This window comes from Jaculus jaculus, chromosome 6, assembly GCF_020740685.1.
Source record: "Jaculus jaculus isolate mJacJac1 chromosome 6, mJacJac1.mat.Y.cur, whole genome shotgun sequence".
Lineage (NCBI taxonomy): Eukaryota > Metazoa > Chordata > Mammalia > Rodentia > Dipodidae > Jaculus > Jaculus jaculus.
Genome location: NC_059107.1, coordinates 149,432,019 through 149,576,197, shown reverse-complemented (window position 1 = coordinate 149,576,197; position 144,179 = coordinate 149,432,019). Strand labels below are relative to the sequence as shown.

Here is a 144,179-nt window from a genome sequence, read left to right as displayed (position 1 = left end):
TTGTAAGGAGAAAAAAACAAACAAACAAACAAAGTGTATCACAGGGAAAATGCACAGTTCCCTCCTGCAGACAGAGCGGGCATATGCAGCCTTCTATGAATTTCCCATTCATTCCTCTAGAATTGAGTGGCTCAACTTGGTGTTAAAGGAAATGGCACACACGGCCAATTTGGCCCAAGTGAAGGATCAGCAACAGGAAGACCCTAGCTTCCCCGGATGCCCATCAGGAGCGATCCCTGAAGAGCTAAGACAAGTACATTAAGCCTTTCCGAGAAGCCCATTTGAGGCACTGGTCTGATTGCTGGATAAATCGCAGCAGGAAATTGAAACGAGTGGCAAGGAGAGGACAGGCAGCGTACATTACCGGGCAGCAAACAGCCCTGGATACCTTAGAGAAATCACTGCATCCGAAGCGGGGAGAAATCATGCAGAATGTCCAGGGAAATGAGGAGGGACACAGAAAAAGGAAGGAGTGGATATGAGATGCGTAAATCCAAAGGATAAACTGATGTTAGAGGTGGTACAGAATTCAAAGAAAGGAAGAAAACGGTGCCTGAAGACAGGGCCGAAAGGAGGCCCAGGACTGCAAGGAAAATGCAAATCCAAAACTATATTTACCTCTCAAAGGTTGCTTGGCTTGGTGATTTATTCACAGTATATTTTCGATGTCAGGTTAGACTGACATGACCAGGAAGCACGCTCCCCTCGCTCTCTGATAGCCAGTGCACAGAGAATGCAAATTGCTCTGACAATAAAATACACAGGGGGACGGTGTTGATGGCAGTCTTTGCTATCAGTCACTGATTGACTTAATCCTTGAATACTTATAGATCATTCAATGTATTTCAGGCGCTTTGCTAAAATACAATATTAGACAAAATTACTGCATTCTCCTCCTTGTTAACCCACTGCTTTAACAAGAGGAAAAAAGAAATAACAAGTGAAAAAGGGGGAGGCTGGAGAGATGGCTCAATAGTTAAGGTGCTTGCCTGCAAAGCCCAAGGACCAGGTTTGATTCCCCAGTACCCATGTAAGCCCAGATGCACAGTGGCACCTGCATTTGAAATTCATTTGCAGAGGCTGGAGGCCCTGACGTGTCCATTCTCTCTTGCTCTTTCTCTGTCTCTCTATGCTTGCAAATAAATAAATAAAAATCTATTTTTGAAAAATGTGATATGCTACAAAGCCATATAAAAGGAATTGAGGGTTCTAGTTTGGGTATCAAGCTTTACTCAGCTACATTGGGCAGAAAACTCGAAGAAAAGAGACTTCAACAGGAGTCTGGAGAACTGGCTCAGCTGGCAAAGCATTTACTGCGCAAGCACGAGGCCCTGAGTTTGGATCCTCAGCACTTGCATGAAATGCTAGGTGTGGGGCTGGAGAGATGGCCTAGTGGTTAAGCGTTTGCCTGTGAAGACTAAAAACCCCAGTTCGAGACTCGATTCCCCAGGACCCACGTTAGTCACATGCACAAGGGGGCACATGTGTCTGGAGTTCGTTTGCAGTGGCTGGAAGCCCTGGCGCACCCATTCTCTCTCCCTTTCTTTCTCTGTCTCGTTTTCTCTGTCGCTTTCAAAGAAATAAATAAAAATAAACAACAACAACAAAAAAATGTAGGTATGTGGTGTGAGCCTGTAACGCAAGTGCTGGGAGGGAAGACAGGAGGATCCCCAAGGCCTCTGCTTAACTTATCTAGCTGAGGTCAGCTCCGGGTTTAGTAAGAGACCCTGTCTCCAAAATAAAGTAGTGTGCAATTGAGGAAGACACCCACAGTTTACTTCTGCCCTCCAAAGTGTATGCATACGTGTACCCACATGCGTATGAGCATAAATACACACTCCACACACACACACATATTCATACAAAATTAAGAGAAAAACAAATAGAAGTTTTTTACTCGTGCAATAAATCCAAGAAAATAGAGATACATTTGCACATGGAGATATAAGTAGTCCAAAGAAGGTATAATTCTTCAAAAACAACACCAGTACCCAGAATGGGTCTATTTGTGAGGACAGAAAGTACTGTTCAGTGGTTAGTGCAGGGCCGCCCACCCCATGTTGCTTGGACCAGGGTCCCTTACTAGCTTGTATCAAATGTTAGTATTAAAATTTACCTTGCTACTTATTAGTTACTTGGCCTTGGGAAAGGTGCTCCATCTCTCTCTAGTTCCTAACTTTTCTTTTCTAGAAAGTGGAGATGAAAATAATTTCCCTTCTCTCTTAGGTCTCTTGATAAGCTTAATGGTTTAATACCTGCAAACTAGTGGGACGGTACAGTAAGCATGTGGGTGTCATGAAGATTGTTAATACTACTGTCCTGCCAGCTTGAACACATTCAATTTGTCCTCATGCTTGAGCCCCTCATGGTCTGTCTCAAGGAGGGTATGCAATGTCAAGACATGATAAAGCGATCTGGACGTGAAGAAGGGAAGGGCAGGGAATGGCATCCCAGCTTATCCAGGCCTTTAAAAATTAGGGACAGAATAGTTCTCCTGAAAGACTCGGCTTTTATCTCACTGGGCAAAACTTTGTCACATGACCACACCTGGCTGGAAGAGAAGAATGAGGGTGGTAAATGAATATGGATTCATGGATGGGAATCAGGGACTGGGATATGGTCATAGGACAGCCAAATAACTCAGACAACCTGTGTCAGAGTTAGTATAGTTTGTGTGTGTGTGTGTGTGTGTGTGTGTGTGTGTGTGTGTGTGTGTGTGTAACTGTAGGTGGAGGCCTGGGTATCTTTCTCAATTGCTCTCCACTGTATTTTATTTTTTATTTTAGAGAAAGAAGGAGAGAGAAAGAATTGGCACGCCAGGGCCTCAGTGACTGCCACCAAACGCCAGACACTTGCGCCATCTAGTGGGCATGTGCGACTTTGCACTTGTCTCACCTTTGTGCAACTGGCTTATGTGGGATCTGGAGAGTCGAACATGGTCCAAGGCTTAGCAGGGAAGCACCTTAACAGCTAAGCCGTCTCTCCAGCCCTCCACTTTATTTTTTTATATTTTATTTTTATCTATTTGAGAGAGAGAGAGAGACAGAGTCAGAGAGAGAGGGAGAAACAGTGGGCATGTCAGGGCCTCTAGCAGCTGCAAACAAACTCCAGAAACATGCATCACCTTATGCATCTGGCTTATGTGGGGAATCAAACCTGGGTCCTTTGGTTTTATAGCCAAGTACTTTAACTGCCAAGCCAACTCTCCATCCCTCCACTTTACTTTTTTTTAATTTTTAAATATTTATTTATTTACTTGCAAGCAGAGAGAAAGGAAGAAAGAGGAAAAGAGAGGGAATGGGCATGCCAGGAAATGTTGCTACTGCTAATGAACTCTAGATGCACACACCATTTTGTGCATCGTGCTTTACATGGGTGCTAGAAATTTGAACCTGGGTCATCAGGCCTTTGCAAGCAAGTACCTTTAACCACTAAGCCATCTCTCCAGCACCTCCACTTTAATTTTTGACACAGGGCTTCTCACTAAACCTGGAACTTACTGATTCAGTTAGACTAGCCAGCCAGCAAGCACCAAGGGTTCCCTAGTTTCTGTCTCCCTGGCTCCAGGATGACAGGCACGCATTGCTGTGCTTTACTTTCAGGTGAGTACCCAGAATCCAAGCTCAGGGCCTTAGGCTTGTGCAGCAAGTACTTTGTCCACTGAGCCATCTCCCCAGCCCACATTCTCCTTTTATGTCTGCTTTTCCCATTGACAACTGAGCTGGAGAGATGCCTTAGCAGTTAAGGTGCTTACCTATGAAGCCTAGGGACCCAGGTTCAGTTCCCCAGTACACACGCAAGCCAAATGCACATGGCAGCACATGTGTCTGGAGTTTGTTGACAGTGGCTAGAGGTCCTGGTGCACCCATTCTCTCTCTCTCTCTCTCTCTCTCTCTCTCTCTCTCTCTCTCTCTCACTCACTCACTCAAATAAAGCAGGAAACAAACAAGCAAAATGGAGTATTTTGTTATGCTTTTATGTTTGTGTTTTTACTATTATGTGACCCAGTAAAAAAAGAATGTTCATTGCTTATTATTAAGTTGAAGTGAGTTTACAAATGTGCTTCTCCGTGGTAGGGTCTCATGGTTAGTGTATGGACTTTAGACTTAAGACTAAAGCCAAGTTCTGTAAAGACTTACTTGAGGTTGGCTTGCCTTTTATCATGGAAACATAGGAGAGGGAAGGGAGAACATATGAGAAGCAAGATGTGCCTCATAAAGACATCCTAGTGGGAGTGAAAGAAAGCAGAGAAGACCAAAGAACTGTCCCGGGGCTGGAGGGATGGCTTAGTGGTTAAAGCGTTTGCCTGCAAAACCAAAGGACCCAGGCTCGATTCCCCAGGACCCACATTAGCCAGATTCACAAGGGGGCGCACACAGCTGGAGTTTATGTGCAGTGGCTGGAGGCCCTGGCGTGCCCATTCTCTCTCTCTCTCTCTCTCTCAATCTCTCTCTCTTCCCCATTCTCTGATAAATAAATAAATAAGTAAGTAAGTAAATAAATAAATAAAATGAAAGATTTTAAAAGAGAGAGGGAGACTGTCCTGGTAGGAATACCTCTCTGTCAGTGAGCACTGAGCTCCAGCCCTACGTTCCTCAGAAGCGGAGACAGCAGAGTTGCTATCAGCTCACCTCAGTAAGGCTTCTATACCCCCCACTGCAGAAAGCAGAGCAGAAAGTGCCTTTGTGGTCGCCCACGACGACGTCTGTGCTATTGCTGTAATTAGAATTTGAAATGTGCACCAAAGGCCTGTGTGTTAAAGCCTTAGTCCCCCGCTTGGAACTCCTGGGAAGATATGGAAAGTTCAAGTCAGCCTAGTGGAGGTTCTGTGAATCACTAAAGGGGACTGTGGGCCCCAGTCCCTTTCTCTTTCTCTTTTGCTTCCTGGCCATGAGGTAAGTGGCTTTGGATCCACCATGGGGTCCTGCCACCCTGTGTTGCCTCATCATGGGCCCCAAAGCAACAAGGCTCATGGATCATGAACTGAACCATTCAAAACGGGGAGCCAAGATAAACCTTTTCTCTCTAATTATCTCAGGCATTTGTTACGATGATGGAGAGCTAACACCATTGTCAAATCTGATATCACTGTGTAGCTAACTGTGGTGGTTTGATTCAGGTGTCCCCCATAACCTTAGGTGTTCCGAATGCTACGTTCCCAGCTGATGGAGATTTGGGAATTAACGCCTACTGGAAAGAGTATATTGTTGGGGACGGGCCTATGGGTGTTATAGCCAGTGTCCCCTTGCCAGTGTTTGACACACTCTCCTGTTTCTGTTGTCCACCTTATGTTGGCCAGGGGGTGATGTCCACCCTCTGCTCATGTCGTCATTTTCCCCTGCCATCCTGGAGCTTCCCCTAGAGTCTATAAGCCAAAATAAACCCTTCCCCCACCCCCCAAAAAAGCTGCTCTTGGTCAGCTGACTTCTGCCAGCAATGCAAACCTGACTGCAACACTAACCCAGGATGCAACTCAGCCTCTTGTGGGTACCAGAATCATCGCCAGCCATTCTTTCTTGAGACTCTTTTTATTCTTGTTTTCTTATTCTTTCCTGAGTTTTCTTCTTGATCTCACTGGCCACTTCTCAGTCTCCTCCGCTAGTTCCATCTCTACATCATGGAATGTTCCAGATAAGGCTCATGGGCCTTCCACTCCTAACTATATGCTGTATTTTAGGACGACTCTTACACTTTCATCCCCAGCCCTGACACTTCTGTCAAAACCCAGTCTTACCGACCCAGCTCTCTGCTTAGCATTTAGACCTAGCAAATACAAAAGAGAACTCTTGATGTTCTGCTCTTGGTAAATAACATGTTCACCCCCCCACACCCCAGTAGCTTTTGAATTCTCCAATTCTTTCAAGTCACTCTGTCTGTGCCATATTTAATACATCAGTAAGTCTTGCCAGCTGTAACTGCAAGATACATCTCTTATGACTCTCTGCACTGTTCTGGCCTGGGCCACATGGCAATCACTGGTCTTGGTCAGTAAGTAAACTGGTTCCATAATCGACTCTGGTGTCCTTTCCTCCTTTATTACTCTTCGAGAGTTACTATGACAAACCACCTCAAACTTGGTGACTTAAAATAACAAATGTCAAAAAAAAAAAAAATGGGCTAGAGAGATGGCTTAGCAGTTAAGACGCTTGCCTGCAAAGCCAAAGGAACCAGGTTTGATTCCACAGGACCCATATAAAGCCACATGCACAAGGTGGCACATGAGCCTGGAGTTTGTTTGCAGTGGCTGGAGGCCCTGGCCTGCCCATTCTCTGTATATGTATCAGCTCTTTTTCTCTCTCGTTCAAATAAATAAATAAAAATGAAATTTTTTTTTTAGAATATCTTCTCATAATTTTGGAGACCAGCAATCAAACATCAAGATGTCAGCAGAAACACATGGGCTCTGGAGGCCCCAGGCAAGACTCTGTGAAGGCTAATTTTGTATGTTGTCTTGACTGGGCCACAGGGGGCCCAGATATTTGGTCAAACATTATTCTGGGGGTTTCTGTGGAGGGTGGTTTTGGATGAGATTGATTGACATATTGGTGCACCTTAAGTAGAGCAGGCGGGTCTCCTCGTGGGGCATCTTTCTTCTGTCTACTTACTGAGCTGCCCCAAACTCAGACTTCTGAGTGATGTAGGGCAGGAAAAGGCTCTGCCACAGGTCTAGGCTGCTGGCCAGCTGCTCTGCCGCTTGGACTACAAGACCCAACTCATGCCACACGTTTGACGTCAGCGAGGGCAGAGGGGGTGTCATGTGGAGCCTTTGGAAGGTCCCTATGGGTGAACTAATATGTAGACCATTAGCTTGCATGCACACACACATACGTACATGCACACACACACACACACACACACACACACACACACACACGACACTGAACCCTCACTGCTTCAGAAGCCTTCCTTGCTCCTTTCCTCTTCTGGTGACTCCAAGCATCCTCAGCTTGTCACTGCAACATCCACCTCCACCTTTACTTCCAGGCCTCCTCCTCTTCCTCCTCCTCCTTCTCCTCCTCCCTTCCTCCTCTTCTAAAATACAGAAAAAGCAACGTCACACTCAGAGCCCAGCAGAGAATCCACTAGGATCTTGTCTTGAAATCCTTTTTAACATCTGCGCAAAAAAAAAGAAAGAAAAAAGAAAAAAAGCTTTTTGCAAAATAAGTCCACATCCACAGCCTCCAGGAATTAAGATGTAGGCCTATCTTTTTCAGGCCCCATTCTTCTTGCCTTGGGAGAGAGAGTTCTTACATGTCAGTCGATGGCACTCCAATTCACTTTAAATTTTCCAGCGGCCATCTTTCCTAGTTGCCCCATTCATGGCGATTGCCTACAACCTTCCTTGACCCTGGCAGGCCTCCTCGGCCTCACCTCCCGCCTCCCTGAGCTTCGATGCTCCTCCCAGAGCACTCAGCCAAAACTAGGGGCCTTTCTCAGGATCCCCACCTCTGTTCCTGGTGTATATACTTGCTAACTAGTTTATTTCCACAGTCCAGGACTGTAGACACTTTTTTTCCCCCTGCCAGGTTTCTCATTTCCTAGCCACAGCAGAAGCGTGAAAAAACGTTCCTGAGATAACCAGTGTATTGGTCATAACAATACCAGCAGGGCTAAGACTGTGGCACCTTGTGTTGTTCACAAAGAACTTGCAAATATGGAGCTCCCTGCTGAGAGGGATGCTGCTGCTGCTGCCTGCTGCTAAAGGCTGGGGTTCAAAGCATAGGTCAAAAGGTGCTACACAGCCCAATATTTTAAGCTCATGAAGCTTTCCAGAATCTATGAGACCCTCAGCTCATTGGCAAGAATGGGTACAAATATTCCACCTAGCCAGGTGTGATGGCACGCACCTTTAATGCCAGCACTTGGGGGGCAGAGGTAAAAGGATCACTGTGAATTCGAGGCCACTCCGAGACTACGTAGTGAATTCCAGGTCAGCCAGGGCTAGAATGAGACCCTACCTCAAAACCCCCAAACAGGGCTGAAGAGATGGCTTAGCAGTTAAGGTGCTTGCCTACAAAGCCAAAGGACCCAGGTTCAATTCCCCAGCATTCACCTAAGCCAGATGCACCAGGTGGCACATGCATCTGGAGTTTGTTTGCAGTGGCTATATGCCCTGGCATGCTCATTCTGCCCCCCCCCACTTCTCTCTCAGATAAATAAAAATCTTTAAAAGGCAAATATTCCACCTAGTTACTGATCATCCTTCACATAGAAATCAGTGGTCATGAGAAGTAGGGAGAAAAAATCATTGGCTTTAAAGAGAACACAGAATTTGTGGTAAGAGGACATTTCCCACTCTAAGCCAAACAAATCTGTTATAATGTTAAGTGCTGTGGACTGAGTTGTGAGCCGCACTCCACAGATGTCTATGTTGAAGCTCTAACTTCTAAGGCAGTGAATGGTATTTGAAGATGGGGCCTTTGGATGATACTTGGGTTTAGATGAGGTAGTGATGGTGTGGCTTTAATGATGGAATGTGTACTATTATAATAAGTGGAATAGATACCAGAGAGAGAACTTGTCCAAACTATGTGAGGACACAGCAAGAAGTTAGCATTCTGCCAGCAAGAAAGAGAGGCCCCTCACCAGACCATGACCATGTTGGCACACCAACCTCCAGCGTCCAGAACTCTGAGATTTCAATTTCTGTTATTTAAACTATTCAGTCAATAGTATTTTGTTATGGTATCCCAAACTAACCAAGACAAGTTAAAAAGAAGAAAGAAAGAAGGAAAGAAGGAAGGAAGGAAAGCTTCCCTTTTTCTAATGACATGTCAGTCTGATACCTGTTAACTTGTCAATCTGATACCTGTTGGGCTTGCTATCAAGCAAAACATAATTGGGGGCTGGAGAGATGGCTTAGCGGTTAAGCGCTTGCCTGTGAAGCCTAAGGACCCTGGTTCGAGGCTTGATTCTCCAGGTCCCACGTTAGCCAGATGCACAAGGGGCACAGGCATCTGGATTTCGTTTGCAGTGGCTGGAGGCCCTGGCGTCCCCATTCTCTCTCTCTCTCACTGCCGCTTTCTCTCTCTATCACTCTCAAATAAATAAATAAAAATGAACAAAAACATTTTAAAAAAAAACATAATTGGATGAAAGCTCTTGGAGAATGGTCTAGAAACCTTGGAATGGCTAATCAACCTTTTGATTCCTTTCTCAACTAGGAGGGAAAATAAATGAATGGATGTTTAGTAGATGTGGCCTTAGACTTCAGGGCCTTTGGCAACAGAACAATGTTCACTTGACTATTACTAAAGTCAGGTGTCGTGGAAGAAGGACGTGAAGGCGGGGAAGCGCCCGTTGTGCGGTGTGCGATGGGAAGACGGTACTGCCAAGTCCCCATCCATCACGCCCTCTGATGATGCAAATGGCAAGAAAACTAAAAGAGCGCGACTCTTTGCACAGGCCTGGTGATGCCAGTTAGGGGCAGTGGTCCTCAAAGACAAAGAATGACAGTGACCTTCCCAAGAAAAAATATGCCCTTCACTTGCAAAGAGACCACTGTCCAGCAGAGGGCACGAGCATTAGAGAGAATCAGGCTGAGCCAAAGGGAAGACAGAGCCCAGTGCCTTATGCTGCCCACATGTGAGTATTTGCGGAACCCCTGTGCCCGCCTGACTTCCTGTGCTTGACATCCCAGGAAGAAGAGGCAGGCTGTCTCAGTGTCACTTCTGGCCATCCACTCCAAGTTCCCCAGGGCTACAAAGTGTGTCTTCTGCCTTGGCCAAGAAGAGAAGTTTTAATCAAGTTGAATATTAAGGTCATGGAAATGAGCCGAACTGTGTCTTAAACTCAGAAACAGAATGGCTCTCGTCACCTAGGCAACTGGGAAGTTATTAAATCTGTCCAAGATATCATGGAGGGAACCCTTCGGGTGTGTGGGTGGGGGGGAGGAATATGGCGTATCAGAGTCAGAAGTAGCAAACGGAAAAAAATAAAGTTATAGAATGACTATTAAACTGCAAAGGACTGACATCTTTCAAAGAACTGACTCCACACACACAATCATCAACTTGAGTCTCAAAATAGGTCTTCAGGGTGAGCCATTTTTTTTTTTTTTTCAGATGAGAAAGACCCAAGAATCCTGTTGAATGATTTGTCTAAGACAATGGAGCCAATAGATAGCAGAAGCAAGAACTCAGCTAGAGCCCCGGTGACCTTTCCAATGACAACTAATTAACCTTGCTTTTCATTAAGCAGTTACAATAGGGCCAGATCCCAAGCTATGGATTTTGATTGCTGCTATAGATTGTATATGGAATGCTCTCACAGCTCCATATGTTAAAAAAAAAAAAAAAAAGAACCTTGTCCCTAACCCATGATGTTTCTGGGAGATGGTGGACCCTTTAAGAAGTAGGACCTAGTAGAGGTCTTGGATCACTGAAGGGTGCTGTCAAAGAGACTGTGAGATCCCGATCACTTCCTCTGTTGACTTTCTTTTCTCAATGTCCTGATCATGAGGTGAATACCTTTGCTCCTCCACAATACTAGGAGGAGCTGCCTCGCCTCAGGTTCAAAAGCAATGAGGGCAGCTGATGAGGGACTGAAACCTCCAAGACTTTGAAGCAAAATCAACCTTTCCTCTCTGGAAGTTGATTCCTGGGCATTTTGCTATAACATGAAGCTGATTAACAAAGTTACAGAATTACCTGGGATCCTTGACATTCTGCTCTGAGGCAGGCTTTTCTCTTTTGGAGCGTTTTGCACATGACGAAGCTGCTTTGCTTGCTGTCAGTGCACAGCACGCCACCTGCAAAGCACCTTGAGCACAGCCAGAGCTCACAACAGTGTCGTGACAACACACAGCCAGGCTAAAGACACAATGTACAACCAAGTAAAGGGTTCTCAGGCTGGAGAGATGGCTTAGTGGTTAAGCACTTGCCTGTGAAGCCTAAGGACCCTGGTTTAAGGCTCGATTTCCCCAGGACCCATGTTAGCCAGATGCACAAGGGGGCACACACATCTGGAGGCCCTGGTGCACCCATTCTCTCTATCTTCCTCTTTCTCTCTCTGTCTGTCTGCCACTCTCAAATAAATAAATTTTAAAAATTGAGAATGTTTAAAATAAAAGTAGAGGGTTCTTAAACAGCAGGGGAAGACCTAGTCCATAATGTGATGGGACTCAAGGGAGCCAATGAGTCCTGTGAAATGGGGTATGCCCAAGACATCAAGCAAGTGAGAAGTGAGGAAAGGAGGAAGGGAGGGAGGGAGAGAGAGAGAGAAAGAGAAGGAAGGAAGGAAGGAAGGAAGGAAGGGAGGGAGGGAGGGAGGGAGGGAGGGAGGGAGGGAGGAAGGGACAGTAAGCAAGAAAAGACAAAGACATAAAAAAAGCACAGTACTTTTCTGGGTCTTAAAAGATGACCCAGGTGTGGACAGCTAAGAATGGAGCAGTGAACAACATGGTCTTCTTTCTTGCTTGATTACTTACTCTGGGAAAGATGGTCAGTACCTGGCAGTGACCAGGACACTGTACATGATCCAAAAATAAAATACCCATTGAATGGCTGTCTCATAGTCTATGAGTCTCTATGCTCAGCTAAAGAGTTTTTATTCAAAACTACTAGACACCATTCAAAATTCCAGAGATGATAAATGACATATCAGAAAATTTTTTCAGGTTTTTTTTTTTTTTTTAGACAGAGATAAAAGAAAGTGAGTAGAGGCATGCCAGGACCTCTTGCCACTGCAAATAAACTCTGGATGCATGAGTATCTGGTTTTCCATGGGTACTGGGGAATTAATCCTGGGCCAGCAAGCTTTGCAAGCAAAGATCTTTAACTGCTCAGTCATCTCCCCAGCCCAGAATGTTTTTTTTTTTAAGTTTTTTGGTTCATTTTTTATTTATTTATTTGAGAGCGACAGACATAGAGAGAAAGACACATAGAAGGAAAGAGAGAGAATGGGCGCGCCAGGGCTTCCAGCCACTGCAAACGAACTCCAGACGCGTGCGCCCCCTTGTGCATCTGGCTAACGTGGGACCTGGGGAACCGAGCCTCGAACCGGGGTCCTTAGGCTTCACAGGCAAGCGCTTAACCACTAAGCCATCTCTCCAGCCCCCAGAATGTTTTTTAAATACACTTACTTCACAGTGATGATGCAGGTGTAGAAAACTTGCAAAGACAGTACAGAGAATGCCCTCAGGCCCTGCACATGATGTTCTTACAGTTAACACCTGATATCTATCATAGGGAAGAAATCAGCATTGCTACTACTGTTATCTAAACCCCACATGTTATTTAGATTTCATCAGTCTTTTCATTAGTATCCTCAAACTCTTCCAAATCCAATCTAGAATGCCATACCACATTTAGATGTCGTATCTCAAAGGCAACACCTCTTTTCTTTAGAGAGTGGATAGGGTGTGGACATCCTAGCAAAGAGATTGGTGGGCGGGGAGAGACTCAGTAGATGAGAATTTCTTAAAAATCCAGGCCTTGAACCTAGCCTAAGGAGACGACAACAGGAATGAATGGGGGAGTGGGAGGACATACTGATAAATAGACAGAAATCTGCACCTTTGAGAATTTAGAAATAATCTCCTGGTCTCCTTGCTGGTTTAAAATTCAAAGCCTATTTCTGACACAGGGAATTTCTCAGTGAGGCTCTCCCTGACCCAGTTCCTGCCTGTCCCTGACACTTTATCTCCCTCCTTCCTGCTTTGTTCTTGCTGCTTTCTCGTTATTACTGGTTTTCCTCCTTAGCATTCATCACCAGTCTGCTAAATAATTGACTTATTTTCTGTCTCGCTTACAGGTGCCGGGTTCGGCCGGCTTTGTTCATTTCTGCACCCTGCAGCCTGGAATGTTCCCAAGCACAGGAGGAGCAGGAGGAATGCATGATGCAGGGACTCTGGGCCTCCTCGTCCAGGTGATCATGACAATGATGGCAGAAATGAGACATGAGTCTGCCTGAAGAGACTCTGCTTGGTATTTGTCATGGACCCTCATGAATATAAGAACAGAGAAAGACAGTCCTAGATGCTTAAAGTCTCTCACACACAGTCAAGCTCTGCTGGAATGGAGGCCTTTGAAGCAGGCCACTTCTACACACACACACACACACACACACACACACACACCCTTCTGTCATTTCACTCCCCACAAGGCATAATTGTACCCCAAATGCTGGGAGGCACTGGGCCTGAAGCAAACTCACTAAGAAGGAGTGAGGCGGCTCTGGGTCCTCCATTTCACTCTCAACATCCTCACGAACACAGTGGAGGTGGCCTACAGATTCTAAGATTCCAGGACCAAAAGCTGCAAGCTAAGCCTCCCCTTCCTGCCCCATGATCAGAAGAGGGTACTCTTGTGGGTAGACTCAAATAGCAGTCAAAAGTCGCATAGTAAGGGCAGCGAAAGTAGGGACCCTTTAAATATACAAAGCAAAGCTGGTGCCTTCAAAAGCATACAGGAGAAAGGATAAAATTTTGCTTTCAAGCCTCAATTTGTTGGGCCTTACAGTAAAGCAATCTCGTTCTTATAGCACCACCTACTGGCACAGGACTGAATTGCACGTGTAACAAAATTTGGTACCCACCAATCTTCAGCTTCCTTAAGTGTGTTGTAGGATACCATATCAAGTAATGTATAACAGGACTTCTCCTAGAGAGGGGATTCAATAAGAGCTTTGTGACTTAAAGATAAGCAGGAAGTAGATCTTTCCAGACCTCAGCATTTATAAGAAAGAACTAAGCGTTTTCATTTGCTGTCCTTTACAACAGATTTCTTGCTTAAGAAGGCAGGCATATTCCTGAAAGGTCATGTATGTTAACCAAACATGAATGGTGAGATTTACATTTTAATTGCAGTAAGGGACATCGCTGCTTTAAGGAGTCCCAGGGGTAATCAAATCCTTTTTTGAAGCAAAATAATCACTCCAGAATGTTTGCTTTTAAACTCAGCCTCGCATTTAATTTGTTCCAAATCTCAGCCCACCTGTTCCCATGATATGGATTCTGAGCAATTTCAATGACAGCTACTCGCTCACACTCTCTTCTAAAACAAGTCAAATACACTCACAGCCCACTTTGAGCTGGCAGGGAGGCCTTGCAAGAGGTTATTTATGAGGTGTTACACCTTCCTGGATCTGGGGAGCAGCCCAGTTGGGCTCTACACTTGTCTTTCCTGGCCATCCCTAGCTTGTCACATGGTGTCCTTAACAGCCACCCCTATTAGATGCTGGAAGTCATTGTTTAGATTCTAGGATGGTTTTGCTGCTAGCCTATCCCCCCAAAAGAAAAATTTAGTGTGTGAGACTTTGAGAGGAGTTACCATAAGAAAAAGGAGGACTATCTTAAAAGAATCACACACTGGGCTAGAGAGATGGCTTAGCGGTTAAGCGCTTGCCTGTGAAGCCTAAGGACCCCGGTTCGAGGCTCAGTTCCCCAGGTCCCACGTTAGCCAGATGCACAAGGGGGCGCACGCGTCTGGAGTTCGTTTGCAGAGGCTGGAAGCCCTGGCGCGCCCATTCTCTCTCTCCCTCTATCTGTCTTTCTCTCTGTGTCTGTCACTCTCAAATTTTAAAAAAAAAATTTTTTTAAAAAGAATCACACACTGACTTGGTTGCGAACCGGGCAGGAGAGAGTCTGATTAAAAAAAAAAATCAGGGCTGGAGAGATGACTTAGCGATTAAGGAGTTTGCCTGCAAAGCCAAAGGATCCCAGTTCGATTCTCCAGGACCCATGTAAGCCAGATGCACAAGGGGGCACACGTGTCTGGAGTTCATTTGCAGTGTCTGGAGGCCCTGGAGTACCCGTTCTCTCTCTTTCTCTCTCTCTCTCTCTCTCTCTCTCTCTCTCTCTCTCTCTCTCTCTCTCTCTGTGTGTGTGCCTCTTCCTCTCCCTCAAATAAATAAATAAACACAATATATTTAAAAACTCAGAGACCCTAACCACAATGTTATTTATATCAAGTAAGATAACTTAAAGTTGAGAGTTTTAAAAAGATGATGTTATACTTGTTGCCAAGAAAAAACAGTCTGGGAAATTCAAAGATGGCTTAACATTGTTAACAGCTTCAGAGAAAAAAAAAAAATATATCGGATTTAAATCTCAGCCCTGCTTTGGTATCCTTTAAGATGCTGGGTAACTTGCTTTTCCTCTGTGACTTGATTTTCTCGGCTGTGCAATGGGGATGGTGGCTGTGGTGGGGGCAGGGGAGTGTGATGCTTGAACACCTACAAGGCCTCAATACATGGTAGTGACCATTAATGACGGTCAAAGGAATCAAATGTCATATTCTCTTTAGTCACTACTGTAAGGACATGCAAAAGGCCAGACTGAGGCAGTGGAAAGGGCATTGGATTAGGAACCAGAAGACCAAAGGCTTGTGTTCCAGCTACACGTGAAACTACCTATGACTGGGGCTAGTCCATTAGTTCCTTTTGTGTATCAGTTCTTCCTTCCTTCCTTCCTCCCTCCCTCCCTCCCTCCCTCCCTTTCTTTTTTTCTTTCTTTCCTTCTTTCTTTCTTTCTTTCTTTCTTTCCTTCTTTCTTTCTTTCTTTCCTTCCTTCCTTCTTTCTTCCTTTCCTTCCTTCCTTCCCTCTTTCTTTCTTTCTTTCTTTCTTTCTTTCTTTCTTTCTTTCTTTCTTTCTTTCTTTCTTTCTTTCTTTCCTGTGTGTTGCAGTTTTGTTGCTGAGACAAACACCTGACCAGATGCAGCTGCTGGAAAGAAAGGGTTTATATGGGGTTATGGAGTCCAGGGGAAATTTCACCATGGCAGAAGAAACTGGCTCACTTCAGTATCCAGCATAGAGAGAGAGAGAGAGAGAGAGAGAGAGAGAGAGAGAGAGAGAGAGAGAGAGAAAGCCAATACCAGCAAGCATGAACAGCAGAGCTCAAACTGACTTGACATACCCAGGAGAGCTGGGACTAAGATCTGCCCTGAGTGATAACCTCTATCAGGGCTCTGCCTACCAGACTTAAGTAGGAAGCTTAATCTTAATTAAAACTACCTGAGTCTATGAGGCTAGTTACATCCAAACTACCACACTGTGTATGTGCTGTGCGTGTGTGCCTGTTTGTGTATGTGAGTGTGGGTATTCGTGTGCATGTGGAGGTCAGAGGTCAGTCCATGTCTTCTACCTGGTTTGAAGCAAGGTCTCCTGTTCACTGCTGCAGTCACCAGACTGGCTGACCAGGGAGATCCTCCCGTCTCCACCTCCCTTGTTACTGTATGTGGGCTGGGATGACAGAGGATGATGCAGAGACCAGGGTTCTAAAGACCCAGACTCAGGAACTTAGGCAGAAAGGGCCTTAGCCATTGTGCCCTTAGCCTTATTGCCTCAGCCCTCAGTTTCTTCACTCACTAGAAAAATTCATAATTGGGGGCTGGAAAGGTTATTCAGTGGGTAAGGTACTTATCTGCAAAGGCTATCGAACCGGGGTTCAATTCCCCAGTACCCACATAGAACCAGATGCACAGTGGTGTATGCATCTGAAGTTTGTTTGCAGCTACTGAAGGTTCTGAATCGCCCATTCTCTCTCTGTCTGTATCTCTCTGCTTGCAAATAATTAAATCAATTTTAAAAAGAAAAGAAAACTTCACAAATATACCTGGTCCTTTTCAGCCCTGAAATGAAATCAGTGAGATCTGTTGCTTTGAAAGTTCTGAGTGTTGGAATACACTTACAAAGGTGATTATTCAGAGCCTATGAAAAACATCTCAATCAAAACTTTAAGTTAAGCATTTCTCCTCCCATTAGAGCGATCATAAATACCAGAACATTTTGAAGAACAAAGGCTCCCTTGTAGATTGTTGCTAAAGGTTTGACTTGAAATGAGGTCAGAGAACGCAGAGGGTGACGCTGACGGCAGGGCAAGGGAGCCGCATGGGCTTGGCCAGCGCCTCTCGTCACCGGGCCGGGGAGGCTCCAGGCCTTAACACGCACCAGCTTCCCTGCAGAGCATCCACTCATTGGAATGAATTATGGCAAAAGAAGGAGCTGCTGGTAAAATGAGCCAGGATCCGTATTCTCCAAGGATCAGGTTTTAACTAACACCTTGTACCTGTCCAACTGCCAAGTACAACATGTGGGGAAGTGACCTTGAAATCAAATCACACTGGCAACATGAGGTCAGCCCAGAATGGGAGAGATTTGGGATCTAGAAATCAAATTTATGACTTGCCTTATTCCAACGGCTTTTATTGATTCTTCAGATAGATTAGAGTTAGGCACAGTTAGAATAGTCAATAATTGCACAGTAGAATTCCCTTTTCCAGAAAAGTTGACTCTGTGGCAGTCATGAATCAATCCAAGGGTAAAACCCTTAAGAACCGTAAAAGCCATAGAGTAGAGAGAATTGTAAAACTGTAAACATTTGGATATTAACCCTTGGTGAGCAAAGCATACTGAACTGAGGAATTTTCCAGTAAAATCTAATATTTTCTTCAATAGCTAATATGCTGGATTGGCTGTGTTTTGGTTTAAAAATAAGTGTATTGCATTAAAATGGAATAGCTTAGGCCTGAGAACTATTTTTTAAGTCCTCCTAGAAAACCAACAGTGCATATTTTAAATACAAAGCTAAATTGCATGTAGGAAAATTATACAAAACCAAAGGCTTTAAGATGCACAATGTGGCACATGCGTCTGGAGTTCATTTGCAGTCCCCAGAGGGCCTGATACGCTCCTATTCATTCTCTTTCTCTCTCTCAAATAAATAAATAAAGTAATTTTTTACAAAAACAAAGGCTTTAGAAATCCCAGAACTCAAAAAGAAATATGAAAAATGGCTTATATTCTTTTGTGTATAGCTGAACATAAATATCGATAAAATTGGAATGGAATCTATGGCTTTATTTTCAATGGCTAAAAGAAAGTTCTGGCATACTATGAAAATCAAAATGAGTTCTAAGATGTAAATAATGAGCAAGTTAGAAAAACTGAAATGGACAATACTCAAAACGAATGAACATCTGATTGTGTTGGGGCTCAGGAAAGGACATCCCTTCCTCCCCCAAAAAGAACTTTGAACTGAAGGAGAGGAAGGGGGGCCTCAGAAGCCAAAAGGTCACTCTTATCCTACCCTCTCCTTTCTGAGGGAGCTGGGCAGAAACTCTTGTCTGAGGGCCGGGGAGATAGCTTAGCGGTTAAGCGCTTGCCTGTGAAGCCTAAGGACCCCAGTTTGAGGCTCAGTTTCCCAGGATGCACGCCAGATGCACAAGGGGGCGCACACATCTGGAGTTCGTTTGCAGTGGCTGGAGGCCCTGGTGTGCTCATTCTCCATCTCTATCTGCCTCTTCTGTCTGTCGCTCTCAAATAAATAAATAAAATTTTTTAAAAAAGAAACTCTTATCTGAAAGTAGGTTGGAAAATGCTCATTCTAGATGGGCCCTGACCTCTATCTCTGAAGAGTGGAAGCTGCAAAAACGCAGAATCTATCTAGGCCCTGCTGGGTCCCCTGCTCAATCTATTACCATTGGGTCACATATTTTTTCTTCAATCACATTTCTACACAACTGTCTAGTCTTCACTAAGCCAAAGCTTATTTTCCCCTGGGTCTCTGGGTATACATTTCTGAAGTCTCCTGTGTCACGTAAAACTTTAATTAACTAAATTTGTTATGCTTTTTTCTTATTAACCTGTCTTTTGTTACAGGAGGGTTGGCCATGACCTTTATAATGTGGGGAGGAAGAAAGAGCATCTTTCTGCCCATATAACTGATATACTGCTGTATAATTTACGGAAATCAAAATCATTTGTAATGTAAAAGGTGCTATCTGGTTTTCAGAGGCTTTTTCCCACTGGGTCTATTTCATATATTAAAAATATATTTTGCAGGATTTTTTTTTACTTTTATTTCTGTCTTTTTTGTTTGCCTCTAACCTCTTAATGGCCTGAGACCATTTGATTATGTCCTATACATCTTCTTTGGTGTTCCCATTATTGGAAAGAGACTTCAAAGCACCCCCAAAATGGAGCCATTAAGATTCTCATTAAACAGTCATGGAAAGTTAGTGATTGAAGACACTGTGTTAGCCTTGAGACTGAAGGGATTATATTGTCCAGTGAGAATAAGAGATGGCAATTAAGACTAATTGAATATAAAAAGGCACTACAAAGATCTTCTTACCAATAACATTAAAATGACTGCAATTTGCACTCAACATTCAAAGACTTGGTTTCTATAAAAGTGGTCTTGTGTTATCTATGAGAACTCTTAGGAGATTAGAAGAATATTTCATTATATGAAATATAATATATTACCCATTATGTGGCCCAGAGACATGCTCATCATATAGTCATGCGAAACTGGCTTTTGAGAACTTTCTGCACAAGATACACAGCCATCATACCCAAAGGGAATGAGTGTTTCAGAAATGAAAGCTACCAGTTTTAAGAAGGTCCTGATTGATAGGCAGTGAATCTTTTAAAGAGAATTGTGGTACAAAGAGTACTGTTGTAGCCAGGCATGGTGGTGCACACCTTTAATCCCAGCACTCGGGAGGCAGAGGTAGAAGGATCACCGTGAGTTCGAGGCCACCATGAGATTACATAGTGAATTCCAGGTCAGCCTGGGCTGAAGAGAGATCTGACCTTGAAGAATAAAAATAAACATATAAGGAGGACTACTGAGCACCCTGGTAAATAACAATAGAGGACACCAGATACTGAGAGCTTGTCCTGGGCCAGATGATGGTATCATGGTCTCATTTCCTCTTGACAAGAGGCCTTTGAGCTCACTACAGTTACCCCAGCCGCGGTGAGCATGAGAAAACTGGAGAAGAACAGGCAGATAGCACAGTAAAAATTTCCGCCCAGAAAGCCAAGCCCAGACTCTCCACGTGTAACAGCCTTCCCTTTGTGCTCTGTTGTGGAAAGAACTAACACTTCACCTGGTTCTGAACTCAGACATCTTTCAGAATTTACTAGGAACTGTGCCTCTATGGAGGCCTCTCCTGGTTTCTTAGGCTATTTATGGTCCTTTTTTTTTTTCCCTTACTCATCGTCCTAGTGTCATGCACTTGAATTAGTATCACCCAACTTATAGGTGCTGGAAATTACTCATTAGAAAACTCCACTGTCCTCCCCAAAGGGATTCTCCAAGAGAGCTGGGACTGCGGCCCTATTGCCCACCACTGTAATCTTAGCACCAAGCATGGGGTAGACCCATAATATGTGCTTTCTAGGTGGATAAATAAATAAGCACATCACATCTGTCCTTGTTCATGGCAGATGACAGAGGACATGTGCCCTGTGTAATATGAAATGTGCCACGATGTGAGAAAACACTGTGCTGGGAAAATAGTTAACAAAAGAACAGCAGGTTTACAACAGATCAGATGTGACATCTGCTGGTGGTTTTGTGTACAAGGCGAAGCTGGTTTATAAGCAGAAGATGCTGTGGCCCACCAGCTCACTGCTAGTAATCACTCACACAGGCTGTCAACCTCCATTAGGTTCTTACATGGTACTGCCCTTTAGAGAGGTATAACAGAGAACCATACCAGCATGACAAGTTCTGGCAGAAAGCCCTTCAATGACAGAGGGCAAAAACACTCCTATTCATTTACAGCAACAGAGAAGCTAGCATCTGTCTTTCAAGGATTTTTCTTACATTTGAGGATTTACAAAAATCAAGCAATATTCAAAGACTATTGATTTAGTACAGTCTGCAATTCTACTTTATTGTGGGCTTCTAATGAGAATAATTTAACATTCTCTCTCTCTCTCTCTCTCTCTCTCTCTCTCTCTCTCTCTCTGTGTGTGTGTGTGTGTGTGTGTGTGTGTGTGTGTGTGCATGAATGTATATTGGGAGCCAGAAGACAACCTCAGGTGTCCTCCTCAGGAACAACATCCACCTTCTTTGAGACAAGGTTTCTCTTGGCCTGGTGCTAATCAGTTAGGTTACACCAGAAAGCTTCAGTAATTCACTTATCTTCATCTCCCCAGCATTAGGGTTACAGACACATGTCACCTCACAGGACCTTATAGTGGACATTAGGGATCTGAACCCAGGTTCTCATGCTTGCAAGGCAAGTGCTTTATCCATTGAGAATAGCTTATTCTTTACTAATTTGACCATCTTCATTCCATTTGGAACCCTGATTTGTATTCAGATTCCAGTTTACTTTATTCATTTTAACTCTATTCCCCCCACCCAAGTGCTTGAGTTGGTCAATGAGACACAAAAGTAAAACAAACAGATGTGACTCTCTTCATGGTGTGCTATAACAATACAGACATATTAAAGGATTACTGCAAAAATAACCCGCAGCTTCTGCATGAACTTCAGGGGTCTCTTTAAAAAAAAAAATACTCTCCAATAGAAAGTAAAATGATGAATGTTTGTGTGCATTTTCATTGTGTGCAGCAGATTACTTTTTGAGGTCGGGGTCTCACTCTAGCTTAGACTGACCTAGAACTCACTCTGTGGTCCAGACTAGTCTTGAATTGACAGTGATCCTACTACCTCAACTTCCCAAGTGCTGGGATTATAGGTATGAGACACCATGCCTGGCTTACAGCAGATTTTTAAACACCCCTAATCTAATGGTTGTGGTGATACAAAAGTCACAATTAAAGCACATACAAATCAGCTCTTTTGAACAAGATGCACTACATAATTGAGGCTAGATGAGGGAGGCTATGAACTAATGCCAAAATATCTCTTCCAGAAATTCTGTTTGAAGACTATTCAAAGAGAACAGAGAGAGTCTGGAGAAATGGCTCAACAGTTAAGGTATTTGCCTGTAAAGCCTAACAACCCAGATTCCACTCCCCAGCATCCTTGCAGAGCAAAATGCACAAAGTGGCACATGCATCTGGAATCTGTTTGCAGTGGCTAGAGGCCCTGACATCATGCTCATTTTCATTCTCTCTCTCTCTCTCTCTTTCCCTCACTCTCTCCCTCCCTTCTCCTTGAAAATGTTAAATAAAAATATTTCTTAAAGAGAGAACAAAGAACAGTTGTTAGAGATTGTGGTTGTGTTCTTTACCATTCTGTTCTCCCTCTCTGTGGTATAACGATGCCTCCCACCACCCCTGGCCTCAGGTGTGCCATCTGGCTTGATTTGCTGAATGACATGCACATAAATATGGTGTATGTCTTGTCTAAACTGAAGTTTTAAGGTCTTCCCAGTCATTTCTTCATTGTTCTTTTTATTTTCACAAAAAGATCTGCCCAAAGTGTGAAGTGCTCTCTAGTCTATGTCCTACAGTAGAAAAAAGATACAGGTAAGTGTTACTATTAGGTTCACATTGTTGGCCAAAGACACCGACCAAGAGCAGCTTGTGGGGAAAAAGGGTTATTTTGGTTCACAGACGCAAGGGGAAGCTCCATGATTGCAGGGGGAAATGTGGACTGAGCAGGTGGACATCACCTCCTAGGCAACATCAGATGGGCAACAGCAACACGAGAGTTGCCAAACACTGGCAAGAGGAAGCTGGCTCTAACACCTGTGAGCCTGCCCCAACAATACACTGCCTCCAGGAAGCTTAATTCCCAGTTGCCAACAGCTGGGGATATGGCATTCAGAATACCTAAGTTTATGAAGGACACCTGAATCAAACCACCACACTGAGCTAACCAGAGAGTAACAGAGTGTGAATAAGAGGCACACCCTGTCACAACTATGTGTCATTGAGATTTGGGTGGTTCTTTGTTATTTCACATACCCTAGCAAAGATACAGTGAATAAAACATTGTAGGTCTAGGGAGATGGCTCCACAGTTAAGGTGCCCACCTGCAAAGCTTGACAGCCCAGGTCTGATTCCCCTGCACTGATGTACGAAGGGGTGCATGCATCTGGAGTACATTTGCAGTGGCCAGAGTCCCTGGTACAACCATTCTTTCCCTCGCTTGCTTTCTCACTCTCTATGTGCAAGTAGTAAATAAATAAAATAGCAAAAGAAACATTTTAGCAGCACCAAAAAGGATCTAAATAGGAGCTCCAATGGGAATATGCACATAAATATGGTGTATGTCTTCTCTAAACTGAAGTTTTAAGGTCTTCCCAGTCATTCTTCATTGTTCTTTTCATTTTCACAAAAAGATCTGGCCAAAGTGTGAGGTGCCCTCTAGTCTATGTCCTAGAATAATAATAGTAACAATAACATTACAGATTTGGAATAAACACAATGTCAAAAAAACCTGAATGTAAGAAAAGTTCATGGTCAGGTAGACAAAAGAAGTCAGTGAGATTTGAAAGTTTTCTTTTTAGATAACCAAGAATGAGCTATTGTGGTGGTTTAAGTAAGATGTCCCCCATAGTATCATGTCTTTTGAATACTTGGTCACCAGCTGGTGAAAATCCAGGAGGTGGAACCTTGCTGGAGGAGGTGTGTAGCTGTGGACAGGGTGAGGACATTATAGCCAATTCCCTGTTTCATGACCTAGTGCACTCTGGCTGTTCCGCCCCGGCCATTGCTAAGTGACAAGATGTGATGTCCAGCCTCTGTTCTGCCATGCTTTCCTTTCATGGTGACACACTCCCTTGAGACTGCAAGCTGAAGTAAGCCCTTTCCTTCCACATGCTGCTTTTGCTCTGGTTTTTTGATCTTAGCAAATGCTGACAAGTAACTGCAGCATCTATCTGTAGTACATTGTAATCCATTGAACCTAAGGTCAGAAAATGTGCATTATTTTCCAGGACCCCAGGATAATTTATGGAATATGATTTGTGTACTAACTATAAAAATAGTCTCAACAAATCTCTGTACGTAATTAATTTAGAAAGCAATTTTCAAGATAGAAATAATTATATAGCCTGATCTCTCTTGGCTTCTTCTCTCTTTCTCTCAAATGAATAAATAAAATATTTGTTAAAAAGAATAAGGGAGGGCTGGAGAGATGGCTTAGCGGTTAAGCACTTGCCTGTGAAGCCTAAGGACCCCGGTTCGAGGCTCAGTTCCCCAGGTCCCACGTTAGCCAGATGCACAAGGGGGTGCACGCGTCTGGAGATCGTTTGCAGAGGCTGGAAGCCCTGGCGTGCCCATTCTCTCTCTCCCTTTGTCTGTCTTTCTCTCTGTGTCTGTCGCTCTCAAATAAATAAATTTTAAAAAAAAGAATAAAGGCTAAAAACTAATGATTTACTTCTATTTTTATTTGTGTGTGTTTATACATGTGCATGTGTGATGATGATGTCTGTGTGTATACAGGGTTGGAGGTCAGAGAACAACCTCTGGATGTTGCTCCTTTCCTTCCACCATGACATTAAGGTCCCTCTATCTTCTTAAAAATTTTTTCTTGATAACCTCCATGCATATACACCCTGTACTCTGATCATGTCTCCTCCCAACACCCTCTTTTGTCCTCTTCCCCTATTGTTTTTTTTTGCCACTGTTGTTGCTGGGACAACACACCCAGCCGAAAGCAGGTGATGGGAAGGAAGGACTTATTTGGCTTACAATCTCAAGAGAAAGCTGATAGTGGGGGAAAGCATGGCATGAGCAGAGGCTAGACATCACCTCTGCCAAAACAGGTTAAAAATAGCAGCAAGAAAGTGGACCAAACCCTGGCAAAGGGAAGCTTCTTATAACACCCCTAAGCCTGCCCCCAACAACACACCTCTTCCTGCAAGGACCCACCTCCCCATCAGTGGGCATTAATCATTCAGAACACGAGAATTTATGGGGAACATCTGATCCCAACCACCACAGAAGGCCACACTAGAAGGCTTGGCAAGCTTCAGGATTCTCCTGGTTCTGCCTCCCATTGCTAAAGGTGGTGTCTAGCTTTAACTGGGCACTGAGGGTCCAAACTCTGATTGGAAGATGTGTGGAGCAAGTACCTTGACCCACTGAGCCATCTCCCTAGCCCAAGCATCCAGCTTTGTGAGTTAGAAAAATAACAAAATAAACTCAAAGGAAATAACATGTTAGAACAGAAACTCACAGGTAATAAACACAAAACCAAGATTCAGTGAAACTAAAGTTGACTTCTTTTAAAGAACTAATAAAAAAATTAACAAATGTCTTAGACAATCTACTAAGACAAAAACGAAAGAATAAATAGATACTATTATATTATAAAAGATTGAATTTACAGAGAAAGTAACAGCATGCTAAGAACAGCTTGAACATGACAAATACTATCCTGATTTCCATCTTTTTGACAAGGGATTTATTTTCTGTGACACACAGTGTTTTAACATAATAGCCAAAATTGTGACTGATAATGTGCCAAGACACATCTAGGAATTTTATACAGAAAATAAAATGTGTATTATTTTCTAGCTACATGTTCATTTCCCTTAACCAAGCCTAAGGGCAGTAGATTCTATGCTTTCTGATAGCCCTCGCTCCTAAGACTCAACACACAGCAGGCAGAAAAATAAATGCCTGAGAAATGAATAAAAGAATACAGAAGAGCAGAGATAGGGATCGGTGGCTAAGAGTTCTTCTCAGGCAAGCACGAGGGTCAGACAGGTCTTACAGCACCCAAATTTGATTCCCCAGCACCCATGTAAACAGCTTGGCATGGCCACACGAATTTGCACTCCAGTACTATGGAGAGTGGGGATTAAAGAATTGCTGAAGCTCACTAAAATGGCAAGTTCCAGAATCTGTCTCGAGAAACACAGACATGAGTGATGGAGCAGGGAGCGCCTGGTAGTCTCCTCTGGCCTACGCACATGCGCATACACACAGGACGCCGCCCCTGCACAAACATGTACACACTGTACATATGTATATACGTACATATACCACACACACCATATGCACACACCACATATGCAAAAAGGAAACGAGAGGCCACCAAAGAACAGTTCAGTAGTACATGCTTTTCAGAAATCCTTAAAACAGGGCTGGAGAGATGGTTTAGCGGTTAAGCGCTTGCCTGTGAAGCCTAAGGACCCCGGTTCGAGGCTCGGTTCCCCAGGTCCCACGTTAGCCAGATGCACAAGGGGGCGCACGCGTCTGGAGTTCGTTTGCAGAGGCTGGAAGCCCTGGCGCGCCCATTCTCTCTCTCTCCCTCTCTCTGTCTTTCTCTCTGAGTCTGTTGCTCTCAAATAAATAAATAAATATTAAAAAAAGAAGAAGAAGAAATCCTTAAAACAGTCATCTGTTGTGGCTTAGAAATAAAGGTATAAAACAAGCAATGCTTATGATTAACCTGTTTTGGCAGAGGTGATGTGCAGCCTCTGCTCATGCCATGCTTTCCCCCACTATCAGCTTTCTCTTGAGATTGTAAGCCAAATAAATCCTTCCTTCCCACCACCTGCTTTTGGCTGGGTGTTTTGTCCCAGCAACAACAGTGGCATATAACCTAATATGATCTTGCTTTGAAGAAACCTGAATTATTAACACTGTCCCCTGAAAGTCACAGTGTAATGAATGGGGCTATAAAGGAGGAAGTGAGGGGCTGTAGGAATGATCAATGCTTCCTTAGAAGGAACCACAGAGGCATGCGGTAACTTACCTGTCCAAATCCTCAGGCACCCCAATAGTTGAAATCTCAGAGGGTACCTTCAGGTGAGTCCCCCTCAGTGTTCTCGGCCTCCATGCTGGAAGATTAGCAGGGAAAATATTCAGCAAGCAGCTACACAGACATGACACCTGGGGACAGGAGAAAAATCTGAGTTATACCTTTGGACATCTTTGGAAATAACCAGGGTGAGAGACAAGTCAAGCTCTCACTGGGTAGAGCTAGCAGCCTCTGCGCTCACTCAGACAGCACTTCCCATCGATACGATATTTAGCAGGCTCCTCCTCAAAGACAGATCTAATCAAAGCTTCCTTAACTAACAGCCTGGATCTCCAAATCCTATTCCTGGCCCAACTCTGCAGCCACTGTTAATTGGAAAGTCACGTCTGCCTGTTATAGTTGGCCTTTCTCTTGTTGTAGCTGCCCTTGGCTTCCTGCCTAAATGCTGCCATTAGCTTTGGATAGCCATCCCCTAGGAATGATGGCCATACCAAAGTTTGGCATCAGTCATTGTATTTGGCCAAACTCTGCTCGGGCGTTGCCTTTGCCCTTTGAAAGGTCAAGTAGCAGAATGCCAAGTTTAATGTCATTTGTGTCCTCTCTAAATGTACATGTGATTGACGAGCAAGCGACTGCATATTATTATTGAATCGAATCAGCACAGCAATGCCACTTGTAGAACCAAACATGCCATTCTGAGTCATTATTAATATCTGAACATGTACTTTCAATTATAGTTCAACCTCTTAGATGCGACTCAGAGCAAAAAAAAATATATTTGTATACATTGGATTTTGGGTTCCATCATTCAGTGGAAGTATATTTTTAATTTTTAAGAACAAAATACAGGGGCTGGGGAGATGGCTCAGCAGTTCAAGGTGCTCACAAAGCCTACTGGCCTAGGTTCATTTCCCCAGCCTCCTGCATAAAACCAACAGGCACTTGTTTGCAGCAGCAAGAGATCCCGGCATGTGTATGCACCACATATGCATACAAATAAAATTTTAAAAAGTTACAAAATATTAAAAGATTGTTGGACTGAAGAGATTGCTCAAGGGTTCAAGGCCCTTGTGTGCAAAGCCTGATGGCCCAGGCTCAATTTCCCAGTACCCATGTAAAACCAGACACAAAAAGTGGTGTGCATGTCTACAATTTGATTGTAGAGGTAGAAGACCCTGGTATGCCCATACATACCTACTCTGTCTTCTGTCTGTCTGTCTCTCTCTCTCAAATAAATAAATTAAATTAAAAACAAGAAATGTAAAGAATGAGAACTGTAAAGTTTATTAAAAACGGTTAAAATGAATAAAATTACTAGAGGGCTAGGGAGATGGCTCAGAGGTTTAAGGCGCTTGCTTGCAAAGCCTGCTGATGTGGGTTTGATTCCCAAGTACCCACATAAAACCAGATGCACAACATAGTATGTGTCTGGAGTTCATTTACAGAAGCTAGAGCCCCTGGCATACCCATATTCTCCCTCTCTCTCTCTCCCCCTTTCTCAAATAAATAAAAATATTTTTAAAAAGAATAAAATGTTAGAATTATTAGTAATGACTGTGAAAGTGCTTTGTGTTATAAAAAGCATAGCACAGTAATGGCTGGAGAGATGGCTCAGCAGTTAAGGAGCTTGCCTGCAAAGCCTAATGACCTGGTTTTGGTTCCCCCATACCCACCTAAACCAAAGGCACAAAGTGGCACATGCATCTAGAGTTCATTTGCAATGCATAGAGGCCCTGGCGCACCCATTCTCTCTCTCTCATGAATAAATAAAATACAAAATAAAAATATATATGACAGAAGAAGAGATGAGAATAGATTCTAATTCAAGTCTTCATAGAAGTGTTTGGTGTTTTGGCACTCACGATGTTATATAAAATAACTCCTAAGCTATTTAGCTTTTGATTATTTAATTGCATTTCCACCATGCATCTTCAGCTCTGTTGTTAGAAGGTAATTAGTATGTGCCATAATGAAGGTGGATTACTGACCATAAACAGAAAGATAAGAGGTCACTTTTATCATTTTTCTTCAACCAAAGAGAAACCACAAGGCAGACAAGGAATTTCGGAACTGACTTGTCATGTACTCGTACAAGATGTTCAAGTAAGACAAAATAGCAGTTATTATGCTTTCAAAAGGCTGCTTGAACAAGAGAGGGCCTTTAATACAGCTCTTTGCAGATTAAAATACCAACATAGCAGAGCTTGCCACCACCAACATTGTCTGCAGAGAAAGTGGTCCATTGGCCAGAACCTGCTAAGTTACCAAGTAACCACACAGTGCTCCTTAAGAAAGCAAGCGTGCCTTATCAGTAATGTGCGCATCAGGCTTTCACAAGGAAGATGCTAAAATTGGTGCGCATGTTGTGGAAAGCCAAATTGTGGGAATTCAGAGAACTGTTACTTGGGAAGCTAAATAACTTGGTCCATGGCCGCACTCAGACCCGAGATTTCAAACCAAATTTCTCTTAAGTGGTGGATTGAGGCAATAAGTAAGTACAAAAATATTTCCTGTGACTTATAAGTAAAATGTCTCCCATAGGCTCGTGTGTTTGAACACTTGGTTCCCAGCTGGTGGCTCTGTTTGGGAAGATTATAGAACCTTCACTACATGGAGCCTTGCCAGAGGAAGTAGGTTCATTTGGGGATAGGCCTTAAGGTTTCATAGCCTAGCCCTGTTTCCTACCTATGGGTACGATGTGGGGGGCCAGCCTCCCCCCACTGCTGCCCTAGCTTCCCACCGTGATGGAAGGTATGCAAGACTGTAAGCCACAAGTGTCATCACAAGTGAAAATGTCTCAAGGAAACCATTCTTTTGTACAGCGAATTTACATTAAAATGAGGAGGAGCCTCAACTGAAAGTTGGGCACAGGAAATTGTCCGTGTTGGCCCGCATTGAGGCACTTGTGTCCCAGACAGCACGAGCTTTGGGCAGCAGTACTAAGCAATCTTTACTAGAACTGCTGTCTCTGGAGTCATTTAAATAGATAAATATATATGTGTGTGTGTGTGTGTGTGTGTGTGTGTGTGTGTGTGTGTGTGTGTATTAGCCGGGCGTGGTGGTGCACGCCTTTAATACCAGCACTCCAGGGTGTGGGGGGGAGGGGCAGAGGTAGGAGGATCACAGTGAGTTCGAAGCCACCCTGAGACTACATAGTGAATTCCAGGTCAGCCTGGGCTACAGTGAGACCTGACCTTGAAAAAAAAATTATTTTGGGGGCTGGAGAGATGGCTTAGGGGTTAAGGCCTTTGCCTACAAAGCCAAAGGACCCAGGTTCAATGCCCCAGGACCCACCTGAGCCAGATACACAAGGTGGCACATGCATCTGGAGTTTGTTTACAGTGACTGAAGGCCCTGGTATGCCCATTCTTTCCCTCTCCCCTCTCCCTCTCTCTGTCTCTTTCTCTCTCTCAAGTAAATAAAATAAAATAAAAATTTTAGAATATGTATTTTTTTATGTATTTGAGAGAGGGACAGAGAGATCGGCAGACAGGAAGAAAGCAAAGATGTGTGTCAGGACCTCCTGCCACTGCAAATGAACTCCAGACACATGTGCCATCTCGTCACAGCATCTGTCTTTACGTGGTTAGTGGGGAATCGAACTGGGGGCCATCAAGCTTTGCAAGCAACTGCCTTTAACCACTGAGCCATCTCCCCAGGCCCCTCAAGTCACTTCTCAGGCTTTTGTGAGGCCTTTGGAAGTTGTGCTTGTTCTTTCTTGCACACCGATATAAGTTTATTTCTCTGCCCTCAGTTGTCATATTCTTTCGATAAGAAACAGGGACATCCGTGATTAGACAGAATGTTGTGTCTTCTCTGCAGAGCATCACTTGTGAAATTGTATAATGAAAGTAGCACATATGTCATCACCGCTTGCCTCATTGCCTGGACGAAATACCTGCTCATGGGCTGGAGAGATGGCTTAGGGGTTAAGGCGTTTGCCTGCAAAGCCAAAGGACCCTGGTTTGATTCCCCAGGACCCCTGTTAGCCAGATGCACAAGAGGGCGCACGTGTCTGGAGTTCGTTTGCAGTGGCTGGAGGCCCTGGTGCGCCCATTCACTCTTTCTCTCTCTCTGCCTCTTTCTCTCTCTCAAATAAATAAACAAATAAATTAAATATGTTCTTAAAAAGAATACCTGACCAGAAGCAATGTATAGAAGGCAATAGTTTATTTTCAGCTTACAGTTTTGAGGGGGACGTTTCATGGTAGGGAAGGAAGAGTGACAGGGGTCAGAAGCTGCTGTCACATTGCAGTCTGGAAGCAGAGACTGAACAAAAGGCAGGACTGAGCCACAAACCCTTAAGGGCCACCCCCAGTGACCCACTGCCTCCAGCAAGGTTCCGGGTCCTAAAGGTTCCACCACCTTCCCAAACAGCACCACCAGGTGTTGAAAGACATGAACCTGTAGAACACATTCTATGTCCACGCCACAAGGAGTGAACGCTTATTAGTAAACTGGCATGAAGATTCACATGCCTTCGCAGTCACCGTCGACAGTAAGGCCCTAACTCTCTGTCCTTTTAGAGCGTGACAAGCAACTAACCTAAGGAATCCTTTCAAGGGCAAAATGCGACTGTATTCTGACACTGGAAGCTTCTAAGGCAAAGCTATCCCATAAAAATATAATGTAAGCCATACACAGAATTTAAAGTTTTCTAGTAGGAATACATTTTTAAGAAAGTTGAAAGGAACAGGAGACATTAATCCTTACGTGTCTTTGTATTTAATTGTTTAGCATAAGAACAATAACATCATAGATATTAATAATAGCATAACACAAATATAAGGGTTAAAGAATTTCTAAGAAAAATTTTTTTGTTATTTTTTATTTTTATTTTTTGGTTTTTCGAGGTAGTGTCTCACTCTAGCCCAGGCTGACCTGGAATTCACTATGTAGTCTCAGGGTGGCCTCGAACTCACGGCGATCCTCCTACCTCTGCCTCCCAAGTGCTGGGATTAAAGGCGTGCACAACCACACCCAGTTAGTTTGGTTTTTCTGAGGTAGGGTTTTACTCTGGTCCAGGCTGACCTGGAATTCACTATGTAGTCTCAGGGTGGCCTCGAACTCATGGCGATCCTCCTACCTCTGCCTCCCGAGTGCTGGGATTAAAAGTGTGTGCCACCACGCCCAGCTCTGAGAAATATTTTTTATTTGTGAGCAGAATGAGAGAAGGAGAGAGTTAGGAGTGGATGGGTGCTCCTTAGCTTCTTGACACTGCCAACAAGCTCCAGATGCATGTGCCGCTTTGTGCATCTGGCTTTAGGTGGGTGCTGGGGAATTGAACTGAGGCTTTGAAAGCAAGTGCCTTTAAGGGCTGTGCCATATCCTCCACTTTAATGAATTATTTTAGGAGGAGCACTTAGGTGATTGGTCCTCAAGTTTAGAAAAAAGATTGCGCTGACTTCTTCAGAAGTCTCTTCATGTGCAACCTTCTGATTCTGCAAGTTATTAACCTTTTGCATTGTTGTTTCTATATTTAATTAATAGAATCCAATTTTTACAACAGTTTTGGATTTAACAGTAAAACAAATGAGCAGATGGAACAGGATTCCCATTTACTTCCATAGGCACACCCAGCTCCCTTATTATGACATCCTGACTATGAATATGATACAGTTGGTATAGTTGGTATGGCTCGTGAGTCAATGCTAATAGCAGTGCATCACCAACTGAAGTCTGTAGCTTGTTCACGTTTTCTCAGATCTCACCTAACATCTTTTTTGGGAGGTTTTCGAGGTAGAGTCTCACTCTAGCCCCGGCTGACCTGGAATTCACTGTGTAGTCTCAGGGTGGCCTTGAACTCTCGGCGATCCTCCTACCTCTGCCTCCCGAGTGCTGGCATTAAAGGCGTGCACCACCATGCCCGGCATAATATCTTTTTTCTGCTCCATGATCACAACTGAGGGGCATAGCATTTAGTTGTCTGATGTCTTTGCACTCCTCTTGGCTAGAGCTGTCTCTCAGATATTCTGTACTTTCAATGAACTTGACATTCACCAGGTGTGTTGTAAAACGCTCATCACCGGGAACTGGATGTCTTCCTGATGACTAGATTGGGATTGTGAGCATTTGATGATCACAGAGATGAAATACTATTTCCCTGGGCTGGAGGGATGGCTTAGCAGTTAAGGCATTTACCTACAAAGGTGAAGGACCCTGGTTCGATTCCCCAGGACCCACCTTAAACAGATGCACAAGGGGTGCACACGTCTGGAGTTCATTTGCAGTGGCTGGAGGTCCTAGCACAACCATTCTCTCTCTCTCTTATCCTCTTTCTTTCTGTCAAATAAATAAAAATAAAATATTTTTAAATGCCATTTTCCTCACATCATATCAAAGGCAGTGACCTCAACCTTCTTGGCTGTAGCTGAAAACTAATTTTAGTGATATATTTTACTTTCTATAACAGGATCTAAAATATAATCACCTGGCGTGCAGCCAGCGTGAAGTTTGTATTACTTTTTATGCTCATGTATAACATGTGTGCGTGCAGGTGTGTGTGCACACAGGTTTATGGGGCCCAGGGAACAACCACACATGGTCTTCCTCTCAGGCACAGTGTACTTTTCTGTGAGACAGGGGGTCTCCTTAGCTTGGAGCTTGCCAATTAGTTTAGATCGTCTGAGCAGCTAGCCTCGGGGATCCACCCATCTCCACCACCACCTCTGCTGGCATTACAAGCACGCACTGCCATGCCCAGCACCATTAAATGCAGCGTCAAACTTGGGTTTTTGTGCTTTGCGCAGCAAGCTCTGTGCCGACCAAAATATGTCCCCAGCCCTTTAAAATTACTGCGAGATTTATTCTTTTTTATATCAAGACTTCAAAATCAAATGTGTCTGTCAGTCCCAGCACACGTCTGGATTTGGGGTAGACGCACCAGGGCCCAAGTGGTAGTGGGCTCTAGGGCAAGCCATGCCGTTCTAATGGGCTCCGGCCTCCCGCGGTCCCGGGCAGAATGTGCAGCGGCAGCTCCATCCATTTCAGCTCCTCAAATATATCTGAGCACTCAGCCGTGGTTTCCCCACACACGCACCATGGTTTTTTAGCTAATTTCAGATATCCTAGCAGAAAGTGACATTTTCTTTCTTGTCTGTCTTCCTCTTCTCTCTGAGCTCTCCCCACCCCAGACTCCTATCTGCTATCCAAAAGATCTTTGCATGTGGCCACGAATGGCCAAGTGTCACAGTGACTCAACAGCTCTCTCTCTCTCTCTGTGTGTGTGTGTGTAAGAGAGAGAGAGAGAGAGAGAGAGAGACAGGGTATGTTTGCTTAGTGTTACCTAAGAAAACAGAAGTCAGGGACTGTCCCCCATTGATCCTAATGTGCCTATTTCCTTCCAGGCCAATCAAAGTGGCCCAGTCTGCTTGAGGGGATTAGTCCATGGTAAATATAGAAGAATTCAAAGGAATTTTTGGAGGGAGTAAGAAAATAAAATAACCTAGTTAGTGTTTTACAATATTACCTTTATCACCCTCAATAACCCTTAAGTTTACAGTTCTTTTAAAGCTGCAATGAAAGTGGGAACATACATATATTTTCATTATTAGATTAGCTTTGCAGTACTGTAGCACAATACTTGAGATAATCAGTTTAAAAAGATCGGGCTGGGCTGGAGAGATGGCTTAGCAGTTAAGCGCTTGCCTGTGAAGCCTAAGGACCCCGGTTCAAGGCTCGGTTCCCCAGGTCCCACATTAGCCAGATGCAAAAGGGGGCGCACGCGTCTGGAGTTCATTTGCAGAGGCTGGAAGCCCTGGCGCGCCCATTCTCTCTCTCTTCCTCTATCTGTCTTTCTCTCTGTGTCTGTCGCTCTCAAATAAATAAATAAAATTTAAAAAAAAAGATCAGGGCTGGCTATGTGGCTCAGTGGCAGAATGCTTGCCTAGGAGCCCTGAGTTCAATCCCTAGCACTGGCAAAATTAAAAAACAATAACAAAAACAAACAAACAAACAAACAAACAAACCTCTCTTAAGGAAGGCTTGGTGGTGCAAGACTTTAATCCCAGCACTAGAAAGGATTAGGTAGGAGGTTCACCATGAGTTCGAGGCCATCCTGGGACTACAGAGTGAGTTCCAAGTCAGTCTGAGCTTGAGTGAGAGACCCTACCTGGGTTCCTCCCCCCTCCACCCCCCCACGCACAGAGGAAAAAACTTTGTATTTGGCTCTTGGTTCCGGACCAGATGGGCCTGTTGCTTTGGGGCCTGTGGTGAGGCAGCACATTAAAGTGATGGCGGGGTGAGTCATGCGAGAGGTCCAGCTGGCTGCTGACAGCTAGGAGACAGACACACGGAGAGAGGGTCTGTGTTCTCAATATTCCTTCAAGAGCATGCTGCCAGTAACCCAAATTTCTCCCACTCAGCCCCTCTTAACAGTTCCACCGCCTTCCAATAGTGCCAGACCTTTTAACACGTGGGCCTTTGGGGGACCCAACCATAGCAATTATCATATGATCTAAAAGGAATTATACAAAACGTGTATCATTGTCTCTCAGGGAAAGTCATTTGCAGCTAACTTATGATACTCTCCCTGGATGTGCTTGCAAATGTTTTTGCATGTGTGTGATGTGATGTTTGTGTGTATGTGGTGTGTGCCCACGTGGCACCCTATGCACTTGCCTGTGGTGAGGTGTACTTTTTGGCATTAGCGGGAGTGGATGGTCCAGTGACTTCCTCCATCACTGCTCCACCACCCTTACTAGTGTCTCTTGCTGATCCGTTTCTTTTTGTATACCTGGGAGATTTCTTCCGTCCCTGTTCCCACGGGCCAGGGTCACCAACTTGTGTGGCCATGCCCAGCCATGTGTGTGGGCCCTGGGAAATGAACGCCAGCCGTCTCCCAAGCCTTCTAGGGTCATGTTTGCACAGGAAGTGCTCTTAACTCTGAGCCATCTCTTCAGCCTGGCGTTATTGCATTTTTCACTATTTGTAAAGGTCAATACTTGTCTTTAAACTCACAGACATTTCCTTTTAGAAGTTCTCAAGTACTATGGAATCTTATGGAATCTTTATGATGTTGTCAGTGGTTAGCCTCCAATCTAACTCAGTAAACAATTGTAATTCATAATGTAATAAGTTGCATTTAAATTGAAAATTGTAAGAAGCAATACATTTACATTCTTTTCTTTTCTTTTGAGGCAAGCCCAAGAAACTGGCCTTTTTTTATGCAAGGGGGATTGGAGAGAGAGAATTGGCATGCCAGGGCCTACAGCCATTGTAAGCGAACCCCAGACCCATGCGCCACCTTGTGCTTGCCTCACCTTTGTGCGTCTGGCTTTATGTGGGAACTGGAGAGCCAAGCATGGATCCTTAGGCTTTGCAGACAAGCGCCTTAACCTCTAAGCCATCTCTCCAGCCTACATTTACATTCTTTAAGTGAGCCTTCAGCACAGAGAGCAACAAATGTGTGTTTGCTGCTGAGTGAGCCTCAGGAAAAGCTGGCCCTGCTGAACTGCCTTTCTGAACACGGGAACCCCCCCCCCCCCCACTCCCGATCCTCCTCTCTCCCAGATCTCTTCTCTTGAACTCTTGAATTTCATTACAGCCGAAGACACTTTTGGCAATTTTGCCAATAGTAAAAGCTCTTAGAAAGAGAAAAAAGATAAAACTGCTCTTAAATTTTTTTTTATTTATTTCACACACACACACACACAGAGAGAGAGAGAGAGAGAGAGAGAAACAGACAGAGAAAGAAAGTTTTGGCACACCAGGACTTCTTGCTGTTGCAAATGAATGCCAGATGCATTTGGCACTTTCACTCTAGTCCAGGCTGACCTGGAATTCACTGTAGTCTCAGGGTGGCTTTGAACTCATGATGATCCTCCTACCTCTGCCTCCCTGCTGGGATTAAAGGCGTGTGTGCCACCACGCCCACCTCTGCATGTGGCACTTTTTACACCTGGCTTTATGTGGGTACGGGGGTGCTGGGGCTCAAACCTGGGCCATTAGGCTTGGCAAGCAATCACTGAGGCATCTCTCCAGGCCAAAGCTGCTTTTTTTTTTCCTGTGTGTATAAAAGCTGTGGGCAAATGTCAGGAGCTCAGAGGAACATCTTGGGTGTCAGTCCTCATTTCCAACCTTGACTGAGGCAGGCTCTCTCTTTCACCATTGAGTTTTCCAGGTTAACCAGCCTGAAAGATTCTCCTGCCTTCACCTCCCTTCTCGCTTAGGCACACTGGGATTACAGACACTTGCATGCAGAGTCCAGTTTTACAAGGGTTCTTGGCACCCAAGCTCACTGCGGCTTGTATGGCACTTTATCCACTGCCCCCCCCCCCAGCTCAGTGACTGTTCTTTGAGCCTGTTGTCCATGGAGGATGGAGGGTAGATGGGAGGTTAGTGATGTGTAACTTAAGGTTCACTTTTAAACTTATATTCAGGATATTAAAGTAGTGAAATTGGGGCTGGAGAGATGGCTTAGCGGCTAAGCACTTGCCTGTGAAGCCTAAGGACACCAGTTCGAGGCTCAATTCCCCAGGACCCATGTAAGCCAGATGCACAAGGTGGCGCATGCATCTGGAGTTTGTTTGCAGTGGCTGGAAGCCCTGGCATGCCCATCCTCTCTCTCTCTCTATCTGCCTCTTTCTCTCTGTCACTCTCAAATAAATAAATAAAAATAAAGTAGTGAAATTTAAAATGCTGTTTCCATTAAGCCTTGTAAATTCAATATACAAATCTCTTTATTCTATTGGTTAATCTAGTACACTCTAATAAAGAGGACATTGGTTAATATTCTCAAGTTGAGCAAACTAAACTCCTTTCTACCAATTCTGCTTATAATGTCAGTTTAATTAAATTCCCCTTAAAACACTGTAAATTACACTCATAAATTTAGCATTTTCAATTTTCTTCTTTCAAGCACATTAATCACCAACCCTGACAAGCATAGCATTCCCAAGTACTTACAAACTAAATTAAATTTATAAATATAATGAATCTCTTAAGCATACCAATGCTCTTATGTTAGTTAGAAAACCCTAAAATCCTCTTATACCTTCCATTGATGAACTACAAATCTAAGCTCAGTTATACTGTTTTTCACAGCACATTTCAAGTTGAAATCAGAAGATTAATCTCTGATACTCTAGTATATCCAATTATTTTAAACACTATAAATACAGCAAATACAATACATACACTGAATATCCCTAAATTTAAATATAGGAGTGTTTATACTATGTATTTGGTCTCTTGATCTTCCTATATTTAATCTTTAAGTCTTCCCCATGCTAGAATACTATGACTAAGGAAATAGCTGCGCATCTCACAGTGAGCTGTTGCTCCCATCTCAAGCAATCGCATGTTATCTCTTGCCAGAGACTTTTGGCTCATGGCAAGACATGAATTCTAAGTTGATACTTTTTTTAGCAACAAAAAACATTGGTTGCTTTTGTCCTTTAAAAAACTGAGGGGTTCTGGAGAGATGGCTTAGCAATTAAGGCATCTGCCTGCAAAGCCAAAGGATCCAGGTTCGAGTCTCCTATACCCACATGAGCCAGATGCATAAGGGGACACATGCATCTGGAGTTCATTTGTAGTGGCTGGAGGCCCTGGGGTGCCCCTTCTCTCCTTCTCTGTCTCTCTGCCTCTTTCTCTTTCTCAAATAAATAAATAAATGAAATATTTTTTAAATGAGGGGCTAGAGATATGGCTCAGAGGTTAAAGTCACTTGCTTGCAAAGACTAACAATCCAGGTTTGATTCCCCAGTTGCCCCATAAAGCCAGATGCACAAAGTAGCACATGCATCTGGTATTCGTTTGCAGTGGCTGGAGGCCCTGGCATATCACTCTCTTTCTGTTTCTTTCCTCTGTCCCTCTCTCTCTAATAAATAAGTAAATAAATCTATATTTAAAACTAAATTTAAATTGGAACTCTAAAGGCTACAGATATGGCTCAGTTGGGCATCTGCCTAGCATGCACAAAGCCCTGAGTTCGATTTCCCCAGCACCATAAAACCATGTGCGATGGCACTGCCCATAATCCCAACACGCAGGAGGTGGAGTCAGGGGGATCAGGATTTCAAGGACATCCTCAGCTACAAAGAGAGTTGGAGGCCGTCCTGCGCTACATGAAACCCTATGCCTCGAAACAACTAATTAATTTAATGACTGAGTCAATGAATCAATAAACTAGAACACTAACATTCAAAGTTAAAGAAGGAATGTACCTTGAAAGTTATTTTTGGGGAAAAAAAAAAGTCAGGTTTAATGAGGGATTAAGTGAAGAATTCTGAAAGCAACCAAAATGACATCTAGAAGGTGCTGGGGGATGCCCAGTGGATGAAGCTCTCGCCCCTCAAGCTTGAGGACTTCAGTGAAACGCTCACGTCCCACGTCAAGAGCTGGGAGCTATAGCATGCTTCTGTGATCCCTGCATGCTGACCACAAAATGAGAGGTGGAGACGGGAGAAACTTCCAGAAGCCCTGTGAGAGCAGCACAGAGTAGCAACAGCAGAGCGAGTTCCCAAGAAACTCGAATGAGATGGAGCAGTGAGGGTGAACTCAAAAATTCTCCTCTTGGGCTGGAGAGATGGCTTAGCGGTTCAGCACTTGCCTGTGAAGCCTAAGGACCCCAGTACAAGATTCCCCAGGACCCATGTCAGGCAGATGCACAAGGGGCGCACACGTCTGGAGTTCGTTTGCAGTGGCTGGAGGCCCTGGTGTGCCCATTCTCTCTCTCTTTCTGCCCCTTTCTTCCTCTGTCTGTTGCTCTCAAATAAATAAATAAACAAAAATTGTCCTCTGATTCCCACATACATATGCACCTGCACACACATGGACACATATGTACACATAGACACACAGATAAATATGACATAAGATAGTCAACTTTATTAAAGTCTTACATAGGGGTGATGAAAATTTCTCCTCTCTTCCTGAATGTTCAAGTCTACTAAAATAAACCAATAAAAGGTTAAAAGGAGAAAAAGCATATGAATTAATTGATATATGCATATGCACAGAAGTCACACAAAATATGAAACTCCAAGAGAGGCCAGATGGTTGAAGCTGAAATATCCTCTTCATAAGAAAGAAGGGAGGAAGGAGGCAGCTGTAGGCTATGTGTTTGTTTTTGTTTTTTAGAGGTGAGTGTATAATCCTCTAAAAATGAATGAGCCCAAAAAGTACAGATCTTAGTTTGTAAATAATTCTCTTCTCGAAACTCACAATATCATGTGTCAGAGTCTGTCAAGGTCCTTCGTCTTACTTCCTATGATATGAGTTTAATCCTCCCTGGTTAATAAAGTCTCAGGGAGGGAATAGAAGGTGATTATTTTGGGGAACCCAATCTTGACAATCTTCTCCTTGTGCTTGGGTGGGTGGATGGAACATGGAAGGGCGGAGTGACCTTGGCTTTGAGGCAGCATCTAAGACCTTCCAGTTTCCTCTCTTGCAGGGGCTCAGCATGCTAAGTCCCCTCTCCCAGGGGTCATCTCCTGAGCCTCAACATGTTCCAGATAAGGGCCTAAATCCTTAGCACAAAATGGACACTTTCAGACCCCAGGTGGACTTTTGGGCTTTCAGTACTTCCTCAAATTTAGCAATAAACATTCAGGGCTGGAGAGATGGCTTAGCAATTAAGGTGTTTGCCTACAAAGCCTAAGGACTCAGGTTCGATTCCCCAGGACCTACGTAAGCCAGATGTACAAGATGGAACATGCATCTAGACTTCGTTTGCAGTGGCTGGAGGCCTTGGTACATCCATTCTCTCACTCCTTTCCCCCACCCCCTTTCTCTCTCAACCCCTCTTTCTTTCTCAAATACATAAATTAAATTAAAATAAACATTCCAATGGTCCTTTATTGCTTCTGACATCAGTCACAGTAAGTGGCATCATGGACTGCTAGGCAGCTTCATCTCTGTTTTTAGCTCCTTCACTGGAAAGTAGATTTGATAACACTATTCACAGTAAGGTTATTCCTAGAACACACAATAAATGTGAGCAAGCACATCAATCAGAACTTCTTTTCCGTTGGGGCATGGCGTACTGGGGACTAGATGCACACTAGGCAAGTGTTCTGTTAGCATATGAAGAAATGAGATTCAGCTGGGTGTGGGGGTGCACGCCTTCAATCCCAGCACTCAGAAGGCAGAGGTAGGAGGATTGCTGTGAGTTTGAGGCCAGCCTGAGAGTACATTAGTGAATTCCAGATCAGCCAGGGCCAGAGCGAGACCCAACCTAAAAGAAAGAGAGAAGAAAGGAAAGGGAAGAAAAAGAAATGGGATTCAATGTGACATTTTCATAGATACTCATCTTTATATTTTGTTCTTACTTGCCTCTCCCATTTGCCCTTTTCAACTCAGACCTTTTCCCTTTTATTTTTAATTTGAGACAGGGTCTTACTCATTTATCCAAGTTGGCCTTGAATTCATTTTGTAGCCCAGGCAGATCCTGAATCTGTAATCCTCCTGCCTCAGCCTCCTGATGAGCTTAGGTTTGAGGCCTGTGCCACTAGACGCAGCCAAGCCACCCTTGGGTCTCTTAAACTAAGGAAGAATGCTGAGGAGATGCTCCAGTCTGATGAGACAACGCAGCGATCACTGGCGACAGCAGCAGCAAAAACTACCATCCCTGGACCTGGGGAGCAAGAGGAAGAAATTGTCCTAGGGCTGGGTGGGGATGGGGAGGGGCGTTGCAGAGGAACTGGCAGAACCCAATACAAATGACGACCTCACTTCTCTGTGGAGGTGGTGGCAGATGTGGAGGAGACTCAAGACTCATCAAAGCACAAAATATGAAGCTGCGCATGCTCTCCACTGAATGAGCCTGTCTCGTTCACACGGTCCAAGGCTCAGAAAACACTGCTGAAGAGAGAGAGTGCGGGAAGAATGAAGAAGCCACAGGGTGGGAAGGAGTACCTGGAGCGCTGACCTCCCAACAATGGGAACTGACTGGTGCATTCTCAGCCTCCCCCAGTGGTTACTGATGCTCCGAGACCAGCCCAGCTCTGAGCCCAACACTTTGTTTGACACAGAGTTTGAAGGAGGACAGAACACAGGAAGGACTACCTAGAAAGAGCAGGGTCCTCAGTGAATTGTGGGGGAGGAGAGGAGGCAAAAGACAGGCGCACTGTCAAACTACAGTGTGGATATATATTCAAGTTTTTAAAAATTGGGAAAAAATAGTGTCTAATTTCAAATTGTATCCCTGTTCTTATCCTTGATTTTAAAATATTCTGAGGGGACTGGAGAGATGGCTTTGTGCTTAAGGCGCATGCCTGCCAAGCCTAAGGGCCCAGGTTCTATTCCCCAGTAACCAGATAAGCCAGAGGTACAAGGTGGCACATGTATCTGGAGTTCATTTGCAGTGGTTGCTCTGGGGTGCCCGTTCTCTCTCTTTCCCTCTCTCTCTCAAATACATATATAAAATAAAATATTTTTAAAATATTCTGGGGCCTGGAGAGATGGATTAGCATTTCAGACGCTTCCCAGGGAAGCCTAAGGACCCAGGTTCAAGTTTGATTCCTCAGGAACCATGTAAGCCAGATGCACAAGGTGGCACACACATCTGGAGTTCAATTGCAGTGGCTGGAGGCGCTGCCATTCTCTCTCTCTCTCTCATCTGCCTCTTTCTTCCTTTCTCTCTCTCTCTCTCTCAAATAAATAAATTATTTTTCCCCCCTGGGCTGGAGAGACAACTCAGTGGCTAAAGGTGCTTGTTTGCAAAGCCTAACTGCATGGGGTTGGATTCCCCAGTACCCATGCCTGCTCCACCAGACCAGATATTGTAAAACAATTTCCTCCAAAATGAAATATGCCAGCTTCTCTTTTCAGATGGCAGTGACCACTGGGGAGTCTCAAAACTCATCAAGGAAATTAAAAGTGTTCAGCACTGAGTGAGACATTTCTATCACACCCTCCAAGGCTCAGGGGCCATTGTGGAAGAGGGGACATAAAGAATGTAAAAGCCAAAGGAAGGGGGAGAATGCTTATAATACTGTCTTCCAGACACCAAGGGACCTTGATATGACCTCACAGTGGCTGATTCTACTTATGCAAACCTGCATAATAGGAGGGAGAAAAATGATACCATTAAAATAGAAGGGAGAGTAGCTGGAAAGAAAAAGGGACTCGGTGAAAGGGGGGTGTGGAAGGTGGAAAAAGGAGGTAAGTGGAAGGGGATTGGAATCACAGTGTATTGTCTATGGTGTGGTATATTGTATGGAAGTTGTCAGTAAAAAGCTTAAAAAGGACTGGGGAGATTGCTCAGTGGTTCAAGGTGCTTGCTTGTAAAGCCCAGTGGCTTGGGTTCAATACCCCAGTTCCCATATGAAGCCAGATGCACAAAGTTGCACCTGCACCTGGTGTTTGTTTGCAGCGGCGGGAGGTCCTGGCATGCTGGTACTCACTCTCTCTGCTCACAAATAAATAGAAATGTTTTTTGTTTTTTTTTTTTTGTTTCTTTTATTTATTTGAGAGAGAGACAGAGGAAGAGGCAGACAGAGACAAAGAGTATGGGCGCGCGAGGGCCTCCAGCCACTGTGAATGAACTCCAGATTCATGCACCCCCTTGTGCATCTGGCCTACATGGGTCTTGGGGAATTGAACTGGGGTCCTTAGGCTTCACAGGCAAACACCTTAACTGCTAAGACATTTCCCCAGACCCTGTTTTTGTTTTTATTTTTCATTTTTAAAAAAAAAGTGGGGGGGAGCATTCTCCTGAAGAGAGGCGGGTTGGGAGGTCAACAAGTCAGGGAATGCTGAAGCTTTAATGGTCACAAGACCTCACCCCAAGGTTATAGAAACAGTAAATAACTGCTGGGGGAGGAATTCTCCAACTAGCAGAGCTGTTTGCAAGCGTGTAGTGAGCTTCAGAGATGCAGCATCAGGGAATCGCCGAGATCGGGGTGGGCCTTTGGGTGATGGAGCTGCCATTGAGTCACCCATGCTGTGTAAGTGACCCTCACCGCGCTGTCAAACTCACTCTACTGAACTCACTGGTTCACCAAAATTGGCGGTGGTGCAATCATGTTTGGGTCTGTGGTTTGTGCCATGTCTGAGATAAATAGACATTTTCTCCCCAGGGAAAATTTCACCCAACAACCAGCTTGTAATAAATAAAATGTGTTTATTGGCCAAATCCACCCCAGCCTAGAACGAGATTTACTTCTAGATTTTTCAGTCATTTGAGCCAGTTTTCTTCCTTCCTCCCTCCCTCCCTCCCTCCCTCCCTCCCTCCCTCCCTCCCTCTCTCTCTCTTTCTTCAGACCAGGGTCTCACTATAGTCCAGCTGCTCTGGAATTCACTCTGTATCCCAGGCTGGCTACCTCTGCCTCACAAATTCTGGGATTAAGGGTGTGTGCCACCGTGCCTGGCTGTATTTTCTTTTTGGTCAGTCTGAGCTGTATTTGGGAGTTAACTGCAAATGCTACAGATGTTTGGCCGCATGCTCCCCTGCTGGGGGGGTGGGGGTTAGGAGGTGAAGGCAGAAATCAAGTGCCACCCAGAAGCAAGATGTGGGGAATCACCATTTAGGAAAAGCTGCCATCAGCAGTGGAGGAGCAGCAGGGTCCCACACCACACAGTGGCAATTCCCTAAGGAGTTGGCAGGTCCTTAGAAAGATGAAATAGTGGCCTTGAGAGGTGGTGATGTGACCTGGATTGAAGGAAATCTGACTAGCAAGAGCTAAATAAATCAAAGCAACCTGCCACTATTATCTTTTACGTAGCATATGGAGTGACTCGGCAGCATGGAAACTGGAAAGAACCACATGGGGGAAACCATAATCATCTCTCTAGAGTCCAGTAAGAACTTACCAAGGGCCTCCAAATGGTGGGCATCACCTGTGGCCATTTACCTGAATATGACTCCTAGGAAGTTAAAGGGAGGCTCTAAGAATGATTGAGATAGTAAAACTTCTTGCTAACTTGGTAGAGCTGAGGCATGGTGTGAGAAATTAAATTGATTTTGTAGAAAATGATTTTCCTCAGCATCTGGCTTTGTGAACTGAGATTCATATTGGCCATATATAAGAGTGATAAGTAGCTTGATTGGGGGTGGGGAGAAGTCCAAGACTAAAGGAAGGAGCTGGGAAGATGGCTAAGTTGGGAAAGTGCTTGCCATGGGAGGTGGTTTGATATGGATGTTTTATTTTTTATTAATTAGTTTTGTATTCAGCAAATACAGTCAGTTTGGTGCCATTATGAAGCCCATCCACGACTTACCCCCTCCCCTTGGCCTCTCCTTGTTGAGGTACATGAGTCATGCATTGTGGAGTTAGCCCTCAGTTATGGGTAGGATAAATGTCTCTGCATATCATGACCCAACATGTGGCTCTGACATTCTTTCCACCCCGTCTTCAGCAAAATTTCCCTGAGCCATGTTGGGTTCATTTTTGGTCTGCTTCAGTGATGGGGGACTCTGGGTCTCTGGCTCTCTGATTTGGTAGGAGTTGATTTTTCTCTGTATTGATCTCCTTCACCCTTGTGCTGGTATCCAGTTCACCAGAAAAACAACACCCTTGCTTGTTTCGCCAATTTTTCTGTTTCAGCTGGGGCCCTTTTGAGGTATGATGGGGTGGCTCTCCCCTTAGGATCTACATCTATCTGAAAAAGAGAAGCAGATTCTCCAATGGAGAGTAAGTTAGCACCAGGACAAATGAGATAACCCTTACTTTTTTTATAGAGAATTTAATAGGTGTAGACCTTCTTGTAGCCCACGATTGATGGTAGCTTGATAATGGAGAGCAGGCTTATGTTTGGATATGGTTCTGACTTGTTTCCCAGCTCCAGCTATGGGTCTCATACCACTGAGGGGATCAGTTAGCCAAATTAAGAGCAGTTGGTTCCCCACCATGGCTATGTGCCACTATTGCACTTGTGTGGTCATCACAACAGTTATTTGCTGCTAAGTAGGTTAGATGCTTGAACAGATATTGGTCATTTTTCCCCAGTCGCCCATGTAGCACCTTCTGGCGCTAGACGTGATGACTGTCTGGGGACTGACTCTCTTCCAGCTTCCAGCCATGCCATTCCATTTTACATGTCGACCACATAAGGTGTCTTCAGCAGTAGGGTCTTACCACTAACCTTTGGTGGGTCATCAAGTACTCGGATTTCTACCAGCAATATGAACCTGACTGCGACACTGTGGAAGCAAAAAGACCTGAGTGTTCAGATCCCGGCACCCATATAAAAGCCAAATGTGGCAGCACATGCCTGTAATCCCAACAGGCTCTGTTATGCAAATTGGCTTATAGATGATTGGTTCTGGAATGAGGTCAGGCAAAGGCAATGACCCTGATGAATCATACACCTAACCCCATCCATTAATGTCTTCTCCCACAAAGATTTTTCTTCTTTCTTCCAGTAAGTAACAACAGATGAATGGCATAATAGACGCACAAAATTAGACACAGCGAGACACACAAGGGAGGGGGGAGGGTGTGGACACAGTACCATACAGAATACTTCCCTCTGTCTTTATTTAACCATTGTCCTCTGTCTTAGGGGTGGAGCTCCACCTGACTTTTCTTTACTGATTTCTTGTCTCCATAAATCATTAAGCTCAACTTGTTCTTAAACCCTTTATAGGAAGCTAGTTTTGGCTTTTAAAAATAAAGCCCAGGGCTGAAGAGATTGCTTAGTGGTTAAGGCGCTTGCTTGCCTGAGAAGCCTAAGGACCTAGGTCTGATTCTCCAGGTCCCAAGTAAGCAATATGCACATTGTGGTGCATGTGTCTGGCATTCATTTGCAATGGCTGGAGGCCCTGGCACGCCCATTCTCTCTCTCTCTCTCTCTCTCTCCCCCTCCCTCCCTCCCTCAAATAAATAAAAAATTTTTTTTAATACTTTTTAAAACTATTAAAAACTAAAGTCCAATGTTTAATGCTTGCATGGGAATTAAACTTCGGTTTTAAATGTTATTGTCTTATTAGGATTATCTCTGTTCATGCTGTATTTGTTAACATGCACACATCTTAAGTAGCCTCACTATATTAACTGCACATCTTTGTTGATTGGTAATTTTGAGTGTAAGCAGATTCTTGTGGATTTCTTGTACTTCTCGCATCGGCCTCCAGGTGGCGACACAAGCACCAGCTAGTTTGCTCTCCTGAGAGTCTAAGAGGTTATGGGCCCTGGTTGAGCAGTGTCTCCCTGCACAATCAGCTTGTCTTCCCTCACTTGCCTTTTAAGTTTTTTTCCTGTATGTATGTGTGTGTGTGCACATTCATACATGTAAAGGCAAGAGAGAGAATATATGGAGGCCAGTGGTTGATGTCTAGTCTTTCTAGCCCCATCCACCTTATTTGTTTGCTTGCTTTCTTATTTATTTAGGTGTGTGGTGAGTATGATATATGCACGTGTGTGTGTAGATGCATGTGCCCTGTGTGCACAGGCCAGAAGAACACTGGAAGTCCTCCTCTAATGCTCCACTTTATTTTCTTGAGACAAAGTCTCTCGCTAAACCCAGAACTGCTGTTTCTCAGTCAGACTGGCTGACCAGCAAGCCTGGCTTCTTATTTGAGTGCTGGGGATCAAACTGAGGTCCTCATGCTTGCGCAAGGAGCATTCTTAACCCACTGAGCCAAAGCCCCAGGCCCCTAGATCTTAAGAGTCTGAGACACAGTCTCTCACTGATCCTCCTGCCTCTGACTCCCCCTGGCCCTGGTGCTGGGATTATAAGGGTGCTCCACCAGACCCAGGTTTTGTCACTGAGTTTTGTTCACTCATGATTCTTACTTAAAAATCCAGCCAGACATGGTGATGGAGGGAGGAAGTCCTTCTTCCAGAGTGGGCGGCCCCTACGACATACAAGGAGGTTCCAAAAGAATACAGAGCCTTACTCTCACTTTGGGTAGAGAATCTTCTCTTTTCACATGGAAGAGATCTTAGGATGACTCAGAAGGTATCATAGTGCTAGAAAGAAGTGACTGGAGTACTAACATCTCGATCACATCTTCCAAGGCTCAGGGTCTATTGAGGAAGAGGTGGCGGAACAAATATAAGAGCCAAAGGAAGGAGAGGACTCCTTACAACGTGCTCCCCCAGACATGGGGGATATGACCTGGATCTCCATGACCTCACAGTGCCTGACACTACCTACACATTAAGAGGAGGGAAAGATCATGACATCAAAATAAAAGAGAGACTGATTGAGATGGAGAGGGGATATGATGGAGAATGGAGTTTCAAAGGGGAAAATGGGGGAAGAGAGGGTATAACCATGGTTTATTTTTTTATTATCATGGAAAATGTTAATAAAAATTGAGAAAAAAAATAAAGCCATATACCAAAAAAACAACAACAGTAACAACAACAAAAAAAAACCAGAGCCTTTTTCCTGGATGCCCACACTCCTTGCTGTGGCACGCATCTACCCAGTCTTGGCTAGCCCTTGGACGTGGGAAGCCTGTTTCATCAGCCTCCATGCACCATGTAGACCAGCTACTCGTCCAGGCTTTCAGCTCACGATTGGGAGGGCTGAGGCAGCCAGCATCTGGGACTGAACAAGCTACCAGGTTCTGGGCCCCTTCAACCTACAGTGGTGTAGCAGATACCTCAGAAATGGATGATTATCTCTTGGAGAGAGGAAGGAAGAACAGAAGCATTTCTTCCTGCAGGGGAGGGAGTGGAGGAAGAAAGTTCCAGAGACTCAGGAAGTCAATAAGTCTGCGAAAAGGTTGCAAGACCCCACCCTAAGACTCTGTGAAGGGGAAACAACTGCTTGGGGAAGGGAGCCTCTCCCAGGGAAACTGCCTGCAAGTGCTGCCCTGTGCTGTAGGGACACAGCTTCAGTGAGTCGCCCCCTTTTGCTGAGGGGTCTCTGGTGGGGCAGCTGGTGGTCATCAGGACAGGATGAGACTTCCCGGTGCAGGTGCAGCTGCGACCCCTCTCCCCCTCTGTAAGTAACCCCAATTAGCTCACTGGCTCACCCAAACTGGTTTTGGTGTAATCGCCCTTCAGTCTGTTATCTGCGCCCTATCTGGGGAGAAGATGTGGGTTCGCTGCACCCCAGGGGAAGGATTTCCCGTGACACCTACATTACAACCTTGCATTGCAGACTGAGCAGCACCTGAGTTCAGATTCTCCTCCAGCCTGCAGCTATTGTTGGACTGTCCAGCCTGTAGCCCATAAACTAAGCCAATCTGTCTCCTTTAAGAAATACGTTCATTGCATCTATTCTGCTCCTCTACAGAACCCTGACTAGTACAGGTACTGCTGCGTGATAGGATGAAAAATCAAGGAGTCAAAGGGATTAGAGAATGGCTTGGGCAGGAGATACACTGAACAGAGAAGACATTCCTAAGGGCAAGGCATTATGGGACAAGCCATGAGAAAGAATATTTTTGGAAAGAACATTCCAGACAGAGGAAATGGTAAGTGCAAAGTGTTTGAGGTTGGGAGCATTCCTGGCCTATCTGGGGAACAGCAAGAGTGAGTTAGGGGAGTCAGAGCCAGAGAGATGGCTGGGGAGGTGGAAGGACAGGGGGTGAGGACAGATCATGGGTATGTTGGTTTAGTCTTTGAAGTTTCTGTGACACTTGGCTGGATTTTACAGCAAGGGCAATGCTTTTTCAGTGCACAGCTCCAAGTCCGAAAACAACTATTGCCACTTTTCTAGAGCTAAACTTAGTGTCTGTCTTAAAGTCTCAGGTGACTGCTGACAACTGGTCAATTCCAGGTCTTCTCAGTCATTTGGGGATTTTTTTTTTTTAAACAGGGTCTCACACTAATGGAGGATGGCATAAAACTCACTGTGTTGCCCATGCTGGTCTTGAACTCATGTCAATACTTCTGTCTGAGCATTTTTAAAAAAAAATATTTTACATGTTGGGTCATGATTTTCAGAGACATTTATCATACTAATAACTGGGGGCTAACTCCACAATTCACGACCCATTTTCAATAATAAGGAGGGTCTAATGGGAGGGGGTAGATCACAGATGAGCCTAAATAATGGTACCAAACTGCCTGTATTTATTAAAAAGAAAACTAATAAATTAAATTTAAAAAAAATAAAAAAAATAATTCAAAAAAAAATAAATAAATAAATATTTAGTTTATTTTTATTTATTTATTTGAGAGTGACAGAGAAAGAGGTACATGTAGAGAGATTGAGAATGGGTGGGCCAGGGCCTCCAGCCACTGCTAACCCCCTTTTGCATCTGGCTAACGTGGGTCCTGGGGAATCGAGCCTCAAACCGGGGTCCTTAGGCTTCACAGGCAAGCCCTTAACTGCTAAGCCATCTCTCCAGCCCCTGTCTGAGCATTTTAAGTGCTGGGATCATAGCCATGAGCCACCATGTCCTGCTATTTAAAGATTTCTTTATTTTTATATTCTTTCTCATCATTTTTGTAATTTTAAAATCAAACTTAATTGTGAGAAATATCTCCATTCTTTCTCTTTGGGGAAGCACCTGAGGTCCCATATGCTTACACATCTTGAGGAAGTCTGCAGTCTGCTTCAGGTATGACCCCATCTGGTCCTCATGACATCAGTGAAATGCACTTGTCTCCAGGTCACTACCTGACTCTATCATGTTATGCCCTTGGTCTAACCTTTTTGGTTAAATTATTTTTCTATTTAATCCAACTTCCATAACCCTCTAAGGAACAGGGGACATGTAGAAAAATCCAGCTGTTCTCTGAACCAGCAGATGGCCAGAGCTCCTCTCTGATTAATGGCATTCTAGATGTTGGGCCACACAGGTAGCAACAGGGCAGGACTTCCATGAGACGTGGCCTCCTGATTTCAGCTGGAATTGGCACAAGTCTCTCCTATCCTCAGGTCACCCTAAGTTTACCTAGGCACCTGGAACTGATCCTAGGTGCAAGCATGCAAGGTACTACTGTCTTCTTTAGGTAAGACTTTATCTCATTTTCATTTGAGATTGTTCATCTATCTCATTTTCCTTGCATTCACATATCCCTGACCAGCTTTGAGGATGTTTATACAGTGTTGGGGTAATGATGGGAAACAGCATAGCTTTCCTAATTTCTGTCTGGATCAAGGCTTGAGTTTAGAACCAAACTGTTGGGCTACCTTTGTCCTCTAGTACTGCAGATCTGAGGTAATGGGACTCCTAGCCAGTGACCTTCATGAGATGATCATAGTACAAAAAAAGAGGTCTATGGGGAAGAAAAAAACATTAGCTAATATTTCACAATATCATATTGCTCCATTTGTAACTGTTTACATTTCCTAAATGCACTTAGTCAAGAAGGATGATAGGTACAAGTGAGAAGACAGTTGTTGAGTAGGCTAATCAGACAACCCAAACCACTCAGCCAATCAAATGGGGAGAAGGGACTATTTAATAAGAATTATGAGTTAGCTGGGTGTGGTGGCACACGTCTTTAATCCCATCACTTGGGAGGCAGAGGTAGGAGGACCGCCATGAGTTGGAGGCCACCCTGAGATGACATAGTGAATTCCAGGTCAGCCTGAGCTAGAGCAAGGCCCTACCTCAAAAAAACAACAACAAAAAATTATGAGTTTTAACAGGTGAGCAATCAAGAACGGACAGATGGACATCTTGGGAATACCCCAAGACTGAACAAGAGTACCTAAGGAATGGTGGACTTGGAAGGGTGCCAGTCTCTTCCCACAGAGTGGTATTCTGACCTCACTGGGGAAGGTGTGGCTGTAGGCACTGAATGGTTAGATTAGCCAGAGCTGGTCTTCAGTCACCAGGTAGAGGAGTGGCTGCAGGAAACAGTTTTCTGGAATTCAGTTGGGCTGACTCTGGGATGCCTGCTAGACTCCCTGGGAGTCCACCAGTGAAGATACCACTGAAACTTCTCCAAGTGCCTCTGTCACCATGGAGTAGGAGCTGGGAAACAGCAACAACAACAAGAAAGAGAACTAAGGAGAAATGCCCCCTGTCCCCAGTTTCCACCCAGTACTCTCTACTGGTGGTGTTAAATATTGTGCCAGACACAAGGGAAAAAAATCCCTACAAAGCTTAGTAGGTCCATTAACACAGAGGAGGCAAAGGAAGGTGACTTTGGAGCTGACAGGCAACAAATTAGTAACTAATGTGTGATGTAAGTTAGTGTTAAGTGTGTTATTGTAGTCTCTAGAAAAATAATATTGAGAGTTGAGAACCAGGCAGTAACAATAATTACAATGATTGTAATGGGGAGGTAATATGATGGAGAATGGAATTTCAAATGGGAAAGTGTGGGGGTGGGGATGGAGGGAATTACCATGGGATATATTTTATAATCATGGAAAATGTTAATAAAAATTAAAAAAAAATTACTGGAGATTTAAAGAACAGAAACACGAATTAAAGTAAAAAAAAAAAAAAAGATCAAAGACGTTGCTGGGGACATGGCTCAACTGGCAAAGGGTTTGCTGTGCTAGCATTAAGACTGAGTCTGGATTTCCAGTACCCTCAACAAAGCTGGGTGTGGGGCGCACATCTGTTTTTCAGCTGTGGAGAGGCAGAGACAAGAGGCTATCTGGGATTTGCTGGCTAGTTTGTCTAGTTAAATCAGTGAACTGCAGGTCTAGTGAAAAATCCAGTCTCAAAAATAGCTGGGGGTGGGGGGCGCTGGAAGGATGGTTTAGCAGATAAGGCACTTGCCTGCAAAGCTAAAGGACCCAGGATCAATTCCCCAGGACCCACATAAGCCAGATGCACAAGGTGGCTTATGCTTCTGGAGTTCATTAGCAGTGGCTGAACGCCCTGGTATGCCCATTCTCTCTCTCTCTCATAAATAAAATAAAAATTTAAAAAACGGGGTGGAAAACAACGGAGGAAGACACCTAGTTTCAATCTCATAGACAAGTACATCACACACATACACACACACACACACACACACTGGAAGAGACAAAAATCCTAGACTGACTGACTGTAAATCAGTAATCAAAAAGAGACACAGATAATAAGTACTGTCATAAGTGAGAGCAAATTGGAACCATGTTAGTGAATGAGAGATGCTTGTTAGAATAGGCAGATGTAGAAAACCTATCTGACTCAATGACAAATACTATAAATGGTTTTTAAATAGACAAGAAAAGATAGGTCTCTTGTATAGTGCACCACGCCAGTTATTCTCTGTCTGTCCTTGTCCTTCAGCTACTTTGCCACTCAATAAATTGCAAATTATTGGCAACGATGTAAAACGAATCTGGTCCGTAGAAATGCAAATGATTTTTAGCCTATGAAAGTGAAATTTATTTTTTGCCCCTCAATCCTCTATGGAAGAAGCCAGTTTTGTATATATAAAGTAAATTAATTGTTTCTTTTTATTTATTTATTTGAGAGAGAGTGAGACAAAGAAGCCACTAGAGAGTGGATGCGCGAGAGCCTCTCGCGCAAACAAACTCCAGACACATGCGCCACCTTATGCGTCTGGTCCTTAGGCCTCGCAGGCAAGCGCCTTCACCACTTAGCAGTCTCTCCAGCCCTAGTAAATTATTTTAACCCTGTAGTTTATCTTCTTCTGTTTTCAGTTACTATAACAGAATTCTAGAAACCAGGTAATTTGTTAAAAAAAAAAAAAAAAGAGGGCTTACTTAGCTCACGGTTCTGGGGTAGGGAAGGTCAAGATTGGGCAGCCACATCTGACAAAGGCCTTGTTAAGCAACATAACAAGGCAGATGGTACAAAAGTGAGGGAGGGCACACAAGACTGGCAAGGGGATATGTGTGGCAGAGACTGAATATGCAAAGTAACTTGGGTTTTATAACTATCTGCTCTTGATATAACTTAGCAGTTCAAGGGAATTACATTAATTTTGCATGAAGGTGATCACTTCTACTTAAAATTTATTTATGACAGAGAGAGGAGAGAGAGTGAGAGAGAGGGGGGAGGAATTGGCATGCCAGGGCCTCTAGCCACAGCAGTGAAACTCCAGACATGTGCATCTGGGGGCTTGAACCTGGGTCCTTAAGGCTTCCCTGGCAAGCACCTTAACCGCTAAACCATCTCTCCACCTCGTAAGTGATTTCTTCTTAAAAACTCTACTATCTTAATACTGTCACATTAGGGATCATTTATATATATATATATATATATATATATATATATATATATATATATATATAATTTTTTTTCAATTTCCCTACAAGAATATATTGCATGTTGATCATATCCCCCATGCCTACATATTTTTCCTTTTCTAACCTCTTCTCTTCCCCTCCCATTAGCCACTGTCACTTCAGACAGCTTTGTTTATATATCATCTATACATACATGACTTTATGTGTCTATAAAACCTAGGAACCAGCTGGGCATGGTGGTGCACACCTTTAATCCCAGCCCTCGGGAGGCAGAGGTAGGAGAATCACTGTGAGTTCCAGGCCACCCTGAGACTACATAGTGAATTCCAGGTCAGCCTGGGCTAGAGTGAGACCCTACCTCAAAAAACCAAAAACCAAAAACCAAAAACCAAAAAAAAAAAAAAAAAAATTCCCCTAGGAACCATATATAAGATGAAACATCTTTTTATCTTTTTGAGGCTGATTTAATTTACATAGTATAATTATATAATTATTTTCAATTATATTCATTTACCTGCAAATTATAAAACTTTATTCATATTTATAGATGAAAAATGTCTTGTATATAGATGCAACCTTTTTTGTCCATTTCTCTGCTATTGCACACCCAGATTGTTTCCATATTGTGAAATGTGCTGCAGTACCTATAGATGTGCAGGTGTCTCTGTGTTTTGGAGTCCTTTGGATATGTACACAGGAGTGGTATAGCTGGGTCATATGGAAGATCTTTTTTTTTTTTTTTTGAGGAAGTCCAAGTCCATACTTATTCCAATAGTGGTTAGACTAGCTAACACTACCACCAGCAGTGTATAAAGGTTCCCTTTTGTCTAAATCCTTCCTAGCATTTGTTGTTACTTGTTTTCTTAATGACTCACTCTGTGGTGAGATGGAATGTCAATGCAATTTTTCTTTTGTTCTGTTTTTCAAGGTAGGGTCTCACTCTATCCCAGGCTGACCTGGAACTCACACATTAGTCCAGGCTGACCTCAAACTCAGTGACCCTCCTACCTCAGCCTCCTCAGTGCTGGGATTAAAGACCTGCACCACTATAGCCAACCTCAGTGCCCTTTTACTTTGCAGTACTCTGTTGGCTAGTGAGGTTGACATTTTTACATGTTTGTTGGCCATTTGGATTTCAGTTTGGGAAACTATTTATTTTATTAAGTTGTTTGATTTCTTGTTTAGTGATTTTGAATTCTTTGTATAGTCTAGATATTAAACCTCTGTCAGATGTGTACCTGGTAACTTCTCCCATTCTGTAGGCTGTCTCTTCACTTGAGTACCTATTTCCCTTGCTGTGCATAAGATTTTAAAATTTATGATAGGATCCAATTTTCAACAAGAGTTTGGGTGAGAACAAACACGTGCAAACCACAGCATGCCCTGTATATGGAATTAATTAGTCTTTGAATTCTCCTTTTAATTCATTTTAACATCCTAAGGTAAATTTATTAATAATTAAAATCTTTGGCATGTGTTCATTTTAGTCCAATGAGTCATAACCGACCTTTCTAAAAATAATTCTCCTTTGATACACTTAAATTGAGTTCCCAGAGACTCCTGTTTGAGGAACACTCATAGTACAGAAAGGCTGAGTGAAATGGTTGGACTGTGTACTCTTTGATTATTTGTATGTTTTGACACATGCCCCAAATCACCTGTGCAAGATGGGATGAAGAGAAAATACAATGCAATTGAGAGACTGACATACTTTTATCAAGGGAGCTCATGAAATCAAAAGGATATTGAGTTTTCTAACATTCATAGCAGTTAAAGGAATGTTTAACAGGACTCTTAGATATTTCTGAGCTCCTGACACAGCTGTGTTCATAGAAATTTAAAATAACATAGGAAACTTAGAAATCTTATTCAGCCCTTTCATAGATGAATAAGCCTATGAAGGCCAAGAAAGCTTGCTGAAGATAACTGGTATCCGTCTTCTGTTATGGTAACAAATTGCTTGAAGATGGGTACTGCCTTTGTCATGAAAAGAGGTTTATTTAGCTCATAGTTTTGGACGATGAAAGCCCAAGATCAGGCAACCCCATTGGCTCTAGTGAGGATCTAAGAGCAGACAGTGACACAATACGAGTAGATGTGACAGCAAGAGGTCACACTGCCAAACAAGAAGCCAGAGAGAGAGAGAGGCTGGAATCCCACAACCCCTTTCCAAGGGTAGTACTTCAGCCACCTGAGAACCTTCCATTGAGATTCACCTCTTAAAGGTGCAGTCACTTCTTACATCACCACACTGATGATCAAGCCTCCAACACATGAACCCTTTGGGGCACAAACCACATCCAAACCCTAGCAATTAAGTAATTAATGACTTGATGACAAGATGAAACATAGGCTGTGTCATATTTTTGCTGTACTTCCATGAGGTTGGAGCCAACCACAATTTCACAAATGATTTTTTATTTTTACTTTTTGGCTTTTCATGGTTAAGGGTCTCACTCTAGCAACTGCAAATGAATTCCAGATGTATGCACCACCTTGAGCATCTGGTTTTACATGGGTACTGGGGAACTGAACCAGGGTCTTTAGGCTTTGCTGGCAAGTGCCTTAACTGCTTAGCCATCTCTCCAGCCCAACAAATGAGTTTTGTGTGTCTGTTCATTTTGTTTGGCTTGGTTTGATTTGAGATAGGGGTTTACTCTGAGGCTTAGATTGGCCTCAAATCCAAGTGATCTTCCTGCCTCAGCCTCCTGAGCACTGGGTTTACAGGTGGATTTACAGGTGTGAGCCACCACATTCAGCTCCCAGTGATTCTTGGCAATGCTAACACATGAAGCATTGAGGTATCATTGATGTATCATATATGTTAAGAAAAGAGCTTTGGGCTTAGAAACAGTTTTGGCTTTTCATCCAATCTTACTACGTGTATTTCTGAGTTCATCAACAAAGTGAGCATTGATTATTAAAAGTAATAGCAACTACATCATGAGTATTACAGAGATTCAATGTGAGGTGAACTGTGGCCATCCATAGATCCAGTGTTCCCTTCCAGCCACTATGGCTCCTTCTGGTATTCCCAGTCCTGGTTTTGGAAGGTCCAGCCCCTATTCAGGCAGTCCCAGACATCTCCAGCTCCACAGAACACCTACCAGGTAAGTCTGAACACACTGGGGAAGACATGGCCCGGGTAGCCACTGACCACATCTAGTAGAACAGATTTTTCACTTTTGTGTGTGTGTGTGTTTGGTTCATAGTACTTTAACTTCTAAACACAGAATAAAATGAAAATATTTATAAGAAAAAAAATGTTTCAGAACTGGTTTTCAGAGAGATTCAGCAAAGACATTCAAAGCTACCTTCCCCTAAGCAAGGAAACTTCTATGATCCTCCACCAGCCCCACCCATGACCAATAAAAAAAATATTAGAAAAGAGTATTACAAGTATTAGTAATATTCTGTATAAAGAACAAATAGGAATTGCTCCAAAAGTCATAGAGGTTAAGTGGTCTTAACCCACAGTGGACTCTGCAAGCTACACAACTGGCCACCCAGGCAAGATGGTTCCACTGGTACAATAGTGGTATGACTGTTATGGGGGTAAGTAACTGCTCTGCAATTGGATTTGAAGCCTGCTCCATGGGAGGGAATTCACACCTGGTACTGAAAGCCTAGTCAAAAGCCTATGACTGGGAAGGCCTTAGGAGAGAAGTTACTACTGTTGTCTGTGTAAATTGGTATGTTGTGTCCTTCAAATTGTCCACTAAATATTTATGTGTATACCCATAGAAAAGTGCTGGTCTCCCTTTTGGTCAGAGAAGCTTCTTTTTGTAGTTGGTGGTCACCATTAGGGAAACTCAAAACTTGTCAAGAGTTTGGCAAATAAGTGATTGTGGAATGTTAAGCACTAAATGAAACATCTTTATCACTCTGCCAAGGTTTGGTGAAGTGGACAGAAGTGTGAGCCAAAAGAATGTAAGAACGACAGTACATTGGAATGCTGTCTTCCTGACATGAAGCGGTTGTTGCATTCATGATCTCAAAGCTACTGTCGTCACTGACACAAGACCTGGACAATATTGGGTGGGCCCATCATAGATGGAGGAAGAAAGAAAAATAAAAAGACATCAAAGTAGAAAAGAGACTAGTTGGAAGGAAAAAGGAGTTCAGTGGAAGTGGGGGGAAGAGACAGGAACGGGAGAAGTTTATGATAAAAAACACACTACATACATGTATGAAAATTACTAATAAAAAGATCTTGGGCTGGAAAAATGGCTTAGCGGTTAAGTGCTTGCCTGTGAAGCCTAAGGACCCCGGTTCGAGGCTCAATTCCCCAGGTCCCATGTTAGCCAGATGCACCAGGGGGCACACACGTCTGGAGTTCGTTTGCAGAGGCTGGAAGCCCTGGTGCGCCCATTCTCTCTCTCTCCCTTTATCTGTCTTTCTCTCTGTGTCTGTCGCTCTCAAATAAATAAATTAATTAATTAATTTAAAAAAAAAGAAAAAAAAAGATCTAGCTGGGTGTGGCGGTACATGTCTCTATTCCCAGCACTCAGGAGGCTGAGGTAGAAGGATTGCTATGAGTTTGAGGCCAACCTGGGCTACAGTATGACCTTGTTTCAAAAAAAAAAGCAAATTAAGCCGGGCATGGTGGCTCACACCTTTAAGCCCAGCACTCGGGAGATCAGAGGTAGGAGGATCGCCAAGAGTTCGAGGCCACCCTGAGACTACTTAGTGAATTCCAGGTCAGCCTGGGCTAGAGTGGGACCCTACCTCGGGGTGGGGAGGACCTAAAATTAAATAAAAGATTAAAAAAAAACAATGACCCCAGTGCATAGTCAATTATCAGGGTCACAGCTGTTATTAAATGCCGAGCCTGTCCCCTGCATCCGCTAGACACCAAAATCCAAATATACTAAAGTGACAATTTATGGGCCATTAAAAATCCTTTAGTATTTTAGGAATGCAGTTGATACTGACACTTTTATAAGATCAGTATTTTATGTTGAAATCACACAAACACCCCCATACAACTGTCTGTTAAAACATTCCTCTTTAGTGAATAAAATCTATAAACATAGTCAGCTCTACATGGATCAATTTTCTCTTCACCTCCCACCATTTCATTTTATGCCTGAAAACAGCCCTTCTGTCTTTAGACACAATCTGCTTACTTTCAAACTGCTCAAAATAAAACATAAAACAGTGAATTTTTAAGGTACTCTATCAGGCGCTGAAATCCAAGCCAATTCTCATAAGAACACAGTTCTGTGTGCCACATTATCTACATAAGTGACAAGAGGTTCACAGTGATTACCCGAAATTCATCCCTATCCATAAGAACGAGCGTTATTTACTTAATAGCTTATGGTGAACAAAGAGTTTTCACGTACAGAATTTTAAGGTTTATTTATTTATTTATTGGTTTTTTCAAGGTAGAGTCTCACTCTAGCCCAGGCTGACCTGGAATGCACTATGTAGTCTCAGGGTGGCCTTGAATTCACGGTAAATGGTAATCCTTCTTTCTACCTCTGCCTCCCGAGTGCTGTGATTAAAGGCGTACACATTTTACACTTTTTTGGGGGCGGGGTAGTAATTGTAAGTATTTTTACAGGATTTTTAAACTAACTGTGGCAACAGAAGCAGTGTTAAGAAGACTGACATATTCATACTGAATTTAGTTTATTGCTGGTACTTGCTAGTGCTTCCATAACAGAGTGCTACACATTGCTTAGCTTAAAACAACAGGAATTTATTGTCTCAGTTCTGGAGGCCAGAAGTCCAAAACCAGAGTGTCAGCTGAAAGTGCTGAGGAAGGATCTGTTCAGGCCTCTCCTAGCTTCTGCTTGTCCCCTGGCTTGTGGCCAAGCATAATTCCCACCTTCACGTGGCCTTTTCTCTGTATTTCTGCCTGTGTTCAAATTTTCCCTTTATTTAAGGACACTGGTCACACTGAACTCAGGGTCACTTAATGTCCTCATCTTAAATTGGTTATCTGCAAAGATTTTATTTGTAAATATATATAATTTCACAGGTACTGTGGGTTGTAAGAATTTAGAGGAGCAACAATTCAACCTGCAATTGTTGCCATTTTCTTCCTCCTTGTGACTTTGCCAAACACTTGTGCCCAGCAGCACACCATTCCTTCATTCCTCAGTTCAATTAACATTTAAATGCACACTTTAAGCTTTTGTACAGGATACTGGTGATGCATAAAAATGAACTGGCCAGAGACCCTGTCCTTGAAAAGTCACACTTTGGAGAGAATCAGGGACACCTTATTTTAAGTATTATTACTGAGGCAGCACTGTTCAGTGTTATAATGGGATTTTTTTTTTTTTCAGGTATCAGACATACTCAGAGAGTGGGCCTGGTGGTGTAAATTTATAATCCCAGCTATTTGTGAGGTGGAAGCAGGAGGATCGAAAGTTCAAGGCCTACTGAGTGAGTTCAGACCCAGCCTGAGTAATAGTGAGAGCTTGTCTCAAAAGAAAAATAAAATAAGGTAAAGTAAAATAAAATAAAATACAATGGTCTGGGGTTGTTGCTTGGTGGCAGAGCATTTTCCTAGCCCCTGAAAGGCCCTAGGTCCAATGCCCAGTACCTCAAAAGAAAGAGAGAGAGAGAGAAGTAAATAGTGATCACAGAATGTATACAAGGGCACCATATACACACCAGTAATTCCAGCACTTAGGAGGTGGAGGCAAGAGGATCAGGAAGCATCCTCGGCTACTTAAGGCTAGCCAGGATCACCTGAGACCCTTTCTCAAAAACAAGACGAAGGGCATGACACGGCATGGCTCGTTCTTTGTTGCCTCTGGAAAGGCAATCAAAAGCACAATCACACAGAACCCCGTAAGCTATACTGAGTGTCAGAGATTAGGACCGATAGATACATTGATGGCTGATAAACTGATAACATATCGATAACACTAAGTGTGGAAAGTACTGTAATGCCTGGCACCCGACTTATCTTCTTTAGAGCGTGTGCAAGAGTGACGGGCCAAACGGCAAAATGGCTCAGTGGGGCTGGAGAGATGGCTTGGCGGTGAAAGGCATTCTATCTAGTTCGATTCCCCAATACCCATGTAAACCCAGCCTCGCAAAGTGGCACACACGGTCTGGAGTTCGTTTGCAGAGGCGGGAGGCCCTGGCGCCCCCATACACACACGCACACACACACACACACGCGCGCGCGCGCACACAACTCTGCAAAGTACGGCCATCTGGTTAGCGCAGCATGGAAGCACATGGGGAGCCCTCTCCTTTTCCAGTTCCACCTCGAGCTCTGGAGGGTCAGCACCACCTGCCAGCCTCCCTCCCCATCCCGCCGGAAGAATCCGGAGCGCGCTCCCGCCTCGTCTCCGGGAGTCAGGCGAGAGCCCACGCGCGCCGGCGCCGAGCAGCGCGCGCGCCCGCGAACTCCCCGCATCCCCCGTGCTCATCCGGGTCTCCGCCAGCCTCCACCAATGGCGTGCGCTCACTGCTCGTGTGGGCGGGGCTATCCTACACTGCCCTCCCTTCTCGCCTCCCCCCCACCAACCCCGTCTACTGGGGGGCCTGTGCCTTGCAAGAGACCTCAACCTGTCAGGCCGGGGAAACGCGCCGAAGCAGGGAGGATGGACGCGGCGGCGACCGAGCATCTGCGCCCGCGGCCCCCCGCCGCCACAGCCCGGAAGCCAGCGAAGCCGGAGCGGATCGCCCAGCCCGAGCCGGTGTAGTAAACACACTTCAGAAACGTGAGGTGCCGGTGGTCACGTGGGCTGCGCGCCGGCCAATGAGGAGCCGCGGTGGGCGGGGCCGGGGCCGCTGACGCGGCGGTGGAAAGCCTAGGAGTCACCCGGGCAGCCTCGGGACCGTCAGCCCGGCCGGCAGCCGTCCAGAGCGGCCTGCACCCGTGTGCGGTTCTTCGGCGTCCGTGCTCGCTTCTGTCGCCGCTCGCGGCTCCCGGGACCAGTGGTGTGGTGTGGCGTGGCGTGGCGTCTGGTCGCCGGGGTCGCCTGCGTGGCTTTCCTCCTCCTCCTCCTCGGGCGGGCGGGCCCTGGCGGGCCGCGTCGGTGCGGCGAGGTTTCCGTGACGAACCCCTCCCGGGCTTGGCGGTGCCGGTGACGAGCGGGCTCGAGCTCCCGGTGGGACGTGCTCGGACTCCCGGCAGCTGCGGGGCGCGGATCTCGGAGCCGGTGAGGCATGCCTGCCGTGCGGCGGGCTCTGGCCGCGAGCTCCGGCTCCTGAAGGACGTCGCTCTCCCCATCGGACACTGTCCATTCATCTTGCAGCGGCCACGCGGGCTCGGTCCCCCAGCTCGCCATCGGGCTGTCCAGTCTCCTTCCCTCGTCGTCCTTTCCTCGCTCCGCGGCGGCGGCGGTTCTCCTGCAAGAGGTGGTGTCGGTTATGAACCTGACCTTCCTCCCTTGAGTCTCTCGGTGTCGGTGCAAAGAAGCGGACGGTCCCCGAGCCGCCCCGGGGAGGAGGAGGAGGAGGAGGAAGAGGAAGAGTGGGGGTGCCATGGGGGTGAACGCCGTGCACTGGTTCCGAAAGGGGCTCCGGCTCCACGACAACCCCGCCCTCAAGGAGTGCATCCAGGGCGCCGACACCATCCGCTGCGTCTACATCCTCGACCCCTGGTTCGCCGGCTCCTCCAATGTGGGCATCAACAGGTGGCGGTGAGTCCAAAAAGCTCGCGGGTGATTGATGTCGTGCAGTGAGGGATGGGGGGGGGGGAGAGGTTCCTGAATCGGGTGTTGAGAAATAAACCAGGGGGATCGGCCCAAACGGAGAATTTTAGGCTCAGGGTCGCATGGAGAAACCGTTAAAAAAAAAAAAAAGAAAAAGAATTGTACGTGTACAAAAAAAAAATTAATAGTTGGGATTCCACAGTTCTCTGGCCAGAGAGTATTAAAGATCTGGAACATCTGGGCCTTTAACCGTAAGTTACGTGTGTCTGTACTAATTGAGGGACCTTTCTCCCTGATTTATGGAGGCTTCTTAAGAGGGGGAGCTCAACAGGCACCGTTCTTAGAGGCCTGTGGATTGGTTCCCTTGGTCTCTGTGGCGTTCGGAAGGATCGAGACCTTTAATGTTTACGTGTGTGACTAGGTAACTCATAGTATGGGGGGACAAACTCATTTATTACAGTCAGCTCCAAAAGCAGTTTTGTTCCCCCCTGAGGTTACTGTAGGAACTGCAAGAGAAAGGCATCTGGTTGCACTGCGCTTCAGCCCTTCCGCTGAGCTCCTCCTTGTGGTTAACAGACAGAGCACCGTTTTTCTTTCTAAGCAAAGTAGATTCCTTCTAGGGATTCAGAGCTGGGGGGAAAATGCTGAAGACGTTTTTTACGATCTTTTCCTGGAAAACCAAGCTAGATTGTTAGGTGAAATGAAAAGAAAGCATTAGTTCAGCAGATCTATTGACCACTTACTATATGCCAGACATTGCTCTGATTGTGAGGGAGATAGCAGTGAAAGAAACGTGCAATGTCTAGAAAGTAAATCTATGTGTGGTCATAAGTGCCGTGAAGAAAAATAGAGCAATGAAATCCAGAGTAGTAGGGATGAGGCTAAAATATGAGATATGCTGATCATTGTAAAAGTCACAGAAAAAGTGATATAGATTCAAAGGAGATGATGATGGGGAGAACATTCCGAGCAAAGGAAATAGTAGAAACCGGCCTTCGGGTGAGAGTGCTTGACCCTTGGGAGGAACCACAGGGGAAGGCCTCAGGACTGCAGCACAGGAATGGAGGGCAAGTAGTGATGGATGAGGTCAGAATGTAATAGGGCCAAACTGAGTAGAGCTTTATAAGCAAGATTTGTGAATTTACTCAAAGTGAAGTGGAAACAATTACCAGATTACAAACAGAGAGGTGATGTGATCTGACTTAAGTTAGAAAAAATTTTCCTTGGTTGTGATTCTTAGAACAGATGGAGTTGGGAAGTAAAGATGGAGTAGGAAAACTATTTAGGAGATTATGGCATTCCCCAAAATGAAAAATTAGAATGGAGCTGGGCGTGCTGGTGCACGCCTTTAATCCCAGCACTGGGGAGGCAGAGGTAGGAAGATCGCTGTGAGTTCAAGGCCACCCTGAGACTACATAGTTAATTCCAGGTCAGCCTCGACCAGAGTGAGACCCTACCTTGAAAAAAAGAAATTAGAATGGCTTGGACCATGGTGATAATGGTGGAAGTGATGAGTTATACAATGTGCTGCTTATGTTCAGCGCATAGATATTATTTGAAGCCATTTATCCATTCTTCCATTTACCAAACAAGTAATTGTCAAACATCTGCCACACCAGGCACTGTTTTAGATGTAAGGGATTTAGCATAAACAAAAGTCAGAATTGGTCTGTCACAGTTACTTTCTAATAGAGCCATGGTACTATTTGAGCACGTGAGAGAGCGATTGAGGACCGGCGTATAGCAGAGTAGCGCAGTGATGGAGCACTTGTGTCTTGAATTTTCAGTAACCAGGTCCTCTAATGTGCCTGTCCCCTTACCTAGTCTTCCTGCTAGTGTATGCTTTTGGTGGAAGAGATGTTGCTGTCTCAATTCAAAACCATGCCTTCTGTGCATATGCCTGCTCCATTTCAAAGCCTGCTTTTTTGGGGGTAGAGGTGGGGTTCTGGGAATTGAATCAAGGGTCTTATGCTTGCTAGGCCTTATGCATGCTAGCACTCTATCAGGAAGTTTCATTCCTGTGCTCTTTAGCCACTAGGCTTTCATTATTATTCTCTTACCTTTCATCATTTCCATCTACTTTTACTTATTTACTTGAGAGGGAGAGAGAGAGAGGCAGATAGAGAATGGGCGAGCCAAAATCTCTGGCCTTTGTAGAGAACTCCAAACGCATGTGCCCACCTTGTGCATCTGGCTTACATATTAGAGAATCAAACCTGGGTCCTTCGGCTTTGCAGACAAGCATCCTAACCACTGACCCATCTCTCCAGCCCTCGTTTTGTTTTTTTGAGACTGAGTCTTATTGTGTAGCTCAGGCTGGGGTAGCCCTTGAAATCCTCAGCCTCCCCCCATCCCTTTGTGTTCTGGGATTACAGGCCTGGACTATTAGGCCTGGCTTCATCCACTTCTTAGGTTGCATCTAGTTAACATTTAAACTTGCTTCAAGTCAAGCTCTGTAAAATCAAAAGCAAAACAAAACAAAAACCTACAACAAAGGAACAAAATCTAGTCATGATTAAGTTCCACTCTTCTAATTATATATTTTAGTGCCTTTATAGCCATACTTCTCGGTATTTTTCCATTCTTCCTATACTCATTTATTCCTTGATGTCTAAATTGAGTATTTTTTATTTATCCATTTCATTTAAAAAGTTGATATTTTATTTATTTTTGTTGTGTGTGCACATGCCACAGTGTACAAGGTCAGAGGACAACTCTCAAGTTTCCACCTTATTTGAGGCAGGGTCTCTCATTTTCCTTATTACTTACCACTTCGTTCTTCAGGCTAGCTTCTGGGAAATTCTCCTGTCTGCCTCCCAGCTTGACATCGACATGCTAGGATTATAGAAACCTTCCATGATGTCTGGCTTTTTACATGGGATCTGGGGTTATTGAGTACTCAAATGTGAGCAGAAAGTGCTTTAACCACTGAGCTGTCTCCAGGCCCCATTCATTTATTTTTGAGACTGAGTCTTGCTATGTATCCTTGACTGGGCTCAAATTTATGATCCTCCTGTCAGTGCCTCCTCAGCTCTGTGATTAACTTTATTTGTTTACCTTCTGCTTACTTTTTTAAAAAAATTGTTTTATTTATTTGAGAGAAAGAGAGAGGGAGGGAGGGAGGAAAACAATGGCTCACCATGGCCCTTGCTGCAAACAAAGTCAGGATGCTTGTGTCCCCTTGTGGATGTGCAGCATTGCATGCTTTGCATAACTGTGTGTCTGGCTGTGTGGGACCTGGAGATTTGAACATGAGTTCTTAGGCTTCGCAGCAAGTGTCTTAACTGCTAAGCCACATCCAGCCCTCTGCTTATTCTTGAACCCATTCCAAAGTTGTCTGGACACTGACTCCAAAAATAAAAAAGTCTGGAACTCCATCCCCCTACCCCACCTACCATTCTACAAACCATGTATATGGGAAGGTGGAGGGAGGCTGAGGATTTCAAGGGCTAGGATTATGTCTATATCTACTTTTAAACTTTTTACTCTTTGGCATTTTTGCAGTGTCGTACACATTTCACCACACCTCCTTCCTTTTCTTCCTTGTTCTTTTTTACATTTATATTTTTATTTGAGAAGAAGAGAGTGTGTGTATGTATGGGCATGCCAGAGCCTCTGGCCACCGCAAATGAACTCCAGACACATGCACCAGTTTGTGAAGTTGGCTTTACGTGGGCCCTAGGGAATTAAGCCTTGGCCTGGCAGGCTTTGTGAGCAAGTGCTTTTAATGGCTGAGCCATCTCCCCAGTCCTTTTTGTTGACTTTAATTAGAGGGTCCTCCTGGGTAGTTTTCTTCCAGATCTATTAGTGGTCTTCCTTCTTGTTGTTGTTGTTTTTCTGCTCAACTTTTTGATGCTTCCTGAGGCCTGGGATCTCTTTAACTTTATTTTGCATGTTTCTAGTCAGTCTCCCTTCTTGTTGTAAAGTCTATTGCCCATTTGTATGCCCCAAGTCTCTAGTCCACATCTTCAGCCCTGATACCTCATCTGGTTCTCAAATGTGTATGTGTGTATCCTATAAACCTACCTGCCTACTTGCATGTGTTACGTTTCCTCAGATGCAACTCACTCAAAACAATTCATCTTCTCCCTTTCTGTTGCTCAAAAGCAAATAAAAAACCCAAATTAGCTTTTCCTGTGTTGATCTATCTTCATAAATGATAATACCATTTGCCCATCTGTTCAAAGAATTAAGAGATTAGATTGTTGGTTATATGTTCAAATATTTAATAAATATTTGAGTCCCTACAAAGTGTATGCAAATCCCTTTGCTAGTTTTTGTTCATAAAATGATAGTCAATAGGTAATTTGTCTGTCTTCAGGGAGTTTGCAATAGGGAGAGATGTTTAATCAGAAATAACATGAAATAATTACAGAAATATGTGTTCTTTTCATTCCTATGTTATCCCATGTCAACATTCTTTTTTTACCTAAGTTTCTTTAGTAACTATAAATAATTGTCCTTGCCTGCTTCCAATTCTGTACAGCACAACAAGAAGAATATGGAAAATAGAACATTTGGGCTTGTCATTTCTGCTTTAAAATCCTTCTGCGGCATTTCTTTATCCTTGGGTTAAACTTCGTATAGCCTTACCCTAGCTTTAAATCCCTGACAGTCTACCCTACTACTGACAGTTTCTCTGAGGGAAGTGAGCTGAGTCTTGACGTAGGAGGTGGATCTTAATATGCAAAGAACGGAAGGAAGGGAGTTCCAAGCAGCCACAGCAGCAGCGGGCTGGGCCAGCAGTAGAGGAAAGCCCCAGCCTGAAGGACCGGCACAAGGAAAGGCACAGTGTTTCTGATACCGTGATGAGGCCAGAATAGCCAGATCATATGGTCAATGAAAAGATTAGTGTGGTTTAGTACTCTTCCATTTGCTTGCCAGTTGCTCAAGTCAGTCATGTTTAAGCAAAAGGATTTAGACATTTATTGAGGCTGGGGCTCAAAATGTCTCTTGGATCAAGTTTCTCTCTCTGCATCTCTGAACTTCACTTCTTCTGCCTTGGCTTTTCAGATAAGGCTGTCCTGTGATGGCAGTATATCGCAATGACAGTAGCAATTGTAACATATGCCTGCACCTCAGAACTCTTAGCAGAAGCCTTGTTGCTCTGGTGGGGCCAGTTTCTGTTGAACCAGTCACTATGAACCGCAAATTGTCCTAGCTGCAGTTGTGCTGCCTCATTGGTGGAACCCGCTTCCCTGGACTGAGGTAGAATGAATGGGAAGTAGGTGGGCATCCTAAAACAATAGATGCCTAGCAGTGTATAATTTTTGTGACGCTGCAATAATTTAGTAATATATTACTATAAGATTTTAATATTTAAAAACTCATTGTTAGTTTTTGTTGTTGTTGTTTTTGAAGTAGGGTTTCACTCTAACCCAAGCTGACTTGGAATTCACTAAGTAGTATCAGGGTGGCATTGAACTCATGGTGATCCTCCTACCTTTGCCTCCCGAGTGCTGGAATTAAAGGTGTGTGCCACCACACCCAGCACTCTTAGATATTTTTATTTGGCTTGGCTTGCATATTTATTATCATCGGTGCTGTGGTTTGCCTCTGTCAAAAGTCATGTTAGATTTGGTTGTCAGTGTAGCAGTGTCAGGAGGTAGGACCTTTAAGAGATACTAATATCTTCTCCCAGCACTACATTAGTTCTCAGGGGAGTGGAATAGTTCTCCTAAAAGCATAGTTTTATTTGAGAGTGGTATCTTCCCCCATCTCATAGAACATGTACTCTTCTGCATGTGCCCACTTCCTTGTCTGCCTCTCCACCATGGTACAACATGGCATGATGCCCTATTTAGAAATCATGCTGGTGTCTTTCCAGCCTCCAGAACTGTGAACATTTCAATAAACCTCTTTAGGAATCACCCAACCTCAGGTATTCTGTTAATAGCAATAGAAAAGGGACTAAGACAATTGAGTATTACAGTGTTTTCTAGAAATGAAAAACAAATACTATCTTAAAAAGGGAAGACTGGGCTGGAGAGATGGCTTATTGGTTAAGGTACTTGCCTGCAAAGCCTACAGACCCAGGTTTGGCTCCCCAGAACCCACATAAGCGAGATGTACAAGGTAATGTTTGTGTACAAGATGGCACATGTGTCTGGAATTCGTTCTCAGTGGCTAAGGCCCTGGCATGCCAATTCCCCCTCCTCTCTAATAAGTAAAAACAGAATTCTATTAGTTGTGGTTGTGTTCACACTTTTACCCTAGCTCTACCTACCTAGTAGCAGCACAAAAGTTGAACAATCAAAATACCTAATGACATATGTGTTTTTATTTACTTTAGCTGTTTCAAATGATAAAAGCCAAAGAATTTTGACTCTGTAGAGTACCTTGATATTAAATTATGATGAATTAAATTATAGTATCTATATACTAGGAAATTTGTTTTCCAAGATTTTTTTAAACTGATATTAACATATGATGTGTGGTCAGATGATGCTAATTTGGAGGATAAAGTCCTTTTTTATTTCAGAGTTTAGTGCTATAATTCCTTCCCACTACCTTATTTGGTGCTGCTTCCCCTTCTACTTTAACTCCTTCTTCTCTCCTCCCTGCCTCCCTCCCCTTCTCTCTATTTGTTTCTTTTTCCTTCTTCTTCTTCTTCTTCTTCTTCTTCTCCTCCTCCTCCTCCTCTTCCTCCTCTTCCTCCTCCTTTTTTTTTTTTTTTTTTTTTTTTTTTTTTTTTTTTTTTGTTGCTGTTTTGAGGTAGGGTCTCACTCTAGCCCAGGCTGACCTGGACTCACTATGGAGTCTCAGGGTGGCCTCGAACTCACAGTGATCCTTCTACCATGCCTGACCCCACCCACTCGCCCTCCCTCCCTTCTCTCTCTGTCTCTCTGTCTCTCTCTCTTTCTTCTTGTGCACCATCCATGGCCGAATGTTGATGGGTCCAATATTTTCTAGGTAATGACAGACACTGGGAGATCCTGAGCATAGTGTCCCTCTGCATGTCCAGAAGACAGTGTTCCACAGAGCTCTCCCCATCCCTGACTTAGTTCTTCTGCCTCATCTCCATCTTCTGCACTGTACCCTGAAACTCGGGGAGCACGGTAGAGGTGCTTCATGTAGTGCTGAGCCCTCAAGTCACTGAGTTGTGGCACTCTGACGTGTCACCTCAGTGGTCACTGCCAGCTTCAGAAGTTCTCTGACCAGAAGGGAAATGGGAATAGTCTAAGGGCATGAACGTAAATATTAGAGGGTTAAGTTCATGGGCACAACATATCCATTTAGCCAAACAACAACGGATTATAGTAACCTTACAAAATACATCAATGTATAGGCTGGAGGGATGGCTTAGTGGTTAAGGCGTTTGCCTGCAAAGCCAAAGGACCCAGGTTCTATTTTCCAGCACCCACATAAGCCAGATGCACAAGGTGGTGCATGCATCTGGTGTGCGTTTGCAGCAGCTGGAGGCCCTGGCAGCCCATTCTCTCTCTCCAAACAAATTGCAAGATATATATCAATGTAAATAACATAGGATATGTTCCATAATGCTTTGTTGGAAATACCCAAAAGTAGTTTAGTCAGGAGCTTTGGGAGTACGTCTCATAAATATCTCAGGTGTCAGTCCTTTCTACACATTAAATTGCCTAATTCAAAACTCCTATTGAAAGAGGAATTTAGCCTTCATTTTAGAGATGCTTAAATCTGTAATCTGTTTTTTTCTGTTTTTAACCCCTGAACAGTTTATTGGGTCAACATTGGACCTAAGCTGAACAATTTGGAATTTGAAATTTTACCAAAGGAATATAGACTCTAGTCAGTCACCGAAAGGGGAATGAGTATTTGTGCAGAAAGGAACAAAAAGGCGCACTCCAGCCCTGCAAAGATGAAGGACCCTGGACTGTAGCAGCTCAGAGTCCTGAGCACAAGCTCCCCGAGATGCTCAGAGACTTTTAACACTCTCCCCACTGTCTGACCTAACAGGAGCAATGTGTTAGAATGCGCTACTGTGACGAGATACCTCCACCTAGGCTCTGCGTCCTACTTTCACATCTTCCCAACAATGCCTCATACTGTTAACATGTTATGGGAAAAATTTATTGATTAGGTAAAAGCCCTCTTTTTCAAAAGCTTATCAGCTCGCAGCCAGGCCCCTAACACATGAGCCTGTGAGGAGCATTTCATACTCAAATCATATCAAGTAGGTTTCTATTTACTACAGTGAAACAGTTGCTAGCTTAGATCAGCTTAGACATACTTTGCAATTCTATTGGTGTTTATTCTATTTTCCTAAAATGTCAACTATTCAATCTAGTCTTACTATTTTGATATGTATTGCCAAAGTTATATATATCATACTTAAAATTTTTAATTATCACAATTATTGTTAGTCCTTTTCTTACATTACTAGCAGGCATTTGTGTTTTTCTCTTTTGTGTCTTGCTAACTACTTTGCTATTAAAAAAAATTTTTTTTTTTCAATGTAGGGTCTTGCTCTAGCCTGGACTGATCTGGACTATGTAGTCACAGGCTAGTCTTGAACATGCATCGATCCTCTTACTTCTGCTTCCGAAGTGCTGGGATGAAAGGCGTGCACCAAGATTTACTTTGCTATTTTATTGATCTTTCAGGGATAGCTCTGTTGGGCATGGTAGTACACGCCTGTAATCCCAGCCCTTGGTAGCTTCAGGCAACAGGATTGCTGAGAGTTCAAGGACAGCCTGAGCTACATAGTAAGATACTGTCTCAAGAAAATCAAAGTTCTGGGTCTGGTGAGATGGCTCAGCAGTTAATGTGCTTGTCTGCAGAGCCTAATGACCCACGTTTGATCCCCTAGTACCTCCATAAAGCCAGATGCACAAGGTAGCACATGCATTTGGAGTTCTTTTGTAGTGGCTGGAGACTCTGGTGTGCCCATTCTCTCTCTCTTACTCTTTCTCTCTGGACCTCTTTCTGTCGCTCCCTCAAATAAATAATTATTTGGAAGTTCTTATAAAAGAATAAATAATATTAGAAGGATCACCTTCACAAAAAAGCGTGAGCTGCAGATCTTTTCATAGTTGGGTTTGTTGTGACATTTCCAAGGGAGATGTAAAGAAAAATCTACCTAACCCAGGTAGAGAGAGCCCCAACAACAAAGAACGGCTCTGTCCAAGGTCCATGCTTGTTGAACCAATTTGCTTATTGGAGTTACTTACAGGAGCATGGTTAACTCAGGCAGCTACCCCAACAGGAAGTCCCACCTAGTGACCTGTTTGCCTCTTATTTCATCTCAGGAAGGGGGGAGGAGGTCCTTAAAAGGTTCTCTTGAGCCTTGTGGCCCTCTCCCTCTGTCTAGAAGGAATTATAATAGTACAGGTCTCGTGAGGGTCTTGCGAGGGTGCTTGTAGTTGCTCTGTTTCAAGACAATGATAGTCTCATCTAAATGGAAGGAAACTTCTGTATTTTCAAGGTTCTATCAAAGTTTTAAATCAAAACATTTAATTCAGTGCTGTACAAATTCCTGAATATAGTAAAAGAATAAAAGGCAATCGTATGCAGATTTATCAAATTGAATTCAGAAATACATATATTTAAAAATTTTTTTATTCAAGGTAGGGTCTCACAAGAGTTCAGGCTGACCTGACACTGTAGTCCCAGGCTGATCTAGAATTCACAGTGATTCTCCCACCTGTGGTTCCTGAGTGCTGTGATTATAGATATGTGCTACCATACCTGGCCAAAACTATATTTTTAAAATATACTGTATATCCATGTCCACATGGGGATGCAAAAATGATTTGTTACTGGAAATATGTTAATGTAATTTAATTAGTAATTAATTGTGATACCAATATGAGTAGATCAAAGAAAAATCACATGACCATCTCCATAGATGTTGAAAATACCTGGTAAAATTCAGCTTTCATTTTGAATAAAAGCTAGTACTAAGTCAGAACTGCAGAGGATTCTTGGTTCTATGTAAAAGCAGTACAAAAGCTTGCTTCTTGCTTAATACGTAAGAAGTCTGAAAAATCTGGAATAAGACTGGTTGGCTATCATAACTATTACCATCATTGTGTCAGAGCTACTATTTCAGTATAAGAAGCATAAAAATGAAATGAAATACTGCTATTTTAGAGGATAGGATTTTATACCTGAAATATCAAAGAAAACTAAAAAGGTATTATAATCATAATTTAGTGATACAGATGGATATGATTTTTGTTAACCTAAGCACAGAAAACTGGTGTAATTTATAGTTTGATACATTGTCAGTTTTTAAAGGCCCCTGTTTCTTTGTTCTCCATTATTTTTTTGTTTTTTGTTTTTTGAGGTAAGGTCTCGCTTTAGCTCAGGCTGACTTGGAATTCACTATATTGTCTCAAGGTGGCCTCTAACTCATGGCAATCCTCCTACTTCTGCCTCCCAGGTGGTAGGACTAAAGGTGGGCACCACTGTGCCCGGCTGCTCTCCATTATTCTTATTTGACATTTCTTCTCCCATAAGCAAATATTTGTTATGATATATTTTTTCTTATTTGTATTTGGGTTAATCAGCTCTCCTGAACTATAACAAGCACCTGAGATAAGCAAATAGTAAAGAGAAAAGGCTTATTTTACATTCAGGCAATGAGGAAGCTACGGTTCATCCCCTGATCAGGTGGACCTATTGCTTTAAGGGCACTGGTGAGGGTACTGGTTGGCAGGGATGGGGTGTAGTGGCAAAACAACACCAAAAACCACTTCATGATTGAGAAGCAAAACAGAAGAAAGGGTTGAGGTACCATTATCCCTTCAAAGGTGTGCCCACAATTGCCTGGGTTTCTCTACTAGGCCCCAACCTCTTATAACTCCTGTACCCACTGTCTACCACCTCATAAGCTGGCCTTCAACATGTGGGACTCCAGAGCCAAGCCATACCAGTATGCTAATGCATTTGTCTATTATATAGATTTATTTCTAATTTAATGCAGATTAGTGTGTTGTATATTTTTTTGCCTTTAAAAAATTTTTATTTGGAATTTTAATATATGAACATTCTGTAATTTGTTCATGTGCCCATCACCTTATCCTCTTTTGTCCTTTTCTGTTTTGTTGTCTCATTCCTTTTGTCTTTCCCTGTCCCCTGTGAAAATATTTATAGGCTCAGAACAGTGCAGGTCTTGTGGGCATATCAGTCATTACTGTGGGTCGTGAATGCACTAGTTGGTTCTTGTTAGGATGACAGCCCCTATTTTGTTATATTTTTGCATAAACACTCAATTTTTAAGATCTTGGTACTTCTAGACCTCAGCCTCTTAACAGCTATATAGTGCTGTATGGGACGTCCACCACATTTTACCTGTCATTTTCTTAGGGATAATTAGCTGTTTGATTCCGATTTCTCAACACAGTTAGATTGCATTCAACATCCTTGTATGTGACTTGATGTAAGAATTTTTTAGAACACATAGGTAGACAACTAGAATTACTGGAACATAGGGCAGTCCTGTATTTGGTATATTGGTCAGCTTTCTGTTTATAAGGAAATACCTGAGACTTGGAAATGATTTATTTTGGAAGCAAGCACTTTTAACAGCTGGGCCATCAACCCAGCCCAAAGAATTATTTTGGTTCATAGTTCTGCACGTCCAGTACAAGATTGAGTGGCCCCATTGAAACTCTGGCAAACATGGCACATCATGGCAAGAATGTATGCCAGAGAAAATGGCTTACATCATGGACTAGGAAGCAGGTGCCCTTCAAGCACCCAGTGACCTAAGCGTCTCCTTGAGCCCACACCCTAAGACCCATAGTACCCTCTTCTGATCCAAGCCATTTGTAACACATGGGTATTTGGCATCCACCTGATAGCCCTTGGTTTAACTAAGAATAACAGATTGTCATTCACAATAGTTGAGCTATTTACATGCCTATTAGCAGTACATGAGTGTTCTGTTCCTATACTCTTTTTTTTTTTTCCCAAGGTAGGGTCTCAGTCTAGCCCAGGTGGACCTGGAATTCACTATGTAGTCTCAGGTTGGCCTTGAAATCATGCCAGTCTCTTACCTCTGCCTCCTATGTGCTGGGATTAAAGACCTGCACCCCCGCACCTGGCTAGTGTTCTGTACTCTTGTATCTCAGCATTATCTAACTTTATAAATACTTCTAGTCTAAGAAGTATGGAGGGAAACCTACTCAATTAATATATGCTTTTCTAGTTAATAATAGGTTCAAACATTTCTTCTCAATACTTCCGAGATGTATTCTCTTTTCATAGACTTGTTATTATCATGCTGTTCTTTTGCTTTTGCTGTCTTTTTCCATTTTGTTTGTAGGCATTTTAAAGCAAAATATACTTAAAATAGCAAGCAGTGGACACAAACAAATGAAAAGATGCTGGATATCATTCCTCATTAGGAAATGTAAAACTTAGAATTTTCCTCCTTCGTCTGCCAGGTAGCTGGGGTTACAGGCTCAGATTGAAGATCTCTTACAAATAGTGTGGTAGTTACCTTACTGGTATAGGATAAAGCACCCAATCAAAAGCAGCTGATGGGGGAAAGAATTCATTTTGGCCTACAGTCTTGGGGAGAAGCTTTATGAGGGCAGAGGAAAGGATGACATGACCAGAGGCTGGACATCACCTCTGGCACAGCATGTGTAAAGCCATAGCAGGAGAGTGAGACAAATTTTGGCAACAGAGAGCTGGCTATAATATCAGAAAGACCACCCGTAAAAGACACACTTCCTCAAGCAAGGATCACATTCATAGCACTGAGTTTATGAAGGACATCTGATTCAAACCACTGCAAATAACATGTAGATGAATATTTTAACCTGATTTGAGTTTTTGCTCTTTGATAGCCAAAAATGACCCATTTACATTTAATATTTCACTTATTTTATGGTACTATTCTTGCCTTTTCCCCATCTTTGCCTTTTTTTTTACTATATTTTTTTATGAGTTTTATCTTCTTGCCCCCTTTGATAGGTTGGTAGTTTTTTTTTTTAATATTTTTTTTGTTCATTTTTTATTTATTTATTTGAGAGTGACAGACACAGGGAGAAAGACAGATAGAGGGAGAGAGAGAGAATGGGCGTGCCAGGGCTTCCAGCCACTGCAAACAAACTCCAGATGCGTGCGCCCCCTTGTGCATCTGGCTAACATGGGACCTGGGAAACCAAGCCTCGAACCGGGGTCCTTAGGCTTCACAGGCAAGTGCTTAACCGCTAAGCCATCTCTCCAGCCCAGGTTGATAGTTTTATGTTCATTTATTTTACTAGTAGTTAAAATTTTTTACAATACATTTGTACCTAATTCTGTCAATAATTAAGAATTAAATAATATCTCTGCTCTTACCCTCACTGAGGTCAAGCCATCAGCATACTTTTTCATCTGTTCTTTCCAAATTTTAGTTCTGTAATCTTATATCTTACTGTCTACTATTTATTTCTAGAATACTTTTAAATGCATTACATTAAACTTCTATGCCTCATTCTTCACAATTTAGAATTAATTATGCATTTTAACTGTGTTTGTATACTACCACTTTAATTAATTTAATTAATTTATTTTTAATTATATTTAATTAATTTAATTTTTGTTTGTTCGTTTCTTTTTGTTTTTCAAAGTAGGGTCTCACTCTGGAATTTACTATGTAGTCTCAGAGTGGCATCAAACTCACTACAGAGGTCCTCCTACCTCTGCCTCCCAAGTGCTGGGATTCAAAGTGTGCACCACCATGCCTGACTTATTTTTAAATTTTTTAATTTATTTATTAGAGAATGTGAGAGAGAGAGGAGAGTTAGAGAATTGGTGTGCCAAGGCCTCAGCCACTGTAATCAAACTCCAGATGCTTGTGCCACCTAGTGGGCATGTGTGACCATGCACTTTCCTCACTTTTGTGTGTCTGGCTAATGTGGGATCTGGAGAGTGGAACATGGGTCCTTAGGCTTCACAGGCAAACACCTTAACCACTAAGCCATCTCTACAGCCCCTTAAATGCCACCTTTTATGTTTTATGTTTCTTGAGTCATAGAAATTGTCAATAAATGGTTTCTTTCCTTTTCCTTTAGTTTCTTTTTATTCCTTTGGTGAGAGGGGGCCATTTGTTTATGATAGGGTCACACTACTCTTGCCTGCTAGTTGTGGCAGTCCTCTGAGTCCACCTCCCCAGTGCTGGTAATATAGGCATGCACCACCATGCCCAGCTATCTCTTGAATTCTATTAGCTCTTGCACTTTATACATGGTTAAGAAGTTGAATGTAGAAGTCCTAGGTGATTGAAATTTTCTTAGAAAGATTTAATCAGATGTTTAGGTTCTTCCACATGTTAATAAAAATTTAACCAATTTCTCATATTTAAATAATTTAACTTAAAATTCTTTTCATAGAAGTTAGATGCACAAGGTGGACCGTGTGTCTGGAGTTTGCTTTTAGTGGCTAGAGGCTCTGGCACACCCATTCTATCTATCTGCCTCTTTCTCTCTCTCTCAAATAAATAAACAAATAGAATTCTTTACATAGAAATCTATACATGGTTTTTTTTTTTTAATTTGTTTTAATGTTTGGTTTGGTGGTTTTGTTTTTTGAACAACATTTAGAATCTCTGGCAACACTTAGTAGGAATTCCTTCATTGCCCTAATCAGCTAGAACTAAACAGTGGCTGCCTTCCAGAGGAACTTTTACGAGCTAATGGTTTCTGGGGGAGGAGGATCCTTGTTCAGTGATGTAGCATTGGAGTTGACCATTGTACAGTAAATGACCCATGCCCATACAAGCAACCCTAATTTAACTCTGGGGTCACAAAGAGAAAGAAAAAGATGTGAAAGCAGAATGGAAATTAGTTGGGAAGAAGAAGGATTCTGGCAGGAGAGGGGATAAGAGATAGTAATGGGGTGAATATAATCAAAATACATTATATCCATGTATGAAATTGTCAAAAATAAACATTTTTTTAAAAATTACCTCAAAGCTTAAAAAAATCATAGAAATAATGGGAGCATATTCATGATTTTCCCCTTAGATTATAAGATGATTGGTAGTTTGAAATGTCACATCCTCACCATCTTGCTCAAAAAAGCAGAGTGGCATGGGCATGGCACAGAGCTTTTTCCTCCCTTTGCCGCCCTCTTCCCTGGGAAGAAAAGTCTTTTGCACACACTCCAAAGCACTCTGCCCACATGCTACCAGTAGGCCAAAGGCCAGACAACAAGCATGAGTATCGTTAGGTGTGGTGGCACATACCTGAAATCCCCTGGGGAAGCTGAGGCAGGAGGATCACCACAACTTCTAGGCCATCCTGGCATATATAGTGAGCTCAAGGCTGGCCAGGGATAGACCCTATCTCGAACAAAATTTTAACAATCTCTATTAAATAATCAAAACAAGGATGGTTTTAGCAAGAATTTTTTTTTTTTTTTTTTTTTTTTTTTTGAGGTAGAGTCTTCTTACTCGAGCCCAGGCTGACCTGGACCTCTGGAATTAAAGATGTGTGCCACCATGCCTGGCTTTTGTTTTGTTGTTGTTGTTGTTTTTGAGGCAGGGTCTTATTTAGCCCAGGCTGACCTTGGACTCACAATGATTCTGCTACCTCTCTGCCTCCAGAGTTTTAAAGGATTTAAAGGTGTTTGCCACCATGCCCAACTGAGAAGGCTAGTTTTAAAGTGGACATGCCATCATAGAGCATATGCATCAGTGTCTTTATTTGGAAGCAATCAAAAAGTTTCCATCAAAAAATTAGTCCAAAACTGGGTATGGTAGCACACACCTTTAATTCCAGCACTTGGGAGGCAGAGGTAGGAGGATTGCCATGAGTTTGAGGCAAGCCTGGGACTGCAGAGTGAGTTCCCGGTCAGGGTGAGCTAGAGTAAGGCCCTGCCTTAAAAACAAAACAAAACCAAGTTATTTTAAAATGGTAACATAGGCTGAGATGTAGCTGTCAGTGGTAGAGTGTTTGCCCACCATGTATGAGGCCCTGAGTTTGATCTCTAGCACTTCAAAAATAATAATACAAATAAAAGAAAAATTCAAATAATCATAGATAATAATTGAATACTGTTCAGCCTTAGAAAAGCAGGAGATTCTGTCATTTATGAAGCATGGAATTTAATGGAAATAAGCCAGTTTCAGAGAGAAAAATGCCACATTATCTCACTTGTATGGGAAATCTAAAAAGGTTGAACTTGTGGAAGCAGAGACTGTCATGGTGTTTATCAGAGGTGGAAGGTAAATTGGAGAAGGGATATATTGGTGAAAGGGTACAAAGTTTAATTTTGATAGAAGGAATAAATTCTCATGGTTAATTGCACAGCATGGTAAACTATGGCTACTGTGTTATTTCAGAATAGCTAAAAGAGCATTTTAAATGTTTTTAACCACAAAGAAATGATAATCTTTGAGGTGATAGATATAGAATGATCAAATCAAGCTAATTATTACAATATGTAAATATAGTGACACATCACATTGTACCCCATATATATATATATATAAATCTCAGTTGTCAGCTAAAGAAAACAATCCAAAGCCAGGCCTGGTGGCACATTCCTGTGTACTGAGGAAGCAGAGCAAAAACCAGTTCAGGGCCAGCTTAGGCAATAGTGTGATTTTTGTCTCAAAAACACAAAAACGTATAAAGAAATTTTAGTATCCATGATCATATTGTAACAGGGGTTAACTTGAAACTGCTTCTTGCTCCCCCACCTTCCTTTAACTTCCAGTCCCTCCCTAGTCCTTTCTGCCTGTCCTTAGGTTTCAGTTAACTAGCTGCAGGAGGTCAGAGTCCTTTGTTAGGTCCCTGCCTGGACCTGCACGTATATCATCACATTACTGACCTCATTCCAAAAATCCCCAGCTCTGTCTCGACTGCACTATGGAGCCCAGTATCTCATGGAAATGGAATGCAAGTTTATAGTGGAGAATATGCCAGTGCAGACAGAGCCGTGTTCCTACTGTGGACGTAATGGAATAGAACGGTGTCCAGAACAGTTACTCGGTAGGTGATGGTGGAGCACAAGGATTGGGAAGTGAGCGAGCTGGTGCACTGGGGGCTTTGGTTTCTGCTTTCTCTTCCTGTCTTCCCAGGCTTTTATTGACTTTGGTGCCCTGTCTGGTCCTTTACTTAAGTTCCATCTTGTTCACAGTGGTACTCTTTGTAACACACCCTCTTCTCCTAGAGAAATAGTTCATCTAAAAAGAAAATGCATATACTGGTTCCAGGCTCCAGAAGGTCAAGATCCAGACTGACTTCCACGAAGAGGGAAGATGGGCTCTAAAGAGAAAGGATCTGCTCAGCCTTGGATTTCCTGCCTGTTGGCTCCCTGTGTCCCATATGAGCCCTTAGCAGACTCTGAGCCCTGGAAGGTGGAGGTTTGAAATGAGAGGTGGTCTCCATTTTCCTCTCGGCTATCTTTAATAAACCTCTTTCCTGGGTTTTGGCAGAGTGGTGAGCAGTGTGAACCTGAATCCTGTGACAATGTTGCTCCCCAAGAGGCTGGAGTTTCACAGCTTCACAGCCACCACCCTTCACCCAGCTGTCTATATGCACCCCACTACAAAGCTCATGTGGCTTTGGCATTTATACTTACTAATGTCCATATTGAGATGATAATGCTTTTTATAGATGAATCTGGCATTCCTGATCCTCCCTATTCTACAGAGCCCCAGTCATCTTTTCTTTTGTCCTTTTTATTTTTCAAGGCAGGCTGACTCTAGCCCAGGCTGACCTCTCTGTAGCCTCTGGCCTCGAACTCATAGCGATCCTTCCTCAGCCTCCCAAGTGCTGGGATTAAAGGCATGTGCCACCATTCCCGGCCAGAGCCACAGTCTTTCTAAGGGAGAATACATACTTGTAATATAGCTAGAGTTAGGAAGATGGGCGATTTTGCATCTTGCAAAATACAGATATCAAATACTTTGGTTAGTATTTTCAAAGAATTCTTTTCACAAGGGACTTTAAAAAATTGAGATAAAATATACCTATATAGAAAACACAGGTCCCAGGTATACAATTTATGAGTGTTGGTAAACCAGCGTGCTTGGGTAATAACCGTCCTAGTCATGATGGAACATTTCTTCAACCACAGAAAATTCCATATACCCTGCTTCGAGTCAAACCAGCCAAGGAGGCAACCGGGGGTGGGTGTGCTTGACAGGAGAATCATTCCCAGGAAAAAGTTGAACAGCCCTCTCAGTTTACTGTCAGTGAAATGGGTTTATAAGCATATGAGGGTGGGGGAAGGGTCCTAAGGCAATTGGTCATACCAAGTTCATTTTTGATGCCTAATTAGCGTACAGGGACATTCATTCTAGTACATAGGCAATGACAGGGGAGGGAGGGGCCGGGAGTAGGGGGGTGGATCAGGTAATCTGGGGTCCCAGGAGGATGGGCTGTATGAAGGCTGATAAGGAGTTTCCTAGGCAACTGGCCAAAGGTCACAGGGCTATGGGCAGAGCCTAAGTTCAGGTGTGCTTGGCTTGGAGAGGGAGTGGCCTCCTGTAGCCTACGGATCCATAGCCATGCCTGGAAGCTCAGGCCCCTCTCCTGAAGGCTCCAGCCTGTGCCTGGCAGTGCCCCATAACTCCCCTTTGTTTTTATAGTGGCGCAGTGTCATCCCAAATGAGTTCTTTAAAATTTACCGTAGGTCCAGATAGACTTAGGTGGTGTACAGGGACCTGATTAATAGTAACCTTAGCAATATTAGTTATTTGTTATCTGAGAAATTTGATGAGATAGGGGGCTACAAGCAATAGGGTTACTATAGTAAAGAAGCCAACTAGCTAAAGGATCTACGAGAACCAGGTGGTGGGATCCTCAGGCTTGTAGCAGTCAAGCAACTTAATAACATTTGATTTGTTAACAAACAAAACATTTTTTTCCTCCCAAGACCATACATGCCCCCAAGTTTAGCAGTAATGAAGTCTAAGGCTAGAGAGTTTTGAAGTATCTCACCCATGAGAAAGTTCAGTTGTCTCTGGAGAGACTCCAGGCTGTTGGTCACCACAGGCACCCAAAGACAGGCCCACCAGCAGAGGAATGAAGATCTCTTTTAGTTGGTGCAGGTGGAGTTTGTAGATTTTTTTTGTAGAGATACACCTGTGAAGCAGTCAAGACTGGGGAACAACAAGTGGGAGAGGAAATATTTATGTATGGGGGGCTTACTCCTTTGTTACCAAAGGAGAGCTGGTGTCTTGACACAACTGGTCCTGATTATGAAAATTTTGTGCAGGTATTCAGCTCTGGTCAGCTTAGAGCTGGACAGGCAGAGAGACATAACTTGACCGGCATCAAAGGGACTCAGAGCACACATGGAAAACAGTTCTTTGGAAATGGGCAAGAGATAAGAAAATTTTTCTTGTCCATTTTACCTTCAGGGGTCCAGTCACCCTAATTCTATCCCCCTTTATTTTTCCCTCTCATAAGAATACATTCTAATTGTTTTTAGGGGACTGGGACGAAGACATCAGATCATTTACTATTTCCTGTTGAATGGGACATGAAGTAGTGACTTGTTGCAGTTAGAGAGTTTTTCCCAGAGAGGGGGACTATTTTAATGGACCCCAGAGTGTAGGAAGATAGTCTTGGAAGAGAACACTGGGGAGAATAAAAGTAAGGAATTAATGAGAAGTGAACATAGAGCAAACTGGTCCTTTTTGTGGTCAAGGTAATTCAGGTAGACAGGTTTGGATCATCTCAGAACCATCTGAGGATGAACTGACTGAGCTTTTCTTCCAGAACTGTTCATTAAATGGCATAGTAGTGTTTGACATGGCTTGTAAAACAGATGAGACATTAGCAGAATTATCAGAAACATATACACAGCATTTAACCTTGACAATAGAGAGCCATTGGGTGCCATTAAAGGCTGTGCAAATAAAATTTTTGGTCTCAGAACTTACTTATCCGACTTAGATTTGAAAATAATCCTTTTGACATCTATAGTTTTTCTTTTTTTTATTATAGAATTAGAACTATGGGGAAGAGATGTCTTAATGTTTGTTTGTTTCCCCTGTTGGAAAATTTGTGTTGTATTACTTAATAGGCCATTCATATATGTAAGGTATTTTTTATCTTTGATTATGCATTTTTCTCTGAGTGTTTAAGACCATATAGACCATATTTTTGTACAGTCAGTTCCTCTAAATCTTGTCTACAAAAGCATCCACCATATGTTTTATAATATTTTTTATAGTATGTTATGCTGTTTTATATTTATGTTGTTGTAACTGTTTTCCCTCACTATAGTGTAAGTACTTGGAAGGCATCTAATCCAAAGACTTTCTTTCCTCTTTATTTTTTTCTTGTATACCTGATAATTATCTGTGATCACTTTATTTCTGCCTTCAACATATAATTTAGAATTCCTTTTACCTTTCTGTCAAAATGTGTCTATATGTTAATTCTTCATTTATTTATTCAAGAGAGAAAGAAGGAAAGGAAAAGGCGGAGAGAGAGAGAGAAAGAAAATGGTCATGCCAAGGCCCTCAGCTACTGTAAATGAACTCCAGACACATGTGCCACCTTATTCATCTGTCTTATGTGGGTCCTGGGGAATCAAATGTGCGTCCATTGGCATTGTAGGCAAGCACCTTAACTGCTAAGCTATCCCTCCCTCCAGCTCTTAATTCTTGAATGTTATTTTGATGAATATAGAATTTTTTTTTCAGAGACTGAGTGTGTGGATATAGAATTTTTTGTTGCTGGGTTTCTTTTTAATTTATTAAAAATATTCTATCTTTTGTTGAGAACTGTTGTTTTTTTAGTGGTCATCTGTTATCTACCTCCACCCCAAGGCACTTTGAAAAATTTCTGTCTTTAAAATTTATTGAAATTTACTCAAGAACTTGCTTCTATGAGGTAATAGAGTTACTATGACTATAGGGCACTTTAAATGTATGGTCTGAAGTTTTATTTTTTTCCCTACTTTTTTTTGTTGTTGTTGTTTGTTTTTTTAAAGGAAGAGTCTCTCTGTAGCCCAGGCTGATCTGGAATTCACTCTGAATCTCAGAGTGGCCTCAAACTCACAGTGGTACTCCTTCCTTGGCCTCCCAAATTCTGGGATTAAAGATGTATGCCACCACAGCAGGCCTTGTCCCCTACTTTTATTTCAGGTACCAAGGAAACCACCAAAATGCGTGGAGGAGGATTTGTTTCTGGCTCCCTCCTGACCTGTCTAAGAATAGGTGGCTTTGGGGAACTTTGACTTAATGGTTTGGTGTGCTGCTGTCTTTTAGACTTTATGTCTCGGGTTGGAGTAAGCTTTTACTTGTCCCCTTTGTATCATAAACTGTAAAACCAACTGGTTGAGTTTTCTGGGGTCAGCAAATGCTCTTAGGGCAACAGTTGATTATATGTTCTTCTTATCCTGTGGTTTGGTAGTTCCTTAGTGTCTTATCAGCTCCTAGTGTGTTTAGGAAGATTTTAATACATCTTAATATTATTATTTCCATTTTAGTGAGATTTAAATAGCTTAGGTTATTACTCAAAATTAAATCCATTTGACTTTTTATGTGTGTGATGTAAATGCATATACCATCTACAATGATCTTGATCTTTTTATTTTTTGTGTTGTTTATGTCTATTTTTTTGACTTTCATTAGCAGTAGTTAAGTATTTGGGGGGGGTTAGTTTTTTTGAGGTAGGATCTTGCTGTAGCCCAGGCTGACCTAGATGTAATTCACTATGTAGTCTCAGGGTATCCTCAAACTCACAGTGATCCTCCCCAAGTGCTGGGATTAAAAGCATGCACCACCATGCCTGGCTTTAGTTTCTTTTTCTTTCTTTCTTTCTTTCCTTTTTTTTTCTTTTTTCTTTCTTTTTTTTTTTAAGAAAATACCCTTCTTGTTTTTCTGCTTAGGTGTGGTGAGTCTTGTAGATTGATCGATTTATACTGGATAGTGAAAGATTGAACCCATAGCCTTACACATACTAGGCAAGTACTCTATTACTGAGCCATACCCAGGAAAGTTCATTAATACCTCCTGTCATTTTTATTTCTTTTTCATACTAGTTTATTGAAATGCAGCACATAGGCTATTGAAGTAGCCTATAGTCTAATACCTTTAAGTGAATAAGTTTTTATCATAAAGGAATAGGTATCCTTCTATTTGCTTTTATAGTTGTAGCCCATAATCTTTTAAATGTGTTATCTTATTGTCATAGAGTTCACAATAATGTTCTAAGGTTTGTTAGAATTTTTTTGCCTTTTTAAACTTCATTTTATTGGCAACTTCCATAATTATAGACAATAAACCATGATAATTCTCTCCCCTCCCCCACTTCCCCTTCAAAAATCCGCTTTCCATCATATCCCCTCCCCCTCTCAATTAGTCTGTCTTTCATTTTGATGTTGTCATCTTTCCCTCCTATTATGAGCGTCTTGTGAGGTCATGGATATCCAGGCCATGGAAGATTGCATTGTAAGCAGTCCTCCCTTTGGCTCTTACAGCCTTTCTGCCACCTCTTCTGCAATGGACCCTGAGTCTTGGAGGGTATGATAGAAATGTTTCAGTGATGAGCACTCCTCTGTCACTTCTTCTCAGCACTATGGTGCCTTTTGAGTCATCCCAGAGATCACCAACATCTGAAAAGAAGCTTCTCTAATCAGAAAAGTGAAAGTAGCATTAATATATGGGTATGGACATTAAGAAAAGTGTTTGATGAGCACAACATAAGCATTTAGCCAGACACCTGTAGGTATTACACTCCAAGGCTCATGACCCCCCTCCCCCCATCATAGGCTTTTGACTAGGGTTTCAGTACCAGGTATGTACTTCGTCCCATGGAGCAGACCTCAAGTCCAGTTATTGAGCAAGTTGTTTCCCCCATAACAGACATATTGTACCCACTGGCTCATGTGGCCTGGCTGGCCAAACTTAAGGCTTGCAGTGTCCACTGATTACTTTATCTCCACGGATAACTTCTCTCTCCTATAGGCCTACATGCAGTATAGCTTTTTCTAGCTTTCTGTCAGTTGGTCTACAGGAAGGAAGGTTTCAGTTCAGCTCCAGCTTGATTTCTCAGGGACCTTGCAGCCCAAGCATGTAGCATCTTCAGCAGTGGGGTCTTACCACCTATTCCTAGTTGGAAACAAGAGCCTTGGCAGTGAATGGCCTATAATGTTTTGGGGACATCAGAAACCTCCGTGGCCAACAACTCACTGGAAGGGATCCCATCCCTGCCACTAAAATTTTTCTAGTAGCAATTTATGGCTTCTGGGCACACTATTGTAAAAAAAAAAAAAAAAAGGTTTCTATATGGCTAATTCATACCCTCTCAAATTTTGATTAACCCTCCCACCACCCTTCATTTACTCAATCTCTTCTCCTGATGTCACTTAAGCCATTCCATCCCTAGTAATCTGTTCATCTACTTACATATATACAGTACCATTCCCTTAAGTCTCCCTGCCCCAAACTTTTTTGGTTTGTTGTGCTTTAGCCAAAGCTGACCTGAAATTCACTATGTAGTCTCAGGGTGGCCTCAAACTTATGGCATTTCTACCTCTGCCACCCCAGTACTAGGAACAAAGGCATGGCCACCATGCCAGGCAGTTTTTTTCCTTTGACTCAAAAATTACTAAGAAATATTTTCTTTATCATTTAAATATTTATTAATTATGGAGTTTTATTAATATTAATTTTCAGTTTAAATACATGAATACAATCTCCCAATAGTACCACAGATTGGGAGCCAGGCCTTTAGCATGTTATTTTTAAGGTCTAAACTACCATTGTTCCTTATACTGTGTATAGAATTCTAGAATGATGGTTATTTTCTCCCAGCATATTGGAACTGTATAGTCAGCTGTCACTTCTGCTATTAATCCTTTGAGGGCAGCATATTATCTCTGTCTAATTTTACATCTACTCTTTCTCTGATGTTCTGAATTTTTTCAATGGCAAATTTGGATGTTTGTAGGTTTGCATGGTTTTCTGAAACAGGGTGCTGGTATCTTTCACCAGTTCTGAAAATTTTCAGCTGTTACTTTTTTGAATATTAACTGAGTATTTTTTAAAAATGTATTCTTTTTTAATATTTTATTTCCTTATTTGAGAGAGAGAGAGAGAGAGAAAGGGCATGGTAGGGCCTCCAGCCACTGCAAACTCCAGATGCATGTGCTACCTTGTGCATCTGGCTTATGTGGGTACTAGGGAATCGAACCTTGATACTTAGACTTTGCAGGCAAACACCTTAACTGCTAAGCCCAAAATGTACTTTTTTAATTAATTCTTTGAGAGAAAGAAAGAGAGAAGAAGGGAGAAGAGGAGGAGGAGAGAGAGAGAGAATGGTCACACCAGGGCCTCTAGCCACTACAAACAAACTGCAGATGCATGCACCACCTTGTGCATCTGGCTTACATGGAAACTGGGAAATTGAACTCGATAGGCATGTCTGGTTTTCTAAAGCCTAACCTGTACTAATATTTCTAACAGTTCTCTTGCAAAGACTGTCCAGCACCTTGACTGTGTTTGATTTGTGCTCACCCTTGTTTGTTTATGTAAAAATAGTACTGTAGCTTGAGTGTCTCCAAAGCTCCACTTGAAATTTAATTGCCTTTGCGCAAGTATGGAGGAGTGGAACCATGTCCTGAGGGTGTCTCCCTGTGAGGTAATTAGGACCGTTATCCCAGGGGTCACTTATCCTGGGAGTTGTCTTCTGATGAAGGATAAGCCCTGCCCAGTTGTTGTGTTTCCAAAATGCCCCCTTGCTCCTCTGTCAGGAAGAAAGCCCTTGCCAGATGTGCCCCCACTCCTAATCTTGGACTTTTCAGCCTCCTCTGGAACCATGAGCTAAATGGGTTTCTTACAGTTTACCTCAGTCTGTGGTATTCTGTAATAGCAGCAGATATATTTTGTACATTGAACTGCTCATATTCGCCATAGTTTTAAATGTGAGCTTTGAAAGAGAGAGACCAAGGAAGCTGTGGAAGTGCTCACTGGTGTCCAGTTTATCTTTCTTACTGTGCTGTATTTTACTTCTCAGATTCATTCTTGAAAGTACTTCTGGCCAGTGGATTGTGCGAGGACATACTTGACTGAGATAGTATAACCTCCCCGCCCCTCCTCCCCCCACTGCTTCTCTGAGGCCCCTTGTACTGCAAAGTAGTTGGGATGGCAATCTCTAGGATAACTGCCTGCACCACAGTGAACTCAGTACAAGCAAGGGAAAAGCTTGTGAATTGAGAGTTGCGCAGACATCCTATTTTAAACAAGGACGTGAAACCTGCTTGAGGATTTGCAGAGTACAATCATTAATAACTGAGATTGGGATGCTTGGAGAGGTATGGTCTGTCACCCTTGAAGATAAGTGTTTGAGTGCTCAGTGAAATATCAATGGACCTGTCTGTGACTATGCTGTGTGCTAAGGTTTAGGTCGTGAATAGATCCCAAAGGCTGTGTCCATACATTATTAGACTTGCTTCCCTGACTGGGATACTGGGGAGTTAGTGGAAAATTTTCAGGTCATCAAGGTGTGCCCTTAAAGAGTATTTGGAACCCTTGTTATATCTAGTCTCTCTCTTTTTCTGTTTCTGGGTCAGCAGGTAAGCAGTTTTGTTCCAGCCACACACTACCACCATGATGTGCTGCTTTACACAGGCTCCATGATGGGGCCTCTTGACCATGGACTGAAACCCCCAAAACTGTGAGCCCAACTAAAGCTCTTCCTTTTATAACTTACCTCAGGTATTTGTTATAGAGATCAAAAACTGAATAACACTGTATATAAATAACCCTATACCCTGTTTTAGTTTTGTCTGTAGAAATGATCACCATTGAAATATTTTGTAGTAGTTCAAGGTTTGGATTTTAAGCTAGTCCGACAGGGCTTAATATCTTGACTTTGCCACTTTATTATTCATGTGTCCTTGGGAAATTTCCTTTGCCTATATGCCTCAGTTTCTTCATTTGGAAATACAAGGACTACATAGGAAAGGATTATTGAAAATTATGTGTAAAGTGATTTATGTCTGATACACACTTTCTAACTTGCAAACTTTATGACACTGGGCACTTAATTTTGTTTTGTCATTTATCCTGAAAGACCTGTCTGAGGCAGAGTAGTCTCAATACAGTTTTGTTAGGTAAATGGATACTTGCATTGTGTGTAGCTGTCACTGTGCAATAAGGTATATATGAGGAAAAATTTGACCATTTTTCAAACACACCTGAATAATTTCATGGGTTTAGGTCATAGATTTTTATTACAATTTCCTTAACATATTAGTCTAAAGAACAGAAATTTCAAGTAAGATTTTAAGACTACATACAGAAAAGCATTAGACCTGTATCTAGGACAGCATGCTTTTGAATATGTGCCTGGCAGATGTTATTTAGTTATATATAAATCCTTTAATGCCTAGAAGTACATCTTATACTTAATTTGTCCTGACTTGGTAGAGACACAATGCAATAGTATCTAAAATTAGACAAGGTATAATATTTCTAGATTATAAATAGCTGTGTTTTTTTTCAGACAGAGAGGAATAAGTTACAGATTATATTTAGTGTTAGTTGATTCTATAAACTAAATGATTTTAACCCTTTAGAGCTCTTATTAATTCTATTAATCTTTTCTGTATTGACTTGATTAATATGCCACCATGTGCAAATAATCATGGTTTTCTTCATTTTCTGTTCTCTTTACCCTTTATTTATTGTTCTTTTATTCTACTAGTTAGGTTTACTTGAACAGAGAAATGGTGATTACAGGTATCTTGTTTTTTCAGTCTTCAAGGAAGTACTTGCAGCATTCCATCATTAAATATGTTTCCCATCAGTATTTTTGCGAGTATTCTCTTTCATTTTTTAAAAAATATGTTTGGGCTGGAGAGATGGCTTAGGGTTAAGGTGCTTGCCTGCGAAGCTTAAGGACTCATGTTCAGATCTCCAGGTCCCATGTAGCCAGATGCATGGTGACGCAGTCACACAATGTCATACATGTGCACAAGGGGGCACATGTGTCTAGAGTTCGTTTCAGCAGCTGGAAACCCTAGTGTGCCCATTTTCTCTCTCTCTCAAAATAAATTAAAAAATATTTTTGTTGGCAGGGTGGGGAGGAGAATCTGGGTATGCTACGGCCTCTGGCTGCTGCAAACAAACTCCAGACACATATACTACTTTGTGTAATTGACTTTATTTGGTGGATACTGGGGACTCAAACCAGGGCTGGCAGGTTTTGCAAGCAAGTGCCTTTTACCACTGAAGTAGTACTCTCTTTCTTGTTCTGGCTAAGTAGAAATTGAGTTTTTGTTCTTGTTCTTTTTTAAAAAAATATTTTGTTTACTTATAAACAGAGAGATAAAAGGAAGAGAAACAGGGAATAGGTGCACCATAGCTTCTAGCCTCTGAAAATGAACTCCAGATGCATGTGACACTTTGTACATCTGGCTTTACATGGGCACTGGGGAATCAAACCTAGGTCATTAGGCTGTGCAGGTAAGCCCCTTAGCCACTGAGCCATCCCCCTTGGTTTAGGCCTCTGTGAGTGTTCTAGGTGACAGTGATGGTACACATGGAAGTGAATGGTGACATCTCTACCTAGAAAGCAGAGAGGAAAAGGATAGGTGTGGGCCCATAGTCTTTTTGAATGGCCTAAGAACTTCCTACTATACCCTATCTCCTAAAAACTCTACCACCTCGAAAAAGTACCAACCTGTGGGTCAGGTCTTCAATCATGGGCTGCTGGGAAACACCCAAACCAGTATCTAAACCGCAGCAAGAACTCAGAGGAAATACAAAGGCTTACGTTCTTAATAGAAAAATTTTCAAGCTGGGCGTGGTGGCGCACGCCTTTAATCCCAGCACTCTGGAGACAGAGATAGGAGAATCACTGTGAGTTCAAGGCCACCCTGAGACTCCATAGTGAATTCCAGGTCATCCTGGGCTAGAGTGAGACCCTATCTTGAAAAACAAACAAAAAAAAAATTAAATTAAGTTAGAAAAACAATTGGAAACCCTCTAGAAAGGTTACAAAAAGGAAGTTATGAAAACCAGAACTAAGTGAAAATAAAACAAAATCAAAGCTGGGTGTGGTGGCACACACCTTTGATTCTAGCACTTTGGAGGCAGAGGTAGGAAGATTCCCATAAGTTAAAGGCCACCTGAGATTACATAGTGAATTTTAATGCTAGAGTAAGATTCTTACTCAAAAAAAAAAATTATCAAATTCATAATAAAGTCAAAGCTGGGCTGGAGAGATGGCTTAGAGGTGAAGGTATTTACCTGTGAAGCCAAAAGACCCAGGTTCATTTCCCCAGGACCCACATAAGCCAGATAATGCACAAGGTGGCACATGTGTCGGGAGTTTGTTTACAGTGCTGAAGGCCCTGGCATGCCCATTCTCCCTCTCTCATAAGTAAAATTTTTAAAAGTCAAGGCTATTATATAAAAAAAAAATAATGTAGCCCATGTGTCATGGCTCATGCTATCAATCTAGCACTTAGGAGCTGAATTGGGAGGATCACTTGAGAATTTCAGGCCACCAGGGCTATAGAATGAAACTGTCTCAAAATAGATAAAAGAAAATATAAAAAAGGAAAAATAAATAAGAAAATAATAAATAAAAAGTAATTAGTATGAAAGGGGGCATAATCTCAGATACTGATGGGTACAATTAGGAGACAAAATATGAAGCATTTTTATCCAAGTAAACTTAAAAACTTTAAGATTAAGGGGCTGGCTCAGTGGTTAAGGTGCTTGCTTACAAAGCCTGACAACCTGGGTTAGGATCCCCAGTACCTATGTAAAGTGAGATGCACAAAGTGGCGCATACATCTGGAGTTCGTTTGCAGTGACTGTACTTGAACCTCCAAAATTATGAGTCAAATAAACCACTTTTCTTTGTAAAGTTAGTTGCCTTGGGTGTTTTGCTGGAGTACCGCAAAGGTCACTCATACAGTTCCATATAATTGCATTCAGCAAGTGTTAGGTGTAGTTTCACTATTTTTCAGTTCTAGGCATTGTCTGAATTCTGATCCCCATCATTTCACATCCTCTAATTACATATCTCCTCATTTCTTCCTACTCTTTAGAAAATTTTGTTTTAATTTACTTGAGAGAGAGAATGAATGGACACTCCAGGGCCTCTGGCCACTGTACAAGAACTCCAGACACATGTACCACCTTGTGCATCTGGCCTACGAGGGTCCTGGGGAATCGAACTTGGGTCTTTTGACTTTGCAGGCAAGCACTTTAACAACTAAGCCATATCTCCAGCCCCTTTCTACCTATTCTTTTATTTAAAAAAAAAATTTATTTACTTAAGGTGGGGGGAGAGGCAGATAGAGAGAGAGCAGGTGCACCAGGGGCTTTCAGCCACTGTAAACAAAGTGCAGAAGCATGCACCACCTTGTGCATGTGGCTTATGTGGGTCCTGGTCCTGGGAAATCAAACCTGGATCCTTTGGCTCTACAGGCAAGAGCTTTAACCGCTAAGCCATCTTTCCAGTCCCTTTGCCTATTCTTTATTTTGATTTCACTTCTTTCTGTTCACCTCAATCCACATTACTTGCCTTTGTTATTTTAATTTTTTTGTTTATTTTTATTTATTTATTTGAGAGCAACAGACAGAGAGAAAGAGGCAGATAGGGAGAGAAAGAGAGAGAGAGAGAGACAATGGGCGCGCCAGGGCCTCCAGCCGCTGCAAACGAACTCCAGATGTGTGCGCCCTCTTGTGCATCTGGCTAATGTGGGTCCTGGGGAACCAAGCCTCGAACCAGGGTTCTTAGGCTTCACAGGCAAGCGCTTAACCACTAAGCCATCTCTCCAGCCCGCTCTTGTTATTTTATCTGATGTTCATGAAATATTTCAATTAGGATCTTACATCAGTTCTAGAAAGTTCTCAATTTTTACATCTGCATCCTGAAACTCAGATCAATTTATTCTTACAGATTTTGCAATTTATTTTTGGTACTTTCTCTTAGAATTTTTTTTCCAAGGTACAATCTCACTGTAGCACAGGCTGACCTGGAACTCACTCTGTAACCCCAGGCTAGCCTCAAACTTAAAACCATCCTCTTACTTCTGCTTCTAGAGTGATAAGATTAAAGGCATGTGCCACCTGGCTTTTGGAAAATCTTTGCAGCAAGTGTTCAGGTGTTGAAGCTGACAGTCCAGAGAGTGAGGGAAGGAGAGAGGATATCTCTGTGTGTGTGTGTGTGTGTGTGTGTGTGTGTGTGAGAGAGAGAGAGAGAGAGAGAGAGAGAGAGAGAGAGAGAGAAAGACATTGATTTAACAGCTATCTCAGATTACTACAAACTTGGTACTAATGCAGTCTTGTGCTTGAAGTATTTGGAGCTATATAAATTCCATGAATTTTCAAAGAGACGATATTCTTGGGAAGACATTTTTTCAATAAAAACTATTTTTGAATTATTTTAGATGTATAGTTCTTATGTTATCATGGTACTTTTATCAAAATTGAGAAATTATAGTATTAGCCAAGTACTGTACAAGCTTCAGACAGTATTCAGATTTCACTACTGTTGTTTTCTGCTCCAGAGTTCCATACGGAGCCCCACAGTACACGTACATACATCCTTCATCTGCTCTGTGACCATTTCTGAGGCGTTCACTCCTTTTTATGGCAGTCATGGTTTTGAGTATAGTTGGCCTTCAGATTGGGTTTGTGTGATTTTTTTCTTTCATGGTTACACCGGGGAAATATCCTGAAGTGGTCTCTTCAGGTCGTATCAGAGCGTACCCAGCGTGAACATGGTTTACTTACCATTGCTAAGTTGACTTTGGTCTTGCTCCTTTTCTTTCCCAGGCTGGGGAGGAGTAGACAGTTTTCTCTGTTGATTCATCCTACAGCTTAAGATTTATTCTTCTTTACACTGGAATTGTAGGTGAAGTGTTTGGAAGCCCCGAGTTTGTGCTGAAGGTCTGTTATTAGCTTCCTCTCTGGATGGCTTTGGTTTTATTTTCTGTCTTCTTCAACCTGGATAAGCTCTGTGGAGAGCCTCAGGCTACAGCCTGCTTTAGTGCTCAGCTCACTGTTTATATGCCTTCTTACTTTTTGGTTAGCCCAGTGAATTATTTTAAGAAGTTTTCTGTTAGCTATTTCTGTTAGGGTATCTTATCTGAATTCAATGTCAACAAAAAGAGTAGGTAACTGGTTTCATTTGACACTGATTTTAAATGTATTTTGAAATGTTACCAAACCAAAAAAAAAAAAAAAAAGGAAATGAAATGTTAAAAATCAGAGGGGCTCTATATTATTTCAGAAAGCATACTTTCAGTCATCCTCCAAACTGCCCTGTCTCCTCAGCTTTCATGAGCTTCCCCAGTTTGGGCATATTAGACAATTTTCTCCACTGTGGTTGCCTTCTTGCTTCATCCTCTTGATTGACACCTATGGATTCCAAACAGTGTTCAAATATTTTCTTTCTTGTCTTTTCCCAATATGTTTAGGTTTCTTCTGTGAGGAGAAATGCCTTAGCTGATATGGAATAGAGCATGAGTAAGAAATAACTACTTAAGATATGGAGATTTGGGACTAGTTTGTTGCCATAATATAACCTTAAATTCTTTGATCTTAACTTACCTAATGCCCTTATGGTTTGGATGTGAAGTGTCCTTTAAGAAGGCTGTGTGTTGAAGGGTTTGTTTCTATCTGGTGATACTATTGAAAGGCTATTGGAGCATGATAACAGTTTTATGGGTGGATGAGTTCATTGAAAATTCATAATCTGATGACATTTTTGAGAAGCAGTGGAGGTTGGGACTAGTTAGTAGAAGCATATCATGAAGTACAGGAGGGGTATACCCTGAAGCCCTGAAGAGAGAGGCCTTATCCCAGGCCTCTGCTCACTTCCTCAGTGCAGCAGGAGTGAGCCCCTATGCTTCCAACTCATGTTCCCTGCTGTGATATTTTTGACTCACTACACAGGGGCTCATAGTAGCAGAGGGACCATGGACTGAAGTCTATGAAACAATGAGCCAAAATAAACTCTTCTTCTCTTATGTTGTTTTCTTGGGTATTTTGTCCCACCGAGGATATGTAGTTCAGCATTTGGAGTCAGATACATTCAGATTATTTTTTAATTTAAAATATTTTATTTTTATTTATTTACTAGGGAGAGAGAATGGGCATGCCAGGGCCTCTAGCCACTGCAAACAAACACAAGATGCATGCACCACTATGTGCTTATGTGGGTCCTGGGGAATCGAACTGGGTTCCTTGGCTTTGCAGGCAAGCACCTTAACTACCAAGCCATCTCTATAGCCCTTGTCCTTTTTAAAAAAAAAAAAAAAAAAGTTTGTTATGTAATCTAGGCCTTAAACCTGAGTTCCTCCTGTCTCAGTAGTCCAGGTGCTAGAATTTGTATATCTTCATGCCTGGCCCTTTTTTTTAAAACTTCTTTTTAAAATTTATTTTGGCATGTGAATGCGGCATGTATGTGTATACATGTTTAAGTTTGTGGGTATCTGTGTGTGAGTTTGTGTGTGTGTGTGTATGTGTGTGTGTGTGTATGTGCACATACACATGTGTGTGCAGGCCAGAGGACAATGTAAGGTGTTAGCCTCAAGAATGCTGCCCACCTGTTTTTGAGACCAGGTCTCTCATTGGCCTGGAGCTCACCAGTTAGTCTAGACTGGCTAGCCATCAAGCACTGGTGATCTTTTTGCATCCAGCAGAAAAAAGTATGATGATCTTCTTGTCTCTGCCTTCCCAGTGCTGAGATTGCAGAAATGTGCCACCACTCTCAGCATATTTATTTATTTATGTATTTATTTCCAAAGAGAAAGAGAATAAATATAGATGGGCATGCCAAGACTTCTAGCCCCTGCAGATGAACTCCAGATGCATGTGTCACTTTGTGTATGTGACTGTGCTTTGCATACAAGCACCTTAACCTTTGAGCAATCTCTCCATCCCCACACTGAGCACTTTTATATGGGTACCAGGGATCAAATTCAGGTCCTCATGCTTTCAAGGAAAGTACTCAACTCCAGTTTATTTATCTTTGATGTTCTGGGAAGTAGGTATCAAACCCAGAGCCTGAGCATGGCTGGGCAAGTTTACCACTAAACTATATCCTCAGCCCTTTAGGTATGAACTTGTGTCATGCTCAAGTATTTGCATATAGAAATACCTGTTACTTTTTTTGAGGGGGTAGGAAGATGGGAAGACAGTGTCTCACTATGTCTAGCCCTGCTGACTTGGAACTCATTGTGTAGACCAGCTTGGCCTCAAACTTTCAGCACAGTTCTGCCTACCAAGTGCTGGTATTACAGGTGTGCACCATCACGCCTGGCTAATCCTTTATAAAGTATCAGTGACCTTTTTTTAATGTCTTCTATAAATTACAGTAAAGCATTCCATTGATGCTTTAAAATTATACATATAAAGTTGGGTGTGGTGACTTAGGCCTCAGGAGGCTGAAGTAAAAGGATCCTTGGGAGTTTAAGGTCAGTCTGAGCTACAGAGTATGTTTCAGGTTAGCGTGGGCTAGAGGGAGACCCTGCCCGCCCCCCCCAAAAAAACTTATGTATATAGATTTGTTTCACCTATAAATTTTATTTAGGGATATAAAATAGAACATTACAGTGTAACTTTGTCCTGCCATAAGCCCATGGATTTATGCTCTTTAGAGTCTGGCAAATACAGAATTTGCCTTTAAAATATATTTTTTATTTGTATTCAATGTGAAACTATCCTCTTGGGGAAAATATGTATGACTGTTGATAATTTCTAAGTAGATGAAGGTGCTAAAAATGTAACATATGAAAATACTAACTTTCTAGACACATTATTCTTTATAATTTTTATATTTCTAATAAAACACCATGGATTTTGGGTGATAAGTGAGAATCTCCATTTTTTGGTTCATAATAATAGATTTAAATTTTAGATTTAGAATTTAAATTTAGGTTTGATTTCTATTTTTTTGTTTGATATGGAGGGTTGGAGGTGTTCTCCATGTGATTTTAATATTATATTATTTAAATCAGCTTTCTGTGATAAGCAATGTCTTGTTTTGTTTTAGCTATTCTAAGAGTCCTTTTCATTGATGAGTGTGTGATAAGGTATATTTTAGAAGCTAACACGCAGAACAGATGGCTGTATTCTGCTATTATACATGTTGATTCATAATACCCTGTTTTCAGCAGCAATAGGATTATGTTGTATCCTGCCATTGCCTTTTATAGACTATTTTATAGCCGGAACTAGAAATACTAGTTATATAAAACTATTCTAACACAGACTGGAAAGTAGGTCATTGTGATGGGAGTATGCTAAACCGCCCACTGGTTGCTATAGTGATGACCTACTTTAAGAAACTATTTCTGTTGATTCATGTTGAAATCATCTTTTGGAAGTGGTATAAGGAAGCTTACTACATGAAAGTTTTAATATAATAGGCAGTGATTTCTGGGAGAAAAAAATCCATCCTTAAAATGTTTAAAATGAAGTAATATATTTTTTTGACACCTCTTTATTTCAAACTGGTATGTTCAGTATTATAATGAAATAACATGAGAGCAGTGTTTCTATGGACAACACAATTATGTGAACTGTCCTAGTAAGTTTTACTAGCATTTAGCCTATTTAAAAACCAATCTATTGCATGGTTTAAAGCTTTAAAGGAGAACATGAGAAAATCATATACAGTATATCCCAAATTGATCCATTCAGTGTTGAATGCCTGACCTAAGGCACATGCCTGTGTGTGTGTTGTGCTGTGCACGTGTGCTTGCACATGCTTCTGTGGGTGCATATGCTTGTGGGGGGGGGGAGGAGGCACATCCCTATTTGATACATGAATGTTGAAATTGATATGCTTGCTGGATGCAGACAAAATCTGAAATCTGAGCGATCTCTTTCCCACTTTGAGGTAAAAGATGAAGATTTAGATTTTGTATAATTTTCATGCAATATTTTTCATTTAGTACTAAAAAGAAATTGTGCCCATCAGTGAGTTGAAAATTTTAACCTACACTATTGAAGATTTTATAGTGCTACTACAGAAGAATTATATGCTTAGAGATTTATCAATTCAGAGTCTTAATTGCATTGAACCTCTTTAATAAATATATCATAATAGCATTGGCCTTGTCACTGGGGAAAGTCAAACCTTGGTTCAAAGTCACATTTAGATGACATTACATATTTCAAGAGGTTCTGTGTAGGTCTAGGCAGCCAACTAATTCATTGTTTTCTATTGTTATATCTAAATATTTACATATAGAAGTCTTGTAGGGGTTTGTTTTCAAAACTAAAAATTATTTCTTTTTTTACACGTTTTTTCCTCTTTGAGACAGGGTCTATTTATGTAGCCCAGGCTGGGCTCGAATTTGTAATCCTTTTCTCAGCTCGTGAATTTTTAGGGATTACAGATATATACCACCCTGTCCAGTTTAAAAATAGAAATTTGGGCTGGAGAAATAGTTTAGTGATTAAGGCACTTGCCTGCAAAACCTAAGACCTCGTGTTTGAATCTCCAGGTCCCACATAAGTCAGACACACAGTCATGCAGGCATGCAATGTTGCACATGCACACAAGGGGGCACACATGTCTGGAGTTCGTTTCAGGGGCTGACAGCCCTGGAATGCCCATTCTCTCTCTTTCTCTAAATAATACAAATTCTTCTGAAGGGAAAATAACTTTTGTTTAATTAATACCTAGTAAATACTATGGATGCTGCTAGTTGATTTTATACTGTTTGTAATACTCTCAACAATTTTACAAGATAACCATACTGTATTGTTTTATTGTGTTTCTAATTTTTACAACAAATTGTACAGGGCACATGATGAGATTTATTTGCCAAATAGATAGGCACTAAAATATAGGATTAAAAAAAAAGCAACATATAATTAGGAATCAGATACCAGTACTTAATTTGAAATTCATCAGGAGAGTTAATGTTCTGTGTGTGTTCTAGCTGTAATATGAGGCACAATTTTAAATTTTCCCAGGGTGAGACACATTAAGTCCTTTGACTGTTCAGAGGACAGAGAAAGTACTTTCAGCTGTAAGACTCCAGACTTAGTAAGTATGAACTTGAGGAGATAGGAATTGGCCAAGATATTCCAGAGGGTGTGTAAGAGTGGTAGTTTGGTTTGGTGGGAATAAAGGAGAGTGGGGTAGAAAATGAACCTGGAACCATAGTATCATAACTGAAAAGATTTGATCTTTACTAAAAAAAGTGATTTGATCTTTATTATATGAGGAATGAGCCTTGAAAACCTTTATATAGAAAGGGTGGCTTAAGGTGATTTGATACTATGTACTAAAATGGATCATAGTGTACAGAGATTGTTGATAGGTGGATCTATTTTAAAACATTGCAGTAAATATAAGCAAGAGATAAGAACTAGAATTATTGTAGCAAAAAATAGAAAGAACTTAAGAACAATAAAACATAATAGCGCTCGCTATGTGCAGAGACTGTTCCAATAGAGTTGTGTAAATGTTCATTTATTCAATTTTCACAAAAATGCTATGAGATGAGCCTTATTACCCTCTCAATTTCACAGGTGGGGAAATAAAATTAGATAGGATTTTTCATAATTGATTGATTACTACTAGATAAGTTAAATTATGGAGTATCTATCTAAGAGAATACCCTACCCAAAACTCCCTCTTCCTAAGAATAGATGTTATGAATCCTTGGTAGGTACCTTTCTGTTTATTTTCTTATCCACATATAAGGACAAGTTGATGTATGCAATATAAATTATATTTAATAAATAAATACATGCACATAGTTTTGAATGTCATATTGCAAAAAACCTTACAATATTTTTATTCCATCTTTCTTTTTCTCTTATTACATTTTCTATTTAAAATAATTTGAATACAAAGTACTTGTGCAATTTTTAAGTACCTGTGTTTGAGTCTACTATACCCTGTAATTTTTAGGTGAAACCAAAGGTATAAATTATAACTTCAGTGAAGGAGAAACATCATTGTTTAACAGAAAGACACCATAAATAACATCTATGGAAGGAAAACAGTGTATTTAAGTATAGCCTTTATGTATGGTTTTGTGAATGCTTAAAAAAAAAAAAAAACTTTCTAGGGGGCTGGAGAGATGGTTTAGTAGTTAAGGCAAGTTGCCTGTGAAGCTTAAGGACCCATGTTCAACTCTCCAGATCCCACGTAAGCCATATGCACAAAGGTGAGACAAGTGCAAGGTCACACATGCCCAGCAGGTGACACAAGCGTCTAGAGTTCAATTGCAGTGGCTGAGGCCCTGGCATACCAATTCTCTCTTTCTCTCTAAAAAAAATACTTCTTAGGTTGAAAAACTTTTCCCATTGTAACACATTACTTCACTTTGTATCATTTTGTACTTCATTTGATTCATAGAGTATTTATTGAAAGCATTAAGATGCTTATTCTTTCTCTAACATGAAAGAGTTCAGTAAAAGTCCAATTAGTGGTTAATCCAAAGTAGGGTGTTTTTGTGTGTGTTTTGGTTTGGTTTGCTTTTTGAGGTAGGGTCTTACTCTAGCCCAGACTGACCTGGAATTCTCTATGTAGTCTCAGGCTGGTCTCAAACTCACAGTGATCCTCTTACCTCGGCCTCCTGACTGCTGGGATTAAAGGCGTGCACCACCACGGCCAGCCAAAGCAGTTTATTTTCTTTCTTTTTTTTAATTAATTAATTTATTTATTTGAGAGCAACAGACACAGAGAGAAAGACAGATAGAGGGAGAGAGAGAGAATGGGCGCGCCAGGGCTTCCAGCCTCTGCAAACGAACTCCAGACGCGTGCGCCCCCTTGTGCATCTGGCTAACGTGGGGCCTGGGGAACCGAGCCTCAAACCGGGGTCCTTAGGCTTCATAGGCAAGCGCTTAACCACTAAGCCATCTCTCCACCCCAAAGCAGTTTATTTTCTGAATTATGTCCTCTGGATATTTTTTTTCTCTCCTTTACCTCTTATGTAACAGAATTTTCATCAATAACTTCAATATGAAGAATTCTAACAGCTTGGGTAGAAAAGATCAAATTAGGGCTTGGAAAGATACTTCAGAGGACAGGGTGCTTGCTTGTAAAGTCTGCTGGTCTGGGTTTCAGTCTCCGATATCCATGTAAAGCCAGATGCACAAAGTGGCACATGCATATGGAGTTTGTTTGCAATCCTATCTCTACTCTTTCTCTTGCAAGTAAATAAAAATATTTAAAGAAAAAAGTTTTTAAAGGTGGAATTAATGGTAGCAAAGATTTGGATAGTATCTTTGCTTTGGATCACCTATCCCAGGACATTTTAGCTTTGTACTCTTCCTACCTAAGCAAATTTACCTATTCACTTCATTAATTTTGCATATAGAATGTTGATATTTGTTCTATCCAAGATTTCTCTTGCAGAATTGAGAGTATAGTTGAGTGGATAGAATGTTTGCTTAGCATGTACAAGGCCTTGGATTTGATCCCCAGTGCCCTATAAACTTGGTATAGTAAACTTCTGTAATTTCAGCACTTGGTAGGTAGGGATAGGAGGATTAAAAGGTCATGGTTCTCCTTGGGTGTATCATGAGTTCAAAGCCAGCTTGGGCTACATGAGACCTGGTCTCCACAAAAAAAGTCTTTTGCTAAGCAAAAATGTGAAATTACATGCTTCCCAGTAAACGTTTACCAGTAACAGATTGTTCGTATTTGTGGATAACTTGGGAAACTCGGGTTCTTCTGTGTCATTATGCATCTAGTAACAGCAGCTTCTCTCCCCAAATACTTGCCACTGTGGTGGTGAATTGGGATGGGGATCAGGTGTTTTGAAAGTGATTCTAAACCAAGACAGAAAGATGAGATGAAGTATAAATGTGAGGATAGGAAGTTCATATTTCCTGTTTGTTTACCAATAACATGAGGCTTCCTTAGATGAGATGCTAGAATATTCTTCGTGTCCATGTGAGTATAGTGCTGTGATTCTCCAAGGTCTAAAGATGGTGCTTGTAAAATGTGAAAGTGTCAGACCTAATTATTGCACTTAAGTCACTGATAACTACAGTTGTTAAAAAAATCAGCAAGACATTTTTCATGAAATGATAGCCTCGTAGTGGACAGAGAAAACAGTTCTAGAACAGTGACAGAAATGTTGTGCATCTGCACCGTCTAATATGGCATCTACTGGCCATGGATTTGACGTGTGGCTAATATTGCTAAGCAACTAAATTTTTAAATTTAAAATTTACTTTAGATGGCTGCATGTGGCTTTTGGTTACCATACTGAACCAAGCATTTCTGGAATATGTTTTTTCTTTTTGTTAAGACATAACTACTCTTCTTAATGAACATGTAGCCTATGGGAAAAGCACTCAGACACTTAACCCTAAAAACATACAGAAAGCAAACTAGAGGAAGTAAGATATGCCCAGCTGAGAGGAACAAAATCTAGATTAAATTAACAAGTCAAAACAGTGAGGTTGAACCTTTCAGGGTTGGCATAACTTTTGTATTTATTCTTGGGAAATGCTCTGTTTCCTCACAACAAAAGATGCACAGTAAGTGTTCTTTCCTGACTGCCCCAGAAATTTCCCAGATGTCTGTCATTTGTAGCCCTCATTCATGCTTACCTCATTGAAAAAGTCTGTTGAGTCCCAGCCGCTCCATGAAACCTTTGTTTTCAAATTAACTTCCGCTACCGTCAGAAGTTAATGCCATGTTACATAGCATCTGTTTATTCCTTCCTCTCATTAAATAGAAACTTGAAAATTGGCATTATGGTTTCTCTCACTTTGATTGCAATATCCTCTAGAAAAGTACTCATTCTTTTTCATTTATTTGTTTTTTGAGTCAGGGTCTCATAGCTCAGGTTTGACCCATACTTGCTACTCAGTTGAGGCTACCTCGCACTCCTAAGTCCTTCTGCCTCTGCCTTCCAAATTCTGAGACTACAGGTGTGCACCACCACACCCAGCCCCATATTCTTTCTTTTATTAAGTGTGTGTGTGTGTGCACATGCCAGGGTCTCTTGCTTCTGCAAATGAACTGACATATTGGCTACTTTTTTTGAGCTTGGCTTATGTGGGTGACTGGGGAATTGAATCCAGCTCATCAGGTTTTGCAAACAAGTACCTTTAGCCTCTGAGCCATTTCCCAGACCTCATATTCTTAAGTTCTTTACTCATCCAGTCACTGTATAGGTTGTTTCCATTTTTTCCAGCAAAGTTGTTCTATGTTTTTCAAAATAAAGTATTTTTTTAAATATTTTATATATTTGAGAGAGAGGGAAATAGGCAGAGAGAGAGAGAGAGAGAGAGAATATGGACATGCCAGGGCCTTCTGCCACTACAAACAAACTGCAGATTCATATGCCACTTGGTGTATCTGGCTTACTTGGATACTGGGGAATCTAACTTGGGCTGTCAGGCTTTGTAAGCAAGTACCTTTAACCACTTAGCAACCTCTCTACCCCAAGAAAAGTTTATTTTTTAAATTAAAAACAATTTTTAAAATTTTATGTGTGAGAAAGAGACAATTGGTGTGCCATGGTCTCCAGCCACTGCAGTCAAACTCCAGACATGTGTGCCACCATGTACACGTATGCAACCTTGCACACTTGTGTCACCTTGTGCGTCTGGCTTATGTGGGACCTGAAGAGTTGAACATGCGTCCTTAGGCTGTGTAGCAAGCACCTTAACTACTAAGCCATCTCTCAACTCTAAAAAGTTATTTTTTTTTTATTTATTTGAGGCAAGCACAACAGACTGGCTTTCTTTGTAATGTGAGAAAAGGAGAGGGAGGAAAGAATTGTTGTGCCAGGACAAAGTTATTTTTATATAGGAAATATTTCATTTTAATAGGTAACAATGGAATAAACTCATTTAATTACTTTGATATTTCTTTACATACTTTGAATGTTCATAAGTTAAATCCTTATTAAATTATTTAACGATGATTAGTGTTTTAATTTAGGACTTCATTAAAGTATTTGGAAATTATGCTAGAAGCTTTTAAAAACTATTACAGATGGGCTGGAGAGATGGCTTAGCGGTTAAGTTCTTGCCTGTGAAGCCTAAGGACCCCAGTTCGAGGCTCGATTCCCCAGGACCCACGTTAGCCAGATGCGCAAGGGGGCACACACATCTGGAGTTCGTCTGCAGTGGCTGGAAGCTCTGGTGCATGCCCATTCTCTGTCTGTCTCTTTCTCTCCCTCTCTCTCTGTCACTCTCAAATAAGTAAATAAAAATGAACAAAAGATATTTTAAAAAACCGATTACAATTATGATTTCTGGAATTAATGATTTCTCAGTGAGTGGCGATATAATGATACATTGATATTTTCACTTGTACAGTAACATGATTTTACACTATTGTGTCCCTTCTAAATAATTTCGATTTTTCTTCTCTCTAGGTTTCTGCTTCAGTGTCTTGAGGATCTTGATGCTAATTTAAGAAAATTAAATTCTCGCTTGTTTGTGATTCGTGGACAACCAGCTGATGTGTTTCCTAGACTTTTCAAGGTAACTGAAAAATATATCTGTAAAATAATAATCTTTGTCACACAAGATAACATGTTTGGTAACTAAGAGTGTTTAAATATTTTGGCTTTATTTTGTATATGCATGTCTCTATATGTGTGTATGCTGGGTGTGTTTGTGTGTGTGCAAGTGTTCATGCATGTGAGTACCAGAGCACATGTGGAAGGTAGGGGACAATTTTCAGGTGCTGGTCCTTGCCTTCCACTAGTTTTTTGAGGAAGTATCTCTTTCTCTCTCTCTCTCTCTCTCTCTCTCTCTTCTTCCCATTCTTCTTGTTCACTGCTATGCTTATCAGGCAAGCTGGTCTGTGAACTTCTAGGAAATTCTCCTATCTCCATCTCCCATTTCACCAAGAGTGTCCCGAGCTTATAGAAGCCTGCCAAGGCCTCCAGCTTGTACATGAGGTCTGAGCACCTGCACTTGGGTGTTCAGGCTTCCGTGGCAAGGGCTTTATTCACTGAGCCATTTTAATGGCTTTTTCTTTAGTGACATCAAAAAAAGTTTACAATGAAAATGCTTTTTTTGTATCTTAAACTGCTACTTCCTCTCCCAGAAACAACTATTTAACATTTCTTGTGTGTACATTTAGAAATATCCTTTGCATACATATGAATTTACAAATGTGTGTATCCATATGTTTGTATCCATGTTAATTCCTCCCTTTAACAACCCACATGAAAACATACTGCACCATCTGTTTCTTGCTTTATTCACATAGCCATGTATTTTGGAGCTGGTTCCAAGTTACTTCCTTAGTCTTTACATGGCTCTATATTACATTGTATAGATACGCTTATTTCTTTGGCTGGTTATATCAGTTACTTTTTCATTGCTGTGATACCATACCTGACCAGAGCAACATAAGGAAGGTAAGGGCTTATTTCTGGCTTATAGTTCTGGAGGGAAGTCCATTACAGCAGGGAAAGCATGGCAGGAGCAGGGGGAAGCTGATGTCACATCATCACATCGGCAGGTGAGGCAGGGCTAAAACACCTCAAGGCCTACTTTCATGGCCATGCATGTCTGTTACCCCGGTCCTGTGGAAACCAGTGAATCACTGGGCTCACTGGCCATCTAGTTTGACGGAAGGAAGGAAGGAAGGAAGGAAGGAAGGAAGGAAGGAAGGAAGGAAGGAAGGAAGGAAGGAAGGAAGGAAGGACAGACTGCTAGCTATGGGTATAGACAGGGACACCACGTCAAAGAGACAAGTAGGTGAGCAGTAGAGGACAGCACCAATGTCCTCATGCATGGAGTGCACGCATAGACCATGCATATGCACCACATCACACACAGAGAAAAAAAAAAAGATTGTTCACTGCGGAAACTCTAACTTTGTAGATTTCTAATTTAACCTAGGTATGTGGAAGAGTTCTGACAAAGCAAGCAAGAAATAATGGTGATATTTTATCAACTCATGAATATGGTAGTGTGTGTGGATAAGTGCATCAACCTATCTCCAAACCCATTTGGTATCAGTAAAATGAAGCCTAAGATTTTGGTTTTTATAAAAATCAAAACTTTGTTTTGGAACAAACTTTTTTAGATCACCAGATCTTTTTTGTTCTTTGTGTTGAAGTTACCTCTACCTAGAATAGCATTTTATTTTATCAAACTACCTTCCACTTTTAGATTATTTTTGGTTTTGTCAGTTTGCCAGAGAGCATGGGTTTGAATGTTGACTGTATAATATAGACACATGAATATGTTAGTGTATACACATTGAGAATTTATTACTTTATTCTGATTTTTCCTTTACCTACCTGTAATGTAGACTGCATCAAAATATCACTTATGAAACTTCCCTTTCAGATTTATTTACTATGCTAGATCCATAGAAATTTATTTTTATTTTTTGAGTGTATATGTGTATGATATGCACCTGTGTGTATGCATACATGTATTCCTGTTTGCAAGTACATAGTCTGTGTATACAAGTGCTCATGCTAGTGTGTATGCATACACATGCACACGCGCACCAAGGTTGGCATCGGGTGGCTCCCTCAGTCGCTCTCCACCTTATTTACTGAAGCAGGATTCCTCCCTCAAACGCAATCTGACTGTGGCTAGTTGAGCCTGTGGATGCCTCCTGGGCTCGGGACTTCAGAGGGGCTGCCATACTCGCCCAGCATTTATTTGGGAGTGACCTGGGGATTTGTATTGTTATCCTCTTGCTTGCATGGCAAATACTTTATCCACTGAGCCATCTCTGTACCCCTAATTTCATTTTTGTAATGCTTTGTGTGTATTTTTTTTGTTTTGAATTCTACATACATGCAGGTTTTTTTTTTTCTACAAATCTAAAAAGGTACACACCTAAAATGGTCTTCTCTTCCATACCTATGCTTCATACCCAGAGTTTCTCTGAAGGAGAACATTCTTTTGTCAGTGGCTAGCTGACTCAAAATTTATAAGAGCAGTGTAAAAAAAAAAAAAAAAAACACCATTGGAAGCAGCCTTTGATCTATGATGGTGTGTTGTTACATGCTCAGTTAAATAATGGTAGAATACAGGTAAGATTTTCTTTGTGAAATAAGAATGTTTCAGAATTTAAAAACTTAACTACTTTCTTGAGACAATCACATAGTTCTTTTAAGTCATAATCTCTTTATTTAAAGTATCCATAAAGAGACCTGTGTATTACTAGTTTCAAATTTTCTACCATTACAATTTAAAAATTTTTTTATGTATCTATTTGAGAGAGAAAGAGAATGGGCACACCAGGACCTGTAGCCACTACAAACTCGAGATGCATTTGCCACCTTGTGCATCTGGCTTTACATGGGTACTGGGGAAACAAACCCAGATCCTTAAGCTTTGCAGGCAAGTGCCTTAACCTCCGAGCCATCACTCCAGCCCCAACATTAGCATTTTTAATAGTCAAAAATAAAATGTTTATATACTCAGATTATTTCTTTGCAAAACAGTTTGTGTCACATCAACTATCAAAGGTTTGTTAAAGAACAGTTCAGCAGACATAAAGTCAGGTGTTCAGTTTCTCTATGAACTTGAGCAAGCTCCTTTTTTTTTTTTTAGTTTTTTAAAAAATATTTTATTTGGACTGGAAGGATGGCTTGGTACTGGAGAATAGAACCTGAGTCCTTAGGCTTTGCAGGCAAGTGTCTTAACCACTAAGCCATTTCTTCATCTATGCAAGATCTTATTAAAAAAAATAGAGATTTCAATCAAAATGTCAGACTCAGGCTAGGAAGATGGCGAAGCAGTTAAAGGTACTTGCTTGCAAAGCCTCCTGGCCTGGGGTTTTGTTCCTCAGTACCCATGTAAAGCCAGATGTACAAATAACACATGCATCTGGAGTTCATTTGCAGTGGCAAGAGGACCTGGTGTGCACATATTCATTCATGTATTGTCTCCCCCAAATAAGTATTTTTTAAATGCCAAACTTAGGTTGTTTTGAGACTCAAATGAGACACTCTTAAGGTATAGAAGCTGGTTTTGAGCATATTGCTAGATTGGCCAATGCTTCATATGATGCCTGGAATCTAGTTAGTATATATTTGTCACTTAGGTATTTGCAGGTATTTTCAAGTTGATAACTTGTATATTTTCATCCCATATATTTGAAGTTTGACTTACATGTAATTTTTTCATATGTAGATTTTGAGCTTTTCACATAAAACTGAAATGTATTGTTGCTCCCTCCTCTTGTTTTAGGAATGGAACATTACTAAACTTTCGATCGAGTATGATTCTGAGCCATTTGGAAAGGAACGAGATGCAGCTATTAAGAAACTGGCTACTGAAGCTGGAGTGGAAGTCATTGTACGAATTTCACATACCTTATATGACTTAGACAAGTAAGGTTTTGTTTTTTCCTTATGAGAAAATACATATAACACCACTTATCATTTTTAAGTTCACAGTTAGGTGGTTTCTAAATACATAGACAAGTGTTAACAGGTATGACATACGGTTGTAAAATGGAAACAAGATCTAGAGCTGTAGAAGAATTAAAGGGATAGCTGTGTCAAACCCACTAGCATTTTACTTCGCTGCTGTGATTGTTGTTCACTCAGTAATAATGTACCAAAATTATAGATACAGTGCATAAGATAAAATTAGGTAGCATCTAAGGGGTTTTTGTTGTTGTTGTTTGATTGCTTAAAGTTTCTTAAAATTTATTATTATTATTTAGTTATTTGAGAGAAAAGCAAAAAGAGAGGGAAAGAATGAGCATACCAGGGCCTCCAGCCACTGCAAACAAACTCCAGATGCATGTGCCACCTTGTGCATCTGGCTTACATGGGTCCTGAGAAATCGAACCTGGGTCCTTTGGCTTTGCAGGTAAATGCCTTAACTGCTAAGCCATGTCTCCAGCCCTGGTTGAAGTGTTTTTTATTGAGGTGGGAAGGTGAGATAGGGTCTCACTCTAGCCCAGGCTGACCTGGAACTCATTCTGTAGCCTCAGACTGGTCTCAAACTCACAGCAATCTTCCTATCTCAGCCTTTCCAATGAGCCACCACCCTTGGTTTAACTAAGCTTAAAACTAGTACTATTACAAAATTTTATTTGGCCATCATCTCAGCCTACTGTGATCTTGCCTTTTTGGACCATCAGTACTATTAAATATATATATATAAATATAGTTTATATGATACATGTACCTTGACATTTTGTGTGATCACCTTACTTTTTATGTATTCTATCTTTTTATCTAGATCCTATGAAAACTGAATTTGACATAATTACCTGGCCATAGTCTTCTGAATGTTGGCATAATACCATATTGCTTAGTAGATCCATTGAAGCAGTAGTTAGTGTCTTTACATATTTGGGGTAACAAAGATTCTATGACCAAATTTCAGTTTAGGAAGTATCTATTATATGGTATGAGTTTTAGAAGGTTCATAAAAATCTTAAATTTACTAAAATTTTGACATGGAGTTATCTTTACAAATTCTGAAGGCTCACAATTTATGTACCTTTTAAATGATTTTCCTTAAGTTATTTGTGCATTTATCAAGTTAATGAAAACTAATTCTGTAAGTAACATGACACTAATTTTATTCTTGTTTCCAAGTGGATGAAAAAAGTTACAATTTGGTATGGACAAGTGTCTTACTTGATGTTAAGCATTGATAATAACACTTGCCTTATAGTTCGCTAGACTTCTTAATTTTGCATGATTGTAAGGAGACAAAACAGACTAAAAGAAATTAATTCTAAATAGTTCACACAACTGTACATAAAATTGGTTTTCATTATAATGATTGTGAATATATACCAAAGCAATCTATTAAATACTTTATATGCAATGCACAGAAAATTTTTTGTAAGATTTTCATTTTGCTTTTATGTAATTAAGATATCATTGGTATCTCTTGCAGTAGCATTACATTCAGCAAAATTCATTATTACCCTGTGAATAAGCTCAAAATATACCAAAACAAAATTTGGTCATAGCAGAGATAATAGCTTTTCATTGATTACTTTCTATACACATAGTTGATAACAATTATTCATGGCATAACAATACATGGATAGACATTCTTTATTCATTAAAATGTGACTTGATTAATGATATAAGCAAATGGAAATAAGTATGTAAGGTGCTTACATTTAAATAATTTAATTTGGACTTGGTATATCTTTCCTTATCTCTGAAGGAGACATTCCAAAAGCCCTACTAGATACCCAAAACCACTGATACAACTAAACCCTTTATATACTGTTTTGACCTGTATGTGCACACCTGTGATAAAGTTTATAAGTTTGGCATAGTAAGATACTAGTAATCATAAAATTGAATAATTACAATAGTATATAAAAATGATTTGGGGCTGTAGAGATGGCTTAGCAGGTAAGTGCTTGCCTGTGAAGCCTAAGGACCCCGCTTCAAGGCTCGGTTCCCCAGGTCCCACGTTAGCCAGATGCACAGGGGGGCGCACATGTCGAGTTCCTTTGCAGTGGCTGGAGGCCCTGGCGTGACCATTCTCTCTCTCTCCCTCTATCTGTCTTTCTCCCTGTGTCTGTCGCTCTCAAATAAATAAAGAAAAAATGAACAAAAAATTATTTTTAAAAAATGATTTTATATGAATCTGTCCTTTTTCAATAAAAAATAAAGATTAATATTAATATAGTTTTACCACAGTTGAACAAGAATAACTGAACTCATGAAAACAAAAGCCCAAGACAGGAGACGACTACCACTACTGCTGCTGCTGCTGCTAGTGACGTACATATGCAGCAGTCTTTAATGAGAATATGGACATGTTAGAAAATGACAAGTACTTGTTACTACAGCAATTCAGAATCCTAACTAATAAAACTTGCTTGAGAAAGTGAGGAGTTAGAGGCCAAAGGATAAAAAGTAGCAGATAAAAAGTATGAGCAAGTGCTGGAGAGATGGCTTAGTGGTTAAGCGCTTGCCTGTGAAGCCTAAGGACCCCGGTTCGAGGCTCGGTTCCCCAGGTCCCACGTTAGCCAGATGCACAAGGGGGCGCACGTGTCTGGAGTTTGTTTGCAGTGGCTGGAGGCCCTGGTGCGCCCATTCTCGCTCTCTCTCTCTCTGCCTATTTCTCTGTCTATAGCTCTCAAATAAATAAGTAAAAAATAAAAACATTTTTAAAAAAGGATGAGCAAGTCTAGAACTACACGGTGCAACATGAAGACCATAGTAAAGATTTGTGCTAAATAAGTAGATGCCAACTACTCTGTTCACTTGAGACTAGAGATGTGTTGATTTGTTTCAAATATGAACTGTCTTACTATCTGTATCTTACCTCTAACATCATGTTATAAGTCTCAAATATACTCAACAAATTTTTATTTTACTGGTTATTCCTTGGTATAATTGCCAGCCTGATTTAGTTTTTACTGATGCCTGTGAGGTTCCTTGAATTGAGTCATAATTAGTTTTTCACATGTCTATGTGTATTTTTTGTTACAGACTATAGGCTAGTTTATCCACCTGTAAGGCCTTAATATTCATTATCTTAAAGATTTTGGTATTTGCATTCCATATATGTTTTTTTTTTAAAAAAATATTAGTCTGTTTTATTTATTTTCAAGTAGAGAGAGGAGAGACTAAGAACGAGAATGGGTGTACCAGGGCCTCTTGCCACCGTAAACGAACTCCCGACACATGTGCCACTTAACTGCTGAGCCCTCTCTCCAGCCCTGTATACCATAGTTCTTGACACCTATACCTCAGAAATAGAAATAGGATGATTTTTAGACTCATTAACCATTTGAATATATTTTCTAGTAATATGGGAAGCTAACATTCTGGAAGACTTAAGAAACACATTTTTCTGATATTAAGCTTTTTTTTTTTTTTTTAAACAGTATGTTAACCAAAATGTTTTGTCATTTTTTTTTACTAACTGTATTTTATTAACTGTTGTAAAAGGATCATAGAACTCAATGGTGGACAACCTCCTTTAACTTATAAGAGATTTCAGACTCTCATCAGCAAAATGGAACCATTAGAGATACCAGTAGAGACAATTACTTCAGAAATAATAGAAAAGTGCACAACTCCTCTGTCTGATGACCATGATGAGAAATACGGAGTTCCTTCACTGGAAGAGCTAGGTGTGTATAAAATGTAATAAACATGAAGCTTAAGTGTTAATAGGGGCTGGGGAGATGGCTTAGTGGGTAAAGTGCTTACTGAGCAAGCCTGATGACCCAAATTCGGATCCAGAGAACCATGTAAATCTGGACGTGTAGCATAAGCATCTGTAGTCCAGTATGGTCATGGCAAAAAGGGAGGAGGAGTCAGGAAAAGCCTGAAGCTGGCAGGCTAACCATCCTGGTAAATGCAGTGTTGAACAGTAGGAGAGACACTGCCTCAAAAACAAGGTGGAAGAGGACCAGCACTTGAAATTGTCCTCTGATCTACACATGTATCATGTGCATGTCCACATTTGCACATATGAACAAATATGTATCATACACACGGGCACACAATATAATAAAAACAAGTTAATCATAAACCACTTAGAAAATTTCACTTCTGATTTTACCATGAATATTATTCCTGTTTAGGAGAAAAAAAGAAAGGCAACAATAAGAATAGAAACTCATAAACTAAAAAATCTGTACATTATGTTTTGTATAACTTTATAACCTGGTTATCATGTGAAGTTATGCATCCTGAAGAATAGGAACCACATCACATTCTCTCTAAGTCAGGGCCTATGTAGAACTTCAGGTTGTTATTCTGCTCTTGTGTTTCTTTTCTACAGAGTAATTATCTTTCCTTAATTACTATGATCAGATAAAATTGTCTTAGTTACAGAATAATAATTTCTTTTTCTTTCTCTTTTCTACGTAGGGTTTGATACAGATGGTTTGTCCTCCGCTGTGTGGCCTGGAGGAGAAACAGAAGCGCTCACACGTTTGGAAAGACATTTGGAAAGAAAAGTATGATCATCGAGACCGTGCAGCCCTGCTCATGTTTCCTGGCACCTCAACAATTATTTCACATTCTTTTAGACAAGATCAGGCACAGTCAGGGTGATATGGGTAGAGACTATTTCACTCTCTTTTATTTCATCGAAGAGAGAATGCATATGAGTATAACAGCCCCTCTTGTCACTGTAGACGGACTCCAGATGCAGGCACCATATTGTTCATCTGGATTTATGTGGGTATTAGGGAATCAAACCCAGGCTGTCAGGCTTTGCAAGCAAGCACCTTTAACCACTGAGCCATCACTCCAGTCCTCATTCTCTTTTAACAACAACAAAAAATACACCACTGAAAAAGGAGGGTTAACAGAAGTAGTTAAAATAGCATAAACCTAATTGTCTGAAAATTAACATCAAGCTCATAATTTAAATGACCTAGCTTCAAGCCAGATGAGGGTTTTTCCTATTGCAGTCTTACCCTCAAGAAATCTGTCCCAAGACTGCATTGGATTTCTGATACCAAATAATACCAAACCCTTCTTTCTTCTATAAACATACCCATGATAAAGGTTTATTATTTTTATAGAAGTCACTCAAATATTCTCATACATATATATTTCAGGCCTTGATCATGTCCATCTAACCTTGTCTTCACACACCTGCACATACCCTTTTTATTTCCTAGTAGCCCTTACTCTTGCACTTTCTGGCCAATTGGGATTTTTTTGTTTGTTTGTTTTCAAGGTAGTGTCTTTCTCTAGCCCAGGCTGACTTGTAACTCACCCAGGCTGTCCTCAGACTCATAGCAATCTACCTACTTCAGCCTCCTGAGTGCTGGGATTAAAGGCATGTGCCACCATGCAGGATACTTTCAGATCAGTTTTAATAAAAAGTTTACTGTGTAATTTAGGCACATGAAGACATTAGCAACAATAACTAATAACAGAATAGAGAATAACCCATATCATAATAAAAGTTATTTAAAGCCTACAAATTAACTTATTTCTGGAATTTTCCTTTTAATATTTTCTAATTGTGGTTGGTTGATGATGAGTATTTGAAACCCTCAGAAATGAAACTGGACAAAAGGGGGCGGGGCTATTGTCCTTTACCTCTACCTCAGTGTCACAGAGAGTGAAGGTGCTTTAAGCCTTATGCTGGCATTTGAAGGTGATTTCACATGTGTGTGTGCTGCACAGGGAGGGCTAAAACAAAGAATGCTCACCATTGTTAATTCCAGAAAGACATTCCTCGAGAACCATGACTTTTTAAAAACCTCAGACTTGAGCATGGGCAAGGTAGTCATTGTAACCCTCTGTGTTTCAGGCTTGGGTGGCAAATTTTGAAAGACCTCGGATGAATGCAAATTCCCTGCTTGCAAGCCCCACTGGACTCAGTCCTTATCTTCGATTTGGTTGTTTGTCGTGTCGCCTGTTTTATTTCAAACTAACAGATCTCTACAAAAAGGTATTATCTAAGATTAGAGTATATCCTTTGAAATACTGTATTTTTTTCTTTATTTTGAGGTAGGTTCTCACTCCAGTCCAGGGTAGCCTGGAGTTCACTACATAGTCTTAGTCTGGCCTTGATGGCACAGTGATCCTCCTACCAAGGGCTTCAGAGTACTGTGATTAATGATGTGCTTGAAATACTTATTTTTAAAATTGCTGATAATAGTTCTTTGTTTTTCAATTGCAGGTGAAGAAAAACAGTTCCCCACCCCTTTCTCTTTATGGGCAACTACTATGGCGTGAATTTTTCTATACAGCAGCGACAAATAACCCCCGCTTTGATAAAATGGAAGGAAACCCCATCTGTGTTCAGATCCCTTGGGATAAGAATCCCGAGGCCTTAGCCAAGTGGGCAGAAGGCCGGACAGGCTTTCCGTGGATTGATGCCATCATGACACAGCTTCGTCAGGAAGGCTGGATTCACCATTTAGCTAGGCATGCAGTTGCTTGCTTTCTGACAAGAGGTGACTTATGGATTAGTTGGGAAGAAGGAATGAAGGTAAGTGCTCTAACTAATGTACCATGGTAGTATTTTGAAGAAATCCACACCTTATTAAAAACAAAAATCTAGAAGTTGTCTTTTGTGAAGCAGGACATGGTAGCATTTGCCTGTAATCCCAATAGCTCAGCAGGTTCACACAGGAGAATTGCCAATAGTTTTAGGCCAGCCTGGGCTACAGAATGAGACCCTGTCTCAAAAATAGTAGTCACCAGGACAAGAGCTTGTGTATTCTGTAGATTCATTAACTCTCTGGATTTTCAGTGATACACCCTAGAGTGCAGGTAGTTCTAGGGAGCTCTTACTCTCTAAAACTGATAAAATCAGACGCCAGTGTGGTATAAACTGGTTAGATTGATTAGCCTAAAGTCACTTCAGGAGTCAAAGCAGCTTCTGTTGAGAGAACTAGAAGTATTTAGCACTGGGCCAGGCATGGTAGTGCACATGCTGTAATCCCAGTGCTCTGATGCTGAAGGATCTGGAGTAAAAGCCAGTTGGAGTGGCAGCCTAGCAAAGCCAGGTCTCAAAAAACTCACACTTTGAATTTACTGGATAGATGTATTTACAGGTGATCATTTCTGTCACAAGTATTCTCCCAATAATTCTTAAAAATAATGAATTTGCCGGGCGTGTTGTGCACGCCTTTAATCCTAGCACTCAGGAGGCAGAGGTAGGAGGATTGCTGTGAGTTCAAGGCCACCCTGAGACTACATAGTGAATTCCAGGTCAGCCTGGGCTAGAGCGGGATCCTACCTCAAAAAAACAAAAAGAAAAATTAAAAAATAATAATGAACTCAGGTGCTGGAGAGATTGCTTAGTGGTTAAGGCACTTGCCTGAAAAAACTAACAACCTGGGTTCAATTCCTCAGTACCCATGTAAAGTCAGATGCACAAAGTGGTGTATACATCTGGAGTTCATATGCAGTGTCAGGAGGCCCTGGTATGCCCATATTCACTTGTCTCTGCCTACCTCATTGTTTTTTCTTTCTCTGTCTCTCAAATAAATAAATATATTTTTTAAAAAGTAATGAATTCATAACATAAACTTTAAAATATCAATCATTTCACTTTACTTGGCCACCATTTGGTAACACCTTTAGTACATAAAATAAGCCTGCTGCATTCTGTGACACCATCTTGTCTTTATACATAACAGGAGTTGCATGTATGTTTTACCTTTCTAGCTATATCATAACATTTTTCTATAAAGGAGCATTTCTGATGCTGATTTATTTTTAATAGCTTACATTTCCTAGTTCCCAAATTTATTTTTTTTAAAAAATTCTGTTTTCTTTTGTATCAGGGAATTTAAAATTTAAACTATATAATGCTGATGTATTTGGAAAGCACATTATAGTTGGGTGTGTCCCTTTATCTAGGCCAGTATACCAAGATTCTAAGTTTTTGTTTGTGATTTTCTTAAGGTGGTTTTACCCACTCTCCTATTTATTAATATCCTAACGTCTTTTAGAAGTCAGTGATTGAGCTGAACATGGTGGTGCACACCTTTAGTCCCAGCACTTGGGAGGCAGAGGTAGGAGGATCACCATGAGTTTGAGGCCATCCCAAGAGTATATAGTGAATTCCAGGTCAGGCTGTGCTAGGGTGAGACCCTACCTCAAAAAACCATAAATAAACAAATAAACATCAATGATTGGATAATTTTTGCTCTCCCCACATTAGCATTTCCAAGATTATAGAAGTAAATTCTTTCAGATATATGACCAGTGTATTTCTTTTCCTGAAGTTGTTCATTCTAGAACATAACACACAAGAAAGCTAACTTTGGGATGTTTAAATTTACAGTTATGTGCTAGATTTTCTTTGTCTTAGTTGGCTCTTGATCTCAGTGACTCTGAACTGCTGTGTGTGCAAACTGACCAGTTACTTTTTCTCCTGAAGGTGTTTGAAGAGCTGCTGCTTGATGCTGACTGGAGCATAAATGCTGGAAGTTGGATGTGGCTGTCTTGTAGTTCCTTTTTCCAGCAGTTTTTTCACTGCTATTGCCCTGTCGGTTTTGGTAGGAGGACAGATCCCAATGGAGACTATATCAGGTCAGTCAAGGGCGATTCCCACTCACTTGGAAAGAGCTAATCCAGGAGTAACTTTTCATACTTAAGCAACACTTAAACTGTTCTTCTTCATGGTGGGCAGCACATTTGATACTGGTTTTTGGTACTGTTTTGATTTTTGTCATTCATAGCTCATAGTTTGTTATAGCTTTCTTACAGTACATTTTAATTTTTTTCTTCTTTTTCCCAAAAGGCGTTATTTGCCTGTCCTAAGAGGCTTTCCTGCAAAATATATCTATGATCCCTGGAATGCACCAGAAGGCATCCAGAAGGTAGCTAAGTGTTTGATAGGAGTTAACTATCCCAAGCCAATGGTGAACCATGCCGAGGCAAGCCGTTTGAATATTGAAAGGATGAAGCAGATCTACCAGCAGCTCTCCCGATACAGAGGGCTAGGTATGTCAGTAACTGCCTCGGGCTGTCCTTTTGTCAGCTGCTTACGGATCTGTCTATGAGTTTCATGTTGATGGGAATTTAATGAGGAAACCTTCCCCTTTAGGTCTTCTTGCATCAGTGCCTTCCAATCCTAATGGCAATGGAGGCCTCATGGGGTTTACTTCTGGAGAAAATGTCCCAGGCTGTAGCAGTGGTGGAAGTAAGTGAAAAGAGTCTCTGTACTTGCTAACATGAAGAGGTGAATAACCAGATGCATTGGTTACTGAACATTATTGCAGTAAGCTTTCTTTAAGTCAATCTCAAATTATCCTAAGTTCTTTGTGCATACACGTACATGAGGGAAAGACACATCCCATCACTCCTTTGTTAACATTTTGTTTTTTGTTGTTTTTTTGAGGCAGAGTCTCATTCTACCCAGTGGAACTCACTCTGTAGCTCAGGATGGCCTCAAAACTCACAGGAGTTCTCCTACCTCAGCCTCCCGAGTGCTGGGGTTAAGGCAGGAGCCACCATCTCTAGCTCTGTTAGTAACATTTTAAAGATGGTAAACATCAGCCAGGTTTGGTGGCACATGCCTTTAATCCCAGCACTTTTTTTGTAATTTTTTTTTTTATGAGAGAGAAAATTGGCATGCCAGGGCCTCCAGCCACTCCAGATGCATGTGCAACCTTATGCGCATCTATGACCTAGCTTGCTTGTATTACCTTGTGTGTCTGACTTACATGGGATCTGGAGAGGCAAACATGAGTCCTTAGGCTTTGCAGTCAGGGACCTTAACCACTAAGCCGTCTCTTCAGCCCATAATCCCAGAATTTTTGGGAGGCAGAGGTAGGAGGATTGTGATGAGTTCAAGGCCACCCTGAGACTACATTGTGAGTTCTAGGTCAGCCTTTGCAAAATCAAGACCCTACCTTGAAAAATGGGGGCTGGAGAGTTCACTTAGTGTTTAAGGTGCTTGTCTGCGAAGCCTAATGACCCAGTTTGACTTCCCAGTACCCATGTAAGCCAGATGCACAAGATGGTGCATGTATCTGAAGTTTGTAGTGGCCTGAGGCCCTGGTGGGCCCATTTTCTCTCTCTCTCTCTCTCTCTCCCTATTTCTCTCAAATAAAGTATTTTAAAAAACAAAAATGGTAAACATAATTTCCTGTAGTGGTACTGGGTCAAGTTCAAATTTGTCTTGTAAACTGAATAAGATTTTTTTTTTTCCCTGATCATGTTGGGGATCAAACTCATGCAAGTGCTTTACCACTTAAGCTCTATTCTCCAGCCAGGAGATCAATTTTAGGTATAAATGAAACTCAGATCTTTTCAGAATGTTTATTATTTCTTACTCTCACTAGATTGCACATCAGCTAAAAGGGAATTTGAAAGGTCACGATGGGCTAGAGAGTTGGCTCAGTGGTTAAATCCACTCCCGGTGCAAGCATGAAAACCTGAGGGGCCTGAGACAGCACGTACAATGTTTTAGATCCCATGTAAGAGAGCTGGACATGCCATGTGTAACTCTAGTTCTGCAAGGGACAGAGATCCAAGAATCTTGAGCTCCTTAAAGTTCAGGAACTAGTAAAAGGAGACTGGCTCAAAACAAGACCAGGTAGAAGAACAATGGATAGAAAACCCAGTGTTCTATTCCATTCACTAGCAGGAGAGCAACCCTCAACTGCAGGCGAGAGTATGGGGCCCTGCAAGGGCTCATACATGTGTACATGCCACACACACACACATATGTGCACATGTGTGCACATGCAAAAGCAAAAACGAAATTAGAATGAAAGGTTAGTAGTTCTGTGAGTATAACCAGAAGCCAGCTTATCTATGCACAGGGCCTCTGGTCCTTTTGCACCTGAATTCATCTTACAAAGTTTGGTCTATCATAGTACTTTGTTACCATGTAAATTTAAAATAGCATATATTAGAAATCAGAATTATTGCATCAATTTTCTTGATTAACTTGATTAAAAACAAGTGAGCATTTAATAGATGTTTTTCTTTCAAAAAGGCACATATTTGGGGCTGGAGAGATTGTTTAGTGGCTAAGCATTTGCTTGCAAAGCCTAATAACCCTAGTTTGATTCCCTAGTACCCACGTAAATCCATATGCACAAGGTGGTGCATGTGTCTGGAATTCATTTGCAGAGGTTCAGAGGTCCAGAGGTCCTGGCATATCCATTCTTGTCTCCTCCCCTCTCCTTTCCTCCCCTCTCCTCTCCCCTCCCCTCCCCTCCCCTCCCCTCCCCTCCCCTCCCCTCCCCTCCCCTCCCCTCCCCTCCTCTCCTCTCCTCTCCTCTCCTCTCCTCTCCTCTCCTCTCCTCTCTTCTCCTCTCCTCTTCTCTCCTCTCTTCTCTTCTCTTCTTCTCTCTTCATTTTCTCTCTCTCTCCCCTTACAAATAAATATAATAAAAATATTTTTAAAAGGTACATATTCTCAGCTAATACTAAGAATAAAAGTTTTTCTTCTCTTTCGCTTTTTTTGTCTTGGTAATAGGAATTTAACCCTGGGTCTTGTGTATGCTATGCAAGCACTCTGTGTAATGAGCTATATCCCCAGCATAGGAATAAAACCTTTTTAAAAAATAAACCATAGCCGGGCCGTGGTGGTGCATGCCTTTAATCCCAGCACTCCAGAGGCAGAAGTAGGTGGATCACTGTGAGTTCGAGGGCACTCTGAGACTACATAGTGAATTCCAGGACAACGTGGGCTTGAGTGAGAACCTGCCTTCGAAAAAAAAACAAAACAAAATACACACACATTCTTTCTTCTACAGTTGGAAGGAAATCTCAACAACATATCATTCAGAAATTCTTCAGATCCCTTGTTCACAATCTGCCTTGTCAGCCCACACACGAGCCTGAGGTAGATAAGAGGCAGGGAGGGATTGGAGGGCTGGCTACCAGCAGGCTGTAGGTGCCTGGCCGATGGACAGCGAAGACACACACTGCTTCTTAGTCCATTCCAACCCAAATCTTCATGTGGAGTTATCTTCAAAAACTATTCATGCTAGCAAGTTAAATTGAGATTCATCTGCATCACAAACTTGTAGACATAAGGTAGTTTTTTGATGCTATAGAAGAATTAATAAATCTTGAAATCACTTTAGTAATGTATTTCCTGTAACACACTTTGGAGCTAGGTTCTATGAAGCTTTCAAAAGACATAGAAGACATACACCCTATGTAGAGCACACAGTCGAAACGAGGGTATATGGGGGAAACAAAAACGTGAAAGTGTCATGAGTTGTAACACTGCCTCTCCTTGCAGCAGGAGAAAGGGGTGATCATAGAGCAACAGAACTAGAGAATTTTCCTTGGAAGGTAGCAGGATAAATAGCATTTGTGTAGTTAAATGGAGGACAGAACATTTTAGAACTATTAAGCATTTCTCCTGTCAGATTTCTACTGCATTTTAGCAGACTTCTGTGCTTACAGCATATTCCTTTATGCCCCACACTCATCCTGTTTGTAGACTGTTAATTTACAGTGACTTACAAGGCACATCAGAGGCCCAGATTCTCTATGACTTTTTTAGTTGTGTTGTGTTTTATTTTCAGTGCTGCACATTAAACCCAGGGCCTGATGCTTGTTAGGCAAGCGTTCTACCATTGAGCTGCACAGGTAGCCCCTTGTTTCTTTGTTTTGTTGTTGCTCTGTTTTGTTTTGGTTTTTAGTTTTTTGAGGTAGGGTCTTGCTCTAGCTCAAGCTGACACGGAATTGACTATGTAGTCTCAGACTAGCCTTGAACTCACAGTGATCCTTCTAACTCCCAAGTACTGGGATTAAAGGCATGTTCTTGGCTTACAGGTAAGTGTAGCCCCTTGTTTAGAGTTTTAAATGACTATGGGATTCATCTGTGCAATAAAAATAGCATTGTTTTCACTTTTGTACTTCTTTGTGCTTAAGAAAGGAATAAGCTATATGTAGATGCCCCAAAGTACTTTTATATAATGAAACAGACCTAATAGCAATGTTTTAGTTTTCTTTTCATTTTTGGTATAATTTTTCTGTTAAAGTCCATCAGTATTTTCTAGTCATTAGGGAAATACAAATTGAAAATGTGGGATAGTGCTTACACCCACCTAGGATGACCATCTGTTACTGATTGTCTGGAGTTGATGAGTTTTCTGGGACACAGAAATTTTAGTGCTACAAATTGGAGAGAAGGAGGCAAACCACAGTGAGGTGGTCACTCTAGGTACCCACTAGAATGGCCAAAATAAAAACAGAACACTGCACACCATGAAAGAGATTGTAAAAATAAACAACAGCAGAAAAACAAAACCCGAAGCTTTGCTGAGAGGCAGAGTGGAAAGTGGCACAGCCACTTTGGAAAAACAGGTGGCAGTTTCTGGAAAAAAAAAAAAACAAGGCAGAAATTTACTATTCAACCCAGAAATTCCAGTCCTAATTAGCCATCCCAAACAACACACTTTACATGACGACAGGGAGATTGATTGTTTATAACAGTTCTATTCAATAATCATCATAAAGTATGTGTCCATACTTCATGAAATAAAAAAGTGCTGATACCCATGGGAAAGAAACACTGTTAATTTGACCCACACATGAAAGAAAACCACAGACTGGGTGATTCCACCTCTGTGAACCTTGTGGAAGCAGCAAACCTTTAGACACAGAGAAAGAGCAGAGTCGCAGCTTACCTTGGGCGTAAGAATGAGGATGGATATAAATGCACATGAAGATCTTTGAGGATGAGAGAAAATTCTAAAACCGGATCTGGATTGTGGTGATGGTGACACAACTCTAAGTTCACTTTCAAAACTGACATATACTTAACATGAATTTTTATGATATGTGAAGTATACCTAAGAGCTCCTAATGTTTTCCGTGCTGATGGCACGAAGGTAGTGAGGGGTGTGCAATATGAGAAGTCTTCGCTGCTCTGCCAGTTCTCATCAAAACAGGCCCCCTTGGCTGTCCATAACTGGCCGCTGGCATCAGCAGGCAGCAGGCACTCCGTGCGGATGGGGCAGGGTGAAGTCTAATCGGCCGTCCCTAACCTACCATCATTCTAATAGACTAAAAGTCAGCCTGCGAGGATGTTGGGCTTGCTTTAGACTCTTGTGTTCACATCTCAGCCCTAGAAAATTCTTGTGTACTTACAAACCATTTGAGTGTCCTTTTGTATGAAATTTGGGGGAATAAACTAGGTATCTGGAAAATTATTAGCTAGTATAATCATAATTTTTCACAAACAGTTGGTTTTTGTTGTTTCTGGGCAGATGACGTTGTCTTGACTAGTCCTCTTAAATGCAGTAACTAAAAATGCATTTGTTAGCCAGCGAGGTAGTACACACTGTAATCTTTCACTGTGGAAGCAGAGGCAGAGCTTCAAGGTCACTTTCTTAGCACTTGTATCCTGTCTCGTAAAAAGCTTGGGCTGCAATCATACCTTATCTCAAAAAAGAAAGAAATATATTTCTTTTATTGTAGTGAAATATGCATAAAATGGAACAGCATCTCAACTTTTTTTTTTTTTTTTTGAGGTAGGGTCATGCTCTAGCCCAAGCTGACCTGGAATTCATTGTGTATTCTCAGGGTAGCCTCGAACTCATGGCAGTCCTCCTACGTCTGCCTCCCAAGTGTTGGGATTAAAGGCGTGCGCCACCACACCTGGATATTTTAACACTTTTTAGTGTACATATAGTTCAGTGTTATTAAGTTCATTTACACAGTGTCTGAAGTTTTAAATAGTATTAAACAGTCCTTCATGGTGACAAGTGTCACTGTTAGAGGACGTTACCACTAGAAGTCTAAACGCTTGATGGTTTCAGTGTAACTGAAATGACAGTGCTGTGAATGATAGTATTGAAATTTTATGAAGATATGAATTAGAGTATCAGAATGAGTGCTACTTTATGAATTTATAACATAGATACCTCTTTTCAGTGATGGAGTCTCCATCGCAATTTTCTAATTTTTGAGTACATGAAAAGCTGCAATTTTTAATCCAAAGAAACTTGAGCACTTAAAAAATAAGTATAGTCCTTTTACTTTTCATCTATATATTTATATATATATTTATTTCTCTTTGAGCTAGGATTTCACTATGTGGCCCTGGCTGGCCTGGAACTTCCTATGTAGATCACCCCTCAAACTTGTAGTAATCCTCCTAGCTGTACCTCCTCGGACCCAGCTAAAATAAGTGTCATGTATCCTTGGGCCAGAATGGTTCTATGCATATTCTTTCTCCTCTCCCCCTTCCCTTGTCCTCTATGCTGTGTGTCATTATGTCTTACTTTAAAAAACAAAAACAAAAACAAAACATTTACTTGACAGAGAGAGGAGGGAGGGAAAGAATGGCATGCCAGGGCCTCGAGCCACTGCAAACAAACTCCAGACACACGTGCCAGCTTGTGCATCTGGCTTTATGAGGGTGCTGGGAAATTGAACCAGGGTCCTTAGGCATGGCAGGCAAGTGCTTTACCTGCTGCGCCATCTCTCCAGTCCCTATTCTTTATTTTATTTTTGCAACATAGTCTCATAAAGCTTCAACAGGCCTTGGACTCAATATGTAGCCAGACTGGCCTTGAACTCCTGATCCTGCTGGCACCATTTTCCAAATGCAGGAGTCACAGGTGTGTGTGTGTGTGTGTGTGTGTCACACATGGCTTGATTATGTTTTTCATAATTCGCCACAGTGACAAAAATGTTTTCTGTCATAGCCAAGCCATTCCCTTGTAGTGATTTTTCTTTCTAAAAGAATTGACATAATTGCTTTGGTAACTACCTGTGGGCTGAGCCTTCTCCTTGCTATGTGACTTGAATTGTTTGACTCTCAGCTGACAGATCCTGACTTATCTGCAGTGAAATACACTGAGGAGGGGCAGTGAAGGCAGATTGTGGAGGGCTAGGGTCAGAGTAGAGGAAGGGTATCAGTCTCACTGCTGCCCCAGGCTTTTTCTTCCAGGTTACATCACAGTTGTCATCTGGTAAAGCCGTGTTGGTTAGGTAATCAGTGGTTTTACCTTTCAACTGTCAACCTGAATTTAAGTTTTCCTGGTTGGGGCACATGATTTTCAGCTCAGAGAAAGAATCGAGAACACATACGTGAACCTAAATACAAATACTAGAAATGTGCCTTTGTGGTTGTAATACACACATCTTACATTTAAAGTCCTTTTGCTATGTTTTAAATATAGGTTGCTCTCAAGGGAGTGGCATTTTACATTATGCTCATGGAGACAGTCAGCAAACACACCCGCTAAAGCAAGGTAAGAAAGAAGTATTCGCATGCGCTGTACCGCGCATCTTTCCTATCCTAAATGTGCACGTTTAACTGTAGGAAGAAGTGCCCTGGCCGCGGGTCTCAGCAGTGGGAAGCGCCCCAGTCAGGAAGAAGACTCGCAGAGCGTTGGGCCGAAAGTCCAGAGACAGAGCACTAACTGATGTGGTGAATATTTAGAGCTTTCTTGCTTGCTTCCATACGATATTAACCTAAACTAAGGTGAAATCTCCAAGATGGAGCCGGTCTCTATTTTCAAACCAGAGAATCTGGAGACATAATTCTAAAGCAGCTATTACAAATTCCACTAATTATTGGATAAGAGAGATGCACCTGGACTGAAAAAAATACTGCACTCAGATTGATCCATTATCTTTACATTTGAAAACTTAACAGTTTTGAGGTAAAGTTTTTTTTTCTTTGAAAACGACATTTTCATTTTCTCACTGTATGGGTCTAAAGCAATTAAGTAGCCTCTTTATTTTAGTATCATTAATATAGTCCCTTTATTAACTCTGTTCCAAAGCTTTAAATATTTGTAAATTGAAGGAGTAGGTCAAGTCCCATCATATAGCCCAGCCTAACCTCCTCCTCCTCCAGCCTCCAAAATATTAGGACTGCAAGCACATACACTACACTTGGTCAGACATTTATTTTCTCTCTTGTGCTGCCTCTCAAAGCTAAGCTACAGAGTGTTTTGTTTTGAATGCTGGCCCTCTTTTAGAAGCATCATAAGCCATGCCTACATCCACTTGAATTGAATTTACAATACTCTTTTATTACATAATTAATACGAAAAGTAATTATGTGGTGATTTTGCAAGTGTTTAAAGGTTTTTCTTTTTGTTTCTTTGATTATTTTAAATGGTTTATATCACTTACTCTTTATATGAACCCAATTCTAAGTTTCTTGAAGTTAAGGTCAGTAAATGCTGATCAGCTTTTTATATCATTTAATTACTCAGTTTTTTTTTTTCTCTCCTTAAATCACAGAAAACAATCAGGACGAACTGTTGCAGCTGAAATTGGTGGGAAATGAAATACTTTTCATTTAAATTATTTTAAGATGTTCTTCATTGATGAAAAGCAGTTACATTTTGACTGTGTTATTTCTAATAACATTTCTGTGGTTTTTAACTTTTTATGAATTCAATGTGGGACAAGTGGTAATTTGTATATAAAGAACTTGGTTAAAGAATTTGCTTAATGTAAATACAGTCATGTTTAGTATAGACCCTTCAGTATATTTTTGATAAATTTTCATGTATGGTTAAAGTTACAAACTGATACTCTGATATAAAACTCAAAGTTTTGAGAGTCAGTGCAGGAAAATAGGAGGTTTTTAGACTTTCTAAAAAGACTTTGTTAAAATTTTAGGACAAAATTTTCTTGACATCATTGTTTGACCTAATTTTGCACTCTTTGATAACAATGCTTTAGAAAATGTGTGTAGTCACAGTTAAGTGTAGCCTCTGTTAACGTGTACTATGTATGTTTAAAGTTTCATGTACGCCTGTTTTAACCTAAGCTTGTGGATCATGTGTTAAGTTCTCTTTGCCTCCCTTTTCTTGTCGTTCATTTAAAACTAAAGTGACTTTGTTATTAAAGTATATGAAAATATGGAAATGTGTACTTGGTGGTCAATTTTCTCTTTATATTTGTTTTTGGCAAGGGACAGACAATCGCTCTGTGAGGTACGATTAGAAATTACAGAGGCAGACTATACAGCCATGTCTCCATTTTGAGTGGAGGAACAAGTACTACACATTTATCAAAACAGTGTTTTTCAAAGTTATCTGCAAATAAAGATTAATAATGGATTTTATCAGTATATATCAGGCTGTGTGTGACAACAGCAAAGCATGTGGGTTCTGGAGTCAAATGCCTGATTTCTGCCAGTTGCCAGCTTTGAGATCTTTGACAAGTCCTGAACTTCTTCTGTCTCCATCTTCTCATTTATAAGTGGTAATAAGAATAGGATCTGCTTCAGTGTCCATTTCCATGTAAAGTGCATATGCAGGGCTCCTCGGATTGTATAATGCACAAGTGATCAAAGCTGGATGTCACCACTCTAGTTAGCTCCAAATATTAACTGCTAATCTCTCTTTTCTGTGTTCTAGGGCAAGTTCTTTCTTACCAAAGTGTATTGTAGCCAGCGAGTTTTAATCTTTCTGTCTTTATTAGTAACAAATATTCAGCATAGCTAGGGGTGTCACTTAGTGGTAAAGCAGTTGTTTAGCATGTGCTAGGCCCTGGGTTCAGTCCTAGCATTGGGAAAAAAAAAAAAGAACCAGCATAATTCTATTTAGAGTTAACTGAAGATAAATTTGAGTCAAAGTGCAGTAACATATTTTAGATAATATGCATTTTAAAAATGTACTGGGGCTGGAGAGATGGCTTATTGGTTAAGGCAGTTCCATGCAAAGCCTCAGGACCCAGGTTTGATTCCCTAGTACTCATGTAAGCCAGTTGCAGGAGGAGGTGTGAGCAGGAGGCACATGCGTCTGGAGTTTGTTTGCAGGGGCTGGAGGCCATGGAGTGCCCATTCTCTCTCTCAAAGAAATAAAATATTTTAAAAACCCATACTTGGGCTGGAGAGATGGCTTAGCAGTTAAGCGCTTGCCTGTGAAGCCTAAGGGCCCCGGTTCGAGGCTCGGTTCCCCAGGTCCCACGTTAGCCAGATGCACAAGGGGGCGCACGCGTCTGGAGTTCGTTTGCAGAGGCTGGAAGCCCTGGCGTGCCCATTCTCTCTCTCCCTCTATCTGTCTTTCTCTCTGTGTCTGTCACTCTCAAATAAATAAATAAAAATTTAAAAAAAAAAACCATACTTGTTAGTGAATTAACAATGCCAATACATTTCACCAAGGAGAAAAAGAAGAAAAAAAAGGCCTAGGTTTTATCTCTCTCTTCACTAGTAAAAAGTAGAAGTATTTAGTTGTTTTTCATCAAACCCCATTCTGTGGACCTGATGGTTTATGGGGACTCACACGAAGACTGGAGTTCACTTGAGTGAGTGTGCATCTTAGCAAAAGGACACCACTGATTGCAGCTTGTCTGTGTCATACGGTGGAGGGGTGGAGAGTAACTGTGTTCTCTTTTAAGAGCTGCTGTGGAAAGCTTTTTCAGATTGGTGGGCATTGTGGCCAAAATGAATCACTGAAAGGACAAGGGAAGCATCAATCCATGTTCCCCAGTGAAGCATTTGTACTTTGAACACAGTGTTCTCCCCTAACTGGGAGGACTGGCTGATGAAATCCTACCAGTGGCTGATATATTTTAGGCCCTTTACTCATTCGTCAAATAAATAAATACTTCTTGAATTCTTGAGTTTATTTTATTATACAGATTACATAAGGCCATTTTCAGGCAGGCAAGCACCTTAACCTTTAAGCCATCTCTTTAGCCCCCCATAAGGCCACTTTCATGCAAGTATTCCTGCACCTTGGCCATAATTCCCGTTTTCACCTCCCTTATCACTGAACACTGCTGTCAACTTCAGAAAATTGAGTTGACAGAACCAAGCTTTTGGATGCGTACATTTTCCATTTCCTTAAATGAATAAACTTGAGATTTATAAGACCAATACCTCCAAGGAGGAGGAGGACATCTTCCAGACACAAAGTGGCCATGGTATTCAAGATCTCACAGTGGCTGAAGCTACCTATGACACAAGACCTGTATAACAGGAGGGGGAAAAAGAGATAAGATGGAAAGAAGTGGTGGGATGGGATTATGATCATGGTAGATTTTTGTTTTACAGAAGTTGTCAATAAAAAGTTTTTTTAAGGGCTGGAGAGATGGCTTAGTGGTTAAGCGCTTGCCTGTGAAGCCTAAGGACCCCAGTTCAAGGCTCGGTTCCCCAGGTCTCACGTTAGCCAGATGCACAAGGGGCGCACGCATCTGGAGTTCGTTTGCAGAGACTGGAAGCCCTGGCGCGCCCATTCCCTCTCTCTCCCTCTATCTGTCTTTCTCTCTGTGTCTGTCGCTCTCAAATAAATAAATAAAAATTTTTTTAAAAAGTTTTTTTAAAAAAATGTTTTAATAAAAGGGCTGGAGAGATGGCTTAGTGGTTTGGGCCTGTTGAAGCCTAAGGACCTAGGTCGGATTCCCTAGTACCCATGTAACCCAGATGCACAAAGTGATGCATGCCTCGAATTCATTTGCAGTGGCTAGAGGCCCTGGAACACCCATTCTCTCTCTCTCTCTCCCTGCCTCTTTCTCAGTCTCTCTCAAATACATAAAATATTTTTTAAAAAACTGATACCATTACCATTTTAGTGCATTTCTCATTGGCAATCCCACAACTTAAATATTTGCTAGTTGTGATTAATCATGTTACTATATGCAGGGAATGTATTTTATTTATGTCCACCACTGTCCTCCCTTAAGTTTCACATGTTTGGCTTTTAATAGGCATGCTTGAAATATTTGTTGATGGGTGGACAGATATAAGATGATAAATGATAGATCTGGCTTAAGGACAGGTTAGTTTGTTTAGTTTGTGATGCTGTAAACCCCTTGGCACTTTATCAGGTGTATTTAGGTGTGGGCATTGGGAGGGAGCATGGAATGGCTTTTAGGGTGGGGTAGGTCAGGGTCAGATTTCAAAGAAGTTTGGGTTGTTTTTAAAACATTGGTAGAAATTGTGGCGTTTTTGTTTTTCCTGAAGTAGGGTCTGCTCTAACCCAGGCTTATTTGGAATTCATTATGTAGTCTCAGGGTGGCCTTGAACTCATGGTGATTCTCCAACCTCTGCCTCCCCTGTGCTGGGACTTTAAGATGGAGCCCCGGCTTGGCGCCATCTTAAGGACAGAGGCTTCTGATTTTTTTTTTTTTTTTTTTTTTTTTTTTTTTCCCGAGGTAGGGTCTCACTCTAGCTCAGGCTGACCTAGAATTCACTATGTAGCCTCAGGGTGGCCTCGAACTCAAGGCAACCCTCCTACCTCTGCCTCCTAAGTGCTGGGGTTAAAGGCGCGCACCATCACACCTGGCTTCTCTCTTTTCTTTTTGGTTCTTCGAGGGGAGGTCTCATTCTAGTCCAAGCTGACCTGGAATTCACTATGTAACTATGTAGTCTCAGGGTGGCCTTGAACTCATGGCGATCCTCCTACCTCTGCCTCCCAAGTGCTGGAATTAAAGGCCTGTGCCAGCACGCCCGGCCTGAATTTTTTTTTCTTACGGGTTAAGACATTCTCTAAGGATCCAAGCAAGCAGGACTCAAGCTTCCTAAAGTGCTGGAAGGAAACGGTGTGAAAAGCCCACTCCGAGCTTGCAGACGCCCGGCGCTGGTCGCGGCGCAGCCGGCCACGTGGGGGGAGGATTACGTAGCCTGTGTCCCGTGATGTGATTGGCTGTGATCGGGGCGGGGCGTGGTTTCTGGCGCTCCAGTTTCCTGAGCTCTGATTGGTCACGCGAGCAGGATCACGTTGTCTGGTGGATGCTGAGGGCTGTTTGGGACTAGGTCGGGGCGGACCGTAGGTCTCCGAGAACGACCGAAAGGAGGCCGGCTGGGGAGGCAGGAAGGACGGAGCCAGATCCGAAGGTCTTCCTTGCAGGTGAGTCGCCCCCTCTCTCCAGCCCTGGGGGTGAACCCAAGCAGCCCACCGGACATTGGGCCCCCTTCTGGTCTGACTTGAGCCCAAACCAGCCTCCACGGATGGGAAGTTTCTCTGGAAATAAGCAGGCTGCGTTGTCACTTGCTGGCAAAATTGGAGTTAATATGAAAATGTCCGCCGATCTTTCATGTTACAAAGGTAGAACTTAACTGGTGGGCAGTATTAAGTGTGAACATTGTAAATATTAATGTATTTCACTCAAATATGCTGAAGAAACATGGAACCTTAGAGAAGAGGCTATATCGTGACTTAAACCGTTCCCACGACTATTATTGTATGCAGAACATGGAGCTAAGCACAGGACTCTGGAGACAGTCTGTCGGGTTTGAGTCCAAGTTTAACTGTTTATTGGCTTGGCAACCTTAAGCAAGCTACTTGACTTGCATCTGTTTCCTCTTCTTTAAAATGGGGTCGTTGTGGTGATTTAATGAGTTGTTAGGTGGGACATTTTTGAATACTGGAGATGACTTACAATATTAACTCATTTTATCTTCACATTCACCAGGAAGTATTGCCCCCATCTTCCTGATGCCAAAACTGAGGCACGGAAAGGTGAAGCAACTTCCTTAGTCACAGCTGACCAGGAGTGAATCCCAGACCCTGTGGGTCCACTAACTCAGCTAACTCTACATTAAACTGCTCCCTGAACTTGATTTGTTCGCTGGGTTTCAGCTGACAGACAGTGATTGTGCTCCTTTGTCGACCAAGCTCTGGGCCTGGCACCGGAGATAAAAAGCAAACCAGCATTCAGCCTGGGCCCTGAAGTGCTTGTCAACGTACTGCAGGGTGATCACGAATCCTGCTGAGGTCATTCGTGAAGTGGTTGGACCGTGAGCCTTTTGTGGAGAGCTTGTCGCTCAAGTTCTCAGACGGCCTGTGATCCCGAGAAAGGTATGCAGTGTAGTTGTGGCAGAAGAGCCGGTGCCTGGCTAGAGACCCGCTTGAGATGCAGAGCTAACTGAAAGCTTCTGCCGGAATGCATGGACGGCTTAGAAGAGTGCGGCCGCAGAGGGGAGAGGAAAAGCCCAGGAGGGCCTGCCTGCTCCAGGCATGTCTCCTGCAGTCAGGGCTGCCTGCAGGTGAGGGTGGGGAGACAGTTCACTAGAACAGTCTGCCTGTGGAATGCTGAGAAAGAAACACATGCCCAAATGCATCTGTTCTCACATGTCAGTGTTTTCCTTGAGAAAATGCCACTAGGACCTAGGACATAGTAGACAGAGGTAGGTATGGTGAGCGTGGAAAGTTGTCCATAATCTTCAACAACCATGGAGTGGGAACCCTGCAAAGCACCAGGCACTGAGGAGTGAGTGCAGCTGGTGGAGGAGAGGGGCCATGGGGATCCCAGTAGGCCATGGCGAGACATTGTATGAATTGCTTTATGTTCTTGTCCTAAAGTGCCATTGGGAAACCTATTGCAGAGAGATGACAAAATCACAGTTTGAGAGGAAGCACCACAGAAGCCCAGGTGGATTAATTGAAGCCTTGGACAATATCTCCTGGGAGAGAGTGCAAGGTGAGAAGAGAGAGGATGTTTGGCTAGTTTTTTTTTGAGATAGGCTCTTACTCTGTAGCCCAGGCTGGCTTAAAACTGACAGCAGCCCTCCCTCCTCAACCTTATGGGATTTCTGGAATGTGCCACCATGTTTAGCAAAGGGAGCATTTAGGACCAAGCCCAGAATATAAGCCTGTGGAAGAGACGAGGGGTGGCCAGAGGCAGAAGAGGGGGAGCACCAGGAGAGCAGAGTCTCTTGAAGTTAGAGCATTTTGAGGAGTAAGTAGACAACCACGTTGAAGCTACAAACATCAGAAGAGAGAAATGGAAAGTGCGCATTGGCTCTCACAGCATGAAAGTTGCTTTTATGGAGAGCTATATGAATATCAGAGGAAATAGAAGGAGGGAGCAGAATAAGACGGGATTTAGTGGGAGTAAAAATGGTGGGAAAAGGTAAGAAATCAGAGAATAAAACAGCCGAAGGAGTAAACACAAACATCACCTCATCTCACTGCTTCAGTTTATTACACTGAATGCATTTGTGTATCTTGGAGGGCTGGCCTTTATATATATACATACATACATACATACATACATACACACACACACACACAAATTGAAGGTGTTTAATAACCTTGCTTCTTTTTAAATTTGTGTGAGGGGTGTGTGTGTGTGTATGCCTGTATCTGTGCTGACATGGGGGGAAATACATGTGTGCATGTGTGTGGAGGGCAGAGGTCAACCTCACGTGTCTTGCTCAATTGCTCTTCTGCGTTGATCTTCGAGACAGGGTCTTTCCCTGAACCTAGTTCTCACTGATTCACCTAGACTAGGCAGCCAGTCAGTCCTGGGATCCTCCTGTCTCTGCCTCCCTAGAGCTAGAATTACAGGTGCATGTCACCGTGCATAGCTGTTCACCAGGGTACTAGAGATCTGAACTTTGCTCCTTATGCTTTCACAGCAGGCACTTTACACAGTGAGTCACCTCCCAAGCTCCTCTCCTTTAATATACTAAGTAAATGTACAATGCAATGGGATGTGAGCAAGATTTAACCCTCTGGACCGGGAGGCACTGCCGAGGCATCTGGCCACGTGGACTGAGCAGCTACCAGGTTCGGTGATTCTCGGGCCCGCAACTGCTATTGGACTACTGTAAGCTAATCCAATAAATTCCCTTTTCAAAATAATTCATTCTAGTAATTCTGTTCCTCTAGAGAACCCTGACTAATACACCCTGGTTCACTTGTTGAGTTTTGCATGAGATTCTAACGCTTCAACAGCATCCTCTATTATTCATCTCTGATGGTTAGCAAGAAAAACAAGAAGGGGCTGGAGAGATGCCGCAGTGGTTAAGGAGCTTGCCTGCAAAGCCTCACAACTCTGGTTTAATTCTCCATACCCATGTAAAGCCAGAGGCACAGAAGTGGTATATGTATCTGGAGTTCATTTACAGTGGAGAGAGGTCTTGGCATCCGCATTCATATTCTCTCTCCCCCACACTCTCCTTGCAAATAAATAAATAATATTTTAAAAAAATATCAGAGGTGGGTGTGGCTGGAGAAATGGCTCAGCAGTTAAGCACTTACCTGTGAAACCTAAGGACCCTGGTTCGAAGCTCAATTCCCCAGAACCTATGTAAGCCAGATGCACAAGATGGTACATGCATCTGGAGTTCGTTTACAGTGGCTGGAGGCCCTGGCATGCCCATTTTCTTTCTCTATCTGCTTCTTTCTGTCTCTCACTCTCAAATAAATAAAAATAAACATTTTTTTTAAAAATTGGGCTGGGGAGACGGCTCAGTCAGTAGAGTAAGCTTGAGGATGTGTGTTTGGATCCCCAGCACACAGGAGTGGTCAACATGTGCCTGTTATCCCAGTAAGGGAGATGCAGAGACAGTGTCCCTAGGACTCCTTGGCTAGCTGCTGTAGCCAAACTGGTACTCTCCACGTTCAGTGAGAGATCCTGTCTCAAAAACATAAGGTGGAAGACACCCAACATCAGATCTGACCTGCACACACGCATGAATAACCATCTTTTTCTTAGAACTATTGAACGGTAAAGAGAAGAGAAAGAGTGTTGAGTCTGCCAGTCACTTGGCTAAAAAATGATGGGTGGGTAGAAGGCTCAAAGTTTATTTTTATTTTGTTATTCACTTTGGTTTTAAGAGAAAACACAATTTATTGTAACTTCTCATGATATTGAAAACAGGCAGATTCTTCTTAGCATAAGAGATCCTAAAACTGCAAAGGGCCATTCTGTTAAAACCATTGAAAATATTTTCTTAAGATAGATGATAAGCAGGATCCTCTGGCGGTATGCCAGCATCTAGCATGGCAAGCTGTTGTAGCCACAATGTCTAGAAATGACATGTGTTCTGAAAACTCGGGTGAGAAAGTTGAGCTGTGTGATTTTTTTTTTTTTTTTCTCTAAAGAGCTGTGTGATTTTTAAGCGTTGGTACTGTGCTGATTCCAGATTTTGCAGTCATTGGGATGGGGCAGGAGCTCTAAATTTCTTGATGTATTGCAGTTTCCCAATAGTTATCTCACAGAAATACATCACAAGGGACATTGGGAGACCAAAATCAAACCCAGTTGGCTTGATTCTGGCCAAGAACCAAGGAAGGCTGCAGTGTGCTCGAGCAAGTCCAAATCAGGGAACGTGGAAAAGCAGCTTTCTGAACACCTGGAAGGTTTGTAACAAATAATTTTTTTACGTGAACTATTTGCTACCTAAGCTTTTATTTATTTATTTTTAATTTTTTTTTATTTGAGAGCGACAGACAAAGAGGCGGATAGATAGATAGAGAATGGGCATGCCAGGGCCTCTAGCCACTGCAAAGGAACTCCAGACACGTGCGCCCCTTGAGCATCTGGCTAACATGGGTCCTGGGGAATCGAACCTCGAACCGGGGTCCTTAGGCGTGACAGGCAAGCGCTTAACCGCTAAGCCATCTCTCCAGCCCCTAAGCTTTTATTTTTGTGTGTGGGTCTGCATGGGTCTCTTGCTGCCGCAAACCAATGCCAGGTGCTTGTGCCACTTTTTTTGCATCTGGCTTTGTATAAGAGGCTGGAGAATTGAACCTGGCCTGGCAAATGCCTTTAAACTGCTGAGCCATATCACTATCTCTTGCTACCTAAATTCTTAAACAGTAGTAGTTTTATTGATTTTAGAATAGGGGAAATAACTATTCAAAAGTTCAGTGTCAAGCGCTAAGCCTAGAGGCCACTGCCAGTGCCCTGGGAGGAGACCCATGTGCTTGTTACCACAAAACGATGTCTTACAGTGCAGGTGTGAGTGGTTCAAAGTGTGGAGGAGCGGTCCACACACAACCTTTCATGAAAACATCTTTTAAGTTTCCAGTCTTGTTTGTGTTCCCAACATATAATATTAAGGACAATTTTGTCCCGTTATCTGGGGAAGACAGAGGAGCCAGATTCTTTGGTAATCAATGAAGCTCCAGCTGCAAGTCTGTGGTCTGGCCAGTAGGTGGTGCTGCAGGTATACGCTCTCACTGCCCCTCCCAGGTTCCTTGGCTAGATGAGTCCAGCTAGAACATCTCAGCTAAAAACGTCCTGATATGCAGGACGTTTTTGAGCCTTACAAATGGCACATAAAAATGCTACAGTTGGAGCCAGGCATAATGCCGCACGCCTTTAATCCTGGCCTCAGGAGGCTGAGCTAGGAGTACTGCTGTAGGTTCAAGGCCAGCCTAGTGTTACAGAGTGAGTTCCAGGTAAATTCTAACGCTAGAGTACGATCCTACTTCAAAACAGCTCCCACAGGGGGAAAAATTCTAGAGTGGGGCTGGAGAGATGGCTCAGTGGTCAAGAGCACTCACTTCCTGTGCAAGCATATGGGGCTGAGGAGGCCTGAGAAGACTTCACGTTTGACCCTCAGGACCCACACAGACAGCTGGGTATGGTCACACATGTCTGTGACCCCCAATCCTTTAGGGGACCAGAGACCCAGTCACAGGAGGTTGCAGAAAAAAAAAATCAGCAAGCTGTGGGATCAGTAAAATTCTGGCTCAAATAAGAATGGGCAGAGGTGGACTGGAGAGATGGCTTAGCAGTTAAGTGCTTGCCTGTGAAGCCTAAGGATCCCGGTTCAAGACTCGATTCCCCAGGACCCACGTTAGCCAGATGCACAAGGGGCCACACACATCTGGAGTTCGTTTGCAGTGGCTGGAAGCCCTGGCGCGCCCACTCTCCTCTCTCTCTCTCTCACTTTCTGTGCCTCTTTCTCTGTTGCTCTCAAATAAATAAATAAAAATAAACAAAAAATTTAAAAAAGAATGGGCAGAGATGAGGCTGAAGAGATGGCTTAGTGGTTATGGTACTTGCCTGCAAAGCCAAAGGATCCAGGTTCAATTCCCCAGGACCCACATAAAGCCAGATGCACAACGTGGCACATGCATCTGGAGTTTGTTTGCAGGGACTAGAGGCCCTGGCATGCCCATTCTTTCTCTCTCTCTCCCTCTTCAGTCTTTCAAATAAATGAAATAAAAAGAATGGGCAGAAGCATGATGGAATGCAACACCTGACGTCCCAGCCATCGCAGGCGAGTGCAAGGGGCACCACGTGGGCACAAACACATGCATGTGCCTCACACACAAGCAAAAGTAAGACAAAAAGTACAGGAATAGCTGGTCCACAAAAGATGGCCAAAATAATCTCTGAGCAAAAGCCCAGCCTCAGTCTCACTAATACAAACATGAAGCTCATCTGTGTATCATTTGTCACTTGTCAAGGTTAAACAGGATGAGTGTCACTCATGTGGCTTGTGAGAATGTCACTGGAGATGATTTTATAAACGATCAAGCTGGACATGGTGGCACATGCCTTTAATCCCAGCACCCAAAAGGCTAAGGTAGGAAGACTGCCTGAGTTCAAGGCCACCAGAGAGTGAGACCCTACCTCCAAAACAAAAAAAGAGACACAGAGAGAGAGTTGATTTTTTTATTATTATTATAAATTTAACAACCTTCCAATGTTGGCACATCTCTTCTGGAATTTTAGGAATTCACTTTCAAGGACAAACATGAAATATGGACAGATACTCAGCATACAGCAAAAGCTGCAGATAGCATAACGGCCCTGCAGTAAGAATGAATAGTAAAGTCACAGTCCACCATCTCCAGTATCATACATTCAATTTAAGTAGTAAAGTCGCAGGACACCATGTCCAGGATCATAAAATCATTTTAAATGGTAAAGTCGCAATACACCGTCTCAGGTATCATACATTCATTTTAAACAGTGAAGTCGCAGTCCACCATCTCCGGTATCATACGTTCAATTTAAATAGTAAAGTCGCGGTATACCATGTCTGGTATCATACATTCATTTTAAATAGCAAAGTCACAGTCCACCATGTCCGGTATCATACATTCAATTTAAATAGTAAATTTACAGCCCACCATCTCCAGTATCATACACTCATTTTAAATGCTTACATAGCATTTTCATACCATGGTTACATAGTGTAGTGAAATTTAAAAAGAAAATTGTATACATTGATTATAGCATTTGGGTTTTTTCTCTTTTATAGTCAACTGTGTTTGCCCAGCAGGGACAGAAGACAGACAGCCTTCATTGTTCAGACAACTACCTGAACCATGCATCCTATGACCCAGGAATTGGGTGATGCCTGCTTTCCCCTTAGCCTCATTTGCTAGGAGCCTGTCAGTGTGAATGCCTTTCATAGTCCCTGTGGCTCTAGAGTTTAATATTATGTTAGTTGATAGAATGGAACCCTCAAACTGAACCAAGGTGGGGGCAGGCAGTGCTCAACCACGCTGTTGGATCTATTCCAACCTTCAAGGAACCCCTGGTTTTTTTGGATTTGCAGGAGACTGGGTCTTTGCAGTTTTCGCTTTTCAGGCTGAATTCAGAAGGTAATTCCCATGGTGCACTGACACCTTCCTGTATTTAAAGAATTATAATAAAGAGGGTGAGAAACAGACAAGTAGACATGTATCAAAACATGAGCAGTTGTCATCAGACCTAGTGGCACACACCCAGCTGGCGATCCCAGCACTCGGGAGACTAAGGCTGGAGGAATGCCGTGAGTTGAGGCCAGCCTGGGCTACTGGCTATGTGCTCAGACCCTGTATCAGAAGAAGGAAACACTGGGTAGTTTTCTGTGGCGAGATTGTGAGACTTTGCTTGCTTCCTTACATGTCTTAGAACCCAGCAACTCTGCAGTATTAGTTTTCCATCATTATTTTGGAAAGCTGAAGCATTTAAATGTTTTCAGTTACTCTCTGAAACTAAGGTACATCTGTCTGAAATTCAGCTGAAAGTCATTACTGTCAGACACCAGTTCCCACTGTTGCCCTGTAATAGCACTTGTGAACTGGTTACTGTGTACCAGGCTGTGCGATGCACTTGAAACACATTTTAACTCTTGGAGTATCGGTAAGGGTTAGATGGTATTCTCTTCATTTCACAGATCACTGCTATTTCTAACACTTTTGAATCACTACTGTGTTTTCAGTCTGAGGCCAGTAAACTTCAAGGTGACTACAGAGCCAGGGCTGGGGCTGGGCAGCTTGTGGTATCAATATGAGGCTTGATCTGTGGATGAGTCACTGAGGGGAGTTGAGACCCAGACCAGATGTGCCCTTTGTGCTTACTTCACCTTCCTGTTACACTGGATGCTAGTCTTAGATTTTGTTTGTTTGTTTGTTTGTTTTTTGTTTTTCGAGGTATGGTCTCACTGTGGTCCAGGCTGACCTGGAATTAACTTTGTAGTCTCAGGGTGGCCTTGAACCCAAGGCGATCCTCCTGCCTCTGTCTCCCGAGTGCTGGGATTAAATCCGTGTGCCACCACGCCCAGCCTAGAATTTTTTTTTTTTTTTTAATGAGAGGGAGAGATAATTGGCGTGCCAGGGCCTCCAACCATTGCAGTTGAATTCCAGACACCTGTGCCCCCTGTACACATGTGTGGGCTTGCATGCTAGCATCACTACACACCTGCCATATGTGCGACCTGGAGAGTTGAACATGGGTCCTTAGGCTTCACAGGCAAGCACATTAACCACTAAGCCATCTCTCCAGTCTGTGCTTAGAAATTTTAAAAAATTACTCATATTTTCATCTTGCCTAATGATATTTGTAATTATCTGAAGACAATGGAACTTCTAAGAAGCTGTGCCTACAGTTATTTTAGCTTTTGCAGGCACTAGCAGTGAGCTATCACTGCAAATCAAAATGGGAACAGTCTTTATTTTTCCTTATAGAGCCGCCATTTATTTGGGTTAGAACAGGTTTCCAAATGGAAGAACCCTGGGCCTACGAAACAAGGGCAGAGGCAATGGCTGGGGGATTTTGGGTTGTTTTTATTTTGTGTGTATTCGTGTGTGTACATGTAAGTATATGTGTGCCGTAGCATGCATGGGGCGGTCAGAGGACAACCTCAAGGAGCCTGTCCTGTCTTTCCTCCTCCTTTTGAGACAGGGTCCTGCAGTTACTCAGCTACTGTGGACAGCAGACTAGCTGGTCTATGAGCTGTGGGATCCTTCTGAGTCCACCTCTCAATGTCATACTGGGATCACAGGCACATAGGCCACTTTGCAACTGGCTTTCCATGGGTGCTGGGGAAGATATGAACTCAGGCCAGCAGGCTTTGCAAGCAAGCATCTTTAACTGCTAAGCCATCTTCCTCCCATACCATGAAATGGCTGTTTTGGAATTTTCAAACCTACAAATAAAGGAAGCTGCAAATTAGTTGTGTGTGTGTGTGTGTGTGTGTGTGTGTGTGTGTGTGTGTGTGTGTGTGTTGTATGTGTATTTCCAGAAACAAGACATAGTTGTGAAGGAGTTAATAAGTTAATGTTCTCACATATTGGCTGTTTTGAGTTAAAGCCCTTCGAAAGTGGGTGTAGACTCTCTACTGTTTCTTTTTTTGTTTTTTGTTGTTTGGTTTTTTCAAGGTAGGGTCTCGATCTAGTCCAGGCTAGCCTGTCATTCACTATGTAGTCCCAGAGTGGCCTTGAACTCACAGTGATCCTCCTACCTCTGCCTCCCAAGTACTGGGATGAAAGGCATGTGCCACAGCACAGCCCGGCTCCTTCCTGTTTCTTAAAGAGGGGAGATGTGCATGTGAGACCCCCTCCCTCTACCAGAGCAGAACACCCTTCTTAAGGGTGAGGCGTTGAGAAGGAAGCACTCTGAGCGGACATCACGACACAACCTACTTCTCAGCCTGCGCACATTACTTAGTTGCTTCTTCACGACTCGCTCTTTACCCGGCACAGTGCGAGGGACTCTGCTGCGCTGGCTCTTCACTTCCTGGTAAGGGCTCCTCCTTGCCGTGTAAAACCCTGGCTAAATAAATTTGCTTGCTTTTCTTCTGCTAACCAGTTTATGTTGGCCTAATGTACGGGTCCTGCCCAGACCCAAGAAGACATAGGTGAAGTCCTGCAGCCACAGCACAGTCCCCTGGTCCCTGAGCTGTCGCAGCTGGACAGGCTGCAAGGTGCTGTTTGAATCACTGCTGGGTGGTGTGATGAGGAGCTGACTTACCCAACATTCTCTGTAAGTTAGCGCCGGGTCTAGGCAGGAGATAGAATAGCATGGTGAGAAATGGTCACTATTCCACAGCTGACCTGTCTTCAAGAGGTTCCATTAAAACTTTACCTGCAGGCTAGAGAGATGGCTTGGCAGTTGAGCGCTTGCCTGTGAAGCCTAGGGACCCCAGTTCGAGGCTCGATTCCTGCGGCGTACACGTCTGGAGTTCACCTGCAGTGGCTAGAGATCCTGACGCACCCATTCTCTCTTTCTCTCTGCCTCTGCCTCTTTCTCTCTATATCTGTCGTTTTCAAATAAATAGATGAAAATTAAAATAATTTTTAAAAAGCTTTCACCTGGAACATCTCATTTTACCTGGCTAAAATATTTTAATTTGTAAAAAGAACTTTCCAGGGCTGGAGAGATGGACTAGCAGTTAAAGTGTTTCCCTGCAAAGCCCCCTCCACCCCCGGTACTCATGCTTTTTTCTTTTTCTTTTTTCGCTGTCCCTTGACTTGTCCAGTAGCCCTTCTTCTCTTTCCTGCAGACTTTCCCTGTTTCGTTTCATTCCATTTCCACGTCAGTAGCGCTGATACTTACCACAGCACCTACAATCAGCTCAAGCTGTTCCAGGTTTAGGAACCACATATGGGAGAAAACACGTGGCGTTTCTCTGTCTGAGCTTGTGTGACTTCCCTAGTATGATTTTTAAATCAGTGTTCCTTTAAAAGCCTTAATCTTCTTTCTCGCAGGTACAATGCAGACATTCTGAGTCCCAGGAGCGTTGGGACGAGCCAGTGGACTGCAGGCATGTGGTGGAAGTTGCTGGTGAGAGCCCAGCCCTGCAGGCTGTGTTCCTTCAGAAGAATGCGAGCAGCTCCAGAACACAAGCCGCCTTTAGCACGCCTCACCTATACCACAGGTGAACAGTCAGACAAAGAAAACAAAAGAACAGTAGAAAAGCTCTGCAAAATCTCAGTCGATGTTAGGAAAATTCGCAGATTAAAAGGGTGGGTACTTCTAGAGGATAAAACCTATGTTGAAGAAATTGCAAGTATTTTAAGAGAACTAGGTGCCAACAAGACTGTGATCGCTGGTATTTTAGAACGTTGTCCGGAAGCCATTGTCTGCAGTCCCGCTGTCGTTGACACTGAACGAGAACTCTGGCAGTTGGTCTGCAAAAACGAGGAAGAGTTAATCAGGTTAATAGAGCAGTTCCCAGAATCCTTCTTCACCATGAAGGGCCAGGAGAACCGGAAGCTGAATGTTCAGTTCTTTCAAGAGCTGGGACTCAAGAATGTGGTCATTAGTAGATTTTTGACCAGTGCATCAAATATTTTCCATAACCCTGTTGAGAAGAATAAGCAGATGATAAAGACCCTCCAAGAGAGCTACCAGCATTTGGGTGGCTCTGCGGCCAACATGAAGGTTTGGCTACTGAAACTGTTAAGCCAGAATCCATTTATCTTGTTGAATTCTCCTTCAGCCATCAAGGGAACACTAGAATTTCTCAAGGTGCAAGGTTTCACACACTCTGAAATTCTTCAACTTCTGTCAAAACTCAAAGGATTTCTCTTTCAGCTTTGCCCTGACAGTATACAGAGGAGTATTTCTTTCTCCAAAAACGCTTTTGATTGCACAGACCATGACCTGAAGCAACTAGTTGTAAAATGTCCTGCCCTCTTATATTATTCTGTTCCCGTCTTAGAAGAGAGACTTCAGGGGCTGCTGAAAGAAGGAGTTTCCATAGCTCAGATCAGAGAGTCGCCAATGGTCCTTGAGCTAACACCACAGATTGTTCAGTACAGGATACGGAAACTGAATTCTTTAGGCTACAAAGTAAAAGATGGGCATCTAGCAAATCTAAATGGAACAAAAAAGGAATTTGAAGCTAACTTTGGCAAGATTCAAGCCAAAAATGAAAGGCCAATATTTAACCCTGTGGCACCGTTAAATGTTGAGGAGTAACAGCAGAGGGAGGGCTGAAGCGGTTCAACTTCAGAGCATGGGTAACTTTAAGGACCTACTTAGCTTGTGTTAAGTTACCTCAAAATGGGTGATCTCTGATTCACTGGCTATATTTTAAAGTGTAGATTATGTTTAAATACAATTGGTAAATTTGACTTTGAACTGTCATTTCCAAACCTTGTGTTCATTGGCAAGTCAGTATGATATTTTATGTGAATCATTTTGAAGAAACTGACAAGTACATATCCTTCATCAAGGCATACAAACATTTCTACTCATAAAGCACTTATCTAAGATGTAAATCCAGTCTCCCTGACTCCCAGCCCAAAACATCATGCTGTTGTGGTCTAAAGTCTGTCACTTAGTGTCAGTTGAAATTTTAGCAAACCCCTGAAACATTCTTTCAGAGAGAACCAACTTCATCTTGTTTGGAATAAATTGAGTATCTTTGAGAAGCGTTACTCATCCAAAAAGAGTAGGTAAGTGTCTGCTTCTGTGGTCAACTTGAGGTCTTATGAAACGCTTAAGTGCATTAATTATGCTCCTCATTTTGCTGAAGCTTCGACACCACTCAGCTGCCAAATGGCAGAGCCCAGCTTGATCAAGATCTGCTTCTGTTCAGCCTCAGAAATAGGACGGTGTCCAGGTTGGCATGAGACGCACCTCTTCCTGCCAGGCCAGGAGTAATGGCGTGCAAGCAAATGGAGAAAGGGGATGCACGAAAACTATGATTGCTAATTGAATTTATCTACACTGGATTAAATGTCGTTTTCTAGAAGCCCTCTGAAAATGGAGGTCTGCCTGTGAGGACATGCATGGATGTGATGGCTGGTACTAATCTCAGTGATAGTGTTCTGTTTCCATTTCTCCATCCTGTTCCAAGATACACATCACCCAGATAAAGACCGGCTCACTATCAGCTGTGGTCTGGAACACAAGCCAGTTGACCAACATTGAACATCGTGCACCTGCGTGCACAGCCTTTTAAATGTGGTGAATGAAGGTGCAGCTAGTATCCTTTCTCCATTCATGGAGCAGATGCAAGTATCGCTTATCCAAATCTGCCAGCCCCTTAGTAACAAGTGCTCAGAAGCTGAGAGTTCTACACACGAGAGCACTCGAGGTAAAGTACTTGCTCAGTCACTCAGGAATCTCAAGAAAAAGAATAAAGCCACAGGCTGGAGGACGCAGCTTAGTGGCAGAGCGCCTGCTTAGCATGCATGGGGCCCCTGGGTTCAATCCCCAGCACCACAAATGTACATATTTGTGTGTGTCTGCATAGCTGCAGATCGAACAGGCACTGAGTCTGAAGCAGGCTTAAGCGATGGGAGGAGCACCAGGAGACGAGAAGCATCATGAGAGGTGTGGTGGTGAGCCTCTGGAAGGTTTTGTCCCATAGGTTATCAGTGAAGTGCATGCTCACTCACTTGCTTTCAAAGCGTGTTTGGAATACATCCCATGTAGCTCCCATGTCAACATACTAGCAGGATGTCATACAGGCACACGGCCAAGTCTGGGAGCTGTGAGTTCAGAACTGGAAATGACGGAGGCCGTTTGCACAGCTACAGTATTTAAAGCTACGCCTCTAGGTAAGGTTGCCACTGAGAGGCCAAGTAAGATGCACAGGAGCAACCAGTGGATTCGGGGGAAAAGGATGTAGATGGTGAGCCATACAAAGAGTGGTGCTGGGGAGGGGGTAGCGTGGAAAAAGCATTAGCCATGCAATTCTGAGTAACAAGTTCAGATCCTCAGATTGCTCGTAAAAAGCCTGAGGCTGTGGCAGGCTGCTGTAATCCCAGCGCACCTGCTGCAGGAAGGCAGAGGTAGAAGTTCCCAGACAGAGTGAGGAGTAAGAACCAGGCAGGTGGAAGGCGAGGACCAGCCCGAAAGTTCTTCTCTGACCTCTACATGCGCATGATGGCGCACGTGCCTGCACTGAGACAGGTGAGCACACGCTAAATATAATTTTCTTCAAAATAATCATTTGGGTGGAATGAAGAAGGTAGGAAGGTTAAGAAGTTAAGGACAGAAGGGAAGTATAAAGCTTTCAAAATTGTGGCTGTGAAAGGAATTTTTTCAATGAAAGCTAAGATTAGTTGTTTTTTGCTTGAACGTATTTATATGCTGATGGGTGGGACCTTGGAGAGAGGGAAAACCTGCAGAACTCCTATCCTCAAGGAAGGGTGAGAGCAGAGATCTCAGTCCATGTCCACAGTCCAGGGACTGCCAGGCAGGTTGGTATGTGTGGCTGGTGAGGCAGGGGAGCTGCTGTTGAGCTTTTATTTAAGTTTTCCGAGACAGTCTCACTGTGTGGTTTAGGCTGGCTTCGAACTTGAACAGTGGTCCTGCACCTCAGCCTTCCAAATGAGGATTAGAAACATGTACCACCATGCCAGGTGTTGGTTTTCCCACAGTAGAAAGGGAGACATAATAGGAAAGCCAGAAAGAGAACATACAAGAGGGAATTGAAGAAAATTCACTTAACAAGTGTGTGTTGTGGACACTAATTTTAAAATAGCGTTCACTGTGAGTTTGAGGCCAGCCTGGGATACATAGTGAAATTTGCCAGTATTAAAAACAAGATCTTGGGGCGGGAGAGATGGCTTAGCAGTTAAGTCACTTGCCTCTGAAGCCACAGGACCCAGGTTCAATTCCCCAGGACTCATGTAAGCCAGACATACAAGGAGACACATGTTTCTGGAGTTAATTTGCAATGTGTAAAGGCCCTGGCACACCCATTTCTTTCTATTTGCCTCTTTCTCTGTCTCTCTCTCAAATAAATATATTTTAAAACAAAAATAAGATCTTGTCCCAACACAAAAACAAAAAAAAACCACCACCAGTACAGAAGCTAAAATTTCAGTACTCTTGTCCAGAAGAGAGAACCAGAAGCAGGTTAGTTATCAAACCATTTGTAACTTACTCTAACCTAAAAAGTCTACATTACGAAAAAAAAATAGATCTACATGTGAAGTCTATCATACAATATCCTAATTACTTTCCCTTAGAGTAAATCCCCTTCTGTTGGTTTTGGCTCATGGAACTTTGAAATAATTTCATCTTGCCCTTTTTCATTCTTATATTCTTATGAAAATTCCCAGGGTAGGTATCTTAACATTAGTCAAATTTTATTTCCTTTGTGAAAGAGGCTCTAATAAAAATTTTCAATTTACGTATAATTATG

At 42.2% G+C, this 144,179-nt stretch overlaps 2 protein-coding genes across 10 annotated transcripts; both read left to right on the top strand.

Moving 5' to 3' along the window:
- The first annotated feature begins 61,146 nt into the window (after nt 1–61,146).
- Nucleotides 61,147–125,032, top strand: Cry1 (cryptochrome circadian regulator 1). Of its 2 annotated transcripts, XM_045153347.1 has the most exons (14): nt 61,823–61,945; nt 87,419–87,519; nt 103,184–103,292; nt 106,983–107,125; nt 110,681–110,865; nt 111,611–111,699; nt 113,013–113,153; nt 113,385–113,696; nt 115,599–115,750; nt 115,962–116,164; nt 116,268–116,363; nt 123,325–123,396; nt 123,468–123,575; nt 124,400–125,032. In XM_045153347.1, exons 2-13 carry the CDS (start codon nt 87,479–87,481, stop codon nt 123,569–123,571), a joined length of 1,647 nt encoding a protein of 548 aa, XP_045009282.1. In that variant the 5' UTR covers nt 61,823–61,945; nt 87,419–87,478; the 3' UTR covers nt 123,572–123,575; nt 124,400–125,032. The 2 variants fall into 2 exon arrangements, with proteins under 2 accessions (XP_045009281.1, XP_045009282.1); XM_045153346.1 differs by lacking the exon at nt 87,419–87,519 and having other exon boundaries at nt 61,147–61,945.
- Nucleotides 125,033–128,824: 3,792 nt separating this feature from the next.
- On the top strand, nt 128,825–141,157 carry Mterf2 (mitochondrial transcription termination factor 2). Of its 8 annotated transcripts, none has more exons than XM_045152882.1 (6): nt 128,881–128,961; nt 129,807–129,912; nt 130,417–130,534; nt 131,475–131,665; nt 133,052–133,203; nt 139,780–141,157. In XM_045152882.1, the coding sequence occupies exon 6, from the start codon at nt 139,838–139,840 to the stop codon at nt 140,993–140,995; it is 1,158 nt and encodes a 385-aa protein (XP_045008817.1). In that variant the 5' UTR covers nt 128,881–128,961; nt 129,807–129,912; nt 130,417–130,534; nt 131,475–131,665; nt 133,052–133,203; nt 139,780–139,837; the 3' UTR covers nt 140,996–141,157. The 8 variants fall into 8 exon arrangements, with proteins under 8 accessions (XP_045008815.1, XP_004650302.2, XP_045008821.1 ...); XM_045152881.1 differs by having other exon boundaries at nt 133,041–133,203; XM_045152880.1 differs by lacking the exon at nt 129,807–129,912 and having other exon boundaries at nt 128,825–128,961; nt 133,041–133,203.
- Nucleotides 141,158–144,179: the final 3,022 nt, after the last annotated feature.

Bases quoted from the DNA above. Each gene is read 5' to 3' on its own strand.
- Cry1 (XM_045153346.1), top strand. From the start codon at position 61,788: ATGGGGGTGAACGCCGTGCACTGGTTCCGAAAGGGGCTCCGGCTCCAC. The intron at 103,293-106,982 runs GTAACTGAAAAA...CTCTTGTTTTAG, and splicing joins TGTTTCCTAGACTTTTCAAG to GAATGGAACATTACTAAACT. The intron at 115,751-115,961 runs GTCAGTCAAGGG...TTTTCCCAAAAG, and splicing joins CCCAATGGAGACTATATCAG to GCGTTATTTGCCTGTCCTAA.
- Mterf2 (XM_004650245.2), top strand. From the start codon at position 139,838: ATGTGGTGGAAGTTGCTGGTGAGAGCCCAGCCCTGCAGGCTGTGTTCC.